The sequence below is a fragment of the Oryctolagus cuniculus genome, chromosome 4 (assembly GCF_051225735.1).
Source record: "Oryctolagus cuniculus isolate XC-2025 breed Fujian yellow rabbit chromosome 4, ASM5122573v1, whole genome shotgun sequence".
In the NCBI taxonomy this organism is placed as follows: domain Eukaryota; kingdom Metazoa; phylum Chordata; class Mammalia; order Lagomorpha; family Leporidae; genus Oryctolagus; species Oryctolagus cuniculus.
Window position 1 is genome coordinate 78,250,367 of NC_142870.1, and position 132,874 is coordinate 78,383,240.

General features: G+C 47.2%; 1 protein-coding gene, 1 long non-coding RNA gene and 1 other non-coding gene across 3 annotated transcripts; 1 reads left to right on the forward strand and 2 right to left on the reverse strand.

Moving 5' to 3' along the window:
• Positions 1-23,204: 23,204 nt before the first annotated feature.
• On the reverse strand, positions 23,205-23,313 carry LOC127483041 (U6 spliceosomal RNA). Its single transcript, XR_007909015.2, has one exon. It is a non-coding gene; the product is annotated as a U6 spliceosomal RNA (small nuclear RNA).
• A 4,144-nt stretch (positions 23,314-27,457) lies between these two features.
• CASR (calcium sensing receptor) lies at positions 27,458-116,128 on the forward strand. The gene is made up of 7 exons (XM_017347060.4): positions 27,458-27,821; positions 82,337-82,763; positions 87,827-88,133; positions 90,960-91,844; positions 104,184-104,414; positions 111,088-111,211; positions 113,274-116,128. Exons 2-7 carry the CDS (start codon positions 82,579-82,581, stop codon positions 114,752-114,754), a joined length of 3,213 nt encoding a protein of 1,070 aa, XP_017202549.2. The 5' UTR covers positions 27,458-27,821; positions 82,337-82,578; the 3' UTR covers positions 114,755-116,128.
• On the reverse strand, positions 48,924-61,612 carry LOC149127016 (uncharacterized). The gene is made up of 3 exons (XR_016232100.1): positions 61,456-61,612; positions 60,574-60,636; positions 48,924-49,152 (listed from the first exon to the last, which is right to left on the reverse strand). It is a non-coding gene; the product is annotated as an uncharacterized LOC149127016 (long non-coding RNA).
• Positions 116,129-132,874: the final 16,746 nt, after the last annotated feature.

The following is a 132,874-nucleotide window of genomic DNA, read 5'->3' on the forward strand; positions in this document are numbered from 1 at the left end:
ACCCATATGGGATGCGGGCCCTGAAGGCGGTGGCTTTACCCAATATGCCACAGCACCAGCGAAAACTTATTTTTGTATATGATGTGAAGTAGATGTCCCAACTATCCTTTTTGCCTATATGGATTCCTAATTTTCCAAGCACCATTTACTAAAAAGTCCATCCTTTCCACATTGCCTGTATAAACTGACTCTGTCATAAGCCATATATGTCCATGTATGCACGGATCTGTTTGGGGCCTCTCTGTTTTGGCTGTTTGTTTATTTTTGTTCCTGACGTCAATACTACATTGTCTGGTTAGGGCTTGCTAAAAATCCTTAAAATTCTGATTTAACAAGTTCTCCCCCTTTATATCTTGACTCTTCTCAACCTTTAGTACTTTCATATATATTTTAGAATTGGATGATTAAAACCACAAAGAAAACTGTTTAAAGTTTGACTTCTGTTGTGTTAAATGTATTAATCAATTTTAAAGAATTGGAATTTTTACAATATTATGTCTTCCACCCTATGAATATAGAACTTTCCAAGCATGTATGTCTTCTTTAATGCCTCTCAATAAAGTGAGAAAGTTTTCCTCATATAGCCCAGGTTCACCTGCTCATCTTTTGATAGATTTAATCCTTGGCACTTGGAGTCAATGTTGTACTGTGGCGGGTAAAGCTTTCACCTGCAATGCCGGCATCCCATATGGGTGCAGGTTTGAGTCCCTGTTGCTCCACTTCTGATCCATCACCCTGCTAATGACCTGGGAAAAACAGCAGAAGATGGCCCAAGTGCTTGGGCCTCTGCACCCCTGTGGGAGACCTGGAAGAAGCTCCTGACTCCTGGCTTTGGCATTGTCTAGCATTGGCCATTGTAGCCACTTGAGGAGTGAACCAGCAGATGGAAAACCTCTCCCTGTGTGTCTCTCCTCTCTCTGTAAGTCTGACTTTCAAATAAATGAAAAGTCTTTCATCTTTGCACTTGACATATTTCTAGTTTCATTTCATACCTAATAATTCATTGCTGTTATCCAGAACTACAAGTTATTTTTGTGTATTAATTTTTATCCAGTAAAATGCCTAGACTCTCATTAATTTCATTAATTTATCTTTTTATCCTTTCATATTTTCTACCTAAATAACCATTTCATTGAACATAGTAATAGTTTTATTTCTTGCTTTCCCATTCTTGTGCCATTTATTTCGTTTCCTTGCCTTACTACATTTGCTAGGACTCCCACTGCTATGCTGATTAGAAATGACAGGAGGAGCCAGTGCTGTAGCATAGTGGGTAAAGCCGCCACCTGCAGTGCTGGCATCCAGTATGGGAGCCAGTTCTAGTCTCGGCTGCTGCACTTCCTATCTAGCTCTCTGCTATGGCCTGGGAAACAGTAGAAGATGGCCCAAGTCCTTGGGCTCCTGCACCTATGTGGGAGACCTGGAAGAAGCTCCTGGCTCCTGGCTTCGGATCAGATCAGCTCTGGCCCTTGCAGCTAATTGGGGAGTGAACCAGCAGATGGAAGACCTCTCTCTCGCTCTCTCCTCTCTCTATGTAACTCTGCCTTTCAAACAAATAAATAATTCTTAAAAAAAAAAGCTACTTTAACTGTATTCCAAAAGTATGCTATGAAGCATTTTCTTTTTTAAAATATTTGTTTGTTTATGAAATAGGCAGAGAAAGAGAGACATCAGAGAGAGAGAGAGAGAGAGAGAGAGAGACCCCTTTTACTAGATTATTCACCAACCAGTTGCAAGACAGCCAGGTTTCAGTTGGGGCAGAAACTTGGAGTTCAGAACTCTATCCAGATTCCCCATATGGGTGGCAGGAACCCAGTGACTTGAACCATTGCCACTACCTCCAAGATCTGTATGAGCAGGAAGCTGGAGGCTGGAGCCAGGTATTAAACCCAGTCACATCCGTGTGCCATACAGGCATCCTGAGCAGTGTCTGACTATCCCAATGATCAGGCTAAATGCCTGCCCCATAGGCAGCACTTTCATTATTGAATACTTTGAAATACTTTTTAAATTCCACTGTGGTTTCTAACAGGACCTGTGGATAATTGGTACCTGTTTATTATTATTATTATTATCATCATCATCTAAATATTTAGGGATTTCCTACTTGTTATTTTATTTTGCTTTACCGATTTCTAACTTATCTACAGTATAATCAGAGAACATAATCTACATGATTCCGGCCTCTGATTTCATTGTAATTACTTTTTTAAATATTTATTTATTTATTTGAAAGTAAGAGTTATACAGAGAGAGAAGGAGAGGCAGAAAGAGAGAGAGAGGGAGAGGCAGAAAAAGAGAGAGGTCTTCCATCCACTGGTTCACTCCCCAGATGGCCACAATGGCCACAGCTGCACCAATCCAAAGCCAGGAGCCAGGAGCTCCTTCCAGGTCTCTCCCAAGCGGGTGCAGGGGCCCAAGGACTTGGGCCATCTTCTACTGCTTTCCCAGGCCACAACAGAGAGCTGGATAGGAAGTGGAGCAGCAGGGACTTGAACTGGCACCCATATGGGATGCCAGCACTGCAGGTGATGGTTTTACCTGCCACACCACAGCACCAGCCCCTCATTGTGATTTCTTTATAGCTAAATATGTGTTCAAATTTTTTACTATGTTCCTTAAAGGCTGGAAAAGAAAGTCATGGGTAATAGTGTTCTAAATACAGCATGCCCATTATATTAAATCTGTTAATCATGTAGGTTGTCATTTGTATCTTTACCTTTTTTAGTATATTTATTCTATTAATTACTGAGAGAAAATTTTAATAGCCACCACTATTGTTGTGAACATTTCTCCTTGTAATGTCAATTTTCACTTTGTATATTTTCAGGCTCTGCAGTTAGGTGCATTGTAAATTTTGAATTATAACATCTTCCTGGTGAATTGACCCTTTATTGTTATACAGTGATATTCATTGCATATTTTAAAATTTTAAGTTTACTTTTTGTCATATTGATTAGCTATACCAGCTTTTTTTAAATAAAAATGTACTTATTTATTTGGAAGTCAGAGTTACATAGAGAGAGAAGGAGAGGCAGAGAGAGAGAGAGAGATGTCTTCCATCCACTGGTTCATTCCCCAATTGGCTGCAATGGCCAGAGCTACGCTGATCTGAAGCCAGGAGCCAGGAGCCTCCTCCAGATCTCCCACGTGGGTGGAGGGGTCCAAGGACTTGGGCCATCTTCTACTGTTTCCCAGGCCACAGCAGAGAGCTGGATCACAAGTGGAGCAGCAAGGACTCGAACTGGTGCCCATATGGGATGCTGGCACTGCAGGCTGCAGCTTTACCCACTACACCACAGTGCTGACCGCCACACCAGCTTTTGTTGACCAGTACCTGCTGGCTATCTTTTTTGTCTTTTTACTTTTAACCCATAGGTATCTTTATATCTTAGATGACTCTGCACATTTACTGTTTTTCTAAATCTAGATTTATTATTATTATTATTTCAGACTCTGGCTTTGGCCTGGCACCAACCCGGCTATTGCAGCCATTCTGGGGGTGAACCAGCAGTTCTAGGAGCATTCGCTCACTCTGTCTCTGTCTCTCCCTCTTTCTCTTCATCTTGCAGACAAATAAATGTCTTTTAAAACATAGAAAATGAAACAGTGAGATCTGTGAAGTTTGATCATAGCCAAAAGATCATAGCAGTTTCTATTCATATTGCTCTTTGTCCAACAGCAATAAGCCAATATTCTAAATGATTTTACAATTCCAATAAGAGATAGATTTTAATAGATAAATTCCAATAAAATTGATTTTAAAAATTCATTCTTGCCATTTTGTTTTTAAAAACACAAAAAGATTTGAAGCGGCTTATAAAAATGCATCTTTAAAATTCTTTACAAAATCTTTGACTGTAAGTGAAGAAATAAGGTTAAAAGAAAATCAAAGCAGGCAAAATAAAATGAAACGAACGGTAAGAAAAATTCACAAAGTGCAGACAGGTATGAATGGACCTGGGGGCTTTGGGAAGGCTGAAAGGTGAACCTGAGCTTCACAGCTGATGGCGTCAAGAAAAGCCACAGCCAGATGCACGCTTTGTCCCTAAGTACCAAGAAGCTCACTGTTTCAGGAGAGAGAGCATACTCTGATTCCAGCATTAAGACACGAAAACATTTTCTCCAAGGTTTTAAAAAGGCACTATTGTGAGGCCTTTTGGGTAGCATCCTCAATAACATCCACGTAGTAGATATAATCGTGAACTTTGTGACCTCAATAGAGAGAGAAGAGGGCCGGCACCGCGGCTCACTAGGCTAATCCTCCGCCTAGCGGCGCCGGCACACCGGGTTCTAGTCCCGGTCGGGGCGCCGGATTCTGTCCCGGTTGCCCCTCTTCCAGTCCAGCTCTCTGCTGTGGCCCGGGAGTGCAGTGGAGGATGGCCCATGTGCTTGGGCCCTGCACCCCATGGGAGACCAGGAAAAGCACCTGGCTCCTGGCTCCTGCCATCGGATCGGTGTTGTGTGCCGGCCGCAGCGCGCCGGCCGCAGCGGCCATTGGAGGGTGAACCAACGGCAAAGGAAGACCTTTCTCTCTCTCTCTCTCACTGTCCACTCTGCCTGTCAAAAAAAAAAAAAAAAAAAAAAAGAGAGAGAGAAGAACAAGGACATAAAATGTAATAATTTCAAATAGGCAAAAACAGGGTGATCCAGGAAGTGAGTGTTCTGATGGCCACGCTAGAACTGGAGATAAAAGATCAACCAGCTGAGGAGATGGCTTGCATAGCATCTATACAGTGTTCTGCGAATTCTATCCCAAAATTGAATTTTGAATCGCCAATAGAAAGGTTTGATTTTTCACAAGAACTTGGATCGTACTTCAGTGTTCCTTCAAAGAAGGTAAAGTTGCCATCCTCTTAAGACTGCGAGGAATTTGGTGAAAATCTCTGATTTAATGAAAGGCTGTTCTACTCCACGTGCATGTGGGCCAGTGGGATGCTAGTGGCAGAGAAGCATTTAAAAAAAAAATCACTTAATACCATAAGAATGCATAAAAATTTGCTTGCAAAAGCTGAAACCTTATAGAGAACTCAAAAGTTCCATTTGACCTCCATCCTCAACCCTAATTCCCTCCTCCCCTCCAAACATGGTTCCAGTTAGCAATTTGGTATCTTCTTTCAGTATTTCTTTGCATTTGGGTATATTTATGTATGCAAAATATGTAATTTATATAAAGGTATATATAACATTGTTTTACACAAACTGTTCTTACACAAAAACTACACAGTTTTCTATTTGCCACTCCCCCGCCCCATGCACACTCAACTGTGTATTTTGGATTTCTAGCCGTGTCCATACCCATGGATCTACTTCCTTCTACTTCAGTCCCTTACTGATGACCATGTAGGTTGTTTACCAACTCAGACGTTGTTTGTCGCTCCCCGTCTTTGTGGAGGAATGACACAGGACCCTGCGCTGTTCTTTCGTCTGCTCGGCCCTCCCCGGGTTTGCTGCTGGTTCTTCCCGGGTTGGCTACTTTCCCCACTTCCGCGGGGGAGCGGCACACCGCCGGCCGGCTCTCTTGGGGGCTGCTCAGGTGTTCCTTCAGATAGATGTTCCTGGTGCATGTTGTCTCTCTCCTCCTTTATAGTCCTCTTCCACCAATCCGTGCTCTGCTACCCACACGCTGAGCACGCTGCTCTCCTCCAATCAGGAGCAGGTCCTGCTGTTTATTGGTTGAACTGGAGGCAGCTGTGTAGAAGCTGTTTCCTCCTCTCCCAGCGCTATATTGTGGGAGAGCAGATGCATAGAATAAGTCTTAATTCGAGTAACAGTCTAGTCTGAGTTGCTCCCCACAGTTGTTAACTCTCCTTGTGTGCGCCCCCTTGGCACGTGAGCAAGTATTTCTCCACTGTTCGGCTTAGAGAAGTAGAATTATCAAATGGAAGCCTTAACTTTTTAACTTTTCAATTTTCTTGTGTTTATTTGAGAGACAGAGAGATAGAGAAAGGGGTTGAGAAAGAGGGAAAGAGAGAGAGAGAGGGAGAGAAAGAGAGAGACAGAGAATCTTTCACCTGCTGCTTCACTCCCCAGTTGCCTACAACACCTGGGGTTGGGCCAGGCAAAAGCTAGAAGCTGGAAACACAGTCTGGTTCTCCCACGTGGGTGGCAGGGACCAACTACAAGAGCTGTGGAGTGCACTGGCAGGAGGCTAGAATCAGGAACAGAGCCGGCACTCGAGCCAGTCACTCTGCTATCAGATGTGGTCGTACCAAGCAGCTTCTTAGCTGCTGTGCCCAGTGTCTGCCCCCTTTAATTTTCTAATGGGTACTACAAGCTGCCTCCACAGTGCTTGCACCGAGTTATCCCTCTCCACACAGGATGAAGGATCTTCCAAAAGTTCATGGAAAATGAGTATGATGAAAAAAACAATGCATGGATTTCAAATAATTTTTAAGGTTTATTTTATTTATTTGAAAGGCAGAATTACAGAGAGAGACAGAGCATGAGATCTTCCATCTGCTGGTTCACTCCCCACATGGTAGCAACGGCTGGGACTGGGCCAGGCTGAAGCCAGGAGCCAGAAGCTTTTTTAGTGTCTCTCACGTGGGTGCAGGGGCCCAAGCACTTGGGTCGTCTTTTAAGGCACTCTAGCAGGGAGCTGGATCAGAAGAGAGCAGCTGGGATTCGAACCAGCACCCCAATGGCATGCTGGCATTGCAGGTGGTACCTTGACCCATTGCGCCACAGGGCCGGCCCCTCAAAACTTTGGTACCCAAATAAACTGATCTTTCAATTCTACTTGCCCACAATGTATGGAAGCACCTTTGAATATGGCAGCACCTGTTCTGCATCCCTCAGCAGTGCTGGACATTAGCAACCTCTTAACTTTTTTTCACCCCAGAGTGTGAGAAGGCTACCTCGTTTGAATTGGCAGTCTTGACTATTATGAAGTTGAGCTTCTCAGGGCCACTGATGTCACCTCTCCCACTCAATGTTCTAGTGAGTTGTTGATCTTTTATTTGCTCTAAGAATTATTCCTGTAAGAATTATTTATACCCATATATGATTGGAATCATTTGCATACTGTATGTTGTAATTGTTTTCTTTCAATTTGTTATATCTTTTAGCTTTATGACATCATGTAATATATCAAACCTTTTCATTCTGTGTAGTTAAATTTATCAATCTTGGCCGGCGCCGCGGCTCTCTAGGCTAATCCTCCGCCTTGCGGCGCCGGCACACCGGGTTCTAGTCCCAGTCGGGGCGCCGGATTCTGTCCCGGTTGCCCCTCTTCCAGTCCAGCTCTCTGCTGTGGCCCGGGAGGGCAGTGGAGGATGGCCCAGGTGCTTGGGCCCTGCACCCCATGGGAGACCAGGAAAAGCACCTGGCTCCTGGCTCCTGCCATCGGATCAGCGCAGTGCGCCGGCCGCAGCGCGCCAGCCGCGGCGGCCATTGGAGGGTGAACCAACGGCAAAGGAAGACCTTTCTCTCTGTCTCTCTCTCTCACTGTCCACTCTGCCTGTCAAAAAAAAATAAATAAAATAAAATAAAATAAAAAAATTTTTTTTATCAATCTTTTCCTTTATTTCCCTCTAGTTGGAAAAGCCTGTCTTTAATTAGTGTAAATTAATGGCACAGAAATTAGAAACCACCTGTGACTTCCGGTGCCTCTAAATCCCTTCCTGATTCTCTCTCCTCTCCTGATGCTCGTCTGCTCACCTCCCCCCACCTCACAGTGTGCAGCACGGCTCCTGTGAGACGCAGCCTGCAGTCCTTCATGGGATGGGATGGTGGCCACTCATTCGTTCATTTATTCGTTGATGATTTCACGAGTACTCACCACAGGCCAAGCACAGTGGTGAGTGAAGCAGACAAGACTCCTTTCCTCGTGCAGTCCATGAACTCCAGTGGAAAGAACAAATTCTATCCCAGTAATTGGTCATGCACACTCATTGAAAATGATGATAAGTGGCATGAGAGAAAGAACAGGGTGCAGGGTGCTATGTGAAAGAATGCTGTTGGAGTGTCCACCGTGCCTGGCTTACTTCCACAATAGTTCCCATGAAGCTATGTGAGAGTACTTCAGAAAGCTCATGGAGGGACAGGCTCTGTGGTACAGCAGGTTAAGCCTCTGTCTGTGGTGCCAACATCCCACATGGGCTGGCTCAAGTCCCAGCTGCTCCACTTCTGATCCAGTTCCCTGCTAACGCGCCTGGGAAAGTAGTGAAGATGGCCCAAGTGCTAGGGCCCCTGCACCCACAGGGGAGACTCAGATAAAACTCCTGGCTTCTGGCTTTGGCCTGGCTCAGCTCTGGCTGTTGCAGCCATTTGGGAAGTGAACCAGCAGATGGAAGATCCCTCTCCTCTCTCTCTGCCTCTGCCTCTCTCATTGTAACCTGAGTTTCAAATAAAAAAGTAAATAATTTTTAAAAGGTGATAGAAAAAATGGAATTACGAGTTTTTTGGTGGAAAATGTCTTGAAATTCATGTGTGTTTTCCATAATATACATTTTGCATGAACTTCTTGAAGACCCCTGTTGTTTGAATGCTCCGATCCCTCTGGCTTCTATGGCTTGGCCACCAATGCGTTGTTTGTCTGCCACCATTGCTCTCCTGCAGGGACAGACTTCGGATTTGACTGCACTGCCATCTCTCCAGGCTGCTCTGCTGACTTAGCATGGTGTGAGTCACTCCTGCTCTGAGAAACAAAGTTCTGAGAAAACCGAGCCCACACACAGGTGACAGAAAAATAAAACCCCTAGCGTAAGGGATTTGGAGCATGTAGGGGTGGAAAAATCACTCTGGAGTTGTCAGATGAACCTGATCCAGATAAAATACTCTGTGCTTAGATGCACAGATGGATAGTGAAGTCAATACAAGTACATTCTGAGTACTAGATGGAACAGTGACCCATAGACACCTGCCATATCTTGCAAGCTGCCCTATGATAATAGAGATCTTGTCACAAAACCAAGCCTACGTATTTGGACCATAAGAAAAACAGGAGGCCGAGCATGGAGTCCATGAATCCACATTTTCCCAACCACCATTGTCTGGAAACCAGGCTATCACACCTCCAGGGTTTCTGGATTTTGTCGAGGCCCTGAAACAATAAGAAAGAGTCTCCCACCAGCTTCCTCCTCCCTGCAGCCCCAGGCTCTGTTCTGCTCCACCAGCTGCGCGGTCTGGGGCATGCTGCTCCATTCCTCAGGTGCAAATGTGAATAACAACAGGCCTGCTACTGTCTTTTCCGAATGCCTAATGCATGAGAGGCATTATATTTTTACAATTTACAGCGTCTTTTGGCATGCAACTCGGTGCTTAGCAAAAAAGGAGTTGCTTGGCTAGTGCTTTATTGTTTGATTGGCTGAGCTTTCATTTCTGGGGACTCAGGTAGATAGTGAGGATGCCATTCCAAGCGCAATGGGGGAGGGGGCTCTCTGGCCCCACGGAGACCTTCAGAGGCCTGACGATGCTTTGCAACTGGCAACCCGGGACTTAGAGGCACCCCAGCTAGGCCTCCAAGTACAGAAAGGAGAGAGTTTCCTCCATTTACCTGGTCTATTTAATGTCTGTCTTCCTAGGCAGGCAATAATTTAGATTTTTTTTTTTTTTTGACAGGCAGAGTGGACAGTGAGAGAGAGAGAGACAGAGAGAAAGGTCTTCCTTTGCCGTTGGTTCACCCTCCAATGGCCTCCGTGGCCGGCGCGCTGCGGCTGGCGCACCGCGCTGATCCGATGGCAGGAGCCAGGTACTTATCCTGGTCTCCCATGGGGTGCAGGGAATAATTTAGATATCTTTAATTTTAAAAATAATTGAAAAGTACTGGGTGATGCTTTTGACTACTTCTGAGTTCAGCTTAGCTAAAAGGAAAACCCAAGCTGGCCATGGATGCTTCCCCTACCAAGGGTTCAACACATTTGCTTTAACCAGCAGCACTCCGGCCTGTGCCAGGCCCCCACACTCACCCCAGAGCTCTCTTTCCTGACCAGAGAGCTCCATCGGCCACCCCGCTGGTCTTGAGTAAGCAGGAACAGCAGCAAGGATCGCCTCTGTTCCGTCATCGGCTTCACTTCTCCCAGCCACCAAATGTCAAATGGGGACCTGTCTGCAGGTGCTCCGGCCTCTGGCTACTTCCTGGGGTGTTCAAACTCTGCTGTGGGGGCCTTGCACCTGGGGCAGAGGGGGCTCCATCGGAGTGGCACTTAGCCCACACCAGGCTGTGACACAGAATAAGAGTGGCATCTGCAGGTTGCGCTCCCTGAAAAGGTGCATCCTAGAAAGGACTGTACAACATGACGCACTCAATCAGCGATCACCTGAAATCTGAGCTTTGCTTTCTAATACGAAGTCAAATAAGGCCAGAATTTTTCTTCTCCAAAGCACTTGATGCACTATTTGGAAGGAAGTGTGATATTTATAGTTATGATTGTCTTAGTAATCAGCCAGCAATAACTTGAAAAATCCAGAATTGAGACAGAAATAAGCACTCGGATATGAGCTTGGCACATCACAGTTAAGGTCAATACTGCTGCAGTAAAATGGTTAATCCTGGGCTCACAGCTGCAGGGCAAAATGGAAAAAAAAGAGGTTATATCCTGACAGCTAAAGACTAGACTCTCCCTCCAATCCCAGATCTCATTACCCTGATAAATAAGGAAGTTGTGCTTTTCAACAGGTGCTTAATAAGATTGCCCCTTTAAATACCCGGAAGACACTGGCCACTTTCTTCTCCAGCAGCAAACCATGGTGGACAGCTCAGGGTCACTTCCTGGCCTGTCCTTGACTCCTGGCCACAGCCCGTGGACGTGGCTGACCAGGGCATGGAACCCCAGGAGTCATCCTTCTTCCAGACATGGCTATGAAGGGCAGCTCCATTTCACAGGAAAGCAAGATTGTGGCTTATTTTGTCCAGTGTGGTTCTAGGGCAGCACAGGCCACGGCTGGAGAATTTGACTTCCTCTCTTGCCTGTGGACGTGGGCTCAGCACACAGCCCTGGTGAATCACAGAAAGCTCACAGTGACCGAAGACGGCCTCTTCTGGGCCCTTCCCCCAGGGCCAGCAGAGACAACGAATCCCTCTCACCCAGCCTGGACCCAACCTTAGAGAACACGGCTCTTGACAGCTGTGCCACCCACTGTGGGCATGAGTGATTTAAAGCATCATCTATTTCCTCAGTTCAGAGAGGCATATGGTCTTTTCATGGAAGAAGAAAAAAAATAAGTACTCTTCTTCCATGAGCACCAAGAATGGCTAGCTGTGCCAACAGCAACGTGCACTCATTGTGATGTTCCTTTCAGTGTTAACTCTCAACCCTCCACACTCATCCCCATTGCCTCCCCAGTATCGTCATTCATCACTTAACAACAGGGGTATGTACTGAGAAATGAGCCAACAGGTGATTTCATTGTTGTGCAAATGAATGTGCGACACTTAACACAAACCTAGATGGCGCAGCCTGCTGCACACATAGGCTCCCTATAGAGCACAGCTCATTGCTTCTAGGCTACAAACCCGTACAACACCTTACTGGGCTGAACACCGCAGGCAGTTGTAACACAATTACAAGTCCAAGGGGCCTTCAAAACTTTCATAGAAAATGGAATTAAGACATCATGTACATTTTCCATGAATGTTTCAAGCCTCACATTTGGGAATTTAAACATGGAAAAGGAACAGTAAAAATACGAGGTGACAGAAACTTTTCAGCTCCACCCTTATGTTATAGAACCACCATCCTCTATTATGCCATCTGTCCTTGGCTGAAGCATTATTCTGCACGCATGATTCTATCTACAGCCACTTTGTGTTCTTGAACCTTGGAGAATGAAGGTGAGGGATGGTGCCAGGGTGGGCAGGAGAGCAGTTGCAGATGTTGGGAGAAATGGAAGAAGCCAGGAAACAGTTGAGAGGCTACAGCCTGCAGCATGGGCAAGTTCAGAGAGAGGGACACAGGAGAAACGTTGCCGACCAGAGCACAGGAAACGGGTAAACAGGCACCTGTGGGTTGCTGTTGTTTCGAGGAAAGGCAGACATGTGAGTTCAATGAGCGTTTGCCTAACACATCTGCATTGGTAGTTTGTGTGTGATATAATACTCTGAAGTTTTGCAAAATCTCTGAATACTCTGTGAAGTACTCCAGTTTTTCTTAATAATCATTGCACACATTTAGGGCTACAGTGTGACATGTATTCACTAGGCATAATGATTTTAATGTCCCTCTATGTTGTAGAAGGTGATTAGAACTTCACTCCTTTTAAATGGTCAAATGATATACCATTGTGTGGCTATGCAACATGTTGTTTATCCATTTTTTAGTTGATAAGCATTGGAGTTGTCTCCACTTTTTGGTCATTATGAATCACTGCTATGAATATTTGTGTCTAAGTTGTTGTCAGATATACATTTCAATTCTCTTGGGTGTACATATATGTATATTCTTATTCCTATTCCTGTATATACCTGTACTTACTGGGTCATACAAGTCTGTAACATTTTACATCTCTACCATCAATGTACGAGGCTGCCAATTCCTCCACATCCTTACTAACACTTGTTATTGTTTAATTACAGCCATCTTAGTGAGCATGAAGTTGTGTCTCATTGTGGTTTTGATCCACTTTCCCCAAGTGACTAATAATGTTGAGCAACTTCTCAAGTGCTTGTTGACCACTTACTCCTAGGCTTTCTTTATAGTTTGAGCTCTTATATTTACATCTATGACCTATGTTAATTTTTGCATAGCATGTGAGGTAGGAATTCACCATCATTCTTTTGCATGTGGCCAACATGTCTTTCCATAAACATTCTTTGAAGAGGTTGTTCTTTCCCCCATTGAATAGTCTTGGCACCCTGTTGGAAATCAGTTGACCACAGACACATGGGCTTATTTCTGCACTCTCTATTCTATTCCACTCATCCTTATGTCTGTCCTTAAGTCAGTACTACATAATCTTAGTGACAGTAGCTTTGTAGAAAGTTTGAAATCGAGACATGAGGCCTCAATTTTGCTTTTCAAGATTGTCTTTACTATTCTGAGTGTCACAGCTCCATATGAATTTTAGAATAAACTTGTGAATTTCTACAAAGAAGTCAGCTTATATTCAGATTGGATTGCATTTAATCTAGACTGGTTTGGGGACTACCATCATTTTTAGTATTAACTTCTGACTCATGAATAAGAAATGTCTTTCCACATAGTTTTCTTCAACTTCTTTCAACTATGTTTTGTCATTTTCAGGGTAGAAGTCTTGTATTTGTTTTATTAAATATATTGCTAGGTAATTAATTTATCAAATATTATTGTTAACGAATTCTTTACTTAATTTTCAGATTGTTCATTGTTTGCGATAGAAATACATGCAGTTTTTGTATATAGTGTATTCTGCAATCTTGCATATTCATTAACTTGTTCTAATCTTTTTTGTGGATTTCCTAGGATCATCTGTCATGAAGATATCAGAGTATTTTTTTATTTCTTTTTCTTTCCTAACTATTCTTTCTAGAATTCCAGAATAATATTGGATAGAAGTGGTGAGAGGAAACAAACTTGTCTTTTTTATTGTCCAAGGGAGAAAGCATCATGTAAGAATAGTGATATACATCACGTAAGTGTATCAGCTATGTAGGTTCCACAAATGCCTTTAATAAGTTTGAGAAAGGTTCCTTCTATTTCCACCTTGTTCAGTGTTTTTCACCATAAAAAGGTGCTGAATTTTATCAATTGCTCTTTTTTCCTCTATTAGGATGAGCATGTGGGTTTTGTACTTTATTAATACAGCATAGAATAATTGATTTTCAAATGTTAAACTAATCTTGCCTTGCTAAAATAAATACTACTTGATGGTTGTATATAATCCTTTCTCTATGTATCTGGGCTTTTTTCCCTAGTCCTAAGATAAGGATTTTGTTCTTATATTCCTAAGAGATGTTGGTCTGTAGTTTTCTTTTCTTGTGACATCTTTGAACGGTTTGGTTGTCAGAGCAATATTGGCTTTCTAGATTAAGTGGGGAAGCATCCCCTCCCCTTCTATATTTGGGAAGATTTTGTGACAAATTCATGCTTGAGCTAATTCACCTGTGAAGTGATCTGTACTAGACTGTACTCGTTTTAAATTTTTTTATCCCTTCTCTGCTTATTATAGATCTATTTCAATTTTCTAGCTCTTCACAAACCAGTTTTGGTAGTTTGTATTTTCCTAGCAACATATTATATTCATCAAGGTTTTCTAATTTGTTGACATACAATTTTTCATAGTATTCCCTTACATTCCTTTTTATTTCTGTAAAGTCAGTAATGATGTCACCTCTTTTATTCTTATTTAATAATTTGTTTCTTCTTTTTTTTCCCTAGTCAATCTAGCCTCAAGTTTGCTAATTTTCTTGACCTTTTCAAAGAATCAGGGTTTTTTTTTTGTTTTATTGCTTTTCTATTTTTTACTTTACTTATTTGCAATTAGCTCTTGTTTTCATTCTTCTTGCTTCCTCTGGGTTTGATCTTGTTATTTTCCAGTTTCTTATAGCAGAAATTTAGATTATTGATCTGAGATCTTTCTTCCTTTCTAAAAAGATGTTTATAGTTATAAATAAAAACTATGGATACATTTACACCCTCTCGTATTTACTTATGTGTTTACCTTCGCCAGCATTCAATATTTCCTCATGTGGATTTGAGTTATTGCCAAATACCCTCCCATTTTAGTCTGAAGGACTACATTTAGTAGCCTTGTAGGGGCAATCTCTCCATTTCTACTTATCTGGGAAATGGTATAATTTCTTTTTGTTTTTAAAGTATAATTTCGCTGTACCTAGAATTCTTAGTTGACAGTTTTTTTCTTTCAGCCTTCTATGCCTTCACACTGCTGTACGATGCCCATGGTTTCTGGGAATTCTGTCAGCTATTGATCTTATTGAGGATCGGGTGTGTGATAAATTCCTTTTCTCGTGCTCCCTTCATCTGTGGTCACTTTTGAACAGTTTGATTAGGATGTGTCTAGGTATGGGATGATCCGAACGTACCCTACTGTGAGTTCATTGGGTTCTTGAATGTGCAGATTAGTGTGTGTGTGTGTGTTAAACAAATCTGAGATGTTTTCCACGATTCTTTTTTCACATAGTCCTTTCTACCCATTCTCTCTCTCCACTCCATCTGGAATTCCCATTGTGTGTATATTGGTATTCCTGATGCTAACCCACGAGTCTGTGAGGCTTTATTCATGTTTATTTTTTATTCTTTCCTCCTCAGACTGGATAATTTCAATTAACTCATATTCAGGTTTGGTGATTCCGTCTTCTTTACTAGTTTAAGTCTCCTGTTGAATGCCTCCAGAAAAATCTTCATTTCAGTTACTTTTTTACCTTTAAATTCTAGAACTTCAGTTTCTTTTTCTAATTTTTATTTATTGATTTTGAATTTAATGAGTTTTTTTCCTACTGCAATTCTTTAGACATGGGTTCTTTTTGTTCTTTTAGCATCTATTAAATAGCTAATTTAAAGTCTTTGTCTTGGGGGGTGGCATTGTGGCTTAGTGGGGAAAGCCACTTCCTGAAACACTGGCATCCCATATGGATACCAGTTTGAGTACTGCCTGCTCCACTTCCAAGCTAGCTCCCTGCTAATACTCCTTGGAGAGCAGAGGAAGATGGCTCCAGTGCTTGGGCCCCTGACACCCATGTAGGAGACCCAGAAGAAGTTCCTGGCTTTTGGCTTTAGTTTTTGCAGCCATTTGGGGAGTGAACCAATCAATGGCACATCCATTTCTCTCTCTGTCTCTCTGTCTCTCTCTTTCTGTAACTCCTTCAAATAAAAAATAAATCTTAACAAAAAAGAACAAAGCCTTTGTCTAATAAGGCCGATGCTTGGGCTTCCTCAGAAACAGTTTCTAGTAACTCCTGTGCGTGGATCATACATTCCTGTTTCTTTGAATGTCTGATAACTTTTTTGGTTGGAAACATTTTTCATAGGGGCTGGCACTGTGGCGTAGCAGATAAAGCCGCTGCCTGCAGTGCCAGCATCCCATATGGGCACCGGTTCGAGTCCTGGCTGCTCCACTTCCAATCCAGCTCTCTGCTATGGCCTGGGAAAGCAGTAGAAGATGGCCCAAGTCCTTTGGCCCCTGCACCTGCATGGGAGACCAGGAAGAAGCTCCTGGCTCCTGGCTTCAGATGGGCGCAGCTCCGGCCATTGTGGCCAACTGGGGAGTGAACCAGTGAATGGAAGACTCATTTTCTCTCTCTTTCTCCCTCTCTCTCTCTCTCTGTGCCTTTCCTTCTCTCTGTGTGTAACTCTGACTTTCAAATAAATAAATAAACCTTTTTGAAAAAGAGAGCATTTTACATAATATAATGTGTCAACTTTAAGAAATGTGATCCTCCTCCCTGCAAAGGAGGGTATTGTTGTTATTATTGTTTGTTGTTGTTTGGAGACAGCAACAAATTCTAATTCTATGAAGCCAGCAATCTTGGTTGTGTGTGCCCAGTGAAATCTCTGCTCAGTTAATGCGGCGGCCAGTTAACACCTGCATGGTGTACTAGTCCGCTTGCACTGGGATAGCACAGTAAAGTAGACCGGGTGGCTTAAACCAGACATTTACTTCTCAGCTTTCGAGACTGAAAAGTCTTGAGATCTGAGTCCTGACTTGCCAATAGTTGCCTTCTTGCTGCATTCTTATCAGAGAGAGAGAGAGGGAGGGAGGGAGGGAGGGAGGGAGGGAGAGAGAGAGGGAGAAAGAAAGAGGCTGTAGGGTACAGAGATTTCCTAAAATATCTGAAGCCAATAAGACTCCCAGCCTCTGCTGAAGGGCTCTGCCTGTGTTGAAACATGCTTTCAATGCTCCTGCGTGCAGTTATAACTGTTTTGGCCTTCGTTTACTGCTTGGGTGGAGCCCCAAGGCCAAGAATGAGAAGTTAGAGCCTCCTTTAGTCTTTCCTAATCATATGCACAACTCTGTGCATGCACATGGCCGTCTAGTTTCCAAGAAATATGTAAGACCTCAGAAAAGCCTCTATGGAGTCCTATTCCACATGTTTTTCTTCTAAGCTGCTTTTTTAAAAAGATTATTTCACTGGGCAAGTGCATGGCTCACGTGGTTAATCCTCCACCTGCGGCACCGGCATCCCATATGGCTGCCGGGTTTTAGTCCTGGCTGGCTCCTCTTCCAGTCCAGCTCTCTGTTGTGGCCCTGGAGGGCAGTGGAGGATGGCCCAAGAGCTTGGGAGCATGCACCTGCATGGGAGACTAGGAAGAAGCACCTGGCTCCTGGCTTCGGATCGGCGTGGTGCCGGCCATAGTGGCCATTTGGGGAGTGAACCAATGGAAGGAAGACCTTTTTCTCTGTCTCTCTCTCTCTCACTGTCTATAACTCTACCTGTCAAATAAATAAAAAATAAAAATAAAAAAGATTATTTTATTTATTTGAAAGGCAGAGTTACAAAGAGGGGAAGAAATAGAGAGATCTTCCATCTGCTGTTTCACTCCCCAAATGGTCACAGCAGAAGCCAGGAGTTTCATTCAGGTCTCCCACGCGGGAGCAGGGGCCCAAGGACTTGGGCCATCTTCCACTGCTTTCCCAGGCCATTAGCAGGGAGCTGGATCAGAAGTGGAGCAGCTAGGTCTTGAAATAGTACCCATATGGGATGCTGGCATCACAGGCTTAACCTGTCACGCCAAAGCGCCGGCCCTTGCTAAGTTGTTTTTTTTTTTTTTTTTTTTTTTGACAGGCAGAGTGGACAGTGAGAGAGAGAGACAGAGAGGAAGGTCTTCCTTTGCCATTGGTTCACCCCCCCAATGGCCACTGCGGCCAGAGTGCTATGGCTGGCACACCGCGCTGATCCAAAGCCAGGAGCCAGGTGCTTCTCCTGGTCTCCCATGCAGATGCAGGGCCCAAGCACTTGAGCCATCCTCCACTGCACTCCAGGTCCACAGCAGAGAGCTGGCCTGGAAGAGGGGCAACCAGGACAGAATCCGGCTCCCCAACGAGGCCTAGAACCCGGTGTGCCGGCTCTGCAGGCGGAGGATTAGCCTAGTGAGCTGCGGCGCCTGCCCCTGCTGAGCTTTTTATCATCAATTTCATGTTCGCCTTAACTGGTAATGTCAACCCAGGCTGCTATGAAGACAGCAAACTGAAGGTAGAACAATTTGCACTGGATGAGCTCTGAATCAGATTAGATAAGGAAAGCTGTGACAATGGAGAGTATTAAGGTGTTCCATGCAGTTAAAATTGTGATTATTCTCTGCAGATGGAACTTTGGAGAAATCCACCTCTTCTGTCCCCTCCAGTGGTTTCCAAGCCTGCTGATTTTCACTATTACCGTAATTGCATGACTGCTGGATCTTACGGATTTCACAGTTACCATAATTGCATGAAATCTCATGGATTTCACTGACCTGGGAAGACGAAGAAAATATCAAAGCAAGTTGAAACACCACAAGACCTGCTGTTCACACTGTAATTTCCAGGATTCTGGAAAAGAAAAACAACTTTTTTCAATGTTTCCTAGTATCCTACTAATTTTTATGGAGAAAAATTACTTTTTAAGAAAGAGTTATTTTTCTATTTAAAGTCAGAGTTACAGAGAGACAGAAAGAGATCTCCCATTGGCTACTTCACTTCCCATGTGGCTACAATGGCCAGGGCTGAGTGGCTGAAACCAGGAGCCAGGAGCTTAATCCAGGTCTCTCACATGGGTGGGAGGGCCCAAGCACTTGAGGCCATCTTTCACTGCTTTTTCCAGGACATTAGTAGGAAGCAGGATGGGAGGTGGAGCAGCTAGATGTCAAACCAATGCCCATAAGGGAAGCTGCTATACCTCAGGGCCAATCCTGAAGAATTACTTTTAGTGCAGAAGTCTTTACTCTGCCATTCCAAAAGTCAAAGTCTTGATTATATTTGGATTATTTATATTTTCTTATTTGATCTTATTTATTTGACAGGCAGAGTGGACAGTGAGAGAAAGAGAGAGAGAGAGACAGAGAGAAAGGTCTTCCTTTTGCCGTTGGTTCACCCTCCAATGGCCACCGCGGCTGGTGCGCTGTGGCTGGCGCACCGCGCTGATCCGAAGCCAGGAGCCAGGTACTTATCCTGGTCTCCCATGCAGGTGCAGGGCCCAAGCACTTGGGCCATCCTCCACTGCACTCCCTGGCCACAGCAGAGAGATGACCTGGAAGAGGGGCAACCGGGACAGAACCTGGCGCCCCGACCAGGACTAGAACCCGGTGTGCCAGCGCCGCAGGCGAAGGATTAACTTATTGAGCCACGGCGCCAGCCTGATCTTATTTACATCATCAACTATGCTACCTATACTATATTATCTCCCCTCTATCATTCTAATTGGTATTCTCTTGGTTTCAAATGACACTTGTGGATTTTGAACTTGGCAATTTTATTTTATTTTTTTTTTAATTTTATTGGATTTCTCAGAAAGTAGTGCCAGATTTAATTGAAGCACTTGATTTTTTTTCATGTTTGTACTTCATTAATTTTGTCTTTTATGTCTATTAATTTCTGTCTTCTATATTTTAAGGCTTATTTATTGATCTTTTGTGAACTTTAGTGTTTATTTTATGTTTCATAATTTTTCCAAGGAGTAAATTTAAGACTGAAAACTTTTCTCTGAATGATATTTTGCCTAAATTCAACAGGTGTTAATATAGATGTATGGCTAAATAATCTATAATGTCAAGTTTATTTTTTCTTTAACCTAAGAATTATTTGGAATACTTTTTTGTAAATATCCAAGTGCACAGAGTTTCATTCGTTTTGTTATTATGATGAGGAAACATGATTTTTATGCAGTCTACTTTAAAGACTTTCTTAAGATCTCCCTTGTGATATAACATATGATATCAGTTCTCAAAATGCATTCTAGAGGTGATCAAAAAGAATGAGTATTCTCTGTTAAATACAGTTCTATGTGTGTGTGCTCAGCCCGTCTGAATTGTACTGATCACATACTGCGTTACCTCACTCTATCTACACTCTCTGTTCATTCATTTAAAAAGGTATTCTAATTCTCCATCATTTTGACAAGTATCTTTATACTGCCAATACATTTTTTTAAAGATTTATTTATTTATTTGAAAGAGTTACACAGAGAGAGGAGAGGCAGAGAGAGAGAGAGGTCTTCCATCCGCTGGTTCAGTCCCCAATTGGCTGCAACAACCAGAGCTATGGTGATCCCAAGCCAGGAGCCAGGAGCTTCTTCTGGGTCTCCCATGCGGGTGCAAGGGCCCAAGGACTTGGGCCATCTTCTACTGCTTTCCCAGGCCATAGCAGAGAGCTGGATTGGAAGAGGAGCAGCCGGGACTAGAACCGGCGCTCATACGGGATGCCGGCGCTTCAGGCCAGGGCGTTAACCGGCTGTGCCACAGTGCCAGTCCCCTGCCAATACATTTTCTTGCATGTATTTCACGGTAACTTTTGGTATATGAACTGCATGCTTTGTGCTTCTGGTAATATCTTTCTCCCCAGTATTTCTTCCTCTGTTCAAACTAGACTAAGAGAATGCAAATTTAATCTGATTTTGGTATTTGGAGATGGGGCTCTAGGGAGATCATTAAGGTTAAATCAGGTCATAAGAACGGGGCCCTCATCCAGTGGATCTGTGGCTTTATGCGAAGTGCAGGAGAGAACTGAGCTGGCTTGACCAGCCACTCTCCCCATGGGATGCCCTGGGCCAGCTCGAGACTCTGCAGAGTTTTCAACAAGAAGGATCTTACCATAGGCAGCTACTCAACCCTGGGCTTCCCAGTCTTCAGAACTATGAGTCAAATAAACCTCTTTTCTTTATAAGGTGCCCAGCCACGGGTACCTTGTAATACCAACACAAAATGGACAAAGGCAGAAAATGCGTAGCAAGAGTGGGGTTGATGCTAAACTGAAGCCTGAGAACGTGGAAGCAGTTTTAGAAACAGGCAATGGACAGAGGTTGGAAGAGTTTGAAGACTCAAGCTAGGAAAAGCCTAGAATGCCATAAGTTGGGCATTACAGGCAGTTCTGGAGAGGGCTCAGAAGACAAAAAGACCAAGGACAGTTCAGAGCTTCTTACAGACTGGCCAAGTGGTTGGGGTCAGGATGCTGATAGCATGTGAACAGTCAAGGCCATGGCAACGAGGTCCCAGATGGAAACGGGAATACCTTGTCGGAAATGACAGGGAAGGCCATCCCTGCCACACCATCGCAAAGAACTGGGCTGTGCTGTCTCCCTGCCTGAGGGATTTAAGAGTGATGAGCTAGGTTACCCAGCAGAAGAAACTTTTGAATAGAAAAGCATTTAAGCAGCTGCGTGGTGACTTTTAAGTGCATACAGCAAAAAGTGGGAGCAAAGGGATGGCTTAAATGCAGAGTTCACAGCTAAGAGGGAAGCAGCACGTGCAATAGCAGCAAGGTGACAGCCAGGCATGTGAAGACTGAGAAACCTCACTAGGCAAAGAACGCTGAGTGTGTGGCCAGTTGTTCAAGAAACCAGCATGACAAGAAGACAGTCAGGTGCTAATCATCAAGACAATGAGGGAAAGGCCACAAGGGCCTTTCAGAGATCCTCAAGGCCCCTTCCCACCATAGGTCCAGAGACAGAGGGGTTTATGAAAACTGGGTTGGGGTACTCACCCCAAACTCACAGCTGAGGGCTGCCCTGGAGCTCCGTTCCCTGGGGCAGTGTTTGGCTGCCCCAGTGGGCTCCAATGGGCCCAGCTACAGCTGGTGTCACTGCTTCTGAGGCCACAGGCTGTAAGCCTTGGTGGTATCCACATCCACGTGGCCCTAATTCTGAGGAGCACAGAATGTGTGCGCTGCGGTGGCCACTACTGGAATTTCAAAGGACGCATTGAATTGCCTAGGGAAGTTCACAGGGGCAGAGCCACAGCAGAGACAACACTGGGACAATGGCTAGTAGAGCCTTCCGAGTGGGGATGCTCTTGAAACCACAGAACTACGGAGGCATCTGGCAGCCTGGGAAAGCCGCAGGCACTAGTATGCAACCCAAGATGGCTATAATGTGGTCTACACCCAGCAAAGCCATGTAAGGCAAGGCTGCCCAAGTCCTTGGCTCTTCCCTCTTTGCCCCAGTGTGCACAGGATTCAGAAACCAGAGTCTTGAGATTCAACGTCTGTGCTGTTCAGTTTGGGACTTGCTTGGGGCTTAATCTTCCTCCTTTTGGAATGAGACTACGTGCCCAGAGTCGGTCTCAGTATTGTATATTGGAAGTAGATGACTTGCTTTGGTTTCACAGGCTCACAGCTGTATGCAGGCCCCATCTTGAGTTCATTAGAGTAACTTGAAAGGAGTTGTGATTATAGGGGAGAGTGAGGAAACCCTACAGGAACAATATAGAAAATTGGGAACCCAGGATGAAAGATAGACAATGAGAACTTCAAGTAGCTGGATTCCCTACGTAGTTTTAAATGGAAAGTATTTATTACTGGTTTTTTAGTTGTTTGTGTGTGTGTGTGTGTGTGTGTGTGTTACAATTTTCTCTAACCTTTCTGTGATCCCATCCCCACCCCAACACAACTTCATTACTCTCAAACCACTTGTGTTAGAGATTATTTTCTGTTTCTGAAACAGAACACCTGACACTGACTAAGTTAAAAACAAAAGAAATGTATTTAGCTCACAGTTCTGGTGGCTGGAAGTCCAAGATCTCATTTCTGGATCTGCTGGGCTTCTGGTGAGGCCCTCACGCTGCCCCACACATGGCAGGAAAGCAAAAAGTCAAGCAGGTGCATGCAGAGACAAGCATGTGTGATGAGAGGGAGGAGAGGTGCCAGGCTCACTTTGTAAAACTCACTCTCAGAGTAGCCAATCCAGTCCCAAGGCACCAAGAACTCCATGGAGACTGCATTAATCTATTCATGAGGGCAGAGCCTCCATGACTCACTCACTTCTTAAAGGCCCCACCTCCCAAAACAACTATGCTGGGAATAAAATTTTAGTAAGGGTTTTGGTAGGGACAACCACACCCAAATCATAGACCCATCAGTGAAGTTTACAACACCCTAAAACAATAGCAAAGGAGGTAAGGAAATAGGAGTGGAGTCGGGGAAGGAGGAGCTGTGTCATTCAAGGACAGGCATCCCAGATGAGCGCCTCTCTGAAGAGGTAGCACTTGAATAGAGAGCAAAGGAAGAAAGGGAGAAAAGCACTCCAAGCAGAGAAGGAAATGCAGATTTCAAGGCAGGATGAACCGGGTGCATTCAAAGACTAGCAAGAAGCCAGTATGTGGAGCCAGGCAAGAATACAGAAAATTTATTTCATTTTATTTTTAAATATGGAACGCTTCATGAATTTGCATGTCATCCTTGCACAGGGACCATGCTAAACTTCTCTGTATTGTTCCAATTTTTTAGTATATGTGCTGCTGAAGCAAGCACAAGAATACAGGATGTTTAAAAAACAACCAGAAAACCAGGCATGGGCTATGCAGACTTTAATGGGCCATGGATATTACTCTAAGTGAGAAAGGAAGTACTTTCTAGTCCAAGAGCTGCCAGTTGGACAAGCTTCCCCTTGATGCAATTATTCCAGTGAAATCAATCTATCCTTCTATGAGGCTGTCTCAATATTCTTCTCCCTCTAACTTAGCTATCAAATAAGCTCCTTGGGGTATTCTGTTCTTAGCAATTAAGGGCCCCGATGATCTCTCAGATACTTCATGCAATTAGACCATGATTTTGTGTATAATGGATATTTAAGATTCTACAATTCCAAAGTAAATTTCCACACCAAAAGTATTTTTAAAAAGTCATTATTTTAAATTTTTATGAAAGGCAGAGAGACAGTGAGAGAAAGAAAGACAAAGACCTCTGTCTGCTGGGTCACTGCCCAAATGCCTGCAACAACCAGGAACTCAACCCAAGTCTTGCACCTGGGTGGCAGGGACCCAAGCGCTTGAGTCAGCGTCTGCTGCCTCCCAAGGTGCTCATTGGCAGGGAACTGGAATTGGGAACAGAGCAACAGAGCCAGGACTCGAACCCAGATCTCTGATGTGGGCATCCCAAGTGGCATCTTAACCATGAAACCAAATGCCAGCCTCCCCAGAGGTAGTTTTAACTGCTGGAGACTTGATGTACCTTTTTTTTTTTTTTTTTTTTGACAGAGTGGACAGTGAGAGAGACAGAGAGAAAGGTCTTCCTTTTGCTGTTGGTTCACCCTCCAATGGCCGCCACGCCGGCACGCTGTGGCCGGCGCACTGTGCTGATCCGAAGCCAGGAGCAAGGTACTTATCCTGGTCTCCCATGGGGTGCAGGGCCCAAGCACCTGGGCCATCCTCCACTGCACTCCCTGGCCACAGCAGAGAGCTGGCCTGGAAGAGGGGCAACCGGGACAGAATCCGGCGCCCTGACCGGGACTAGAACCCAGTGTGCCGGTGCTGCAAGGTGGAGGATTAGCCTAGTGAGCTGCGGCGCCGGCCTTGGTGTACCTCTTTAACCATATGTGTTTTTACACTGGTCCAAATGGGGCAGCTGCCTTGGGGAAGTCAGCTTGGAGATGGGAAGTGCGGGCCTGGAAAGAGGGGGGAGCCCCATGCTCTTGCCCTTGGGGATTGATGCAGACCAAGTCTGTACCAGAAGAATGTGTGGTTAGGGAGCAAAGACTGAATTGTGAACAAATGCCCCAGCACCGTTAAATCTCCCAGAACGTTGTTTCTCTTAGACCAGTTACCTGAGGGAGAATCTGCTAGCGCCCTGTTCCCTGGTACAAGTGTCACAGTGGTGCTCCTGGTGCTCAAGGCTTGCTTGGGGCTCTCCCCTGGGATTTACCCTGAAAGGGAGTTGATGCAACTTACATCAAAATCTGTCTTTGCGGAAGTCAGGTCTCTGGGAAGGCATGCCACCAAGTCTCAGATTCCCTGGCTGGTAGGACGTCACAAGTTGCAGTGCATGCAGCGTCTGAGCTCCTGCGGCTTCATTTCTGACAAGCAGGCAGCCGCCACTGCTTCTTGCCCTGGAGTGAAGGGAAGGTGGCGGTCGTCCCCGCCCCTCCCGGCTCCTCCCAGGCAGCCCTTCAGCAGCCTCTAGACCGCGCTGGTGGTTGGAAAGTTCTCATTCATTTTGGACAGAAATCTGCGCCACCATATCATCCATGCTCTGATCATAATAGAGCATGGGGCAGGAAGAACTTTCTAACCCAAAGAGCTGCCCCTTGAACAAGCGTCCCCTTGATGCAATGATTCCAGTGGAAGCACTTTGTCCTTCTGTGGGGCTTTCGGACTATCCGTCTCCCTCTGGCATAGCTATCAAATAAGCTCCTAGGGGAATTCTGTTGTTAGTAGTTAGGGGCTCAGATGATCTCTCAGGTCTATCATGCAATTAGATCATGGTTCTGTATGTCATGAATGTTTGGATTCTACAATCCCAAAGTAAATTTCCTACACCAAAAGTATTGGTGCTCTTGGTTCCTTTCAAATTGCCTATGTTTCTTGTTTAAGTACATTCGTCTTCAATGCAAACTACACCACCTTGTAAGCGGAAAACCTATTATCACTTAGATATTAACTGCATAAAGGATAATAGCAGATGGAAGAGAAAGTGATGATATTAAATTCTACTTAGCAGCTGTTGCCTAGCAAAGGTTCGGGGGTGGGGAGCAAGTTCTCTTTTAAAACAGATTAGCCGGTGTTAGAGAGATGTGAAGACAAATATCACAAAAATGACATTTCTTCCTTGACATAATCCATAGGAATAAGAGAATTTTAAAAAAAAGTAAGATTTTCCACCTTATGATACACTGTTATTTACTGTTCTTGTCTGTTTACCACAGCAAACCATGTGTAGGGGGAAGATATACACTCTGGGAAACACTGGCAAAGCCATCAGGCACCTGCTGGAGATGATCAAGTTCAGGTCTGGGTGCTATTGCCTCCTGGCTGCCCAGTCCTAGCTACTGTAGCACTGTAAGCGGCAGTCTCTTCAGCTTTGAAATGGCGGCAGTACTACTAGTTCAGAGTGACAATTTCTTGAAGTCAGTACCCAGATGTGAGCACCACGCCCAGGTGTGAGCTGACCATCAAGGAGCAAGACAGCCATGTCATTCAGCTTTTGGGTTGAATGAATTCCCATTTTGGCCACAGACAAGGAGATTCTGGGAGCCAACTAAAATCTCTAAGATATTTTGCTGCGTACCCCCATCACAAACTTGTATGGCGGGTGTTTGGGCGTGAGGCAGGCCGTTGGCACTTGTTCTTGGTAACCAGATTCCCGCCTTGACTGCACGCAGGTGTTGAACAGGTGCTGAGCTCCTACTCCCTCCCCCACCCTTCATCTGAGGAAAGAGAAGCCCATGGGCAGATGTGGACCCCAGGATTTGGCACCCCGGCTGCCGGGCTGTGTTCCTGTAAAGACACAACATGAAAACATTTTGCTCAACTATTTATCAGACCCTTTTCTTGAATCACCCATTTAAAAGGTAGGGTTACAGAGAAGAAATCTGCATTTGCATTTAATTAATTATATCTATTAACATTAATTTATTAACTAATTTATTAATTATTATAAATTAATTATTAAGCATGGTATCTATGCAATTTTAAAATTTTTCACTTAGCATTATTTATAAATATTATTTGTAAATACTGTGTTAGTTCACATTGCCCTTTTGAAATCTGTAAATAAATGCTCTCTCCTTATTCTAAAAAGAACTTAAGGCACTTCCGTCTTGGTGTTTATCATTTTGATGGCTGTATAATATCTCATTAGGTCACCCTACCACAATTTATTTAACCAGTTTCCTATTGGCCTTACTTGTATTTTGTGTTTTTTACAGTTGTTATCTTCTGCCACAAATATCTTGTTAGGAACATCTGTACGTGCGTCTGATTTTGTTCTGTAAATTTCTCCAAGTGTGGAATTACTACATTAAAGGGAGTATTTTTGTGGGGAGGACCGGCGCATTGTTACAGAGACTAGAAAACTGCCCACCAAAAGGGTAGGCTTCATTTGAGGGCGAAAAGCAAAAACCGGTCCTCTACAAAACAAATTAACTTCCCACTTATTCAGAAAATACTGGAGCACGGTGATGGGTGCTAGGCGCCGTGCCAGAGACAGGACAGGGAGAGGGCGGGTGCCGGCCCTGCGAGAGCCACAGTGGTGTCCGCTGGAGGAGCCGCGGCACAGCGGGAGAAGCGAGCACCAAGCGCGCTTTGGCACCCGAGCGTCCGGGAGGAGCTGTTTGCAGCACAGACAGGGTCGCGGCGTGGGCGCGCACTTGACCTGAGCCCTGCAGAAGGAGTAAGAGTTCTGGCACGAGATTCATATTTCTTTCGTTGTGACTCGATGGACCTTTCTAAAAAAAAGTCCGATCCTTGGCACAGAGAAGTCATCGTCGTAAGCCCTCAAGAAACTAAAGCCGCTTTCCATCTCCAAGGAAGCAGGGGAAGGGGGACCTTCCCGACGGCAGCAGCAGGACCCGAGGCTGGGGCCGGTGACGGTAGAGGACCTGAGCGTCCCCCTGGACCTGGAGAGAGGGAACGCGCGCCCTCGGCGTCCGGCTTCGGGGAGTCCGCTCCTTTCAGTTAGAGCTGGAGAGACGGTAGGGGAGCCGGGATAGAGAGCAGAGGGAGCCTGCAGGTGGGCTCGGAGCGGAGCTGGACTCTTTTGGGACCCCGAGGGGGCAGGCGGGCGGGGAACTGGAGAGGGGCGGAGCTCCCAGGTCGCGGCCGCCGCAGCCGCCCAGAGGGTCTGCGGGGGCTGCTGAGGCCGGACCCGAGGGTTGGCCCTGGGAGCACCAGGGAGCGGCGCGCCCCTGCCAGATAGTGACCTTGCCATTGCGAGCGGGGCCCGCGTGTGCCGTCCTGAGCTTCACCCCAAGCCCATCCTCGTGGAGACGCACAGCCGCTGGGCTGCAGCTGCCCCGTGCGAGGGAACCCAGGCCGGGGCGCCAGGTAAGACCAGGGGACGTTCGGAGGGCAGGTGAACGGGGGTCTGGGAGCCACTGGCATCGCGGCCGAACGAGGGGCTCAAGCCTGGGGAGCTTGGACCTTTACGCCTTGGTCGCGGAGCGTGGAAGAATCAGGACCCAGGCTGGGGACCCTACTGCTGAGTGACAGCCCAGAGGGGCTGCGGGTCGCTGTCGGGGATGGACGGAGGGCGCACTAAGACGCAGGCTGGGGGGTGCTGCCTTGTGCCTCTGCCTGTGAGGCGGTCAGAAAACTGAACTTTCCTTGTGTTGAGACGGGGACAGGTGGCGTTCTAGCGTATACTTGTGTCGTGGGGAGGGCCACAGCGTCAGCACCCGTCCTGCTGGGCCCCGTGCCCTCCCTCAGCATTCCTGGTCCAGGCCACCAGCTGCCTTGCCTCGGGGGGCACCACACGAAGGTGTTAGTTCCCACTTGCCTGATCAGACTGATGGTTAATCTTTCATTAGTTTAAGATTCTAGTTTTCAACAGATAAGACACGCACGTGATTTAAAAAAAACAAACAATAATACAAATGTTTGCCTGGACTAGCACCGTTCCTACTGCCCACCTTGTTGACCTGCATCCTGCCTGCTCTGCTTGTCCTGTGGCCTCCTCTTGGCACTTTATTCCGCTCCTGCATTTTGAATATACCAGCAGGAAATGACGTCACCACCACTGCCGGCAGCCTTCAAGTCCAGCGCTCACCCTTGGAGCAGCTCAGCTTTCCTCTCAAGGGGGTCTTCAGGGTAGGGGGCCCACTGAGGAGAAGACAGCTCGTTTGCTTAACTCTGCCAGCCCTGTGAAGAAAGGCCATTGGGGAAGAGCCCAGGAGTCTGTACTGACCTCTTCTCTTCAGGACATGGGGCCTTGCAAGTGCGCCCGCTCGGTGGCGTCTGGTACTGAGGGGAGCGAATGAAGGGTGTTTCCTGCCTTGCACTAGATTTCCAGGATGGAAGGCGCCACTAGCGGCTGGCTCTTCCTTAAAGTAGAACTTGGCCAGTTCCACCTGGCTCTGTCTCTCCTGCCTCCAGCCCACGTCTCCCAGGGTGAAGTGCCCCTGTAGGTACTTTAGAAGGAGGGTGCCTTGTGCCTGCCTCTGTGAAGGGGTTCCAGGGCCAAAAGCTCTGTGGAGTTGGGGAGATGTAGAAGAGGGAGTTGGAGGAGAACAGGGTAGCAGGAAGGGAGGTGCAGTCCGAGACCCTTAGGTGCAGAAGAATCCTAGCACGCAGGGCCCTGCCTCTCCCAGAGGCCCCCGGATCATTTTGTTGAGAGATCACACAGGTGGCTTCCTTCGTGTTAACAACAGGCACACTCAGTTTTTTTCCAAGACTTTTTCTAGGCTAGGCCAAAGTGTATTGAGAAATAAAAAAAAATTCAGCAAATCACCCCCATTTTTGTTTATATGATAGAATGGAGTAGTTGAAATTGTTTCTACTGAATTAACAGGTACTTAAGGAGCTAGGTGAATTGTTTAAAACACCTAATGGCTCCTCCAGCCACCACATTTTCTTTTATTTTCTCCCTTTCTCGGTGTTGTGTGACCTTGAGCTGAACCCACGTCTGTCAGAAAGTTTGAGTTGGTTAGATGCTACCACTTCTCAGGTTCATTGACTGTGAGGTGGGGGTGGGGGAGGAAGGAGAGGATTAGGACTGATCCTTGGGGGTGGGGGCGGGCAGTGACCAAGAAGGATAGGGTGAGTGCGAGTACAGATTGGCAAGGAGCTGCTTGTTATCTTTAAGGGAGCAGGGCAGTGAGTGGGTAGGAAGTGAAAGAAATCATTTATTCATTAAAAATGCTTGTAGAGACCCTATCAATGCACTGCCCACTGGGAATAAAACTAGGCAAGGTCATTGCTTTGCGGGCAGCTGCTAGTAAAATAGCTGAGTGTTGACTATGTGATTGCAAACGAAGATAAGCTCCCTAAAGGAAAGAGGCAAAGTTCCTTGAAGCTGTATACAGACTTTCTCCAGGAGCTCTCCAAGGAGCTGAGACTCAAGGGCGGATGGGAAGGTTGGCGATCTCCTTGGTTTTGAGGTAGGACTGGAGTGCATCAGTTAGGAACTACACTTGGCTGCTGGTTCATCAGGGAGACTGGCTGTCCCGTCGCTTCCGCCACACCACCTGTGCACAGGTGCAGCGGTGAGCTTTCTGGCAGAGCATCAATGCGCTGTCTTGAGTTGGTCATGATTTTCCATGACTGTGGTCTTGCTTTTAAATTAAATGCTTAGATTAACTTTAGTCTTATCAGTTTTATTTTATTGCATACATATTGCAGTTCAAATGTGAATCAGCCATACTCTGATAAGAAAAAAATGTATATAAGCCTAATATCAAATTTGGCTTTTACAATGACAGTTCACTGTTATCACTGAATAGCTTCCCAGGTGGCAGGTGGACATAATATCATCGCTGGACCTGTAACCACTGCTCTAATTGGGAGGGTGTCGAGTTTTAGTTATCCTCAAGCTGCATATACCTTCACAAAGCTTCATATGCAGTTCTTTAGCAAAGAAGAAATATAGTATACCAATATTATTGATGTTGTAAGCAAAAGTAATATAAATCACACAATATAGTGCATGGGGTATTCCAACCAAGCAACGTGTTTCATATTCCAAAAAACATCTTCATTCATCCAGTACATTCGCAGTAAATTTCTGTGGGCTCACCACTGTGCTAGATCAGTAAGTCACAGCCGCAGCCTTTCAGGAATTCACAGCCGTGTCAGAGGGAGGTCCGACTCATCCATGTAAAGGGAGTCCGTACTGTGCTCGCTGTAGTGGAAGCATAATCAAGAACAGCGATGAGCAAGGTGGGGAGCCCTCAATTCCAAAGGGAAGAGGGGTCAGGATGTTTCCTGGAGCAGAAAACACTTGGATTGAGTCTTGGAAGATGAGATATTCCACCAAATAAACCAAGGGGGGAAGGCATCCTGGGAGAGAGATTCATGCAAAAGCAAACAACCAACCACCATCACAACAACAGAAAACAGAGGCACAAAGCAGTATGTCAAGGTGTAGGACTTGCAGGTGCTTCAATGGCCTGAAGCCCAAGACACAGAGAGAGCTCACTGAGCCATGAGGCTGGAGAGGCGGGCAGGCTAGCAAGGTGGCTGACGGATGACCCCACAGGCCCAAGAGTGAGCCAGGGTTCTGCCATTTGCTAGCTGTAGGAACTCCGTCGAGTATCTGAGCCCTGGAAATTAATGGTGACAAAGGTCGTACTCCCTCATGGGATTGCTGTGAAGATTGAAATAAGATAGGCAGTACCTGGCACAGATCAAGTGCCCAGTAATTGTTGGCTCTTACTGTTGTTGTTTCTCTGAGGGCAAAGGAGGATGTGAGAGGATTCTACCTGGGAGGGCGTCTTAGAGAGATTTTGGTTCAGCGCCCAGTCATCCTGACCGCATGTGGATGCGAGGTTTGAAGGGAGCAGAGTGACCACTTAGAGATGTTGCGACTCTTCACATATGGTGAAGTGCCCGGACCGTAGTGGTTACAGCAGTGGCCATGGAGAAAGAGAGCTAAATGCTTGAGCTATCCCCCAGGGAGACTCCACCACAGAACTCAGTCATCGGATGTGCTGTGCGGAGAGAGAAGGTGGAGACGCCATATCTGAGACTCAGGTCTGCGGTCCTTTGGCTCTGTGTGACCCACGTGTTCTTGGGGTAAATCAGAGGGAACTGGGTCTCACACAGGGCTGGAGATTAGGAACCTGGGAGGGGCTTATGTGCAGAAGACTCCATGATTGGTACCAAAAATGTTGACTGTCCAATTCAGAGGACTCCTGGATGACTTCTGGGTTGTAACACAAAGCAGAATCAGGACGGTCTAGGGTGATCCTGGACAGATATAATCCTGTCTCTTCCTGTGTCTCCCTTGTGGGAGGCTTAGTTCAGGGCAAATGAACTTTAGACTTCAGCCGTTTGTCATCGCTGCGGAGGGCACATAAAACCTTCCCTCCTGCCTGCTGGTTTGGATAGCCTCTGATCTGACAGCAGCCTGATTGATTTTTTTTTTTTTTTTTTTTTTTGCTTCTGCTTTTCTCAAGTGTCCTCCCACAATCCAGCAAGCACTGATTGAGGTGCCCACACAAAGTGATTAAAGTCTGTGAGTGTGAGGGGGCTTGGGTGGTGACTGACTTGTGTGATAGCATTTGTTGAACAGTACCCAGGAGTGATGTGTCTGTTTCTACCCACAGTGGATGCAAGGAAGTGTTCATTAAGTGTGTACTGTCAGCTTCAGTTGCTTGAACAGCTGTATTATTACTTGAAGCCACAGCAATGAGCAGACAGCATAATTAAGCAGCGCCAAGTGAGTGAGGTGGCCAAATGTGGAATGAGGGAAAATAAGATTAGCCTCGGTTCTGGACAGTCTTTGTTTGAAAGTGGACTTTGTGGGGCCGGCGCTGTGGCATAGTAGGCTAAGCCTCCACCTGCGGAATCCCATATGGGCGCCAGTTCTGGTCCCGGCTGCTCCTCTTCCAAAGAAGCTCCTGTCTTCTGGCTTCTGATCAGCTCAGCTCCGGCTGTTGTGGCCATCTGGGGAGTGAACCAGCAGATGGAAGACTTTCTCTCTGTCTCTCCCTCTCTATGTCTGTAACCCTACCTCTCAAATAAATTAAAAATAATTTTTTTTAAAAAAGTGGTTTGGGAACCAGAGTTGTGGTACAATGTGTAAGACCACCACCTGAGACACCAGTGTCACATATCAGAATGCTGGTTCACACCCTAGCTACTCTGCTTCCAATCCAGCTTCCTGCTAATGTGCCTGGGAAGGCAACAGAAAATGGCCCAATACTTGGGTCCTGCCACCCATGCGGGAGACCAGAATGGAGTTCCTGGCTCCTGGCTTCAGCCTGGTCCAGCCCTGGCTGTTGAAGCCATTTGGAGAGTGAACTGGCAGATGGAAGATATGGAAGATCTCTCTCTCTCTCTCTCTCTCTCTGTCTCTCTGTCTCTCTCTCTTTCAAATCAATCTTTAAAAATTGTTGACTTTCTATTCTCTGTGACCTTGGGCAAGACATTAACCTAGCTGAACCTCAATCTTGACTGGTGGGCATTTCATTGATGCCTGTAAAACTAAAGTGTAATTCAAAGGCAGGGGGTGGGTGGGTTGTGAGGCTTAAATGAGTTATCGTTTGACAGTGCTTAACGCAACGCTTGGCTCTGTAAGTGCTCCATGGCCCGTATCCTTTGGCTCACCTACCCCCTGAGGTCTGCTCACACTGAAAAAGCAGGAAGAGTAAAGGTCTCCTAGGTTAAGCAGGCTGGATTAATTTGCTTTTATGTGTTTCTCATCCATAATTGATTTCCATCCCCACCCTAGGGACCAGGGTGGAACTGCGGTTTTCCCCACCCTCAGTGAGTGCTTATCAGTGATGATGTGGGTACAGGTAATGCAACACCTAGAAAGAGGAAGCTAATTTTAGCCATTCTTCTTTCAACACCCACACCAGCAAAATTACTAACAAATAGGAAAAGAGAGCAATTTGACTTCTTTCACCCCTATTTTCTGTTGCTTCCTCACAGACCCATTTCTTATTGATTTGTTGTTTTTCACGTAGAGAGAAGCAAGTTCAAAGGATTGTGATTGCTCCCCCCAGTCATCGTGAACTGTTCATCCCTAGGAAAAATGTTTCATGTTCTTCTCCCCTTATTTTTGAAAAGTGGAATGACAGAGAGAGAGAAGGAGAGACAGAGATCTCCATCCACTGGTTCACACCCCCAAATACTGGGCCAGGTCCGAGTCAGGAGCCAGGAACTCCATGCAGGTCTCCATGTGGGTGGTGGGAACCCAAGTGCTTGAGCCATCATCCACTGTCATATCAGGCTGTGCATTAGCAGGAAGCTGGAAGGGAGGCAGGGGTGGGACGGCGTCCCAGGCACTCTGATGTGAGATGTGGACACCCCAGGTGGCGGCTTAACTCACTGCACCACAACACCCGTCACTGTTTCCTTCCTCTTAATAGAAGCGGATGCTTGAAGGAATTACCATGGCCATCATACAGTCTTTCTAAATACTCTGCAATTGAACACAAGTCTTTCATTTAGTTTAATCAGTTGGGCTCTAGCTGCATGTCTGATGGGGAGTGGGTCCTGTGCACTCAGAGATGCCAGCGTGATGTGCAGATCTTCCAGTCTCTGTGGAAGAGGGGAGGGGATGGGAAAAGGAGTGAGGTGGGTGCCAACTGATCTGAGCCAGTCGGAGTGGAGCAGGGCAGGGAAGACCAAGGTTCTCCACCACAGCATCGGGCCCTAAGGCCATCATATCCTGAGCCCTCAGGTCAGCATCTGGGTCTGCCCATACCTGCGCCCAAAGCCCCTACCCGTGAGAACCTTTTTGTACTATGTTAATTGATCAAGATATCAAAAGTAAAATGCAGTAAGGAGGCCAAGTATCCTTCTTTTTCTACACTCTAAAAATATATCAACTAAAGACTTCTTTCTATGGAATTGTCAGCCAATTTTCACCTTCACCTTTTAAAAGACAGTGCAGTAGAGTGGCTAAGAGCTTGGTCTCTGCAGTTTGACAGCCTGGGCTTGTATTCCAGCTCCACAATTACTGGCTGTGTGGACTTGCACAAGCTGCTTAATGTCTCTGGACCCTGTTTCTCTTCTGTATAAGCCAGGGTTATTAATATTCCCTGCCTTGCTGGTTGCTAAAAGACCTAGCTGGTCTATTACACATTGTTTAAGTCCATCAAGCACAGACAGCATGTCTTAGGCAGAAACCCAGGAGCCAGCTTAGGGCCTGGTACATCAGAGGAGCTAAGGGATCAATCAATGAACAAATCTCAATATGTAAACTAGGATAGCAGCCAGTGTTTGACAGAGTGTTCTATCGTTAACTCATTTGCTCCTCACAACGTCTCAGAAGATAAGTAAGGGAGCGGGGCAGAAGTACTGCCATCTTCATTTTATGAGCTAGGAACCCCGGGCACGGGAAGCGAAGTGGCTCGTCAGCAAAGCACCAATGCTCTTCACAGCTGAAGTCACTGTGGCTCCGCATCCTCCCGTCCGTCTGTGGGGCACTCTGTCTGGATGCCTCTCTATCCAACACAGTTTTCACAGATACAAAGAAAAAAAATGACCACACATGGCTTCTTTAGCTTTATGAAAAGACAAACTTCTTCCTGTTAAATGTCCTCACTCAGGTTGCAGCTTCAAGCTGAAACGTGAAGTTTGGAAAGTTTCTACATTTTGGAGGAGGATGGCACAGTGGACATTTTATAGGAATGAGGAAGTTCTAAGTATGAAAATAGCAGAGGATTATGAAAGACACTATTGATAGATATTTTTTAAAGATTTATTTATTTATTTGAAAGGTAGAATTACAGAGAGAGAGAAGGAGAAACAAAGAGAGAGATTCTCCATCTGCTGGTTCACTCCCCAAATGGCCACAACAGCCAGGACTGGGCCAGGCTGAAGCTAGGAGCCAGGAGCTTCTTCAGGGCTCCCACTTGGGTGCAGGACCATCTTCCACTGCTTTCCCAGGTGCATTAACAGGGAGCTGGATTGGAAGCGGAGCAGCCAGGACTTGAACTGGGCCCATATGGGATGCCGGTGCTCTATGCCATGGCTTTAACCATATGTGCCACAGTGCCAGACTTGATAGATTTTATAACAAACATTTTTTTTTTGACATGCAGAATTAGACAGAGAGAGATACAGAGAGAAAGGTCTTCCTTCCATTGGTTCACCCCCAAAATGGCCGCTACGGTTGGCGCGCTGCGCCGATCCGAAGCCAGGAGCCAGGTGCTTCCTCCTGGTCTCCCATACGGGTGCAGGGCCCAAGCACTTGGGCCATCCTCCACTGCACTCCCGAGCCACAGCAGAGAGCTGGACTGGAAGAGGAGCAACCAGGACAGAATCCGGTGCCCCAACCAGGACTAGAACCCGGGGTGCCGGTGCCACAGGCGGAGGACTAGCCAAGTGAGCCAGCGCCATGGCCTATGACAAACATTTTAAATAAATAAATAACAAGTCATACTTAAGTTAAAAGGAAAACAAGCTCAAAACTTTGTAACAAATATTCCAAAATGTTAAAATTTTCCATATATAAAGAAATGATAGGAAGAATGTTAAAATTATGATTTTTTAAAAAGTAGGCAAAAGATGTAACACTTTTCAAGTGAAGAAAAGCACATGGATGGTGAAGCACTGAAAAATATTTTCTCTCCACTAGAATAAAAGAAGTAAGCATTTTTAAAATTTTTAAAATTTATTTATTTGAAAGGTAGAGTTGTAGACAGTGAGAAAAAGAGAGACAGAGAGAGAGGTCTTCCTTCCGTTGGTTCACTCCCCAAATAGCCGCTGCAACTGGCGCTACACCGATCCGAAGCCAGGAGCCAGGTACTTCTTCCTGGTCTCCCATGCGGGTGCAGGGCCCAAGCACCTGGGCCATCCTCCACTGCACTCCTGGGCCACAGCAGAGAGCTGGCCTGGAAGAGGAGCAACCAGGACTAGTACCTAGAGCCCATGTGGGATGCTGGTGCAACAGGCAGAGGAGTAACCAAGTGAGCCACAGCGCTGGCCCCAGCATTTTTATTTTTTTTTTTAAAGACTTATTTATTTATATGAAATTCAGAGTTACACAGAAAGGAGAGGCAGAGAGAGAGAGAGAGAGAGCGAGAGAGAGAGAGAGGTCTTCCATTCGCTGGTTCATTCCCCAATTGGTCGCAATGGCCGGAGCTATGCCAATCTGAAGCCAGGAGCCAGGAGCCTCCTTCTGTCTCCCATGTGGGTGCAGGGGCCCAAGGACTTGGGCCATCTTCTACTGCTTTCCCAGGCCACAGCAGAGAGCTGGATTGGAAGAGGAGCTACCGGGCCCCGAACTGGCACCCATATGGGATGCTGGTGCTGCAGGCTAGGGCGTTAACTCTCTGCGCCACAGCTCCAGCCCCAGTAAGCATTTTTAAAATGGTATACTAGTGGGGCTGGCACTGTGGCCAGGAGGGTAAAGCCACAGCCTGCCGTGCTGGCATCTAATAGGGGCTCTGGTTCAAGTCCCAGCTGCTCCACTTCTAGTCCAGCTCTCTGCTATGGCCTGGGAAAGCAATAGAGCAGTAGCAGATGGCCCAAGTCTTGCGCCCCTGCAATGCCAGGGGAAACAGGAAGAAGCTCCTGGCTCCTGACTTCTGACCAGCATAGCTCTGGATGTTGTAGCCAATTGGGGAGTGAACCAGCGAATGGAAGACCTCTCTCTCTCTCTATGTAACTCTGCCTTTCAAATAAATATTTTAAAAATGGTATACGGCCTGCGCTGTAGCTCAATAGGCTAATCCTCCGCCTTGCGGCGCCAGCACACCGGGTACTAGTCCCGGTCGGGACACCGGATTCTGTCCCGGTTGCCCTTCTTCCAGGCCAGCTCTCTGCTATGGCCAGGGAGTGCAGTGGAGGATGGCCCAAGTGCTTGGGCCCTGCACCCCATGGGAGACCAGGAGAAGCACCTGGCTCCTGCTTTCAGATGAGTGCGGTGCGCCGGCCGCAGCAGCCATTGGAGGGTGAACCAATGGCAAAGGAAGACCTTTCTCTCTGTCTCTCTCTCACTGTCCACTCTGCCTGTCAAAAAAAAAAAAAAAATGGTATACGAGTTTTCTCATCAAAAATATTGAGACGTTAAAGATAATGCTGGTAGGCCGGCGCCACGGCTCACTAGGCTAATCCTCCAACTTGCGGCGCCGGCACACCGGGTTCTAGTCCCGGTCAGGGCGCCAGATTCTGTCCTGTTTGCCCCTCTTCCAGGCCAGCTCTCTGCTGTGGCCAGGGAGTGCAGTGGAGGATGGCCCAAGTTCTTGGGCCCTGCACCCCATGGGAGACCAGGATAACTACCTGGCTCCTGCCATCGGATCAGTGCGGTGCGCGGGCCGCAGCGTGCTGGCCGCAGCGGCCATTGGAGGGTGAACCAATGGCAAAGGAAGACCTTTCTCTCTGTCTCTCTCTCTCACTGTCCACTCTGCCTGTCAAATAATAATAATAATAATAATAATAAAAGGAAATATAAAAAAAAGATTTATGCTTGAAGCTATTTGAAACAGAAACACCAGAAATAACCTAGGTATCCAACAATAAGGGAGCAATTAAATAGCTTATGGTGAGTGTGAAGCAACATAGACATCAGCCCTGTAACCTTGGAAACCTCTTCAGGCCCTAGTTTTGCCTCAACTATGCAATGGGAATGATGAGAATATTAGGACAGGATTGTTATACGGATTCAATCAATATAGGCCTACAATTCCAAAATCCCCAAAGCTCTAGAAAGCTAAAGGCTTTTTCTGTATGACTTAATTGGCACCAAAATAAATAAATAAATAAATAAATAAATAAATAATTGAACTGACACAGATTTGCTTGTTTCATTTATGTGACTAGAGGCAACAGCTATAATCAAGCTTAATGCTTTTCCATAGCTCTACGTTCCCTGCAGACTCTCCAACGCTCTCTTTATGCACTAATAACTCTCTTGCATGTGTGATAATGTTAATTTTGAGGTCAAAGCTAACTGGAGAGCAGTTGTGCCTGTTTTTCCTATTTTCCTATTTTTCCTCCCTGGCCATTTATTGTATATGTTTGCTTTGTTTTTTTTTTTTTTTAAATAAAGATTTATTTTGTTTACGTATTTGAAAGGCAGAGTGACAGGGGTGGGGAGAGAGAGAAAGAATAAGAGAATCTTCCACCTGTTGGTTCACTCCCCAAATGACCCCAACAGCCAGGTCTGAGCTAAGCTGAAGCCAGGAGCCAGGAATTCCATTCTGATCTCCCATATGGGTGGCAGGGGTCCAATGTGCATGGCCATCTTCCAGTGCTTTCCCAGGCACATTGGCAGGAAGCTGGATGGGAAGCAGAGTGGCAGGATTTGAACCAGCACTGCAATATGAAATGTTGGCATGACGGGCAACTTAACCCACTGCACCACAACATTGGCCACATATGCTTTTTCAGACCAAGATACTTTGTCTTCCTAACTTTATTTGGAGCTGCTTGAAGGCAGGGCCCATCTCACGCAGCTCTGGGTCCTCCCTTGCAATAGCCACGGTGGGCGCTGCCAGCCTCCTGCAGCTCTCTCTGCTGCTCTTCTCCCTTCCTTTCTCCTGAACCCCACCACTAGGTCCTTCCTGCGTAGGCGGAATCAAGCCACACCAATAGGAAAGTAAACTGCGGTCAGGGTGAGCACCCTGAGCGTCTGTGCCTGCGCCCCAGCTGCGCGTGGTTCATTAGCATCTGCCTCACTGTTCTGCAGCCGGCCTTGCACCTGGCAGAGGGGTCCAACCATGTGGTGTAGCCCTCCGTTCCTCTTGAGGCTTCCCAGAGCCCCGTTCTCCCTTCCCTATGTACCCACCTTCCATTTCCGTTTTTACGTTGCCCAGTTTCACTGACATCCTTGGCATCATCCAAGGCCATGCCAAGAGCTCACATCTGCTGGTTGGAGCTCCTGCCTGTGGAGCCACTTCCCTCCTCCCGAGGGCTCTCGGTGCAGCACGGTGGACACGTTTATCTGCGCTGTACATTTCAGTTATTCTCTTCCCTTCCCTCCCACCTTCTCCTCCTTTCCTCTTCTGCCCTTTTCTCTCCCCCTCTCCCTTCCTTCATCTCTCCCTTGCCCCCTCTTCTTGAGGTCCTTAGCCCTGTTGTTGCTATTAGTGATGGTCTCAACCCACCATGGCAGCAGTCAGCTGACATGGCCAAAGGTTTGTAATCTTCCTTTTGTCAGGGTCCCAAATCATGTCATATTTCCTTGTAACAGGTCTACGGAGCAGCTGGACCTCTGTGCAAAAAGGTGGGATTTCCTCTCGTGCCTTCATCTCCTCTGGCCCTGTCTTTGGTACAGCCCTGGTGTCTACACTGCTCCGTGGACTCCGCACTAGTGCACACTTCCACATCCCGCTGGTTTTCCAACTCAGAGGGCATTTTTATTCAGGAACCAGCCTGTGTTGGTCTGAAGGCTTTCCTTCTACGTGTCCCATGATCTCCATGCTACTGGTAGCTTTTATAACAGAATCTTAGGGGAAAAAATATCCTAAGGAATACCACTTACTGTTTGTTCAGTGTTGTCAATGTGCAAGCATTCTGGTAAGCATTTTTGTGCACCGTTTAGGTACTTTAGGCAAATATTTTCCTGACACACACGTGGAAATTGAGGTTTTGTGAGGTTATGTGACTTGTCAAACGTGTCATAAGAGTAACCCTCATTTCGAATTCAATTCATATAATTCTAAAGTCCACAGTCAAATTTAGTGTCTAGAATTTTCTTTCTCTCCTTCAAAAGATGTGATGAGTTTTGCAACAGCTCTCTCATACACTGCTGTGAGAATACAGTATAAAAGGATGTAGTTGTTTTGGAGGGTGATTCAACAATACATGTGCAGAGCTTTTGAAATGTTCTTATCCTTTAGTCTAACAATTCCCACACCTGAGTTTATGCTATGAAAATTAGTATTATATATGCAACTATTTTCCCCTAAGGAAGTTCAAGGCAGCAATATTCATAATATGAAAAGTTTTAAACAAGTCCCATGACCAACAGAAAGGATCTGCTAAAGTATGATGCACAGGCTCAGTGAAATACCAAGCACTTACTATAAATCGTGCAGAAACAGAATATGCAGTGACATAGAAAGGTGTTTGTGATACAGCAAGTAAAATATCATAGGATTTTAGACTAACTCATTTTTGCAAAAACAGACACCAAGAAAAATTCAAAGTATATCCATGATATATTATAATATATCTATGATCTATCTATCTATAATATTGAAGGATGTGGGGCTGGTGTTCTGGCACAGTGGGGTTAAGCCACTGCTTATGACACCGGCATCCCACATTTGGGTCCTAGCTGCTCTGTTTCCAATCCAGCCCCTGCTAATGTGCCTAGAAAAGCTGAGGAAGATGGCCTAAATGTTTTCGTCCCTGTCACCCAAGTGGAGACCAGAGTGTAACTCTGGACTTCTGGATTCAGCTCCTCCCAGCTCTGGCTATTGAGGCCATCTGGGAAGTAAATGGAAGTGAATGGGCATGAGTGAACCAGTGAATGGAAGGTCTCCCTCTCTCTGTCTCTGTCTCTCTCTCTGTCTCTGCCTTTCAAATAAATGAATAAATCTTTAAAAGAGAAAAAGAAAGGAGTCGTATGATTAACTTGTTAGAACGAAGACTTTTTTTCTTTTATCTTTGTACTCTAACATAGTGACTTTTTAACTGACATTTAGTTTTTTTAAACACTTTTTAGTTATTTTTTTCAAGTCAGAAGAAAGTCTGCATGTTGTCCCCTCTCCCCAGTTTATTAAGATGTAATTGACAAAAGTTGTGTAAGTTGAAGATATGCAACATGACGAGTTATATATACATCTACATTGTGAAGTGATTGCACAACCAAGTTAGTTAATATGGCTGTCACCTAACTTAGGATTTTTGGTGTGGTGAGAACATTCAAAATCTGCTCTGGTAGCTGACTTGGAGTGCACAACACAGCCTTGTGAACCGGTCCCCGTGCGTACGGTAGATCCTCCGAAGGTACTCGTCTGGCCGAAGGTACTCACTCGTCTGGGAACAGAAAGCTTGCCCCGCCCCACCAGCATCTCCCCGCTTAGATGCGGTTTTTGGAGCTGCATCTGGGATTTTCCTTAGGCTGCTGTTTTGATGCTGACAGCTCCTCCAGCTGTTCTTTCTGTCTCCCTGCTGCTGGGCTGAGCCGAGGAGCTCATCATCCATGCTGGGCTGCTGTCTGGCAGTGTGCATCCTGTGTGGCTCAGGTGGGAAAGCTGTAGCCTGTTGGATGAAAATCCTTTCCCTGATCTAAACTCGATGCCCTCTACCTCCCTCCCAACCTAGCTTTGTGAGGCCCAGCAGCCCTTGTTTTATTTTTCCTCCTCTACCTGCTTTACCCTCACTCAGTGTGCTGGAAATTCCACACTTGGTTTTTAATTAGCAGATCACTGACTGTTGTTCACAGTTATCAGTACTTCCATTTTATTTTATAATTTCCCCCATTGGGGCTGGCGCTGTGGTGTAGCGGGTAAAGCCACTGCCTGCAGTGCCAGCCTCCCATATGGGCGCCGGTTGGAGTCCCAGCTGCTCCACTTCCAATCCAGCTCTCTGCTATGGCCTGGGAAAGCAGTAGAAGATGGCCCAAGTCCTTGGGCCGCTGCACCCACATGGGAGACCTGGAGGAAGCTCCTGGCTCCTGGCTTCAGATGGATGCAGTTCTGGCCATTGAGGCCAATTGGGCAGTGAACCAGCGGATAGAAGACCTCTCTCTCTGTCTCTCTCTCTCTCTGCCTCTCTTTCTCTCTGTGTAACTCTGGCTTTCAAATAAGTAAATAAATCTTAAAAAAAAAAAAAAAATAAGTAGTTTCCCCCATAACCAAAGTCACATCTTCAGAGACACAGCTCTAGCTCCTCAGTTTTTTTCGTAGCTTCTTTCCTTAGTGCAGGTGAGCATTCGTGTTTCTGTTTGCTCGTCTGCTCTCTTTGCTCCAGGGTGCTCTGATTTGCCGGACCAGGTCACCTGCCAAGTGCCTTATGCTGTGACCTCATCTTCGTCTCTGCTCTTCGTGTCACCCCCCACCCTCCCAGGCTTCACGGTGCCTTTGAAAAACACCTTCAGCCTGTCTTCAGCCCGCTGTTCTGCTCGCGTGGCTTTCATCGTGCCTCTGCCGCCTTCCCCTGTGGACCCCTTTCATTTTGTTTCTGGACAGTCCAGTTCTCCTCCTCTCATCTATTTATATTCTTCATCAGCTGCGTCAACTGGTGCCTTAGTCTAATCATTCATGCCTTTGATCCGGGCCTTCCTTGACGTGTGTTTTCAGATCTTTTCAAAACAATTCTCACTCTGGCTCCTGCCAGCCCGGCAAAGCTTTTCTGAGTCATGCCTTTTGCTTTAGGATGAAATCGATGATAAGAAGGAACAGTTTAACCTCAGGAGAGACACAAAACATCCATTAGCATTCCTTCTACAAAAACACAAAATATTGGGTAGAGAAAAACAAGTGGTCTTTATAAGGTGCAAATCAGCCCTGACAAACTCCAGCCCCCCAAGCCTACCGCCCCCCCCAAAAAAATTGTGACACAGTATTTTCACCTCTTGCAATGGCTCCTAAGGAGACAACTGGACAAATATGAAGCAGCTACCTGAAGATAGGTCAATTCACATGAGGGTTGTGTGCCACCAAGGAAGTGCGGCAGCCGGCTGCAGTAGGCTGTGGATTTCTGCACACGAAGTTCATCGACTGCAATTCTTCCTCTTTGCTCACTGGCACTTGCTACAGTGTTCTGTCCCCAGGCGGCTGCCTCAATCCTGCTCCTGAACAGTTGCCTTTCTCTTCTCTAGATGACAAATTCATACATTTGCAGCAGTATTTACTTGTGAGGAATGTAATGTGCCTTACAGTTATCCCAATGTTTTTATTACGGAGCGAGGAAGAGAAAGAGAATAAGCTTTCATTTGCTGTTGCAGTTCCCAGATGCCCACAGCAGCTGGTACCGGGCTGGGCTGCAGGTGAGAACTCAGTTCTGGTCCCCACTCAGGTGACAGGAACCCAGTGACTTGAGCCATCCCCACTGCCTCCCAGGGTCCACATTAGCATGAAGCTGGTCTCAAGATCAGGAGCCAGAAATGGAACTCAGGCACTTAGACGTGGGACACAGGCATCCCAACCAGTGTCTTAATCTCTAGGCCTACCTAACACCTAGAATTTTTATTGGTTTTATTAATACTCCTGTTACAAAGTTACATAGAATTTTTCCTTTTTTCTACAGAGATTAATCCATTATCTCTATTACTTTTAATTCATTTAATTTTTGCCAGTGAAGTGCTTTTTAAATTTTTATTTATTTATTTATTTATTTATTTTTATTTGGAAGGCAGAGAGACTGAAAGACAAAAACAGATAAAGACCTTCATCCACTAGTTCACTTTCCAAATGCCCACAACATCTAGGGCTGGGCCATGCTGGAGCCAGGAGCCCAGAACTCAGTCATGGGCTCTTACAGGGGTATCAGCTGTCACCTGCTGCTCCCCAGAGTGCACGTGAGTAGGGAACTGAAATTGGAAGCAGAGCCGGGACTTGAACCCAGGTACTCTGATATGGGATGCAGATGTCCCAAGAGGCATTTTAACCATTTTAACCACTGTGCCAAATACCTGCCCCTTTTCTTAAAATACATGTATTACATCTTTTTTTAAAGATTTATTTATTTATTTATTTACTTGAAAGTCAGAGTTACACACAGAGAGGAGAGGCAGAGAGAGAGAGAGAGAGAGGTCTTCCATCTGCTGGTTCACTCCACAATTGGCCGCAACAGCTGGTGGTGGGCCGATCTGAAGCTGGGAGCCAGGAGCTTCCTCTGGGTCTCCCACACAGGTGCAGGGGTCCAAGGACTTGGGCCATCTACTACTGCTTTCTCAGGCCATAGCAGAGAGCTGGATCGGAAGTGGAGCAGCCAGGTCTTGAACTGGCGCCCATATAGGATGCCGGCACTGCAGGCAGTGGCTTAACCTGCTAGCCACAGCACCAGCCCCCCATGTATTACATCTTTACATCTTACCTGAATCCCTAGACAATATGCCTAATGTTACAGTGTTTTTGAATTTTGTGCAAATGGAATTAAGTGTTTTTCTCAATGTTCTATTGAAACACATGTATCAGGGGCAGGCTTGGGACACCTGCATCCCATACTGGAGTGCTGATTAAGTCCTGGCTGCTCCACTTCATATCCTGCTTCCTGCTAATGTATCCTGGGAGGCAACAGATGATGGTTCAAGTGCCTACGCCCCTGCCACCCACATGGGAGACCCCAAATGGAGTTCCAGGCTCCTGACTTTAGCCTGGCCCAGCCGTGGCTGTTGTGGGCATTTGGGGAATGAACTAGCAGATTTAAGATCTCTCTCATTATGTTTCTCTGCCTTTTAAGGAAATGGAAATAAAATTTATGTATTTACATATATATGGGAATATATGTATATGTGTACATACACTTATATATCACAATAATACATGTTAATGGCTCTAGTTATTGGTCATTCATTTTCTCTGCTATAATTAATTTAATCATATAAGTGCATCAAAATATATATTCTGCCAATGGATTAGTTGGCATTTGCAGCTTCCTGTTGTGATAAACAATGCTGTGAACATGTTTACACTTGACTGCTTGGCACATGTGTAAGAATATCTAGAAATTATTCTTGGGATAAAGTTGGGGGCTTAGACAATACAAAATGGATTTCCAAAATTATTTTACCAGTTTAAACTTTCTCTACTAGTAAAAGAAAATGTTTGGAGCAGGTGTTGTGGTGTAGTAAGTAAAGCTGCCACCTGCAGCACTGGCATCCCATATGGGCACTGGTTCCTGTCCTGGCTGCTCCACTTCCAATCCTGCTTTCTGCTAATGGCCTGGGAAAGCAGTGAAAAATGACCCAAGTGCTTGGGCTCCTGCTACCCACGTGGGAGACCCTGATGCTGCTCCTGGCTCCTGGCTTCAACCTGGCCCTGTCCTGGCTGTTGTGGCCACTTCAGAAGTGAACCAGCGGATGGAAGATCTCTGTCTCTCCTTCCTCTCTCCATAATCTGACTTTCAAATAAATAAATGAATCTTTTAAAAATAACAATGTAAAGAACTTGACATATAAAAAGAAAATGTTCCTTTAAGCGCTCCTTGCCTACTGCTGAATCGCTGCCCAGTTGTTTTGGTTTTCCTTTGATTGCTAATAAGTATGTGCTGCTGCTTTGTTGATTTATATTTTGTTCTCTGTAGACGCCTATTGATGTCTGTTGCCCACTGGTTTTCCAGGGGGAGGTTTCTAGCTGTCTTCCAGCCAGGATGCTGGGTGTCCTCAAGACTTGTCTTTTGCAGCTACATTGCTGCAGCTGTCCCCTCGGGCTGTGGCTGGTCTGTGCACTTCATAGAATTTTTCTGTGAAGAGTAGTTCATAGTCTAGTGTAATTGAATTGATCACATTTTCTTTTGTCATTTGTGGCTTTTTATTTATTGGTTTGTTTTTGAAATCTTTCCATATCTGAGAATATAAGAGACATTCTCTCATATTTTCTTCTATTTTTTTTAAAAAGATTTTGCCTACCATGTTTAAATCTTTAAGCTAGTTCCAACTGATTTTTGTGCCTGATCTGAGTACAAGTCTAAATTCATTTCTTATGCATGGGCAGGCAGTTGTCCCAATACTAGTATTGAATAGTTTTCCCTTTCTCCTGCCAACACACAGTACCATCTGGTGATACCAACACTCCGTGGATGCGTGAGCCTGTCTTGGGGCTCTGTAACACTGTTTATCCTCTCTGCCATTATCAACTGCCTCCATTATTCCAGCCTCATAGTGAGTTTTAGTGCCAGGTACAGTGAGCCTGCCTTCTGTGTTTTCTCTTTAGAATATAGAGTATTCTCAACACTTTACTTGTTTATTCAACTTTTAAGAATCAATTAGTCAAGTTGTGCACATGCAACATGCACACATACTTAGGCGTACATGTGCCCACACCCCTGTTGATATTTTTTATTAGATTTACAGTGAATTTTGGAACTGATATCCTAGCAATATTGAGTCTTTCCATCCATGAGCATAGGAAAGCTTTCCATTTACAGATATTTAGATGTTCTTTTTAAAAAAAATTTATTTATTTGAAAGTCAGAGTTACACAGAGAGAGAAGGAGAGGCAGAGAGAGAGAGAGAGAGAGGGGTCTTCCATCTGCTGGTTCACTCCCCAAATGGCCGCAATGGCTGGAGCTGTGCCAATCCAAAGCCAGGAGCCAGGAGCTTCTTCCAGGTCTCCCCACACGGGTGCAGGGGCCCAAGGACTTGGGCCATCTTCTACTGCTTTCCCAGGCCATAGTAGAGAGCTGGATTGGAAATGGAGTAGCTGGGTCTCAAGCCGGCACCCATATGGGATGCCAGCACTGCAGGCAGTGGCTTTACCCACTACACCACAGCGCTGGCCTCTAGATGTTCTTAGATGTTTTTCAACATTTGAAATTTCTCCATAACATTTTTAGTTCCTTTTATTCCTGAGAAACTTTTGGTTGCTATTATAAGCAGCATCTATTTACAAAGCATCTATTTCTTATTGATGATTTACAGAATTGCAAATGACTTTTATATACATACATCTGGCAACTTTTCTAAATTCTCTTATTAATCCTAATTGTGTACAGATCCTGAGATCATGTTTCATATCTTTGCTATGTCAGTAAACTGGTCAAAACCTCTGGGAAAATGTGAGAGAAGTGACCATGTGGCATCCTTGTCTTACTCCTGATCTTAAAGGGAAAGCTTTCAGCGTTTGATCATTAACTGTGGTGTCTGGTGTAGATTTGTTTCATAGTCACCCTTCATGCATTAATGAGGCTCCCTTTTACGCCCAGCTTGCTAAGTCTTACGGAGATGGATGTTGAATTTTATCCAGTACTTTTCTCCCTGCTGGCCTAGGCATCTGGAACTCTGAAAGCTGGGAATGTGTGGAAGCTCATTGTGCTTCTCCCCTTCAGTGCTAATTCCTGGCGTATTTTGGAGCCCGCCTTTCTTTTATTTGACTGGGAAGAGAAAACTTGGAGTTTAGCCTTGGAGCCAGGGAGGAGGAGGTGTGTGTTACATGCAGGTTCTTTAGGCGGATATGGTGGACTCAGTAGCCCTCCCTGGGGTCCTCCCCCAGCCCTAGAGTTGGACATTGAAGCTCCAGGCTCCAGCTCACGTTTTCCTCTGACACTAGAAGGGCAGGATCGTGGGAGTTCTGAGCTCCCAGCCAAAAACCACCTCCTGATGCTGTGGTTCTCGAAATCAGGCAGGAATCAGATCCACCCGAACTGGGCCCTGCCCTTGAAGTTTCTGACTCAGAAGGCCTAAAGAGAATTTGCATTTCTAAGAAGTTCCCAGAGGCTGCTGGTCCTGGTGCCACCCTGGGGAAAACACTGTCCCCCAGCTGTCTCCTTAAAATCATCCTCCAGGGGGCGGTTCAGAGACCTGGAAAGAAAATGACCCAAGTGTCTGAGAAGAGAAGAGTGACTGAGTGCAGCCCCCGAGGCTGACTGGTGCTCGCCTCTCAACTTGGGAGAAGGGAGGAGAGGGACAGAGGCAGAGAGAGGAGATGGGGGATAGAACACGGAAGGAACCCATGGGAAAATATGAAGGTGGGGGCAGGGCAGATCCCAGCAAAGACGTCCCAGGGGGCCGAGCACTCAGTCTGCAACCCACAAAGGTGTCCCATGGGGAGCTGGGCCAGCCAAGTGAGACTGAGTGCTGGACACACGGAAAGGAAGAGGCTTAATGCGAGCTTCCTGTCAAAGCAGACACCCTGGATTTCTTCAAGTAGAGACCAAAGGGAAGTCCTGTAGGCAGATGGGACTCAAAGCCACCGGCCCTGCCACGGACGCTGTGACTAAGGCCCAGGGCCTGTCACGTGGCCAGCGTAGGTCAGGGAGGATGACACAAGGAAGGAGACGTTGGGGACTAGAATCGTTCGCTGGACCTTATATATCAGTTTTCTACTCACCAACAGAGTGACTCAGCAACTGATCGGAAAACAAAAACAAAAACAAAAACAAAAACCAAGAAATTAGGACAGGCACAAGTTCTCCACTCCTCTTCCATACCTGCTGCCAGCCCCCTCCCCATCAGGAGCTGGTGCACTGGCTGGACCGGCCCTGGGAAAGCTGCCTGTGGCTATGGCAGTTAGAGGACAGCACTGGAGCGGGAAGGACTGTGGGCCCCAAGCAGGTCCGCCTGAGGAAGTGCGTGCGTTTCCTTTACGTCGCCCATTTTTCATTAGGATCCGCTTGATGGGATTGATAGACTTACATTCAGACATGTAAACCTGTCTCCCCAGATTTGCTCTGTATAACCTGAAAGGCTTATTTTGGGCTTTTATAATATCTTGCCTCTGGATAACTCGAGTAGGTTCGTTAATATCAATGTCCAGAAACCAATTAGGATTCTATCCACAGGTACAATTTTGATCACAAATTTTCTACAATATTTAAGCAAAGTACTTATTGTTCTTTGGTTCACTGATTCTTGTGAGACAAGGGTAAATATACTATTAAATTTCTGGAAATAAAGGTACAAGTTCAAGATAGTCCTTTTTTAAAAAAAAATTTATTTATTTATTTGAAAGTCCGAGTTACACAGAGAGAGGAGAGGCAGAGAGAGAGAGAGGTCTTCCATCCGCTAGTTTATTCCCCAGATGGCCGCAATGGCCGGAGCTGTGCCGATCCGAAGCCAGGAGCCAGGAGCTTCTTCTGGGTCTCCCACAGGGGTGCAGCAGCCCAAGGACTTGGGCCATCTTCTACTGCTTTCCCAGGCCATAGAAGAGAGCTGGATTGGAAGCAGAGAAGTCAGGCCTTGAACCGGCACCCACATGGGACGCCGGCACTACAGGTGGTGGCTTTACCCACTGCACCACAGCACTGGCACCAAATAGTCCCTTTTTAAAAGATTTATTTATGTATTTGAAAGAGTTTCAGAGAGGGAGGGAGGGAAGGAGAGAGATTGATCTTCCATCTGCTGGTTCACTCCCCTCTAGCAGGAAGCTGGATAGGAAGTGGAGCAGCCAGGACACGAACCAGTGCTTTTATGGGACGCCAGGGCTGCAGGTGGCAGCTTAACCTGCTGCTGCACAGCGCTGCCCTCAGAACTGCAGATTCTTCTAGTGAGACCCGAATGCAGATTACAGCACATACCAAGGCCAGATGCCCTCAGTCTCCCTCCCACTTGACTGCCCGACCTCCTTTTTTTTTTTTTTTCTTAAGATTTAGCTTATTTACTTAAAAGATAGAGTTATGGGACAGGGCCGGGGTGGGAGGCGGGAGAGAGTGAGAGGTCTTCCATCTGCTGGCTCACTCCCCGAATGGCAATCAGGGCTAGGTCAGGTCAAAGCCAGTAGCCTGGAGCTTCATCTGGGTCTCCCATGTAGGTGCAGGGGGCCAAGCACTTGCATTGTCCTCTGCTTTGCTTTCCCAGGCGCATTAGCAGGGAGAGGGATGGGGAGCAGAGCAGCCAGGACTCATATTGGTGCCCATGTGGGATGCTGGCACTTCAGGCCAGGGCTTTAGCCTACCGCGCCACAGTGCCAGCCCCAAGGAAGTGCTTTTTCTTTTGCTGTGATGGAAACCTAGGGCCTTCATGGACAGTTCTGAGGGTTAAAAAAAAAAATTGTTCCTTGCACCAAAATCTGCCTCCTTTGCATTTCTGCCTGTCAATCAGCCCTATGATCCATATCCATCTAGAAAAAAAACTAAGACCCTTTCATAATTCAGAATACCCTAACTGTGTCCCACGTGGGGGTTTTTCCTTCAGGAAAACTCTCAAGGGTAGTCCTTGTAGTTGTTTCCTCCTTGCAGTGTCATTCCCAAGCTTCCATTGTCTGCTGCCTTCTCAGGATATAGGCCAACACGTCTGGGTCCCCTCTCTAAAATATAAATGCACATACTTGGTGTCTTGCCCCAGTATGATGTCTGGGCCAAGGCTGAGCATGGTAGGAGTCTTGGTCCTACTGATGCTTGTGAACATCCTACTTCTTTTTCTTTTAAAGATTTAATTATTGCTTTGAAACAGTTTCATAGAAGGAGAGGTAGAGGCAGAGAGAGAGAGAGGGCTGGGCCAGGCTGAAGCCAGGGAGCTGGATGGGAAGTAGAGCAACCGGGACTCGAACTGGCACCCATATGGCATTGGGGCCACCATTATGGCCACTGCCTGAGGTGCCAGCATCCCATTTTGGAGAGTCAGTTTGAGTCCCAGTTGCTCCACTTCCAATCCAGCTCCCTGCTAATGCACCCTGGATGGCAGCAGATGATTGCCCAAGGATTCAGGCCCTTTGACCTGGCCCAGCCCTGACCAGTGTAGCCATTTGGGGAGTGAACCAGTAGATGGAAAAATCAGTCTCTCTCTCTCTCTCTCTCTCTCTCTCTCTCTCTCTCCCCTCTCTCCCCTCTCCCTGTCACTCTGCTTTGCAAATAAACAAATTTTAAAAATAAATAAATAATTCCTGAAATCAACACTTGGTTTTATCTGGCAGTCCAGCAACCTCAGCAGAGAGCACAAGGATAATCTGGGAAGACTTTCACAAACTGGTTCCTGACTGTTCCCCCGGTGGCTTCTTGCATCCCCTAGATCCTCCCCAAACACCTACAACAGCCAGGGTTGAGCCAAGCCGAAGTCAGGAGCCTGGAATTCAATCCATGTCTCCCATGTGGATGGCAGGGGCAAGTACTGGAGCCATCACTGCTGCCTGCAGGGATACACATCAGCAGGAAGCTGGATCACAAGTAGAGCCAGGACTCAAGTCCAGCACTCCAGTCTGGGATGTGAGCATCCCAAGTGGTGCCTTAGCCACTCTGCCAAATGTCCACCTCCCATTTGAAGATTCTTTAATGAAAATATCCATTCTTCTCTTTGCAATCTTTGGCTTGTGCTATCTTCTTCAAAATATCTTTCTTCAGAACTTCTTTTAAAATATGCCACAGTGATTTCATGGCATCATCAGTGGGGGGGAGGTGTGGACAAGCAATTGCAGAGCTGGAAGACAACCCATTTCCCCAGAACCCAGTCCTGAACCACTGCACTAAGTGTGTGCAACCTCTCAGCATCTGGCTCAGACAAGAGGATGAAGATAACTGTGTTGCCCTTGCCTCTGGGTGCGAGTATTCATGAACCTGAGGGGGCTGGTGAGGCAGGCGACTGGGGAGGGGGTGCAGATTGTGGAGATCTTCCAAGGCCCTATGCCGAATGCATCTGAGTCCCAACTCCAGCCCAACCAGGAGAGGTGAACGACTATTCAGGAAAATTCCTGTGTCATGCATTCTGCACTTGGACTGTATGGAGCACCTTACCTCTAGAATTTGGCTGGAATTTAGCCAAATAAAATCTTTCTTGGTTCAAAAGAGTCCTTGGAATGAACGTGACTAGGCCTATGAGCCCTACATGGGCCTGTGGGAAGCCATGGTGAGGCAGATTCCTAGTTATCATAGCACAGTAATGTTTCATGGACCGAACCAAGGGTCACACAAAAGCTCCTGATAAACCATGTGCGTCATTGATTAACCTCGGGAGTGTGGACTACATCCCTGAGAGACTAGAATCTGTGTCTCACAGTCAGGGGACAGAAACCCGAGCTGTCTGGATCATGAGGGGAGGGTGGAAGCAAGGAGGCAGCAGCTTTACCCTTGCCTTGGCTACTGTCCCAAATGGTGCCTCCAGCACCTTGACCAACGATGGAGAAAGCGTCTATGCCTGCGCCTGTGACAAAGTGGACCCTACCTGGATGATGTCACCATGTCCACGGGAGCAAGCCAAGGGCACGGTGAAGGAGGCACACTACAACTTGGCTGAACACAGACCCTGAGTCAGCAGAGAGTGTGGTGCCCTTTTAAGAGAAGCCCCTTGTAAAGCATTTTCACATACTCCATGATGTTGCCCAAAAAGATTGTTAGGGAGTTTAGTGAAGGAACAATGAAAAAGAAAATGACACCATCTCTATCCACAGCTCATCATTAACTACTGTTAATATTTTGCCATATTTGCGTCCAGCACTTTTATTTAAGAAACGTTTTTATTGTCTCTTATTAAAATGAAATATGACTTATAGAGAGATTTCAGATAATGCAGGAAAGAGGTTTTTTTTAAAATTAAATCACCCATAAGCCCATCATTAATATATGGTGAACACTATTGAGGATATTTTTCTATATTGCCCATTCTTTTGACTGTCATTTATTTTGGCAAAGTTTCTACCTATGAGAGAGGATTTGCTTTTTTAAAAATAGGCCAGAGTTGCCAGGAGCTATTTAAGGCTGCTGAATAAACAACTGATTAAGCCGGGTGGGAAGATTTTGGTGCCAAGTCAGGTAAAATGGGTTTTCTTGGACAGCTCAGAAACTGTCCTGAGGGAGCCCATGTGGGAAGCGACCCACACGCACTGTCCTCCGAGAGCCTCGCGGGAGGACGCACGTATGGGTCTGCAGAAGCCCCTGGGGACCGTGCCCTCTGGAACTGAGCCCAGCCAGTGTCTCATGAGGGAGGGGCCGCGGTCCCGTCCTTACCCTGATGGAGCCTCTGTTTGCTCGTCTTTAATGGGATGTTCATAATGGCCACTTTTCACAGGCTGTTATGAGAATCAAATTAGGTCAGGGACATGAAAGCTCTTTGGCAAACTGTCAAGCCCTGTACAAATGTTAGGCCCTATTATTTACATTTATTTGTCAAACTAATCTTGTTTCTTGGTGGGCATCCTCCTCTGAACACAGACCACCTGCAGGCCCAGGTCATCAAAGCTGGGCTGAGAGGGGCTGGTCTTGCCCCTCTGCTCTCCTGGGACTTCAGGTTTGTCCCTTCAAGGCTGCCCTGCCCTTGATGGTCATTTTATCTGGCTTTCCTGAGACTCGAGTGTGGGCAAAGAAACTCAGGGAAAGCTGGAAGGACACAGTTGGAGCCATTACCATCATTTCTGGCTTCCTGAAGCCTGTGTGCTGAACAGTGTTAGTCTATTTTGGAATTTTAGAAGGATCTGGTCAGTTTCCTGATTACTTCAAAGTTCTTTTGAGGTTTGAAGCTCATCAAAACATCTTTCACAAAACAGGGGGTTCTCAGATCTGGAAGCTTTCACAGGAGTTCCCATAATGCACATTAAAGGGAAGAAAGAGTTAAAAGCATAGATAGCACGGCGCCGTGGCTCACTTGGTTAATCCTCCGCCTGCAGCGCCAGCATCCCATATGGGCACCGGGTTCTAGTCCTGGTTGCTCCTCTTCCAGTCCAGCTCTCTGCTGTCGCCTGGGAAGGCAGTGGAGGATGGCCCAAGTGCTTAGGCCCCTGCACCCACATGGGAGACCAGGAGGAAGCACCTGGCTCCTGGCTTCGGATCGGTGCAGCGCCGGCCATAGCGGCCATTTGTGGGGTGAACCAACGGAAGGAAGAGCTTTCTCCCTGTCTCTCACTTTCTATAACTCTACCTGAAAAAAAAAGTATAGCTAGCACTTTTGTAAAAATGGAGGGAAAGACCATACCATCCTAACAGCAGTTGCAAAGACTGCATCTCAGGTACTTAGTGCAGCCCTACACATAGAAAATTGTTCAGGAAAAGCCAGCTGTTAGTTTTGATGTTTTTATTAATACAAGGATTAGAACCTACAGACTCTGTAATTTAGAAAAATGCCAGTGTCTATGCCATGAAAGAGAGCCTCATCAACCGTGGGCTATTCCTACACTGGGGTAATCTCAGCGTGTGGCCACTTGGAACATCTGTCTTTGCATTCATTCAACCTACATTTACTGAGGTACTTAGGATGGATCTGTGAAAAGTTCATGGAAAATATGAGTTATCAAAAAACGACATATAGATTTCAAGAGAAGTTTATAGCAAATACACAGCCCATTTAATTCCATTTTCCACAAACTTTTTGAAGTCCCCTCATACTACACACCAAGCAGATGCCATGCACTGGGGAATACAGCAGTGAGCCAAACAAGACACAGCCTGCACCCCCGTGGAGTTCACTGTCCAGTGAAGAAGACAGGCAACACACAAACAACTGCAGAAACGAATAATCAGTTAGAACGTGTTGCAGGTGCAGTGAAGGGGGAGAGCAGTCTTGTGTGGACGGGTCGGGAGGAGGCCAGGAGGAGTCCAGGAAGGTGCCCTTAAGTGAGTGACACATGAGTTCAGGTTCAAAGAATGAGTAGGAGTAAAGTAGCAAAGTGAGGAGAAGCAGATTCCTGGGAGAAGGACCAACACCTGCACAGGCCTTGAGGCCTGGAGAACCAGGACACAGCTGCAACTGGAGTAAACAGGGTGGAACAGAAAACGAGGCTGGGGGCTGTGGCTGCTGAACCAGGCAGGGCCTTGGCAGATCATACTAAGAGATGTGGTTTTCTCTAGAGATAAGAAGCGAACATTTGGTTTAGCAGCTGAGATACCGGTGTCCCATAACAGAGTGGATTTAGGTCCCAGCTTCCTGCTAATGTAGGTCCTGGGAGGCGCTGGTGATGACCCCGATAATTGGGTTCCTGTCACCCATGTGGGAGTCCTGGATTAGGTTCCAGGCTCCTGACTTTGGCCTCAGAGAGGGGCCATTGCAGGTATTTGGGGAATGAACCAGTGGATGGAAGATCTCTCTCTCTCTCTCTCTCTCTCTGGTTCTCTCTTTCTCTTCCCCCTCTTCCCTCTCTTCCTCTCAAATACATAAATAAATAAATAGGTAATTGAGTTCCTGCCACTCATGCAAGACACCTGGATCAATTTACCAGCTCACAGCTTCAGCCTGGCCTAGTCCCAGGGGACGGGAACTCTCTCTCTCTCTCTCTCTCTCTCTCTCTCTCTCTCTCTCTCTCTCTCCATCTTTCTCTCAAATAAATTAATGTTCAAAAACAGCAACAAAAGAATAAGCAAACCCAGTGCAGTTAGCAGTTGGCAGAGTGGTTTGCTGGGAAGGGACATGAGTGAGCCTTCTGGGATGCTTGAGATAGTCCACACCTTGATCCGTGTGCTGATTCCATGGGCCTTGTACATACATAAGCATTCATCGAGGTGACCTTTTCTGAACTGTGAGCTTCACTGTAGAGAAGGTACACCTAACAGTTGTTTGTTTGTTTGCTTGCTTGTTTTTTGAAAGAGAAGAGACACCTGCCCCAAGACAGACAGGACAAAGGTTGTCCATTCTGGTGTCAGTCCCAAAAGGCATCAATGCACCTCCTCCTGGAACCTGTCTGTATCTGGTCACTCCTTGCTACTTTTCCTCCTGTCTCTAATCTCCAGCCAATGCTGAATTCTACAGAGAAACATCCAGAAGGAGTTGGCAATGTATGAAACTAAGCCAGGAGCCAGAGAAGGGTCACATAGTGCTAATTATTTTCAAATACCATGGATTCAGTGAGCCACTGAGTGAAAATTCCTAGAGGGAAACAGTACGGCATCCGTGCTGTCCCGGGTGCTCGTGCTAACACGAGCAGGCTAACTAAACCATAGCCACGAAGAACATACAGCACTCTGTGAGACCCAGAAGAAGAGAATAAGAAAATTAACGGTACGATACTATCTTTGCTTGCTTCTTAACTCCCTATTTGCTTGGCCTTCTTGGCCATTCTATAAGACATATGAGATTACTAAAGGCTCCCACAAACCCTGCAATAAACACACATGTTCAGTTTGATGTAACCCAGTGTTTCCATGTGCGTTTGTCCAAGCTTTACACTCCGGGAATATCTGTCATGAGTAATGTGTTACTCGTTTTCTTTTCCCCTACCCTTTTCCTTGGAGAACCATCAGTCCTCACGGTTCTGGCTCCCTCTTGGGACTACTACAGTCACTCTTATCTCTGCTCATCCCCACCACAAGCCCAGCTCTAGGACCTCTCCACCTGTGACAGACCTTGGCCTTGGTGGTCCACGGTGGGCACGGTTGCACATACAGAGGTTCGCGAGCAGTTCTGAGTCACTCATCAATCCTTCATGCAACAAATGTGAAGCATGACCTTGATGGGATGGAAAAGGCTCTATTTCTGCAGCTTTTACTAAGCTGACTTGAGAGTCAAACCCCAAACTCAGTGACTCTCTGGTTACTAAAGCTGTAAAGAATTTCAGCGATCTGGGCCGGCTCCGCGGCTCACTAGGCTAATCCTCCGCCTAGCAGTGCCGGCACACCGGGTTCTAGTCCCGGTTGGGGCGCCGGATTCTGTCCCGGTTGCCCCTCTTCCAGGCCAGCCCTCTGCTGTGGCCAGGGAGTGCAGTGGAGGATGGCCCAGGTGCTTGGGCCCTGCACCCCATGGGAGACCAGGAAAAGCACCTGGCTCCTGGCTCCTGCCATCGGATCAGCACGGTGCGCCGGCTGCAGCGCGCTGGAGGGTGAACCAGTGGCAAAGGAAGACCTTTCTCTCTGTCTCTCTCTCTCACTGTCCACTCTGCCTGTCAAAAAAAAAAAAAAAAAAAGAATTTCAGCGATCTAGGAAAGACAGCAACAATGAACATTAGCAACCAAGATCTCCAGTAAGCCAGGGAAATCTCCTGTAAACCATGCGGTCTAGACTTAAATTCTCTCTCTCTTTTTTTTTTATTTTATTTTATTTTTTTTTATCTTTTATTTAATGAATATAAATTTCCAAAGTACGACTCATGGGTTACAATGGCTTTCCCCCCCATACCGTCCCTCCCACCCACAACCCTCCCCTTTCCCACTCCCTCTCCCCTTCCATTCACATCAAGATTCATTTTCGATTATCTTAATATACAGAAGATCAGCTTAGTATACCTTAAGTAAGGATTTCAACAGTTTGTTCCCACACAGAAACATAAAGTGAAAAATAATAGATGATTTTTTTTTAAATGATGATGAAATCAGATCAGACCTATTGTCATGTTTATTCCCAGTGAGAGTCAAGTTGGGAATTGATAATTTCTTTTTTTTTTTTTTTTTTTACAGAAGATCAGTTTAGTGTACGTTAAGTAAAGATTTCAATCGTTTGCACCCCCATAGAAACACAAAGTGAAATATACTGTTTGAGTACTCATTATAGCATTAAGCCTCAGTGTACAGCACATTAAGGACAGAGATCCTACATGAGGAGTAAGTGCACAGTGACTCCTGTTGTTGACTTTACAAATTGACACTCCTGTTTATGGCATCAGTAATCTCCCTATGCACCAGTCATGAGTTTCCAAGGCTATGGAAGCCCCTTGAGTTCTCCGACTCTTATCTTGTTTAGACAAGGTCATAGTCAAAGTGGAGGTTCTCTCCTCCCTTCAGAGAAAGGCACCTCCCTCTTTGAAGACCTGTTCTTTCCACTGGGATCTCACTCACAGAGATCTTTTTGCCAGAGTGTCTTGGCTTTCCATGCCTGAAATACTCTCATGGGCTTTTCAGCCAGATCCGAGTGCCTTTAGGGCTGATTCTGAGGCCAGAGTGCTGTTTAGGACATCCGCCATTCTATGAGTCTGCTGAGTATCTCACTTCCCATGTTGGATCACTCTCCCCTTTATTTATTCTATCGGTTAGTGTTAGCAGATACTAGACTTGTTTATGTGCTCCCTTTGACTCTTAGTCCTTTCATTATGATCAATTGTGAACTGAAATTGATCACTTGGAATAGTGAGATGGCATTGGCACATGCCACCTTGATGGGATTGAATTGGAATCCCCTGGTATGTTTCCAACTCTACCAATTGGGGCAAGTCAGCTTGAGCATGCCCCAAATTATACATCTCTTCCCTCTCTTATTCCCACTTTTATGTTTAACAGGGATCACATTTCAGTTAGTTTTCAACACTTAAGAATAACTGTGTGATAATTACAGAATTAAACCAGTCATATTAAGTAGAACAGACAAAAAAAAAATACTATGAGGGATAATGTATTAAGTTGTCCATTAGCAGTCAGGGCTTTAAATTCTCTCTCAATCATGCATTGCAGTGGGAGCTGCTTAGAGGCCATCGTGTGAGTGGGATGGTGTCTGTGGAGGGTGTTGGGATGATATAATGAACAGGGATGGCAAATATAGCTTTCTCCTACCGCCTAGCTCCCTCTTATTTGTCCATTTATCTCCCACAATCTCCTACTTCTGTTTTTACCCACGGAGTGAACACAGTCTTCACACTGACATCCACGTCTAAGCAAACCCTTCCTTCTCACCATAGCACATGAACTGCCACCTCTACCCGAAAGGCAGAACTGGCTGCCCACTCCCTTCCAGGATGAGGGCAGAGTTGGTCTTTTCTGCAGTAGCCTCTACGAGACAGAGGCATCATTTCAGAGTCGAGTCTGCAAAGCGAGCTCATGGGGACTGGAAGCTCATTGCCCTCAAGAGGCTGAAAGCATAGATAATTGGTTCTGACCCTTGATCTTCTCATCTGCCAGCTAATTTCCGAGGCACCCACCAGCTCTAATGGATAAGCACACAGGTTGTGTGCATAAAGCGCCTGGCACCTTGCCCATCCCACTTTTCTCACAAAAGATTCAGGGAGGCAGGGAGATGTCTGTTGAGGATACTGCTGCATCATTTCTCAAAGCCAGAAGCAAAACAACAAACAATCCCTCTGTTTTTTTTTTTAAGGGCATCTAATCAATCCTGTGCACATGTCAGTATGGTTACTTCAGAATAGCACATCCTTCCTGAAATGTATTGGCCCACTGGGAACACCAGCATTTCAAGGGAGGAATGGATTAGCATGGTTCAGCGGTAGAACATGGAATTGGGACTCTGAAAACTGGTTCTGAGGCTTTGCCAGTTATCCCTTGTTTAATTCTGGACGAGTCAATCACCTGAGTCTGTGTAAGTTTGCTGTTGCCATTGTTAATTTTCAGCATCGTGGGACTAAAACTACTAATCACTCTTTGGTCTAGCTCGCAGGGGTGTAAATAATCCTCCATGTTTTCTACCTAAATCTATTCATATATTTTAAAGATTTATTTATTATTTATTCATTTGAAAGGCAGAGTGTCAGAGAGAGGGGTAGAGATAGAGAGAAATCTTCCATCCACTGGTTCATTTCCCCCAAATGCCTGTAACAACCAGGGTTGGGCCAGGCAGAAGCCAGGAGCCAGGAACTCCATCCAGGTCTCCCACATGAGTGGCAGGAACCCAAGCACTTGAGCCAACATCTGCTGTCTCCCAGGATGCATTGGCAGAAAGCTAGATTGGAAGCGGAGGTCCTGCGATTTAACAGCAGGCTTTCTATTGGCAATGCAGGTGTCCCAAGCTGTGGCTTAACCTGCTGGACTACAATGCCTGCCCTCTGTTCATGTTTGTAACACAGATTGGTTTCACTGGTCAGGTTGTTCTCTAAGTTCCTTTCTGTAGGCATATCATGAGCATTAGCCTGTCTTTAGGTAGTTTTATGCCATGTTAATGACTGCACAATATTCTATCCTGACATTGCATTGTCTGCATTCCAAGCTCTCTTGGGCCTGGGCGTGGAGTTCCAATATTTGCTGATAGAAATAGTGCTGCCAGAGTCCCAGACAGGAGCGTGGTCTCCCCAGACCAAGACCACGTTTCTTGTGTTCTCTGTATGTAGACTCATCTGTCTCTGGCTGGAACTGGGGTCTTCGCAAAGAGTGGCACTGAGGGGACTGGTCACTGGGAGGAGCAGAGGGGGATGACAGCACAGGTTTGCCAGGGACTGATGCACCAGACAAGGTCACACCTGAATGGAAGGCTTGACCCTGTCGCTTTTGCTGCACAGGCTGACCTGAGTCCATGCTCCAGACACTACTGCCCCAGGCTCCTAAGGGTTGCCTTGTCCGGCCTCCACCCTTACCCCTCCCCTTTGCCCATGCACATCATCCCTCCCCCCCAACACACACACACTCCACCCTTCACAAATCCACCCCACAGGCAGCCTCTTATTCTAAATGACCGGGTGCCCTTAAGTGCCTTCGAGGTGGTAAAAGCCTCTGAGTTGCAACTTAAATGACCTCCACAACACAGATGCTGCGAGTGTGGAGTTTATCCTGAAGTCTCAGCTTTTCCCTCTCCATTTGTAAAGTCTGCTAAAACACTCTTACTAGCCTCTGACCTCTCCCTGCCCACCCCAAAATCAGGACACACAAGCAGCCGTGTTCCAGCTTTGCCACGGGTGCGCATTCACGTGCGTTTCCAGGAAGGTGGGGTTCTTGTTTAATCACGGGGATGGCCGTGGGCAGGACCTGCAGGAGTCTGTTCTCTGCCACCAAGCAGGCTCCCACGGCAATGCAGCTGTACCTAGGGCTTCTAATACCCTCTCTAAATCTAGGACTCTGCATCCTTCGGACACACCTTAACGTTGCGGTAGGTCGGATCTTTCCACCGTGGTTTACTTTCTATTGTGGAGTTTGCGCGCTACAAATGGAAAACAAAAAGCTTTACCAAGTAAACTACAAAACGAGAGCGTGCACATTCACATCGTGCCCCTAACACTGCCAGAATCTGGCCTTGTGACCCTGCCAAGCCGCATCCCTTCTCTCAGCCTCAGTTTACCTGTTCGTAAAATGGGAGCTTTATACTGAACCTACTTGGCGATGCCTTCTGGCCTTGGCATTACTAACTATGCACCCATTCCGCCCAGAAGTGTCTGTCTAAAGTTATCGTAACCGCTGGTGGCCCAGGACGTCAGAACTGGATCCTCAGAGGCCAGCCGAGGGGCCCTGGAGCGGAGGCCCGTGGGCACCTGTCAGGAGGTCCCCGGAAGGCCACGCCGTTGGCGCCGGGCATTACAAATCCAAACAACCTCCGCGTCCTGCTGACGCCACGGCCGGGCAGCGGCTGCAAATCGAGCCGCGATCTTTCTGCTCCGGTGCAGCCCGGCGCGCGGCGGATGCGGGCGCGGCGCTGCCCGGGGGCAGCCGGGGCTGCTGACGGCGGGGAAAGGAACCTGCAGCCCGAAGGCGTCCCCAGCCCCGCGCCGCTGGAGGGAGAGGGGAGGGCGCAGGGAGAGTGGCCTAGCTGAAGCCCAGCCTCCTACCCAGGCTCCACCCGCGAAGAAGGGACTTCGTGGGATGCAGGAAGCCCCGGCTGCCCAGCCGTGTCGTGGTGGGGAGACAAGGAACGGCTGCAGCTGGTGCCCTGCGCGGTGGTGGAGCCAGGACTGGAGCCACCGTCTCCTGATCCCTCCCAGGCCTGCGTCCCCTGCAGCAGGCTTCTTCAGCCAAAGGGCCTTACCTTCTGATTTCTTCACCAACTCGCTGCTTCCCCCCATTGGTCTGAAACCGAAGGGCTTGGCATCTGCACCTTTGGAACCTGACATTTCCCGGGGGGAATCTGCAGCTGCTCCCCATCAGCTCAGATTTCTTTGCAGGGATGAGTCAGCACCCGCCCCGCAGTGCTTCAGAGACCCCAGAAAGTGTCGAGTTCACACCCATTGCAGGGGTGGCCTGCCTGTCCCCCCACCCACCACATACTTGCTGCCTGAAGGTAGCCAGGCTGTGGGCAAACCAAACCAACAGCGTTCCAGGGCCAGTGGGGAGGTAGCATGTCTCCCACCAGCTTGCTCAACTCAGTTAGTTAGTGCTGGCCCTGGAGGGGTGGGAGATCACTATCATCTTATTAAGAACTAATGTTTATTGAGCATAGACTATGTGCCAGGCTCTATGCTGAGTCTTTCCAAGTCTTATCCTCATAGAAGCCTCACAGCAGTCTTACTTCGGGTCTTCCTATGGTACAGATGCAGCAACCCCCAAGCCTCCATCTAGTGGCTGTGAGCCAGAGACAGGTACCCTGGGTTCACCTGGAGCCAGTGCTGTCTGCTTCACCTCTGTGTGATCTGTAAGTCACTTAACGTCGTCGCTTTTCAGGAGTGTGAAACACCCCAAGTGGGTAAAATTTTATGCCTCTGTGCATTTCTCTAGGAAGAGCAGCCGGTTCTCATGAGCGTCTCAGCAGGACCCACCCTCCCACCCCACACAATAACTCTCTTGGCATTATTTCCTCTTTATTGCCTACCCTGCATTCTCCTAGCACTTTCGGTATGCATGGGCTTGGGTGAGCAGCCACAAACAGCCCACGGCTGCCCCTGAGCCGGAGCCTGCTGCGTGGTGTGGAGGTCTGAGGGGCTCCTGGCCACACGCGGGCCTTTGCAGCATGCCCGCATGTGCAGATAGCAATCACAGGAAGGAGGACATCGGCACTGGGTCATCAGATTCATGCTCGCGTCCTTCCAACACCTCAGCATTTTTACGTCGGCCTGTTGTGTTCCTGACTTGCAATCAGACGCTGAGTTTATATTGAAACCCCAGAAAAGAGTTCAGGATCCTTTTTTTTATTGCAGCCTAAAGAGAATTGTGGTACAGCCACCGATGGGCCTGGGGTAAAGCGGCCATTCACTGTTGAGCACCAGTCGCATCCCGAGGGACCCAGGAGCCTGGCTGCCTGGAGAGTGGGAGGGCTCTGGCCAGGAAGTGCTGGGCGCTGTTGAGAGTGGGGTCTGCAGGAGGAGGACAGGCTGCCTGCGGCAGTGGAGAGCTGAACCAGCCCCAGAGGGCATGGGCAAAGGAATTAAGGAAGAGGTACAGGCCAGGGCAGCCTGTGGGAAGGGCGCAGCCCAAGAAAGAATGGGGGCCATCAGGGGGCTGGAGGAAGGTGGGGTTGGGGTGCAGAAGCGGGACAGGGGCTTAGGAGGGGAGGCTGGGAAGGCGGCAGGGCTCCCAGAGTCACCCGCTGTGCGACCAAGTGGCTGCGGGTCCTTGACAAGGTGGGGACACCTGTGCGCTTCTCTCACTTACGCCTCAGAGGCTCGAAGCAGCTGGTCTCGGAAGCCCTTTGCAACTCCATGGTCCAGTGACTGTGACTTCAGAGGAACTGAAATGGGCGCGGAGGAACAGGAAAGCCAGCCTGGCGGCCTGAATGTGACCACTGCTCCAAGCCAGGCCTCTGTGCCCTGAACAGCACCGACTTCACAGAACATCAGCATCAAGTGTGGCCACTCCGGGACCGGGCTAGACAAGGAGCAAAGTGAGAGCCGTCCTGCCACGGCTGAACATGCCGAGACAGCACGCGCGCAGTCCCAGCCACAGACACACGGACGTCTCCCTGTCCTGGCCCTGAATAGTGACTGCTGCTGCTGCTTTATAATCTCGGCCTCAGGGGCACTGGTCTTCCTTCCTTCTGGATAAGAGTTCAGTACACAGCACTCAGCTGCCATCTGCAGTACCGGCATCCCATGTGGACGCAGATTCAAGGCCCCACTGCTCCACTTCCAAGCCAGCTCTCTGCTAACATGCCTGGAGTGGAGGATGGCCCAAGTCGTGGGGCCCCTGCACCTGTGTGGGAGACCCGGAAGAAGCTCCTTGCTCCTGACTTCAGATTGGCCCGGCTCTGGCCGTTGCGGCCACTGGGGAGTGAACCAGCGGATGGAAGATCAATCTGTCTCTCTCGCTCCTTCTCTCTGTGTAACTCTGCTTTTCAAATAAATAAATGAATCTTTAAAAAAAAAAAAAAAAGAGTTTGGCTGGCGCCATGGCTCAATAGGCTAATCCTCCGCCTGCAGCGCTGTCACTCCCCCTCTTCGCGGAGGAACGACACAGGACCCTGCGCTGTTCTTTCGCCTGCTCGGTCCTTCCCGGGTTTGCTGCTGGTCCTTCCCGGGTTGACTGCCGTCCCTCCACCTCCGTGGAGGGGTGGCTCCCCCTGCCACTTTCCCCACTTCCGCGGGGGAGCGGCACACCGCCGGCCGGCTCTCTCGGGGCTGCTCAGATGTTCCTCAGGTGTTCCTGGTGCATGTTGTCTCTCTCCTCCTTTATAGTCCTCTTCTACCAATCCCAACTCTGCTACCCACACGCCGAGTACGCTGCTCTCCTCCAATCAGGAGCAGGATCAGCTCCTGCAGCTCATCAAATTGGCGAGAGGCAGCTGTGTAAAAGTTGTTTCCTCCCCTCCCAGCGCCATATTGTGGGAGAGCAGATGCATAGAATAAGTCTTAATTCCAGTAACTTAGTCTAGTCTGAGTTGCTCCCCACACAGCGCCAGCACACCAGGTTCTAGTCCTGGTCGGGGCGCCGGTTCTGTCCCGGTTGCTCCTCTTCCTGTCCAGCTCTCTGCTGTGGCCCGGGAGTGCAGTGGAGGATGGCCCAGGTGCTTGGGTCCTGCACCCGCATGGGAGAGCAGGAGAGGCACCTGGCTCCTGGCTTCAGATCAGTGTGGTGCACTGGCCGCAGCAGCCATTGGGGGGGCGGGGGTTGAACCAACGGAAAAAAGGAAGACCTTTCTTTCTGTCTCTCTCTCTCCTTGTCCACTCTGCCTGTCAAAAAAAAAGTGCCCCCCTTTCTGAAGTCCTCCCCTAAATCACCTAACACAAGCCCCAATTCTCTAAATTGTTTCTAGAATCATCTAACACTTAGTTCTCCTTCTCTGCTATGGGCACAAAAACCCAAGTTGCCCAAACATGGAGGTGGCCCTTGTGCTGGGCTGGGCACTCGCTGGTGCGAGTGCAGAGCTGGCCAGTACAAATGGGGCCCCTGACCTTCCGCACACCGGGGCCCCTCTCTTGCCTCAGCCTGACTCCAGCCCTGCCTGAAGGGGGGCTTTGTCAGCAGGACACATTAACTCCCAACTGCTCTCTTCTCTCTCCAAAAATACCCAGCTGGGAGCCTCAGGGGCTTGCAACAGAGCATACCACGGAGAAGAGAAATCCAAGAGGCAACTTCACAGGGGAGTTTTCTCCACCACCACCCCCTCCGCCAGCTCCACAGCAGACATCGCTTCCCTCCCCCCGAAGCCCTGGGCTTCTCCTTTCCTGCCTACACCCCGCCCAGAGTGTGCACGGGCTCCTCGCGAGGTGACGTTTGTCTGTTTCCCAACCAAACCACACTGATCTTACCCCCTTCATGTCATCTTCCCAGGAAGCCATCGGTGCCCAGTGGAACTGGCCCGCTGGGGCAGTGTCTACGGCAGCAAGAGTTGTTTTGCTCATGACTTAGATTCCCAGCGTGGATTTTCCACCCTCAGCTTTTCACCGGGGGGAGTCCCCACCACAGAACCCCCACCACAGAACCCACTCTCTGCTGTACATGTGAGCCAGCGTTAAACAGATGGCAAACACGCTTGGGCCGCCTGAGTCAGATGATGACCAGGGAAAGAAAAGCCTTCTGCCTCTGGCTCTTAGTCCTCTGAGTTGGAGACAGCCAGCGAATCCGCACCTTTTAACTTGCAGAAGCAGTGGCTAATCACAGGCGCCCCACTACTTCCAAAGCTGTCATTCCAGGCCGTGTCAACAGTGGGGGTTTCTTTGTACTCAGTTTAGGGCAGGAGGGGGTCTTAGGGCTGGGGAACGTTTTTTTCTGCCAAAGGCCACGTGGATATTTGTAACGACGTTCATGGGCCACGCAAAATTTTCAACTCTAAAATGCCTGCTCTAGATTTCTGGGATTTTGAGTCCCACCAGATCAGATGATTTCGTGGGCGTTCCGTGGCCCGTGGGCAGGACATTCCCCACCTCCGCTAGCCTTTCACTCAAGGGTCAAGGAGTAAATATTGCCGGCCTTGTGTGGGCCAGGCAATCACTGTCCTAACTATGCAGAACTGCCCTGGTGGCACCAGGGTAACCATAGATATTCTGCAGTGAGCACACACGCCTGTATTTCAGGAAAACTTTATTTACAAGAACAGCTGGTTGAGTCCCGGTCCACTGCCATCCCACACACGGACATAGCCAAGGGAGATGCAGAGGACTGACCTATGCCCCCAGCTTTTTTAAAATTTTTTTATTTTTATTTTTTTTGACAGGCAGAGTTAGACAGAGAGAGAGAGAGAGAGAGAAAGGTTTTCCTTCTGTTGGTTCACCCCCCAAATGGCTGCTATGGCCGGCGCGCTGTGCCGATCTGAAGCCAGGAGCCAGGTGCTTCCTCCTGGTCTCCCATGTGGGTGCAGGGCCCAAGCACTTGGGCCATCCTCCACTGCCCTCCCGGGCCACAGCAGAGAGCTGGCCTGGAAGAGGAGCAACCGGGACAGAACTGGCACCCCGACCGGGACTAGAACCCAGGGTGCCGGCGCCGCAGGCGGAGGACTAGCCTAGCGAGTCACGGCGCCGGCCTGCCCCCAGCTTTTAAAAGGCTGACTTCTCATCCGAGATGTTGGCAGAATACTTTAAAAATAAGTCTAAAATGTTATGTAAAATGAAAGTGGAAGGGGAGAGAGGGAAAAGAAAGCAAAAATAAGAGGATAGAATTTTATTTCAAAAGAGGAATAGGGAATCCAGGTGGAAAGAGCCCTTTATCAGGCCTGGGAAGAGGAGGTGGATCCTGGTCATTCCCTGATCAGCTTGGTGGAAGCCACTGGCCGAGGCTCAGGTGTGGGCAGGGAGACGTTGGGAGTTCCAGGGAGTGGTGCAGGCCATCCAGTCCCCAAAAAGAGGCCCTCAAGGTCCCTGGAGAGAGATTGCTGGACAGATGGGGATTGGGAAAGGGGATGGGGAAGGTGACTTCCACAGTTGCCACCTGTGAGTAAAGTCCCAGACAGTCCCCTGTGAGAGCAGTGGGTTGCCTGTGAAGAATATGTGTTCATTTTGCAAGCTCGGCAAAGTAATTTAATAATGAAAGATCAGAGTTCAAGGTCGCCGGGGAAAGACAGAGAATTCGTTACAGTCGCAGAGGGGAGGAGGGCGGTTGCGAGAGCGAGTTTCGTGGGTTCTTTTCCTCAGCTTAGTACAGAAATAAAAAGCCAGGACACAATTTGCAAAGAGGCGGAAACTTTTATTAGACAGAAAAGAAACTTAATTGATTGGCAAGTGACAGAACAAGCGTCTGGTCCGAGAGGAGAGCAGGGGGAGTGCCCGAGCGGGACACTGGCTTTGAGGGAGTGTCTGGGTTTTTAAGGCATTACTGCTTCTTTCACTGGGGCATTCTGTGGGGGAGCCCGTTGGACCGGGTGTCACATACTGTATGTGGATTGGCCTGGGGCTCATGGAGATAGCAGGGGTCTCCTGAAGACAGCCTGCCTCCCCCTTAGGGGCTCAGCCCCCTCCTCTGCCAGCTCTGGGTAGAAGACTGCAACTTGAAGGCATGATTTAAAGCCACAAGGATTGCACAAGACAGCCTGGATCTCCTGGAGCCAGTCCGACTCTCCCCAGGGGCTCGGCCCCCTCCTCTGCCAGCTCTGAGTGAGAGATTGCCCCCACCCTGGAGGTGCGATTTAAAGCCGCAAGGTCACACCTGCAGCACAAGAAGCTCTTAGCGGGGGAGATGCCAGTCGGTCTGCAAACAAGCTTTCCAGCCGCAGCTGGCAGCGGGCTTGTGAAGCACACTCCACCTATGTCTGAGGGGCCCCCGGACCCCCGGCCCCACTGGACGGCCTCGGGATGGTGAGCAGACAGCTCAGCCCCCTGCCTTCGGCCAGGAGAGAAGGGGAGGATGCTCTCTGGTTTTCGGGATGGTCATTTCTCAAGTGCACAGACCACATGTACTGATGATAGATTCAGAAAGTCATGTGTACAGCCGCGATTTCGGGACTGTGTTTCCTAGAATACGGGTTTCATAAGAAGTTAGCAATTATCACAGCAGAATGAATTCAGGGAAACTGAAGACTGGTTTGGCAGTGACAGGAAGCCGATCTGTTCACAATTCATTTTTTGCTTGGCTTATAAAAGCATTACAGATATGTTTTGAAAGCTATTCTTAGGAAATAGAACTTTGAAGGTCTAGAACAGACCATGCCCCTGAGCTAATGCAGAGACAAGATAGTCTGGCTTTGGTTTGGAGTCACCCAGGGGGCTGGTTAAAACAGGCTGCTGGGCCCCACCCCAGAGGCTCTGATTAGCAGGTCAGGATGTGACCTACGAATCTGCATTTATAACAAGCTGAGGCTGCGTTAAGACACACTGGCCTACACAAGGCCCTTTAGAGCCCGAGACAGACAGACAGAGAATGCTCCCACTTCCTAAATGCCCACAGCGCCTGGAGTTGGGCCAAGTGGAAGGGAGGAGCTGGGAAGCCAAATCGTGTCTCCCATGTGGCTGGCAAAGCTCCAACTCCCTGAGTCAGCACCACTGCCCACCAGGGTCTACACTGGCAGGAAGCAAGAGTCAGGAGCCAGAGTGGAGTGTAGAACCCAGGCACACCAATGTGGAGAATGCAGGCACCCTCACCCCCAGGCTCGCTGCACAGGGAAGCAGTCTGATGGCTTTCCACCACATGGGAGTATGTGTCGGACAAACCAGCTTCGAAATCTGGCTCACAGACACACATGTGGGCTGCCCTGGAAGAAGGCTTGTTTCAGATGGTCTTTCCCTAGACCTGCTTCAGGGGTCCTTTGCAATGGCGAGGCTTTTTCCAGAGGCAACTGAATGCGGCATGTTCTAGGATTTACTTTTTTTGGGGGGAGAGGGGTTATTTATTTATTTATTTGAAAGTCAGAGTTACACAGAGAGAGAAGGAGAGGCAAAGAGAGAGGTCTTCCATCTGCTGGTTCACTCCCCAGATGGCCACAACAGCTGGAGCTGTGCCGATCCGAAGCCAGGAGCTTCTTCCAGATCTACCATGTGGGTGAAGGGGCCCAAGGACTTGGGCCATCTTTCACTGCCTTCCCAGGCCACAGCAGAGAGCTAGACCAGAAGAGGAGTAGCTGGGGCTCAAACCAGCGCCTATATGGGATGACAGCATTGCAGGTGGCAGCTTTACCCACTATGCCACAGCGCTGGCCCCCCAGGATTTACTTTTTAAACTGTGGTTCTTGCTCCCCCTTGGGCAAAGCTGGAGAAGCCATCCAACAAATCAGTCATTTCCTGGTCTCTCTGGTGGACAGACAGTTTCTTGAAAAATGGAAAGCAAATTCAGAATGAATTTCTCAGGCAAACATAGTGCTTTGAAAATAAACTAGGATTCCATTTGAACAATCACAATGTGATATATTTGGGAAGAAAAAAATATACAAACCTGGATTCTGAAAGGACTGCCTAAACCAAGGTACAATAGAAAAGCGAGGTGGGCCCAGATGGGCAGAATGTGGTGTGAGGCAGCCAGATTATGGCATTGTTGCAAAAGGCAGCAAACATGTCTTGAGATCTGTTATGTAAAGGCCCGAGCTCAACTGCTTTCACCCTCAGGCCTGACTCAAAGTAAGGCACCCGTTCTTATTTAACAAAATGACACGAAGAAGTTAGAAAATATCCACAGGGCATTAACAAGCAGCTTCTGAAGACTATGAGAAAGCCCTCAGCAGAGAGCTGTGAGGGGAGTTTGGCTCGTTAAGCCTGGAAAGGTGGAGGTGATTCCATTCTATCTATAAACGAAGTCAGAGCGGTCTGGCCCTGGTCTTTTGTTGCAGGGGTAAGCTAAGCAAGAGAAAATAGCCTTGATGTAAAAATAGATCCGATTTTAGTTAACTGGGAGGGGAAATCTTTAAAATGCCGTGATGAAACACCAAGTGTATACCATTTTGAGTCTTGGAAATTTGCAAGAAGCTAACAGCAGTTATCCATTCTGAATGTCTTTAAAACTCCAAAGAATGCTTCCATGCTGACTGGGCAGTCCCAAAGCAAACTTGGAATGAAGAATTGCTGTGTTGTAGAAAAGCACAAATGCCCGTTGATGGGAAAGAAAATAAATAGAGACATAGGCACAGAGTGGACTATTACACAGCCATCAAAAGTATGACTTAGGGCCGGCACCGCAGCTCACTTGGCTAATCCTCTGCCTGCGGTGCCAGCACCCAAGGTTCTAGTCCTGGTCGGGGTGCCAGTTCTGTCCCGGTTGCTCCTCTTCCAGGCCAGCTCTCTGCTGTGGCCCGGGAGTGCAGTGGAGGATGGCCCAAGTGCTTGGGCCCTGCACCCACATGGGAGACCAGGAGGAAGCACCTGGCTCCTGGCTTTGGATCAGTGCAGCGCGCCAGCCGTGTCGGCCATTTAGGGGGTGAACCAATGGAAAAAAGGAAGACCTTTCTCTCTCTCTCTCTCACTGTCTAACTCTGCCTGTTTAAAAAAAAAAAAAGTATGACTTAGAGTAACACATGACATAGATGAATCCAAAATAAAACATTCAAAGTTTGAGACAACTAAATATTTTAAATGTTTTTTAAGAGCATAGGTAGATACAAAGTAGCCATATATAAGGAAGGCAAGAGGTGACTGCAATGAGATGGACTGATAGTACCAAGGGTAGGCACAGACATGAAGTAATAGAAATTCTCATATACTGTGGCAGGAAGATAAATTGGCCCAAACCCTTGGGGAAATTTGTTGGCACTATCTACTGAAGCTAAAGATACACAAACTAGGATCCAGCAACTCTGCTTCCAGGAATGTATTCAGTGTATACTTACCAAAAGATACGATCAAGAATGATCATAGAAACACTATTGATGATAATCCAAAACAGTTCATTAACCGGAGAATGGATAACGTGATATGATCATGTAAGAATACAGCCTGCACTGTACAATGATGTTTCTAGTCAATGATGGGCACGTGTGTACAATGGTAGCCTCATGACTGTAATCAGGTAGCCAGCATTGTGGCACAGTGGGTTAAGCCACCACCTGTGATGCTGGCATCCCATGCAGGCACCAGTTCAAGTCTTGTTGCTCCATCTGTAATCCAGCTCCCTGCTAATGCACCTGGAAAAGCACCAAAGATGGCAAAAGTACTGGAGCGCATGTCACCCATGTGCAAGAAACGAATGCAGTTCCAGGCTCTTAGCTTTGGCCTGGCCCAGCCCTGGCCATTGTGGCCCTTTGGAGAGTGAATCAGCAGATAGAAAAGTTCTCTCTCTGTCTGTCTTTCTGTCTCTCCCTCTTTCTCTATAACTCTGCCTTTCAAACAAATAAATAAATCTTTTTTTAAAAAAAAAGTCTGTGCTCTTATGATATTCAGAAAAAAACCTCATCATCTGGTGACATCATGGCAGTCAAAATGCATTAGGTGTCCGTGATGACGCTGGTGTAGACAAGCCTGCTGCACTGCTCGTTGTTTGAAAGTGCAGCACGTGTAATTACAGACTGTGAATATTACCTGATAATGATAACAATGACTGGTACTGGTTTATGTATTTACCATGGACTTCATTTATTTATTTGAAAGATGGAGTTACAGAGATGGAGAGAGAGAGAGAGAGAGAGGTCTTCCATCTGCTGGCTCACTCCCCAGATGGCCGCAACAGCCAGAGATGGACAGATCCAAAGCCAGGAGCCAGGAGCTTCCTCTGGATCTCCCGTGTGGGTGCAGGGGCCCAAGCACTTGGGCCATTTTCTACTACTTTCCTAAGCCACAGCAGAGAGTTGGATCGGAAGTGGAGCAGCCAGGACTTGAACTGGCGCTCATATGGGATGCTGGCACTGCAGGAAGCGGCCCTGCCCGCTATGCCACAGCGCTGGCCCCAGTAGACTTTTATATCATAATTTTAGAGTTATCCCTTCCATTTATTAAGAAAGAAGGTGCAGTGTCAAACAGTGTGCCATGGGATGCCAGCAGCAGCCTTGGCCGTGCAGGGCTAATGGCATCTTTGAGTGCACACTGAGTGAGTGACCTGCACCACTCGGTCTGCAGACTGCACTCTGCGGTGCTTGCACAATGATGACATTACCTAGTGGCCACCTCTAAGGCTCTGTGAGAGTTGCTAAGTGACCTATGCTTGTATTATACAACCATGAGCAAAAACACACTGGTTTCACACAATAGAGCTGAATCTTGCAAACATAATGTTGGACAGAAGCAGCCAGTGCAAGAGTATGTATGCATCACTTGAACTTACACCAAGTTCAAAACCAGGGAAAACCAATCATTCGATGATACTGGAGAGCATGCCACCGGTCACCTTGGGGGAGGCAATGACTGGGAGAGGGTGAGTGGGGCTTCCAGGTGCTGTTTCCAGCTCTTAGTTTGGATTCTGCTTGTGTGGATGCATTTATGTGGGGAAAATTCAGTTATGATTTATCCATATGCCTGAGGTACTCAATTAAAAATATTTTAAGAAGGAAAGAAAGAGTGCCAGCACTGTGGCACACTAGGCTAATTTTCCACCTGCAGCCCCAGCATCCCTTATGGGAGCCGGTTCTGGTCCCGGCTGCTCCTCTTCCCATCCAGCTCTCTGCTGTGACCTGGGAAAGCAGTAGAGGATGGCCAAAGTGCTTGGGCCCCTGCACCCATGTGGGAGACCCAGAGGGGGCTCCTGGATCCTGGTTTTGGATCAGCACAGCTCTGGCCGTTGCAGACAATTGGAGAGTGGACCAACAGATGGAAGACCTCTCTCTCTGTCTCTTCCTCTCTCTGTCTATAAATCTACCTCTAAAATAAATAAAGTCTTTAAAAAAAAAGAAGGAAAGAAAGAAAGATCAGGGAGATAGAGAAATAGGGTTAAATATAAGGTTAAAACTAAAAAGGATTATTTTAAGAAATCAGAAGTATCCATAAACATATTTTTCAAAAGCTGTGCAGTATGATTAGACAGACAAAAATCTGACCAAAGTCTTTTTTGCAGGATTTTCCCTGCCTGTTTAACATTTATTCAACCATCTTTTTAATGACTTTTTTACAGGAACCTTTTCTGACTTAAAAGTAATACATGCTGACTTTTTAATTAAAAAAAAAAAAGGAAGAAACCCGGGATTTCCTCACTGAGATCCAGTCCCCTCAGCATTTTGGTGTGCATTCTCCCTATTATGATCTATGAAATGCTTTCAAAGTATAGGGTGGGGAGAGAAGGCAAGAAGAGTAAGGACCTTGCGTTTCGGGATGACGGCGTTTTGATGGGAGGGGTCAGGACAGCGGGAGAGGAAACTTCAGGCAGGTTGCCACTGATGATCCTTGCTTTGGATGGCAGAGTCACAGACGGTGGGTTCATCACAAAAATAATAAAGAAAGAAAAACAGGCCAGGCATGGACTAGGTATGAGGATGTATAATCCACCAAGGATTATGATTAATCCAATTTTGTGCACCTGTGGTCTAATTAAAACTAAAGTAACTCCCCTGACAAATACATTTCATGTTCTAATTGGAGGTAAGGTTAGTTCTCTGCAGGCCTGAATGTATTTTTAAGACACAGTGTGCACTGGGAAGACAGGGAGGAGGAAGGGGTGTCGGGAATGATCTCCTTTTTCACTAAAAAGAAAACGCTTTCCCTGCGATTGCTAAGCCTCACACGGTTTTGTCAGCGAGCTGTGCATTCCAACTCTTCTTCATGATAAAATTGGCCACTGTGATTCAAACATGCATGGAACAGACGTTTCTTTTTCTTTTTTTTTTTTTTTTAAGATTCTTTTATTGGTTTGAAAGGCAGAGTGACAGAGAAAGAGAAAGAGAGAGAGAGCAAGGACTTCCGTCTGCTGGTTCACTCCCCAGATGGCAGCAGCTGAGGAGTGTAGCCCAGAGCTCTTCCAGGGTCTCCCTTGTGGGCAGCAGGGACCCAACTACATCCGTCTTCTTTTGCTTTCCCAGGTGCATCAGCAGGGAGCTGGATGGGAAGTACAGAAAATGGGACTCCAACCAACACTCTGATATCGATGGCAGTCACACAGCTGCCCCTGGCAGAAGGTTCCACTATAAACCCAATAAACTTCCTAGGCCGTTTCCACCTCTAACATTTTGTATGTCATGTTAATGACCTGGTGTGCCGAGACAGTCTGTTAAGTCTGCTAAAATCCACCCCGATTCGATGAACGAGAATGGCTTTTCTGGAGCTGGTGTTTCAGCAAAGCGGGTAACGCTGCTGCCTGCCATGCTGTCATCCCCTATGGATGCTGGGTCCAGTCTCAGCTGCCCTGCTTCCTATCAAGCTCCCTGCTAATGCGCCTGGGGAAGCAGCAGATGGCCCAAGTGCTCAGGCCCCTGCACCTGCGTGGGAGACCCAAAGGAAGCTCCTGATTCCTGGCTTCAGCCTGACCCAACCTGCCATCGTGGCCATCTGGGGCGTGAACCAGTGAATGGAAGGTATCTCTCTGTCTCTCCCTCTCTCTGTGTAACTCTGCCTTTCAAAATATATAAATAAATCCTTTTTTTTTTTTTTTTTAAATGGCTTTTGAAGACTCCAGGAGATTCTCCTGGGGAACTCTTTTTTTTTTTTTTTTTTGACAGGCAGAGTGGACAGTGAGAGAAAGAGACAGAGAGAAAGGTCTTCCTTTGCCATTGGTTCACCCTCCAATGGCCACCACAGCCGGCGCGCTGCGGCCGGTGCACCGCGCTGATCCGATGGCAGGAGCCAGGTACTTATCCTGGTCTCCCATGGGGTGCAGGGCCCAAGCACCTGGGCCATCCTCCACTGCACTCCCTGGCCACAGCAGAGAGCTGGCCTGGAAGAGGGGCAACCGGGACAGAATCCGGCGCCCTGACCGGGACTAGAACCCGGTGTGCCAGCGCCGCAAGGCGGAGGATTAGCCTAGTGAGCCGCGGCGCCAGCCCTCCTGGGGAACTCTTATGCCCAGAGATAAGCCCCAGATTTATTTGCATGATTGCTCCTGTGTTTACACTCCTGTCACTCTTTATAAAACTCAAATACTTACTTTGGTGAGGAAATTGAGGTAAAATAAGAGCCAGGGGGCCTAGCACCGTGGCTCACTAGGCAAATCCTCCGCCTGCGGCGCTGGCACACTGGGTTCTAGTCCTGGTTGGGACGCTGGATTCTGTCCTGGTTGCTCCTCTTCCAGACCAGCTCTCTGCTGTCGCCTGGGAAGGCAATGGAGGATGGCCCAAGTGCTTGGGCCCTGCACCCACATGGGAGACCAGGAGGAAGCACCTGGCTCCTTGCTTTGGATCGGTGCAGCACGCCTGCCATAGCGGCCATTTGGGGGGTGAACCAACGGAAGGAAGACCTTTGTCTCTGTCTCTCTCTCACTAACTCTGCCTGTCAAAAAAATTAAAAAATAAAAATAAAAGAGCCAGGGGAAAAAAATAATGCCTTGAATGATATCAGAATGCTAACATGCATGCTTTAGGTTCCTGTGTCAGCTAGGGCTGGGCTACGGATTTGAAAGCCTAATGTTTTTCTTTTTCTTTTTCTTTTTTTTTAAGATTTTTAAAATTTATTTGAGAGCCTTATCTGGCCCTGGAGAGCCGGTGATGTAAGATCCAGAATTTTGCAAATTGGTTGTTGAAACTATTGGTACCTTGAAACTGACCTTGATGGGAGTATTTAGCAAACAATGCAAGTTGGGGCCTCTTTTTGTGCCTTCAGAGAGCTGGTTTACCACACCACTGACCGTCCCCGGTGGTCCTTGTATGGGGACACTGTCTGAGCCCAGGGCAGCTGCATGGGAGTGGGAGAAAGGCGAGCTCCAGCTCGTGGGGAACAGCAGAAACTTTCCTCTGGAGTGGGAAGAGAGCATGCACCTGAGACAAGACAGCAGCTCTAAGTAGGCATCAGAATTCCCCCTGACTCCCTCAGTTTGCCTTCCTTCCAGCCCTGCCCTTGGGAATGTCATACCTGGGGTTACAGAGGATGCTATGCCCAGTGAGGAGCAGACATAGCCTCCTATTCAGATCTGCAGCCAGAGAGGCTGGGAGAAGCTGGGGTAAGGATGCTGTTTCCTGCTGGAACCACACCCCCACATTGTCCTGCACGAGGAAGAGTGTCCATGCTGAAATAAGCAGCTATCTTTGTTGCAGGACTGATCAGAGCCTTTGGGAGGCAAATATGCCCACGTGGCACAGAGTGCCTGCAGGTTCCCACACTTTTTCCCCAGAACAGTGCAGGCGGCACATCTTGGGCGGTGTGGCTGGGAGGTGCCACACTGGGTAGTCGGGGTCTCTTGCAAGCTTGAAAAGACAATGCCAGGACATTTTTCCATGCAAAGATTCTTTCTCTAGGACTTTGAGACCTGGTGCACTTCTTTTTAAAGAAATGACTTGCCTACCTTTGATTTTCAAATGAACTGGTTCAGTTGCCCTGTGGGTGTCCGCGTATCATGAGCAGAGCTTATTTAAGGCATCAGCCATTTCAGGACAAGAAATGTCTTAACCCCGGGGCCTGTGTCCCCAGCAACTCTGTTCAGTGTGGGACCCAGGCATTGGCAATGCCAAGGCCCACAGCCAGCACACAGCAGCAAGATTTGGGAGCAGAGAAGGAGTTTTTCTTATCTTTAGTTTAACCCTGAATTTTCACTCCTTCAACTCTCTGATCTTTCTTCTTCTTCTTTTTGAGATAGCAATCAGTAACTTTTGTCAGGTTGTGGGCACTGCACACCTGCACACATCCACCCAGAGTTCCTTGAGGAGCCCCTCCCCACACCAGGCCACCGGCAGGGCAGAGGAGGCCCGGTCATGGAGGTGCTCATAGCACAGCATTAATGAACATGAGCTTTCCCTATTTATCTCCTCCACCGGCTTGGTCTAGGCTTCCCTCTCCCCACCCTGAGCTGCTTCTCCCTACTGCTGGTTCATCCCTCTCCTCCCTTCCCAGATCGCTTTTTCCAATGACTAACAGGAACCCAGCTCAGCTGGTTTTTATCACGCTCCTGTCCTTGCATTTTTCCAACTCAATTAAGCCATTACCAGGGCTAAATGAGGCATGGACTCTCCAAAAGTCACACCTGTTGTCAGGGAGCTGGAGGGTGAGAAGGCGAGCAGCTGGCCGCCAGACTGGCCGGCTGGAGGGCGCAGCCGAGTGTGACCCGGCCGGGCGGGTCCCCCCAGTGCTGAAAGAGGGCCCTCATTTTACAACAAGATGTACCTTGCTCTCATGCAGAAGGAATGAAGTCTGGCAAGGGAGTGAGGAGGGTCGTGGTGATGGCAGATAAGAGGTCCCTAACTCTTGGGCAGTTGTGCCCCAAGCATGTATGGAAACCCATACGGGAGTGTGTCATCAGCGAGAGGGAAAGCAGGCTGTAACCAGAGCCAGGGATACGGGGTTTGTGTTGACCCTGCTCGCCCTCATTAATCCCAAAAGCTTCATGTTTCTGCAGTAGCAGCATCCAACCCCACTGGGAGGATTCCTTATGATTAGTGGATGGAAGAGGGCAAAGGTTGCAGTGCAATAAACCGGAGACAAATCCGTGTGCTCACCCTAGGAAAAGAAGTGCATTCTCTTGGAAATAGAATTTGATTTCATAGCCATATTTTCTTAGACAACCTAGAGTTCTCATTTCTGCAATCTAGGAGTTGAGAAGTTGTAGCTCAGTTGGGAAATTGAGCTTGTCGTGCCTTTAACTTACCAGGCGTGGTTTTGTTTAGAGGGTCTGTGCCTCAGTTTTCTGCACTTGACATATGGACATGATGATTCTGCTTAGGAGTGACACGATTGCCAGCAACGTCAAAGCTGCTGTGGAGAGCGCAGGGGTGGTTTTTAACTTTGACAGGAATTGAAATGTTGCAAGGCATACTGCTAACCTCCCCTTGCTGTCCCTCTGGGAATGCATCCTGAACTCTGAAACCCGGGGAAGTCACGCACGTATGTGTGGGAAATCCAAGCTCAACAGCTATTTCTTTCTGGAGCATCCATTCACTACCAGGCTCCGTGTTCCATGTTGGGTATGCAAGTGTGATCATGATAAAGCCCTGCCCACAGGAACCTTCAGTCTCATGGGATTACCCCTTCCCTTGGCCTGTCCTGGAATTGTTCAGCCAGTGCCTGTCTTTACTGGTCACACTTCATTCATTCGTTCAACAAATATTTGTGGAGCTTCTACTAAGTTCCAGGTGTTGTGCTTGATGCTCAGCTACAATGGTGAGGAAGAGACAGGTGCCGCCCTCAGGAAGCTTCCAGTTTCCACCTGATTTAATTCTCTCTCCTGACAATCACTAGACAGAGGACATCATTCCTCTCTGTCTCAACACTTAATTCATCCCTCTTTGTAGCTTTTCTATCACTGTAGTTACAATATGCTTTCTATCTCCTTTTAAACTGGCAACTTGGGCCAGAGCTGCGGCTCACTAGGCTAATCCTCCGCCTGCAGCATCCGCACACTGGGTTCTAGTCCCGTTCGGGGCGCCGGATTCTGTCCTGGTCGCTCCTCTTCCAGGCCAGCTCTCTGCTGTGGCCCAGGAGTGCAGTGGAGGATGGCCCAAGTGCTTGGGCCCTGCACCCACGTGGGAAACCAGGAGAAGCACCTGGCTCCTGGCTTCAGATCAGTGTGATGCGCCGGCCACAGCGGCCATTGTGGGGGTGAACCAACGGAAAAGTAAGATCTTTCTCTCTGTCTCTCTCTCTCTCACTGTCCACTCTGCCTGTCAAATAAATAAATAAATAAATAATAAACTGGCAACTTGAAGGCAAGAATTGCAATTTTCTTTCCCTAGTGTCCAGCTCTCCCTAGTGTCTTGCACATAAAGGTATTCAATAAATGTTTTTGAATTATGAAATAACTACTCATATTCATGAACTATGGAACCCATAGACCAGTGTGCCTGCATCTCCCACCCCACATCTCCTGGACGAGGAACTCAGTGAGCAGTCATCTATCAATACTGACCCCTCCTCATGATGTCAAGGACCTTCTACACACAAACCCAGCTGCTCCACGGCTCATTTCTCCTTCCAAGATGTATCTGCCATTGAGAGAAAGAGCAAATATTGGCTTCAGATTCACATGTAATACTCTTTGGCAGGAGAGCAAACATGACTATGTATGATTTAAATGGAATAAACCTGTAGTAAGAAGAACAAATGTGTTTGTGACTGTTAGGTACTGTTAGAGACAGCTTCGATTAAAAAAAAATCATAATGATGGTGGCTTAAATAAGCCAGAAACCTTTCTCTCTCTCCTGTCAAAGACCAGGAGTAGTCCAATACGGAGGCTTTGCTCCTGAAACCCTTAGCTCTTGGCACCACCACTCCCAAGGATGTGGCCCATGGTTCAGGATGGGCTCCGGCTGCGACATCCACCTCCACACAACAGAATGGAGGAAGGAGGCTGAAGGGGAGAAGGGCAAACAGCCACTGGCTCTTAAGCAAGGCTCCTGGAAGCTGTCACAGGACACTTGCACTTACAGCTCCTTGGCCAGAACCTGACCACACAGAGTCAGAGAGGAAGTTGGGAAGAGCCATCTATTTTGGACAGCTACTCATCCAGCTAAAAGTTGTCTTGCTGTGGCATAACAGGTACACAGACACAAGGGGTTCACTTAGAAGTCTACCACAGAGTCTAACACTGAAGTGCTGTTACTGATTACACAAGGACTTCTGTATTTTAACTACTGTAAGCTGAAGTCACAACCATGAACCCCAACTGTTAAGCCATTGTACTAGCATCACACTTGGTACTGCCCTGGTTTTTGCTGTCTAGGGAGTGGGAGGAGTGAGGTAGAGGAAAGAAAGCCTTAGCAACAAAGATGCTGAAGACAAGGAGAGACCAGACAAAGGCAGTGTGACAGGAATGGAATGGGCTGGAGCAGACAGAGTGATGGCAGAATCAGCATGCGAGGGAGGGAAGCTAGGGACACCAAGGATCTAGAGTGACTCTCTGCTTTGAGAGCAAATTAGACCCTGGTAATTGGATGAGAAAGGGTGGTGGTTCGGACACTACATCAGACCGGCAGAGTTAACTACTGCAAATTGACCTGAAATCTCTCCCTCATCTACTACTTCTTGCCATGCATTTTCTGTTGAATGGACTAATGAAGTTAATAAATTTCCCCGAGGAGTTAATCTTTCACAGGAAAAGTTTAACAGGTCCTACTGACTTACCCTAGTTGGTTATAATGTTCTTTCTACTACCTAATTCAGTACACGGTACTTCTTAAAATGCTGAGGGCTCGAGGCATTCTTAATTCAAGTGCCAGAATTTCTCACTTGAGTAAGCAGACTACACGGAGACGCTGTTCCTCATCTAGAAAGTGGAGTTGGTATTTCCCTCTTTGCAAAACTGTTGGGAAGTTTAAAATACATTGAATGTTTAAAGGACCTAGCAAAATGCCTAGATGGATATATGCTAACTTCTGTTTCTTTCCAAAATGCTTTATTTTTAAAGCATCCATTCTACAAACATTCATGCAGCATTTACCATCTCGGTCACTGTACTAGGAGGTTGGCGAGAAGGGGGAAGGGCAAAGTTGAAACTAGTTAGAGAAAACAAAGTTACAACTTTTTAAATTTACTTCTGAGTGTTGTGATAAATTCCCTATCTCTACACTAGTATGCCTGCCCACTGGACTGGGAGCCCCCGAAGATGGGAACCTGCGTGTATCCGTCACCTTTATAGGTCCAGGTCTCAGCACTGGTACTTATTGAGTGTATAAATGAACTTGTGACCAAGGTTCAAGCAAAGAACCCAAAATCTAAAGGTAGGGCTGGAGTTAGGAAACCAGAAGGCCATGGGTGTCCAGGCATCACTGGAGGCAACTCCACAACAGGTGGATGCCCTCTGGGGTGCTCCTTCCACGGGGGGCGGGGGGTGCATACCCTCACTTAGAATGGTTATTGGAGGAGGCAATGGGACTCCTAAGGAGCAAGAGGCAGCAGGCGACCATGCTTCAAAGCCTGGGCTCTGGGAGCCAGCATTCACACACGTGGCTCTAATCCAGGACCAGGTGTCTTCTAAGACGGGCGCTCCCACCTTCAAGATGCAAGAGGCTGTGTTCTTACAACGGGACCTTCCCACTCTGGGGGTTCAGAGCGAGTTCCCTGGACAGGCCTGGAAGTTGCTTACTGCACAACTGAGGGGTCAGCCTGGGTGGCGGTTGAACCTGTGCCCTGCTCCTCAAGCTGTGCACCTTGAGGCAAGGATGTGTCTGCCCCAGAGGGAGCTCCTTTCATCCACCACACAAAGACCCCTCAGCCCTGGACATCTGAAAGCTCGAAGATAAGCAGATGTTTTCCAGCGAAGATTAGGCCAGTGGGAACAAGGAGGGGGAGCAGCGTGTGTGAGGTCTGGGTTGTTTAAAAAGCCTGGGATATTTGAGAACCCAACAGAGATTCAGGAAAGCCGGAGTGTGAAGTTCAAAGGGAAGAGGAGCAAGAGTGAGGTTTGAAAGGCATTCATCAGAGCCAGCGTTGTCTGTGAGTTGATGGGTGGCACTGCGCTGAGGGCCCCTCAAGTGTTATTTTATTGAGGCCATAGAGGTTAAGGGACTTACCCAAAGTCCAATGTTGGGGAAGAGTGGAACTGTGATTCAAAGCCAGGTTTAACCCCAGAGCCCAAACCACTTGTTTTCCTGCATCCAAATACTTCTGAAAGGACACAAATGGAGGCAGGGAGGTCAGTTAGGAAATCGCTGCAGGAAATCCATTCACGAAACAATGGCCCTGGAAGTGGGGAGGAAGTGCTGGACTCCAGAGGGATTCGGGAAGTGGAATCTGGAGTCTGGTGATTGAACAAGGAGGGCTGTGGTGAGAAGGGACAAGGACGGCTCTCACTCTGTGTCTCCGTGGATGGCATGTTGTTTTCTGTGATGCAAAATGACGAAGGAGGAACTGGACATGCAGGTGGAGGTGTCCAGCTGACACTTCCTGTGCTTGGCCCTGAACCTCCAGAGAGGCTGTGTACTTGACCTACAGGATGGGGTGTCCATCAGGGCACAAAGTGAGAAGAGCAGAGAGTTCCCAGCAAGCTGCTCACCTGCAGCAGGAAGCCTTGCCCCTGGGTCCAGCTGCTGAGCTTTGTGGGCCACACCACGGCCCCTGCTGTAGCTGAATCCTTTATAAGAACTCTTCTTAAAAGGCTTGGAGAGTGTCATATCACTCACTGGAACCAGAGATCTTCACAGAAACAGGAAGAAAGGGTGATGTCACAATCAATAAATCTAAAAAGTGGTCTTATCTGACATTTTTATTTGGTTCAAAGTCAAATTTGAACCTAAATATCAGTCATTCTGTATTCTCTTTAAGAACATATGTGCTGAATAAAATATCATTAATATTAACATAATACAAGGAGCTAGACTACTGTACCAATTCTATGCATTATTCGTGCAGATAGATGAATGGATTAAAATCCAGCAATACTATCAGTGAGGCCTTGGCTTATCAATGACCGCTTTTGAAGGTGGCCTCTAATAGCCGAATCTAATCCTTCTCCAACAGGGACAATTGAAGTTTTCTGCATTTTGCATGGAGTACAGTAAATGTGCCTCTCAGCCATGCCTTCTCTATCTGCTACCTCTCCAAATGGGAATTCTGAGCCACCTCTGTGGCAGGCATCATAATAAGATGGGATTTAGGTTTGGCTGAATTCATTTTGTCTCCTTCTTCTTTCAGAAAGCATCCCAGGCAATCTCTACATGATGCAGCTTCGAAAGACTCAAGGACCACCCGCCGTACAAGTCCACCATGGAGAAGGCAGGAATGGAGATGCAGACAGCACGGTGGCATCTGTTCTGCCCTTAGCCACTGCATAGACTCTGGGCCCCCACGGCAGGGAGCGAGCTGCACCAAGGGAAACTTCCCAGGGCGCCCGCCCACTGTCACGCTTGTGTCTCCCCTGGAGAGAAGGCGGGATCATGGCCTTCCCTAGCCACTGTCTGATCTTCTTGGCTCTTGCCTGGTACTCCTCTGCCTATGGGCCTGACCAGCGAGCCCAGAAGAAGGGGGACATTATTCTCGGGGGGCTCTTTCCTATTCATTTTGGAGTAGCAGCCAAAGATCAAGATCTGAAGTCCCGGCCGGAGTCTGTGGAATGCATCAGGTAAGAGAAGGAGCCCAATCCCAGAGGCTCCAGTCTCCTGCGGGGTGACCCCAGCTGCACAATCCCCAGACAGCTTTTTCAAACTTGTTCCTCTCTTTTCAAAACTGGTGCTTGGTGGTCATCCTGGAGCTCACTGTTTCTCCCACTCACTCCTCCACTGCTATTTTCTAAAGAATTTTTCCCAATCATAAAATGTCAAGGATCTCGAGTAGGAAAGTCCAGGGCCTGTGAAAACATAGGCCTGGCCACTTGGTAGCCAAGTCATCATTGTTCACCCAGCAGCAGCCCTGAGTGGTGGGAGACCAAGTAGCTAGGAGAAAATTCATTGCCAGTCTTGTACATCTAGTCGTAAAAAGTCCAGTGACCTTACATGTCCCAAAGGTCGGTAATACCTGAGTGTTGGCTGCTTTGCTCATTTTTTAAGATGTCTTAAAGTTATTTCTTTATATTTATTTGAAAGACAGAGTGACAGGGAATGTGTGTGTGTGTGTGTGTGAGAGAGAGAGAGAGAGAGACAGAGAGAGAGAGAGAGAGAAAGAGAGAAAGGGAGGAAGGGAGGAAGGGAGGAAGAAAGAAAGGAAGAGAGATATTCCATCCGCTGGTCCACTCCTCAAATGCCTGCAATGGCTGGTGCTAAGCCATGCCAAAGCCAGGAGCTGGGAACTCTATCTGGGTCTCCCACGTGGGTGGCAACGACCCAAGTACTTGAGCCATTACCTGCTGCCTCCTAGGATGCATTGGCAGGAAGCTGAATCTGAAGTGGAGGCGGATTCAATTCCCCCCTCTAATATGGGCAGTAGGTGTCCCAAGCAGTGGCTTAACCTGCTGTGCCACAGCACCCACCCAGCTCACTTTTTTAATAAAGGAATTTAGAAGTGAAAGAAACCTCAATAGTTGGCGTGATCTAGGCAACCTCAAAATGTAGTCGACAGCATTGGGAACTGTGCACATTAGAAACTCTCAGAAAGCTGAACCCTCGCCCTACCCCTGCAAACACAGAATACGTCTGACACAGATGGAGCCACACAGAACCTATCTGATTCTCTCAGCGGGCTCGCTCTTCAGCCGTTTGCATACAGCTGATACGTCCTAGTAAACGTTTCCCTCTCCAGGCCAAACAGTCAGTTTGCTCATCGCTTCCTCCAGGACATGGTTTCTAAACCCCTCGCAGTTCTGGTGACCGTCAGCGCCTGACCCCTGCACAGTACAGTGGGACCCTGTGCCACCTCCCATCATCTGGACACCAAAGACCATGCCCACGCCCCGAGTCTTGACCCAACTTCTGAGCAGGAGTAGGAATTTTCCTGAAACTTGCAGCTTCCAGAAAAGGTTCGACACTTTTCCTTGATCTTCTTGAGGCTGAAAAATGAAAACTAGGGGTTGTCCAACAAAACTAGACTTTTAAAAAAATTATTTATTTATTTGAAAGTCAGAGTTACACACACACACATACAGAGAGAGAGAGAGAGAGAGAGAGAGAGAGAGAGATCTTCCATCCGCTGGTTCACTCCCCAAATGGCCACAATGGCCGGAGCTTCGTCAATCTGACGTCAGGAGCCAGGAGCTTCCTCCAGGTCTTCCCATGCAGGTGTAGGGGACCAAGGACTTGGGCCGTCTTCTACTGCTTTCCCAGGCCATAGCAGAGAGTTGGATCAGAAGTGGAGCAGCCAGGATTCGAACCAGGCCCTATATGGGATGCCGGCACTGCAGGCGGCTTTACCCACTTCGCCACAGCACCGGCCCCAAAACTAGACTTCTGTTCATGGAGTTGTGAATGCAAAAAAAGTGAGTGCAGAATTTCATTAATGCAGACAAATAGTCTGTTGTACCCTGCCAGACAGAACTATGCATGTATCATGAAAATACAGATGTAAGACTAAGCAAGAAACCTTCCCCAAAATAATATATATTTTTAAATTACATTAAAGAAACGGAGTAACATAAGTTTAGCAGTATAGGTATTTTATATAAAGAGAAATTTTATAATGTACCTGAATAACTTTGTAAGTTTACAGTGGATAATTAAACAAATATAGATGAAGGAGGCATAGGAAAAAATATGAAAGCAAAATGTCATGTTAAAAGTTAGATCAGGAGGCAAGCATCTGACCCAGCGGTTAAGATGCTCACGTCCCAGATTGGAGTGCCCAGGTTCAGTACTCAGCTCCAGCCCCTAACTCCAGCTTCCTGCTCATGCAGACCCCAAGAGGCAGCAGGTAATGGTTCAACTAATTGGGTTTCTGCCACCAAGTGGGAGACCTCTGAGTTGCATTCAGCAGACAGGAATTCTCTCGCTTGCTCGCTGTACCTATCAAATAAATGAATATTATTTGAACGTTACACCAGCAACCTTGGGAGCCTGAGTGACAGTGAAGTATAACTGATCATATTTCCCACCTCTTATTGCTGTGCTCCGATAGGCAGCTCCCCTTAGGAAGGGAGAACCTGCCAGATTGTTCTATCTTTCCCACTGGACCTGAGTCAGTTCACTGAGTCAGCACGTGCAGAGGCCTCACTCTAAACCAAGTGCTGGAAGAGTGAAACTTAACTGCACTGACCCTGTCTGTCTTTATCCATTTGCTTGATTTTTATTAAAATAGCATTCTTCTTTAAAAAGCAATGCATATACATTTTTAAGACTTTATAGTAGATCCTGCTTCCCATGTTGGATAGTTCTCTCCCTTTTTGATTCTATCAGTTAGTATTAGCAGACACTAGTCTTGTTTGTGTGATCCCTTTGACTCTTAGAAATATCAGTGTGATCAATTGTGAACTGAAGTTGATCACTTGGACTAGTGAGATGACGGGATACACAACAGACTCATAGAATGGCAGATGTCCTAAATAGCACTCTGGCCTCAGAATCAGCCCTTAAGGCATTTGAATCTGGCTGAAGAGCCCATGACAGTATTTTAGGCATGGAAAGCCAAGACTCTCTGGGAAAAAAAAAAAAAGAAGAAGACCTAAATGAAAGATCTCTGCGAGTGAGATCCCAGTGGAAAGAATGGGGCCATCAAAGAAGGAGGTACCTTTCTCTGAAGGGAGGAGAGAACTTCCACTTTGGTTATGACCCTGTCGGAATAAGATCGAAGTCGGCGAACCCAAAAGGCTTCCATAGCCTTGGCAACTCATGACTACAGCCTAGGAAGATTACTGACGCCATAAACAAGAGTGTCAAATTGTTAAGTCAACAACAGGAGTCACTGTGTACTTACTTCTCATGTGGGATTTGTCCTTAAAGTGTTGTCCAATGTGAAGTAATGCTATAACTAGTACTGAAACAGTATTTTTACACTTTGTGTTTCTGTGTGGGTGCAAACTGATGAAATCTTTACTTAATATATACTGAATCTATCTTCTGTATATAAAGATAATTGAAAATAAATCTTGATGTGAATGGAATGGGAGAGGGAACGGGAGATGGGAGGGGTGCGAGTGGGAGGGAAATTATGGGGGGGGAGCCAATGTAATCCATAAACTGTACTTTGGAAATTTATATTTACTAAATAAAAAAAAAAGAAGAAAAAGAAACAGAGACAAGACTTGAACATAGACACCCCAATATGGGATGTAGGCATCCCAAGAGGTGGCTTAACTTGCTTCCCCACAGTGCCACACCATCAGTAAATATTGTTCTTATGAAGAAATGATTAAGCATTTCCTGATCCTTTTTGCATATATATTTAGACAGGGGGAATCTAACTAAGTCTTAGAGTCAAAATTCTAAAGACCAAGAATGAATAAGAAGAAAAAGAATTTTATTTTTCACTTGTGAGCATTCCATTTGTCCCACATCAACCATTAGTGCCAATGACTAATTATCCAGTGTTCAACATCTGAATTAAAATTCATGAAAGAAAACCTTAAAATGAGGGTAACTTAGTACACTTATTTAGCTTTTCTGGAATTTAACAAGCATTACTATTGGTGACAGCACATTGGGAATTCAGAGAAAATTACAGAATATTATTCTGATATATTAAACCCAAAAAATGCTGTGTAGCCCACAAATTTAACTTTTACTTCATTAATAAAGACTGCAAGCTGTCTACCACGATTTTTCCCACATCTTGATATTCATATTTTATCACTGGAAAAAGAAAAGCCCAACAGCTGCTTCCAGAACAAAAAGAATGTTTAAGGTCCAGGATCTTTCAAAAAGTTTTCTAACTCAGTATCTTCATTTTAAATGTGAAGAAATGGAGACAACATGAGTAAGTGACTTTCCTTTGTAACCTGGGTATGTCAGTGGCAAAACTATCATTACAATCAGTTTTAGAATCCCATGTCTAACTACAGAAAAGATGCTTCAAAAATTCTGAGAAAATGAAGTTAAAAGACAAAGTTACTTCAAAAAATCTGAAGTTCATGTGTAGTTTTTTTATGAGATGTATTTTCTATGGATATTTTGAAGACCATATGTTTGTCACAAAAGATGAATAATAAAGAAAAAGTAAACTACATTCCTTTAAAAAAAAAAGACTTTATAGTATAAATAAGCCAAAAGCACACAATTCCTTTCCTACCTCCCTACACTGTTTGTTGCTTGTTTACAAACCAAGATCATTCTTTTCCCTTTCTTCTTTGACCAGCAAGGATATCATCACCTAAATTTGTGACACCACAAATCTGAGGCTATATTTAGGCTCCCTCCTGCTAATATCCTAATCTATTCATATTTTCCCGAGTCCTTTTTCTCTTTAAATCTATATATTACATTTACAAAAGTACTCCACATCAACTACTGCAAACCCTTTGCTGGAGGCAGCAGATAGAAATAATTCAATGAATTACTAATAACAATCTTTTGTTATTCCTGTCCCCCAACTCTGTGTGAGGCACACACTGAGAATTTTACATCACTGCCACCTGTCCATACCTTCACAGCCACCCTATGAACAAGTAGGTGTTAACCCCATGTTCCAGACAGGACTTTGAGTCCCAAAAAGTGAACCTCAAAGCCAACGGGTAACAGAGCCATGATTCAGACCCAGCTTTGCCCAGTCCTTCAAGTAGTTAGTTAACCAGAAAGTCTCCATTCACTTCCCACTTCTTTCTTCCAGGTATAACTTTCGTGGTTTTCGCTGGTTACAGGCGATGATATTTGCCATAGAGGAGATCAACAGCAGCCCAGCCCTTCTCCCCAACATGACGCTGGGATACAGGATTTTCGACACTTGCAACACCGTGTCTAAAGCCTTGGAGGCCACCCTGAGTTTTGTTGCCCAGAACAAAATCGACTCTTTGAACCTTGATGAGTTCTGCAACTGCTCTGAGCACATCCCCTCCACTATCGCTGTGGTGGGAGCCACGGGCTCGGGCGTCTCCACGGCAGTGGCCAACCTGCTGGGGCTCTTCTACATTCCCCAGGTACCTGCACCTTCTTGGATGGGGAACTGGGGCTGGGGTGCAGGAGACGCAAGCTTGCAGGGGAGCCAGCCCCAGCATCCAGGCCAGTTGCTGTTTTCCTATCTTTGGTTTTACACTGGCACAAAAGAACCTTTCAGCTGGGGGCATTGTAACATAACCGCCTGGGATTTCTGAGAACCCCCCCCCTTCACTAACCTGCCTAAATTCTTTCCAATGTACCTCCTGTACAACTTTGTCCTCCCTGCCCCCCACCGCCAATGGGTTCAGTTATCTGCTTCCCAATCTAATCCTTTAATAAGGATTCTGCTCTTACTAAAGGAATGAGTCCTTTGCAAACCAGAAACATCTGCCACTAGTCCTATTCCCTTAAAGCTCTCTGCTTTTCTACTGTCTGCCTGAAATCTAGCTCTGAGGAAAGTGGAGCATATTTTCTCACAAAACAGGAATTTAAACATTGTCTTGCACATTGCAGAAATGGCGAATATTCTATTTCATTCAATATATATTTATAGAATGCATATGAATAAGCAGCCTCCAGCCTGCAGGAACTCAGCCTAGGTGGAGAGCTGGCTGCATTTTCAGATACTAGCAGTTCGCTGCAACAAATGCTTTAATAAACATTCAGTCAAAATTGCATTTTTTCACCAAAAAAAAAAAAAGAGCAAATTCTAGATGCCATTTGATTATCTGATTTTTCCCTTTAGCACTATAGACAAAATCTTTCTTCAATTGAATACCTAAGGTCTATGACATCATTTTATGGTAATGAAAAATTGGAAATAACCTAAATACCCATGGCTGGAAGAATCAGCTGAATTGTGATTTATTCCTTATGTCAAATGTTAAATTAAATTATAAAGAACACTTTAACCATATTTTTTTCCATGTTTCACATTTTAAATCTGTAAGAGTGCCTTTGGTAAATTCTCATTTCTGTGTTGGGAAGGCCCTGTTTCTTTGGTAATGGCCATTATCCTTTCATATACATGTGACAATGGCAAAAGCCGTGTCATCGTTTACAGAATCCTACCGCAGGGAGTTAAAGGTGATTCCCGTGGGGCAGCCCTGGCTTTGGAACTTTTTGCCAGAGTGACAAAGCCCACGCTAGTGAGTGTGGTGGGCCGGTTTAAAGTTCCGAACTGCACAGCATGATTGGAAGTGCACAGTGGAGTAGGCTGCTACCCCAAGGCCACTTGGCATACGATGAAACTGGCATTGAGTGAGGAACGAACATGCAGGGGAGGTTTTCATTCGGGAAGGTTCAGATGAAAGACAGGACAGAGTCTGATTTGGGTTCTAACAGTGCGGAGAAGACTGGGATGATGGCTGCTTAGAACAACATAAGCTTCTCCACGGCAGTGCTGTTCTCTGCCACCCATGCATGTTGGATCTGCCTGGGGTGCGGGTGAGGTGGGGTGGGAATGGGGGGTCTAAAAGCATGCATCCAGTCATAGCCTGGGTGCTATCCCTCAGAGATCCTGGGTTAACTGAGTGGATAAAGCTCCTTTGTGGATTCTCGCGTGCCGTTTAGGAAGCCCTGCTCTGCAGGTAGGGTCAGACATCACCGGCATTTTTTATGCCAGTCACGCCCCCAAGTGGATGGAACAAGCAGACCAGCTAGAACAAACTGGTTAGAAGTTTTCTGAATCATCCATGGACTTCTCTCTTCTTACAATAATAATAAAAATTCTGTGTGTTTTTAAGATATTTTTTGGGGGAAGGGGACAAGGTACCACATGATGTTGACAGCACTTTATAGGCTGCCATTTGAAAACTCGACAAATATTATACTTGTGTTCTTTAAGGGAACAAATCCAGGAGGGATAGTCTTCTTTTTAATTTTTATATCTCTGAAGCCCTTTAGGCCCATTTTTCAAAAGAAAATCCAGAAATAACGGATGCATTCATGAAATGATAGGTTCTGCATTTGCAAAACCTGGTTCTGAAGCTTGTTGTTGAACAAAGCTTTCTAAAAACATTAGCGTCAAAAATAAAAAATAAAAACATTAGCGTCCAAACAAAGTATTGAATTTAGCCACCTACCTTATGAATTTCTGTGGGAGACAAGAGGTCTTATTCAGATAAAGGAAAAAAAAAGTCCATTTCAGATTATAGATCTAAAATCAAAGTTCTTGACAGAAAAAACCTTACTTGCCCATTAGCCAAGTAGAGCCCATACTTTCATAGACTCATATATTTTATGCTTTTAATGTAGAAACTACTCATTGATAAGCAGAATATTGGGAAAACTCCATTTAAAAACATTGAACATAAAAAAGTATCAATTTCTGATAAATACTAAAATGTCATTCCCCCAAATATCTTCAAGAGTTTTTTTTTTTTAAGCAGTTTAAAAACTCTGTAGAGAACACAAGATATCAAACACTACTTCATTTCCTAGAAGATATTTCATGAGTGCAAAGACGCCTTGTTCTTCAGAAGACATGCTCCTGTAGCTTGGAACTTCCTAGGTGGGGAGCCTAGAGCACTGTGAATGGGCCAGAACCTGCACATGAACTTGGAGCAAGAAGTAGGTCCCACTATGGCTGGGTTGATTTTTATGGCCAGACCCATTTCTAAATGGAGCACTGTGAAGAATCCCCCACTGGGGATACAGATGCTCCCGGAGAGACGGATAGGTGCTAGGGTCTCCAGGCTGGAGCAGGACACGTGTCAGCTGTCTGCGCCCTCTCATCCCCTCCACAGGGAATGGCAGTGTTTGATCCATGAGACTCAGGGACTCCAAAGGCCACCCCGCAGCAGCTTTGAGGCCCACTGGGCACCTGCTGCACCACACAGTCATCCTGTGTTCTTGGTTCTCTCCAGGTCAGCTACGCCTCCTCCAGCAGACTCCTCAGCAACAAGAACCAGTTCAAGTCCTTCCTCCGTACCATCCCCAATGACGAGCACCAGGCCACCGCCATGGCAGACATCATTGAGTATTTCCGCTGGAACTGGGTGGGCACCATTGCAGCTGACGATGACTATGGCCGGCCAGGGATTGAGAAGTTCCGAGAGGAAGCCGAGGAGAGGGACATCTGCATTGACTTCAGCGAACTCATCTCCCAGTATTCTGATGAGGACGAGATCAAGCAGGTGGTGGAGGTGATCCAGAATTCCACGGCCAAGGTCATTGTTGTCTTCTCCAGTGGCCCAGACCTGGAACCCCTCATCAAGGAGATCGTCCGGCGCAATATCACCGGTAGGATCTGGCTGGCCAGCGAGGCCTGGGCCAGCTCCTCCCTGATCGCCATGCCTGAATACTTCCATGTGGTCGGAGGCACCATTGGATTTGCTCTGAAGGCGGGGCAGATCCCAGGGTTCCGGGAATTCCTGCAGAAAGTCCACCCCAGGAAGTCTGTCCACAATGGCTTTGCCAAGGAGTTTTGGGAAGAAACGTTTAACTGCCACCTCCAAGAAAGTGCTAAAGGACCTTTGCCCGTGGACACCTTCCTGAGAAGTCATGAAGAAGGTAGCAGCAGGCTAAGCAATAGCTCCACTGCCTTCCGACCCCTCTGTACAGGGGCTGAGAACATCAGCAGTGTGGAGACCCCTTACATGGATTACACGCATTTACGGATCTCCTACAACGTGTACTTAGCGGTCTACTCCATTGCGCACGCGCTGCAGGATATCTACACCTGCCTACCCGGGAGAGGGCTCTTCGCCAACGGTTCCTGTGCAGACATCAAGAAGGTTGAGGCTTGGCAGGTATGTCCTTTGCTTAGATACCTGTTTTCTGTGTCATAAAGCAGAGTCCGGCTGATCCAGGCAAGAAGACCGTGGTGACTTCAAACAGATAATATCTAAATGAAGCCACTAAATGGAGCTTTGGACTCAGTGTGCTACCCAATGTCTGAGCAACTGTCTTCTGCAAAGTTGAGAGTGATTTAACTTGATTATCTTTTAAAGCTCAAAAATTCTCTAATCTGGTGATTCAGAATACCTAAAGGGTGTCCCTTAAACATTCGTAAATATCCCAAAGCAGAGTTAGTGCTGAATGGAGTGCTTTTCTAATGCCTAAATTAGAAGTATTGTTCTCTTGTGAATAACAAGTATGTGGTGCACACTTTGGAATGTTCCATATACTAAGGGGCATAAAACTAGTGTTATTGTGTCCAGCCACTACACACAGATGGTACACACACCTAACAGGTCAACTAAACACAAGCTTATGGCACCAGCTAATCAAAGGCACAGGTTTAGTATTTATCACAGGTCCTCTTATGATGAGTTGATGTTGAAGGTTTTAAAAGAAAAGAAGCATTGACACAGTTTGCACAAAGAAAATAAGAACCTATGGAGTTCGTACGCTCACCTTATAGTTGAGTCTTGTTTTGTGTTTTGGAATTACACATGGGAGAGAGATCATCATCTTTTTCATTTCATGGGGCTTCTGAAGAAAATCGTCTGGTTTGCCTTGTATCTTAACAGCTGTTTGTGCTTTGTGGGGCCCTGTTTTTTCAGACTATGTTTCATACCCCTTTTGTATTTTTCTTCAGTTCCAAACTGTCCTGACAGAGAGAGTGCCCAAGAGTGGGAGAAGGGGTTCCGTGTGCTTGGGCTGATGGTTCGGCTGCCAGCCCCCTCGTTGCAGCTCCCCTGTTTCCTAGCTGTGTGACCTTCAGCGTCTCCTCACCTGTAAAATGGACCTAGTGTCTGGCTTAATGTCTACCTGAGGCTCTTTTGAAGGCAAAGTACGTTTCCAAATTTTAAGCTATGCACATTCAACCACAGCCCAAAAATATGTGAAAATTTCTAGAAATACACAATTCATGAATTTTACATTATTATGCCCCTTTCTGAACAGCATGAATGAAAGCTTTAGTCATCCTGGGATAGGAATGGTCGGTTTGTCCAGGGTATCCACGCCATATATGCCACCTGCTCTTCGGTTACTTAGTAGCCATCTGGGTTCCAGATCAAATGCCATGGATGGCAGTGCTGTGCTCAAGTAACCTTTGTTGTAGCAGCCTAAACTATGTTGCAAGGCCTACATCATTCACCTCACTTCAGCTCTTCACATAGGCATTGATCATCTCACATCATGCTAAGACGCAATATCTTGAGAGAAGAGAGACCACATTCATATAACTAAATACTATAATATATACTATATAATATATGTACTATAATGAGGTAGTATATGATTAATTTCTTCTGTTAGTAGTTGCTGTTAGTCACTTACTGTGTCTAACTTACAAACTGGACTTTCCCATGGGTACATATGAGAGACAAAACCATAGAATGCTGCATTCAGTACTATCTGCAGTTCCAGGCATCTCCTGGGGCACTTGCAACATATTCCCCATGGATAAAGGGGAATGACTTTCTTAAAAAAAAAAAAAAAGAATTATTTATTTTTTTGTTTGAAAGTCAGAGTTACAGAGAGGGGTCTTCCATCCGCTGGTTCACTCCCCAAATAGCCAAAAAGGCCAGAGCCAGGAGCCAGGAGCTTCTTCTGGGTCTCCCACGTGGGTGCAGAGGCCCAAGGACTTGGGCCATCTCCTACTGCTTTCCCAGGCCATAACAGAGAGCTGGATCAGAAGAGGAGCAGCCGGGACTAGAACCGGCACCCATATGGAATGCCAATGTCACTGGCAGCAGCTTTACCCACTATGCCACAACACCAGCTTCATGTACACTTCTAATTATTCAACCAATTAGGTAAAGAAAGTCATCACACAGAACCGCTACAGGCCCTTCAGGAAAGATACCTATAAACAAAGATTGTACAACTTAGGCCAGGCATTGTAGAGATTCTGCTAAGACGAGGCGTGTGACTCAGTAGACGGAGCCGGGACCTGCGTGTTCTCAGCCTTCCTCTTATGGGAAAATTGCACTCAGCCAGTGATGCTGGCCACAGCTCTCTGGGTGCTCAGAGCTTCCTTCCTCGCACTGCACCCCTGCCTTGGCAAAGACAGAGGAGCTCTAGTGAAGAGCAGAGACCACTGATGCTTCAGTGCCGAGAAATGAAGGCACAATCTTTAGGTAGTCAATGCTGTTGTCTCTCCTCTCCTGCCTCCCATAACCCTGGAAGGAGGACCCAGCCCTCAAAAAGCCTGCAAGGCCAGAGTGAGGGTGAAGGGAAAAAGGCTTCCAGTGGAAACGCGGCAGTTCCTCTCCCAGACCAGGCAGTAAGACCCAGATGGTCAAGAACAGAACTGGGGCCCATGAGGAAAACACCAGCAGTAGGACTACAGTCAAGACTGGGACTCTTAGTTGTTTCATAGAAAATCCAAACCCAAGTGGCTAGAACCGAAAAAGGAAATTTAGTGACTCATGTTGCTGAAAATCTCAGAAGAATTCCAGGTCCTAGATGTTTTGTCTCCATCTTTGTTCATTATTACCCAGAGTTTGCAGTGTTCGGCTCTGCAGCAGCTTCAGGCTCAAAAACCCTTTGCCGCTAGGGTCCCTTACTTCCCAGGATCTCTTGGAAAAGTCCCAGAAATCCTGCCGATGGACCAGTCCTGAGTTGCTTCTCTGTCTCCAGTAGCAGGAGCCTTTCCAAACGACATAGACTGAGAGCAAAGGCGAGGGGATCCCCAAAAAGAAACTAGGATGCTGGTACAAAAAGAAGGAGGAAATAGAAGCAAAGCAGCCAACAGGAGAAATGTCCACTACACGGACACCTCATGGCACCCTCGTCCAGGGAGACACATCCTCCTGACTCATATGTGGTCCAGCACAACTCATCCTGGAGAGGAGACGGGAAAGGGGGATCAGAGCTCCAGGAAGGAAGAGCATCTGGGCTTTACCAAGATGTCCTGTGTGCTTGCTGCAGGTATCCACTAAGCCCCTGGGCCCCAGACCATTCGGTGAACATTCCAGAGTTTAGAATCTTGGTCATGTCTCCAGCAGCAGATGCGGTGACAGTATTTACTCTCATTATCAATACCAATATGGAAGCCTGTTACCTATACAACCTAATTCAGGAAGCTCAGCCTATAATCTCATGCCTGCTTCTCTCAAATTTTCCCTTCTAATTCAACCTACTTTAGATCTCACCACAAGAAAAAATTTCTAGTTTTTTGGCACAGCATTTTTTTCTGAAGCAAATCCCACACCTGATGGCCCATTAATTTCATCTCCACTAGTATTGTCTACCATGAACTCTCACATCTTTTTCAAAATTTACTTTCTCCTGGAAGTCTTTTCAAATCATAATCACACACAGACTTTCTGATCATTCTCCCTCATTTTAGTTGTGTACATACCCAGATTCAGCTTCTAGAGTTCTTCAATGGACTGAAACAAATTATCAAACTTCTGCTTCACTGAGGACCAATCACAGTATTTTTCCTTTTGTTGACATTTTCCCCCTAAAATACATCAATCAACTCATATGTGTTAAAATTTACATTGGTGATGATTTAATAGCATGCAACACACAGTTACTTCCTGGCCTCCCTACAGAGCTAACGCCTCCCTCCCACCTCTCTGCAACTCTCTTTTCACTCTCACTCCTCCACTGGACTTTCAGCTTCACAGGGGCAGGCTCCTTTGCTCAGCGCTGTGTCGAGAACACTGACACCAGCATCTTTACGGAATGAATGAATGAGAAGCGATCTGGCTGATCTGACTTGACACTACCTAGAATCCCTTGCAGAGAACTGTTTGAGTCAACAGCCTATTCTTTTTTTAAGATTTTTTTTAATTTGAAAGGCAGAGTTATAGAGAGAGAAAGACAGAGATCTTCCGTCTGCTGGTTCACTCCCCAAATGGCCACAATGGTCGAGGCTGTGCCAAGCCAAAGCCAGGATCCCCAAGCTTCTTTCGGGTCTCCCATGTGGGTGCAGGGGCCCAGGCAGTTGAACCATCTTCTACTGCTTTCCCAGACACATTAGCAGAGAGCTGGATCGGGAGTGGAGCAGCCGGGTCTCAAACTGGCGCCCATTTGGGGACGACGGCTTAACCAACTACACCACAACACCAGCCCCCCAACAACCTATTCTTGAGTTAATCATGGTGCCACAGTACTCTAGGCTCTGATTGGATGAGCCTGGGTCATATGGCCACCATCAGGTTTGAATGGAACATCACATAGGTAAGCACGTGCAGAAATAGCTGCTTTCTTTCTCACCTAATTCCTCCTCCCTCATTTCCTTCCCTTCACCTCAGCCACTCACTGGTCAAAAACAGCCATGCATGGTGACAGGAGCGTGGTGATAGCAGAAGCCAAATGGAGTTGATCTTCCTAGGAATTGCTGATACTGCTGGATGCTGGAGGAAAGTAGAGAAATTGGGGTGATACAGAGATGGAAGGGAGATAAGAAAATGTGGCTGAGATGAGGGGAGGAAGTTGGTCCTGAATCTTCCCTGCAGTCTTAGCACATGAACTGGGTGAGAAGCAACAGCCCTTATCCACGATTACCATCCCTCATTCTCTGTGTGCGCCCCAGGGTCCCTCTGTACTAAGAAACGGTACCATGTGTAGCAGCTGGTGGTCCTGGACCACAGTGAGGGGTTCCAGTCTCAGTGGACACTTGCAGGTGTGCCAAGAGGTGATTCTCATTTATGCTTGCAATGAGCAAGAATTTGATTTTAAGATCCTTTAGAGGAAATACCCTAAAAGCCCACAAGATGGGAATATTATCACATAAAAGAATCTATGATCCTAGTGTGTGCGTGTCATGTGTACCTGCTTCCCTCACAGCTGTGTCTGTCTTGATGTCTAGTTTTCTTTGTGAGCCCATCAGTCTCTCTGGGTCTCTTCCATGTTTAAGTCTTTTTTGTATCTTTTTTTGTTTCTCTTCCCCTTCAATTACTGTTTTTTCTCTTTTTACTCTCCAAATAAAATAAATCATTTGGAAGAATATTATACTGGATTGTAATCCCAAATGAAATTATTTATTTTCTTTTTTTTTTTTTCAGTAGAACCATCAGTTCCTTCTTTTAACATTCTAAAAACAGAAGAATGTTCTTTCTAAGAAAAATATCTGAATTAGTTTTTAACTTACAATTCTTTTTGTGGGTTAATGATTCTCAATTTAAAAGTTCCCTGGGGCAGGCATTTGGCATGGAGGTTAAGATGTTTCTTAGGGGCTGGAGTTGTGGCGCAGAAGATTAAGCCACTGCCTGCAATGTCTGAATCCTCTATGGGCAACGATTCCAGTACCAGCTGATTCATTTGCAGCCCAGCTCCCTGCTAATGGGCCTGGGAAAGTAGTAGAAGATGGCCCAAGTCCTTGGACCTTTGCACCCATGTGAGAGACCTGGATGGAGTTCTGGTCTCCAGGCGTTGGCCTGGTCCAGCCTTGGCTGGGACAGTGAACCAACAGATGGAAGATCTCTCTCTCTCTCTCTCTCTCTCTTTCTCTGTCACTCTGTCACTTTCTCTCTCTCTCTCTTGCTCTTTTAAATAAATTTTTAAAAACATCCAAGTCTTTAAAACTATACACTTAGGATGGGTGCACTTTATCCTACATAAATTAAAATGTTTAAAATAAAAATAGTTTAAATTTAAAAAGTCCTACATAAATTAAACATCAATAAAGTTAACTTAAAATAAAAAATGATGGAAGGTCACTGAGTTGGGAAAGCACAGATCCCGTGCACCAGGATCAGAATGTCACCCTGTTTGGGCCACTTTTCAATGTGCCCTTCTCTTCAACCCAAAGTGTACATTAGCCTGCCCCCCGTGACTGGGGACAGACAACCTAACAGACTGTACAGGAGTAGGTGGTGGGACGTAACAGTTTAGACTTGGTCCTCTGGAGTCAGCTTGAGTTGTTCTAAATCCTCATTTGCCACTTCATAGCTTTACGACCCGAGCAGCCACTTTCTGTCATGGTGCCCCACTTTGTTCACCCAAGAAATGGAGACAATGAAACCCATCTCCTAAATTTAGTATAAAGATAACATTAGCTGGCCGGTGCCACGGCTCAATAGGTTAATCCTCCGCATTGCGGCGCCGGCACACCGGGTTCTAGTCCCAGTCGGGGCGCCGGATTCTGTCCCGGTTGCCCCTCTTCCAGGCCAGCTCTCTGCTGTGGCCCGGGAGTGCAGTGGAGGATGGCCCAGATCCTTGGGCCCTGCACCCTATGGGAGAGCAGGAGAAGCACCTGGCTCCTGGCTTTGGATCAGCGCAGCAGTGGTCACTGGGGGGGTGAACCAACGGGAAAGGAAGACCTTTCTGTCTGTCTCTCTCTCCTCTCTCACTGTCCACTCTGCCTGTCCAAAAAAAAAAAAAAAAAAAAGATAGTGTGGTACAAGTCTTTTATGTATTTATTGATTTCCTATGTGTTACCTTAGTGGCCTTATTTTTCTCATTTATTCTCAGATTGATAAAAAACCTCATGATGGGCACCAGTTGTGTGGGGAGCAAACCGGACTAGACTGAGTTACTGGAATTAAGACTTATTCTATGCATCTGCTCTCCCACAATATGGCGCTGGGAGAGAAGTAAACAGCTTCCGCACAGCTGCCTCCAGTTCAACTAATAAACTGTAGGACTTGCTCCTGATTGGAGAGCAGCGTACTCGGCGTGTGGGCAGCCGAGTTGGGATTGGCGAAGGAGGACTATAAAGGAGGAGAGAGACGGCATGCACCAGGAACATCTATGGGGAACATCTAAGGGAACCCGTGCAGCCCCCGAGAAAGCCGGCCGGCGGTGTGCCGCTCCCCTGCGGAAGTGGGGAATGCGGCCAGGGGGAACTGCCCTTCCACGGAGGTGGGAGGGATAGTAGCCAACCCGGGAAGAACCAGCAGCAAACCCGGGGAGGGCCGAGCAGACAAAAGAACAGCGCAGGGTCCTGTGTCGTTCCTCCACGAAGAGGGGGAGCGACAAGTTGCTCATCTAGTGGTGATACCTACAGGTTTAGTGTCTGCTGCGTTAACCGTGCACTCAACAGATGTCCAGTATCCAGTACAATCCAGGCTCCCGAGGGATACCGAAAAGAATAAGAGAGGGCCTGCTTTGGAGGAGACTGGTCTAACAAACCAAGAGTGTAGAATTTCTAGTCACAGAGATCCCAGGGGTCCCTCTTTCTGCATAAAATATTTGCATTGCTACCTCTTATGTTGGTCTGTGCTTTATCTCCTTTCCCCATCTGAAGATAGACTTGCCAAGTCTCTACATCAATTCCTCACACCAAGTGTCCCAGAGGGACCTTGATGTCAAGGCCCCTGCCTGCTGCCGAATGGCTGCTCCACCAATGAAGTCATGTTTGGATTGTAAAATCTTTTCCCATACCTTTGATTTTTTGAACCAGCTTATTAAGATATAATTCACATACCATACAATCACTTATTTAAAGCGTACAATACAGGGGCTGACGCTGTGGTATAGAAGGTTAAGGCACCGCCTGCAGCACAGGCATCCCATACAGGCACCAGTTTGTGCCCCAGCTGGTCCACTTCTGATCCAGCTCCCTGCTAATGCACCTGAGAAAGCAGCAGAAGATGGCCCAAGTGCTTAGGCTCCTGCACTTGCGTGGGAGACCTGGAGGAAGCTCCTGCCTTCTGGCTTCGGATCGGCGCAGCTCTGGCCATTGCAGCCAACTGATGAATGAACCAGCGGATGGAAGATCCCTTCTCCGACTCGCCCTCTCCCTTTCTCTCTCTGTAACTCTGCCTTTCAAATAAATAAATATATGTTTTCTAAAAAAATACTGTACAATACAATAGCATTTAGTGTATTGACAGTAGGGCAACCATAAGCACCATCAACTTTTTTCACATGAAAAAGAAACTCGTACCCTTTAACTATCACCCTCTATCACCTCCATCCCGAGATAACCACCAATCTATTTTCTTTCTCTACATATTTGGATATTTAATGATGTTTCATAGAAATGGAATCCTAAACTACATCATCTTGTATGACTGGCTTCTGAGTTCAAGTTCTGGCTTTGCTCTGATTCCCACTTCCTGCTAATGTAGACCCTGGAAGGCAGCAGACCATGGCTGCAGGACTTGGGTTCCTGCCACTCATTTCAAAGACCTGGACTGAGTCTGGGCTCCTGGCTTTGGCCTGGTCTAGCCATTGCAAGCATTTGGGGAATGAGTAGTAGATGGAAGATGTTTCTCTGTCTCTGTCTCTCTGTCCCTGTCTCTCTCTCTCTCTCTAGGATTCTGTGTGTGTATGTGTGTCTGCTTTTCAAATAAAATGAAAATAACTTCTTTTTTTAAAATTTTTTTTGACAGGCAGAGTGGACAGAGAGAGAGAGAGAGAAAGGTCTTCCTTTACTATTGGTTCACCCTCCAATGGCCGCCGCGGCTGGCGCACTGCACTGATCCGAAGCCGGGAGCTTCTCCTGGTCTCCCATGGGGTGCAGGGCCCAAGCACTTGGGCCATCCTCCACTGCACTCCCGGGCCACAGCAGAGAGCTGGCCTGGAAGAGGGGCAACCGGGACAGAATCCGGCGCCCCGACCGGGACTAGAACCCGGTGTGCCGGCGCCGCAAGGTGGAGGATTAGCCTATTGAGCTGCGGCGCCGGCCAAAAATAACTTCTTAAAAAATATTATTTCATGAGGGAATTAATGACCTACAAAAAATATTTGCTGTGGACACTCTAAGCAATTTATACTGGAGGCAGGATGGAATAGCAAAATGGTCCATGTTTCAACCCCAGCTCCAGCCCCTGCTATCCAGTTTCCCGGCCTCTCTGGGCCTCCCTTCATCAGTTACAAAATGACGATAATGATGGTTCCTGTTAATGACATAGCTGTTGAGGTGAGGAGCCACCAGTCCAGTGCTTGGCATTTGGGACGTGCACATAAGAGACAGTTCCCTTCCTCTCCTGTCCTCTCCTCTCCCTGGACACCCATAATCAGTGCCAAGACAGAGCTAGCGGGGTGTGTGGAAGGGACCGGGATAACGATGGTTAGGAGGAATGAAAACACTCATACGTAACCCTGGGTGTGTGCAGGGTGTAAACTACCTAAAGAAGTTGAAAGCCTATATCGTCGGCATCGAGTTGGGTCCCCAGTGGGAAGTGGGGGCAGGGCACAAGTATAACACGTTTGGGCTGGCCAAGCCCAGAAGGTCTCAGAGTGGGATGGAGGAATGAGGCTCCAAGTGTTGGGGCATGAGTCAGCATTAAAGGGGGAAGGAAGGGTGTGTCGGGACAGGAACGTGTCTGGGTAGAGGCCAGGCCGTCCCAGGAGCAAGGAAAGGTAAAGTGAGGTAGAGGGCCAAGAAAGGGGCACTTCTGGGACGCCTCCTCTCCACAGCCTGCCTTAAGGACTTGGTCAAAATGATGACCCAAATACTAGGATCGTCACCACCTGGGAAGGCGTGGGGGTACACCAGCAGTGCAGATTGGGTGGGATTTGGGTATCCACAGGCTGGAGACAAAAGTCAGGGCAGCCAGGGCCTGCTGGAGTGGCGGTGAGGTCGCTGTGGAATGGATCAGACCCCGCAGGCGAGGGGAGGCACCCGGGGGCTGCGGGTGAGCATGTGTGACCTGGCACCTGTCACAGATTCGGCCTCAGACACAGCTCAGGGCGGCCCATGAGCAAATGCATGTGGCTCCTTTTCTCCACTCCGTTCTCCTTACAGTAATGAAATATTTGTTTAAAACAGATTCAGTACAGAAATAAGTTGTCAAGAAGCAGTGTCATCTCTGGAGAGGGGTGGAGTGTGAAAAGTTGCTCCTGGGGCTCTGGCTTGGGGGGCTTGGTTGTCACAGTTTGTCATGCACAGCAGATATATGCAGATAACAGGTGCTTAACAGAGAGGCCTGGCAAAGTCATCCACTGGCTGGACTTAACCCAGAATTTTCCCGTGTCAGAGTGATGCTGGTTTTTAGGTACCCTAAATATAATGAGAGGGGCTAGTGTTGTGCCATAGGGTAAACTGCCATTTGCCATGCGAGCATCCCATTGGAGTACTGGTTCAAGTCCTAGCTGCTGCTCTGCTTCCCAATCAGCTTCCTGCTAATGTACCTTAGAAGGCAGTGGAAGATGGCCCTAGGACTAAGGTCCCTGCCACCCATGTGGGAGACCAGGATCGAGTACCTGGCTCCTGGCTTCAACCTGGGACAGCCCTGGCATTGTGGTCATTTGGGGAGATTCTCTCTCTCTCTCTCTCTCTCTCTCTCTCTCTCTCTTTCTCTTTCTCTCTTTCTCTCTTTCTCTCTCTTTCCCCTTTTCAAATAAATAAATCCTTTTCTAAAAATGATAGAAGGAATGGTGCCTCTAGCTGTACTCCTGGTGCTGCCAAGTTAGAAACCAGAGAGAACTCAACACCAGAGCTTGGGATCAGTGTGGTACAGTAGGTTAAGCCTCCACCTGTAGTGCCAGCATCCCATATGGGCATCGGTTTTTGTCCCAGCTGCTCCACTTCCAATCCAGCTCCCTGCTAATGCACTTGGGAAAGCAGTGAAAGATGGTTCAAGTGCTTAGGCCCCTGCACCCATGTGAGAGACCCAGAGGAAGCTCCTGGCTCCTGGCATCAGATCAGCCCAGCTCCAACCATTGCAGCCATTTGGGGAGTGAACTAGCAGATGGAAGACCTTTCTGTCTCTCCCTCTCTCTGTCTGTAACTCTGCCTCTCAAATAAATAAATAAATAAATCTTTTAAACACACACACACACACACATACACACACACACACACACACCCCAGAACTTGCAGAGACCCTGTGCCCACTCTGGCCCAGCCATCTCAGTATGCAAGTTAGGAGATGGGCTCAGAGTGCAGGCGCAGAGGTGCAGAGGAAGCGAGCTCTCCTGAGCCCAGAGGCTACACCATGTCTCACTCTCCCTTGGTGTCTCAGTGGCACAAGGCAGGCCCTACATGGAAGATAAGCTGCCAGTGCCCACTGCTTCCTCTTGACCAATGTCAGCAACATGGCAGGAGGCAGAGCCAGGAGCCCAACGATGCTGAAACAAAGCAGACCAATTAGGAGCACAGGCTGTGACCATGGACAAGATACTTAAGTGTCCCGTGCCTCAGTTTCCCCATCAACAAAATGAGGATCATCACACTATTCTCTGGAGAGTAGATTAGACAATGAACAAAAAGTTCTTAGGACCATGCCTCAAAGGCAGTAAGATAACTAGTATCTACATTTTTTTAGTAATTGTTATGAATACATTTTTGTGCAAAACCTTCATGACTCATAAAACCTTATAAAAATTCAAGGATTCAGGGGCAGCATTGTGGCACAATGAGCTAAGCTGCCACCTGCAATGTTGGCATCCCATATAGGAGAGCTAAATTTGAGTCCCTGCTACTCCACTTCCAATCCATCTCCCTGTTAATGTGCCTAGGAAGGCAACAGAGGGAGGCTCAAGTGTTTGGGCCCCCGCCACCCATGTGGGAGACTCAGATGAAGCTCCAGGCTCCTGGCTTTGGCCTGGACTGGCCCTGGCCATTGCAGCCATTTGGGGAGTGAACTAGTAGACAGATCGATTTCCCTCTCTCTCTCTATCATTCCATCTCTCTTTCACTCTCTTTTACTCACTTTATCACTCTTCCTTTCAAATAAATAACTTTAAAAATTTTATATGCATTTATAAAATGTAATAAATGTATGTATATAAAGTCGAGGATTTGCCACCATGACTCTGACACCAGTGATGGCCAGGCTGCACCTACAGCCTCCTTTCTTTATTCCTTTGACCCCACTCTTCATGCCTTTCGGCAGCCAGGCACCTCCACAGAAGCAGTACTATAGGGAGAGAAGGTGCAGAGGGTGGGAACACACATTCGCCCCTCTCGCCTCAGTGCCCAGCTCAGCAGATGCCAGGAAGGGGCTCTGCCTGACACACCCTGACCCTGCTGGGCACCACAAGGTCACGCTGCACCTGCAGAAGCTTTGATAGGTTCCTCTCCCTTTCCTATCTTCAAGAAAGTGTTTCTATTCCTCTTACAATTTGAGTCGTACGCAATGCCCACAGCTCACCGAGGCCTCCGCCAACACATTCAAGTACCCTAGTGTAAGTTGAAAAAGATGATGCCTCTTCCTTGAGTCATAATCATCCCACTTTGCTGGTAAAAGATAGTCTGTTGTCCCTACTGTCTTTGTGCAGTGCACAATATACACAGCCTTCTACTGCAAGCCTGAGGCTGCTACTCATGCATCTCTGCTCCTCTTCAGGTCCTGAAGCACCTGCGGCATCTGAACTTCACCAACAACATGGGGGAGCACGTGAACTTCGATGAGTGTGGAGACCTGATGGGGAACTACTCCATCATTAACTGGCACCTCTCCCCAGAGGACGGCTCCATCATGTTTAAGGAAGTCGGATATTACAACGTCTATGCCAAGAAGGGAGAAAGACTCTTCATCAACGAGGAGAAGATCCTGTGGAGTGGGTTCTCCAGGGAGGTACGTGCTGTCCATCCGGACACCGGTCACCTCTGCCGTTGCCAGAAAACTGTGCTGGGCTTTGCAAGGCCTTGGGCTTCACCTCTGGGCTTCCGAAGTGACGAGTCCACTTGCCTCAACTCACTAGCTCCGCATTGCCAGGGCTCCTTGTGAAATCCAGGAGTGTATAGGAGAGAGGAGACTCCTCCAGGCCTGAGCCCATGCCTTCTTGTTAAATTGAGACAATTTTACTTTTCACAAATATGACTCACTTATGAGACAGAGTTGTGTTGTTGTTGTTAAAACTATCCCCAGCTAGAGCAAAATAGTGAAGCAAACATGAACAGCACTCAGGTCAGGAGCTCTGAACTGAAACTGAGCGGGGCAGGCTACCTGGGGGTCAGGGAGACAAGGTGGTGGGCTGGAGGGGCTGCTTTTGGGGCTTGTCACAATGACTAGGATGTACCAATGTCCTTCAGCACTTACAGTCCAAGAGTGCTAGGTGTCCAGTCCATGTGGGACAGTTTACACAAGAAAGAATTGCCCCACCCACAATTGCCAATAGCAGCTCTTGAGAGAGCCTCCAGTCCAAAACAGCTGGATTTTCAAGATGAGTCCTTTAGTGATATCACCATTGTCCAGGGCCTGGACCATCCACAGAGAGGCAGTTCCCTGTCATGCAGACTCTCAGGGCTGACCTATAGATCAAAGGTCTAACTTGCTTTTCCTCCATGGGAGACTTATTACAAAGAGAAGGATGCTGGTGACAATGGCCATGCCCCCCTTCCCTGAGGATCACTGCCCCTGAAACCTGACAACCAGAAGCCCATCACTAAGTAAGTGTGCACTTAAGAAAAAGACACATGATGGACGGAACGGTGACCATTCTAAGACATTCTAGAATGTTCTGATGCTGTGGTTCCAGCTTCTCTGTAGGAACACAGACCCAGGAAGTCTAGATGAGACCCACCATATTTTTATTTGCATTTGCCTTTCTGTTATCACCTTTGAGCATCTTGGTCAACTTTTTGTAATATAACCAAAGACTCAATTTTGTGTTTTTACCAAATGCTTCTTAGGTTGCTGAATTTTTGATGTGATGGAACAGTTTTACCATTTCTTAATATATAGGATGAGTTTCCTTGCTAGAGTCACCTACAGATAGTGTGCAGAGAGTGGATTCTCAATTACAAATATGTTATGAGCTTTCCAGATGGAGATTTGGGGGGTTCAGAGGTAGTGTTCTTCTGCCACTAATTATAACCTTGTCTAAATGTTGTTAAGATTGATTTATTTATTTGAAAGTCAGAGCTACACACAGAGAGAAGGAGAGACAGAGAGAGAGAGAGAGGTCTTCCATCCGATGGTTCACTCCCCACATAGCCACAACGACCGGAGCTGCACTGATCCGAAGCCAGGAGCCAGGAGCTTCTTCCAGGTCTCCCACACGGATGCAGGGGCCCAAGGACTTGGGCCATCTTCTACTACTTTCCAGGCCATAGCAGAGAGCTGGATTGGAAGTGGAACAACTGGGACTTGAACCGGCGTCCATATGGGATGCCAGCACTGCAGGCGGTGGACGCCACAGCACCGGCCCCACCTTGTCTAAATTATCACACATTTCAGCTGGCTGAAGTGTAAGTTGATTAGCTACACTATCACCTGTTCACCCCTGTTAGATTACCCAGGTTGTCTCCCACCTCCATTAATTGATTGTCTCTAATTGATACACATCTATTCCCTCCTGCAGGAAAACTATTTCCTGTACAGTTCTCTCCAATCGTAATGTCTTCCAGGCTCTGCATGTCATGGGCTTAAACACTAGTAGATAACTATCCCCGGGAAGCCTCCTGAATTCCTCTCATGTTCCGGGAATAGCTGACCCAGTTATAAATTAAATCTATGGTTTCCATAGAAACATCACCTCAAACCTAGCACACATGATGCACTCAATCAATCTTAGGGTCAAGTCTGCTCTTTCTTTCTTTTGTAGAATTGGGCAATTCTTTCCTTTCGATTGTAAACTTGACTACAATCATGCCATTTGTGTTTAACTATAAATTATATATTAATAACTTCCCTAATAGCTACAAATTCATTACTAATATCAAATGAATAAATTCAGATAAGCTGAATTTCACCATATAAATGCAAAATGTCACCAATAGAGCATTTATGCTTAGCTAATGTTTTTAATTTACTTACAAATGCAACCCTTTAACCCCAGCATGTATTAAAAATCTGTCTGGAACTCTCTAATTAGAAGTTGGTGATACTGAGGTTCAAGGATGCAAAGGTGACTTCCTGGGCCACATATGTTGTCACTGTGAGAGATCAGACCAGACACCAAGTGCCCCAACTTCAACCTCAGTGCTCCATCTTCTACACTCTACTGCAGGTGATTCTTTCCTTATGCTACAAAAAATAAGGATAATAAGAGACATCTTAACCAGAGACTTGGAATTTAGATGTGCTTTCTTGGCCAGAATTGGCCAAGCATCTTTAGTAAGGCTGCAGGAGACTCGGGGACACTTGCAAGAGGGATCTTTCCAGTGGTTGCCTTGGCCCACTCTGTGCTGGTGGGATTTTTAGCTCATGAACGCTGAGAATGAAGGAAGGGGACACAGAGGATGGCATTCCTCTAATTCTTGCCTAGTCTAAGGCAGGGCTTCGTATAGTAAAATGTGCAGACTTTGAAGACCAACCTGTGTAACCTCAGCTCTCCAGCCAGGTCATGGTGTGACCTTGAGCCTGTTACTTAGCTATTATAAAGAAGAGAAAAAGAGGCTTAGCACAGACTGCTAAAAGCCCCCAGTATTTGTACTTCCTTTTTTCTTTAATGAGAAGACTCTGTTCTAGCTGGACACATGACCACCCAGAATAAAGATGACATTTTCCAGCCTCTTTTCTGCTAAATGTGGCCCTGTGACTAAATCCTTAAGTCAGAACGGAAGTGGCAATGCTGGGTGATGGCTTCCAAGAACCTTTGAGAAATTAACACAAGTGTTTTTCCCATCTTCCTCATTCCGTCCTCTGTCTTTTCTCCTGGAAACCAGATAGGACTAAGAGGCAAAGACCAAACATGTCAGAATAGCAGGGTAGGAAGAGACTAGGTCTCTAATGACAAGGAGTGCCGTGTCACTGTGGACTCAGCCCCAGACATTTATATCAGAGCTGAATAGTTCTCAATCTTGTTGGTACCAAGAGAAAACTATTAACCTCATTTTATGAAGCTAACTTAATCTTGATGTTAAAAAGCAAAAAAAGACAAAAACAGTACAAGCAAAGATAATTTAAGGCCATTGTTGTTTGTAAACATATCTGCTCAAACCCTAACTAAAAATCAGCAAACCCAGATCAGTAATACATAAAATATATAGCATATCATGACTTAGCAGAGTTAGCAGTGAATTTACACAGGTATAATGATAGCCAAACATAACAAAGTTCATACATGTAGCTTACTATATTAACAAAGTAAAAGACAAAAGTTCTACAATGTCCAGAGATACAGAGATTGTATCAATCAATGCTCTTTCAGATTAAAAACAAAAACTTCATCAATCCAGGAACAAAAAGGAATCTTACTTTGCCTTACCATGATAAAGGATATAGCAACCATCATTCTTTAGTAGGGAAAATGTAGAAGCATCGCTAGTGTGGGTTTGGGAAACAGGGTGCATCGCTTTGGTTCCGTGATCAAGCAGGTTGGTCACAGAGGGATTGAGAGAACGACTCTGGGCCAGCTGCTCACCACAGCTAAGCGTGCTGCTGTGAACTGTCACCCTTTCCTTGCCTTCATTTCCCAGGGCCCTGAGGGTCTTCACAAGCATCAGACTCACTCTGTTCTTCCTCTGGAGCATGATATTGATCATCTTTTGTTCAAGTTTTTCCAAACTCCTTTGTCAAGCCAGTATTGTTTTCTGCTAGAAGCAATGACAACCATTTTATTGCTTTACATGTTTTTAACTTTGTGAGATATCTCACAGAGTAGATTGGTGGAGGGGAGACTTACTGAAGACCCATTTTGGAAACAGTAAGACCCCTGCCATGTATTAAACATTATCCATGCATTATGCAACTAGAGCTAGAAAGATGAGTGAGGTTTGCTCCCTATCTTTATAAAAATATATACTTTTGCAACAAAGACTTCATTCTTGTGATTTATTCATTGTCTCTGAAACCTTTAAACTTCTAGGTAATAACTGCTAAATTTCTAGAGTAAAGTACTTAATTACTCAGCCTGATGAGAGGATGAGATAGAATTAGGACTTCTGAAATGGAGGAGAAATGACAAAATTGAATAAAACCACCTAAAATGTTGAAGGATCTTGAAATCTCAACAAAAGCACACAGCAAAAAGTGGTTTTGGTTTTTTTTGTTTGTGTTTGTATTTCTTTAGAAAAACCAATGAAGCTGGTGAGAAAAGTGGTCATCTATAGCATTGTAGCCTGGAGCTGTTCTCCAACTGCATCCGATAGTTTGGTTGTTTTTCTTTTGAGTCTTCTATATGGGCCATCCTATCATCTGCAAACAATGCAGTTTCATTTAGTTCTTTCCAATATTTATACACTTACTTTTCTGGTCTTATTTTACTAGCAAGGACCTCTAGCGCAATGCTAAATAACCGTGGTGATAGCGGACAGCCTTGCTCTAAAGGAAATGCTTTTAGTATTCTCTCTTACAGAATGAGGTTTACTTGAAGAGACTTTCTAAGTTGTCCCTATTCAAGTTACGGATATTTCTTCCTAATCCTTTTGCACTGAGTTTTTAACATTAGTTTGTGTTGAATTTAATCAAATTCTTTTTCTTCATCAACTGATGATCATATGTTCTGTCTCCATTAATTAATGCTATGAATGATACCTGTAGGTTTTCTAACTCTTGCCATACAGCCAACATGGTCGGGATGTGTCATCTTTCTTAAGCCCTTCTGGTCTGCTTGCATCTGCTTCCCAATAATGGAAAGTGGTGGTGCTCTTCCGCCAACCCGCGGATTCCTCACACGTTGTCTGCAGTTCCAGGACTCCTGGGTATTTTTGCCTCCCTGACCAGAATGTGCTGGTCTTTTCCAGAAGACTGGCTGCAGCCTAGTGGACCCCACTTTCCCACAGACTCAGAGAAGTAGAAGAGCCTAGGAATGTACATTCCCTGAGTCAACCGTAACCCGTGAGTGATGTGAAAATATAAAGCCCTAGCTTCTTCTCAGGTCAGGGCAAGCATGGGGCAGAACTTCTAGTCCCCTGAGGGACTGGGCAGAATCCATTCTCTAAGAGATTTTGCTCAGGTTCAACCCCCAACTTGTTCCCCTCTTCTGTCCTATGTCCTCCAATTCTGTCTGTTCCCTTTGGACACATTTTATTTATCAATTGCTTGCAGGGAAATCTTTAGGTCTGAAGGCAATCAGGGAAAAAATCCCACAAAGGTTTTAATTTTTCATACTATCCTTGTCTGGTTTTGGTAGCAGGATTATATTATGCTGACTTATAAGAATGAGTTGTAGAATGTTCTCTCCTTTTTCTCTTATTTTCTGGTAGAGTTTTCATAATGGTAGATTGATCTTTTTCTTTGGTATTATCACTTGTCTGTGATGAACATAAAACAGAGATCACCTCAAGTATGAATACATGGTGTATGGCTGGAGTAAGGGATGGAGCGAAGCATAGAGTTAAGGTGTAGTCATTGTCACAGCATGGCTTTCTGTTTGGGTGACAGACATTAAAGATGGCCAATTAGAAGGGATCCAGGGGTGAGCCTTGGTTTAGCAGTTAAGACCCAGTGAAGACACCTGCCTCCCACATTGGCATACCTGGGTTTGAGCCCTTGCTCCAGCTCCTGACTCCAGCTTCTTACTAATGCAGCCCCCGAGAGGCAGCGGATGGTGGCTTAAGTAACTGGATGTCTCCTGCCCACCTGGGAAGCCTGGATTGAGTTCCTGGCCTGGTTCTGGGATCTTGAAGGCATCTATGGAGTGAACCTGCAGATGAGAGAGAGAGCTCTCTCTCTTTCAAAATTCAGGATTTTTAAATGAAAATTAAAAGTAAAATAAAATTTATCCAAACATGAACCAGTAGCAATAGAAAGAAGCAAGGATTATGCTTAATTAAATTCTGCATAATTGAAGTCCATTAAGGAAATAAATAAATAAAATCCATGTTCCCGGAACTACTGCAGCTCCTGGAGCTCTCCTCTGGCATAGCTCTCCGACCCATTTACTTTCTGTGCCTATTCTGAGTGCCTCGCTGAGTTGTTGCAGAGCTCAGAAATTACCCTGTAATGCTTAAAATAAAAATACAGGAATTGCAATTCACCACAAAGTTCAGAGTCTCACTTTCAAGCAAATTTCCCCTTGTCTTGGTACCTCCCCTGGTGACTGTTTCTCGGTGTGTGAGTCCATGTTCCTGTATCTTTTGGTTTGTCTCAAGCTGTTGCATCCATGGAGAATTGACAGGTGTTTCATCCTGGGGCCCGGAGTTGATGGCAGAGGGAATTATTTAAGTAGAGTTTGATCACTGTGTGGACGTCCAGCAATTAACCCTCACAGAATGCCCATAGGCATCCCTCCCCTGCACAAATAACAGAATATCGGACCCCAGACCTCCTCTGCCTGGAAGGGCTCAGGTTGCCAAACTCCTCCCCCTAGTGTGTGTCTCAGGAGCTGCAGCCACTGACTTCTGTGCACTCTGTCCTCCAGGTGCCCTTCTCCAACTGCAGCCGAGACTGCCTGGCCGGGACCAGGAAAGGGATCATTGAGGGGGAGCCCACCTGCTGCTTCGAGTGTGTGGAGTGCCCTGATGGGGAGTACAGCGATGAGACAGGTAAAGGGACAGCCCCTCGAGGACGCTGTGCACTGTGTGGTCTGCCGTGGGCAGCCGGGTCGGTGAAACCCTTGGAATGAGATGGCACTTAGCATAGTTTCTCATTCATCAAGATTGTGTCTGAGCATGGTACAATGCTGGGCACCGAGAGGGAGCAGAAAGGAATGTTAAATGTCGTTCTGATACCATGAGACCCTCCAGATGCACCTGTTCTGCACCTGTCTCTCACTTGGATGCTGTCCTCCTTCTCTTCTTACCCAGTGGCCCTGAGTAGACAAAGTGCCAGCTGCTCCAGGCTCCAGAGGCAACAGGTCATGATAAGGTTGCCTGCTGGTGCCTGGTACTGTATTTACTGTCCTATGTTTTCCCTGTGCCTCAGGTCCTTTTAAGATGGGGATAATAATTAAACCTCTTACAAAACTTTGAGAGTTACATGAATGGGTAATGCAAATGGTAAATTCTAGATAAATCTTTGTTAAGTGCACTAAGGCAGTTTGGAAACATTCTATAAGGTTTTTTTTGTATCTACTTTTTTTTATTTTTTATTTTTTATTTTTTTGACAGGCAGAGTGGACAGTAAGAGAGAGAGACAGAGAGAAAGGTCTTCCTTTTTTGCCGTTGGTTCACCCTCCAATGGCCACCGCGGCCGGCGCACTGCGCTGATCCGATGGCAGGAGCCAGGTGCTTCTCCTGGTCTCCCATGGGGTGCAGGGCCCAAGCACTTGGGCCATCCTCCACTGCACTCCCTGGCCACAGCAGAGAGCTGGAACGGAAGAGGGGCAACCAGGACAGAATCCGGCGCCCAGACCGGGACTAGAACCCGGTGTGCCAGCGGCGCAAGGCGGAGGATTAGCCTAGTGAGCTGCGGCGCCGGCCACATTCTATAAGTTTTAACTGTAATTGCTATCTCCTTTCATCCTTGCCACAATACTGGGGTCGTTATTGCTTCCACGAGGAGACTGAGGCTCAGGGAGGTTAAGGGGGCCGACCGAAGCCCCACAGCCAGGGTCTCATGCAGACCACTGATCCCACAACCCAAGCTCGGGCCACTGCCCAACACTGCACACTTAGTAGACACGTGTAGATCCAATAGTCTGCAGCCTCCCTTGCTGGAGTGTGGGGGATGTGCAGTGAGGGAAGCACGGGCTATATGTATGGGGTACTGTGCCTTGATCTAAAAGGAAGGCTGCCCCGTGTGGCCACAAAGCCCATCCTCATAGCCAAAATAAATCAGGCTGCCTGGAAGGTGATAGCTATGTTTACCTGCTTCACCAGCTTAACCATTTTACTGTCTACGTGTACCGCATAACAATGGGTTGTGGCCGGTGCCGCGGCTCACTAGGCTAATCCTCCGCCTTGCGGCACCGGCACACCGGGTTCTAGTCCCGGTCTGGGCACCGGATTCTGTCCCGGTTGCCCCTCTTCCAGTCCAGCTCTCTGCTGTGGCCAGGGAGTGCAGTGGTGGATGGCCCAAGTACTTGGGCCCTGCACCCCATGGGAGACCAGGAGAAGCACCTGGCTCCTGCCATCGGATCAGCGCGGTGCGCCGGCCGCGGTGGCCATTGGAGGGTGAACGGTAAAAGGAAGACCTTTCTCTCTGTCTCTCTCTCTCACTGTCCACTCTGCCTGTCAAAAAATTTAAAAAAAAAAAAAATGGGTTGTAAACCTCAGATACACACAATACTGTTCACCGAAAACAAAAACTAGGCAGAGTGGAATTACTCTGTAAAGAGCTGATGGACCACGCTAGCCCTCTGGTGAGAGGGCAGTGTCTTCTACAAGCTATCATCATGTAAGGGAAACAACTGCTCCCTACCCACGTGCAAATGAAAAACAAACAACAGAACCATCTAAGGTTCATGAAATTAGCTAAGTATGTTATTGAACGTAAATTGGAGTTTATTTTATTTTTGGTAATGTGAACATCACAATGATTTCATCCATAAAGAAAACTTAAAGTGGCACATGCAACAGCCTGGGCACCCACACCACCACATGCACCACCCACGGATTTATTCTACACCACACAGTAACTGATGACTCTTCCCTGGGCATTTTGCAGATGCCAGTGCCTGTGACAAATGCCCGGATGACTTCTGGTCCAATGAGAACCACACGTCCTGCATCGCCAAGGAGATCGAGTTTCTATCATGGACGGAGCCCTTTGGTATTGCACTCACCCTCCTCGCTGTGCTGGGCATTTTCCTGACAGCCTTTGTGCTGGGCGTCTTCATCAAGTTCCGCAACACACCCATCGTCAAGGCCACCAACCGCGAGCTCTCCTACCTCCTCCTCTTTTCCCTGCTCTGCTGCTTCTCCAGCTCTCTATTCTTCATCGGCGAGCCCCAGGACTGGACGTGCCGCCTGCGCCAGCCGGCCTTTGGCATCAGCTTCGTGCTCTGCATCTCGTGCATCCTGGTGAAGACCAACCGCGTCCTGCTGGTGTTTGAGGCCAAGATCCCCACCAGCTTCCATCGCAAGTGGTGGGGGCTCAACCTACAGTTCCTGCTGGTTTTCCTCTGCACCTTCATGCAGATCGTCATCTGTGGCATCTGGCTCTACACCGCGCCCCCCTCGAGCTACCGCAACCACGAGCTGGAGGATGAAATCATCTTCATCACATGCCATGAGGGCTCACTCATGGCACTGGGCTTCCTGATCGGCTACACCTGCCTGCTGGCTGCCATCTGCTTCTTCTTTGCCTTCAAGTCCCGGAAGCTGCCCGAGAACTTCAACGAGGCCAAGTTCATCACCTTCAGCATGCTCATCTTCTTCATCGTCTGGATCTCCTTCATTCCCGCCTACGCCAGCACCTACGGCAAGTTCGTGTCTGCCGTGGAGGTGATCGCCATCCTGGCTGCCAGCTTCGGCTTGCTGGCCTGCATCTTCTTCAACAAGGTCTACATCATCCTTTTCAAGCCGTCCCGTAACACCATCGAGGAGGTGCGCTGCAGCACAGCCGCTCACGCTTTCAAGGTGGCAGCCCGGGCCACACTGCGACGCAGCAACGTCTCCCGCAAGCGCTCCAGCAGCCTGGGGGGCTCCACGGGCTCCACGCCCTCCTCCTCCATCAGCAGCAAGAGCAATAGCGAAGACCCCTTCCCACAGCCCGAGAGGCAGAAGCAGCCGCCGCCGCTGGCTCTGCCCCAGCAGCAGCAGCAGCAGCAGCATCAGCAGCAGCAACCCAGGTGCAAGCAGAAGGTCATCTTCGGCAGTGGCACGGTCACCTTCTCTCTGAGCTTTGACGAGCCTCAGAAGAACGCCATGGCTCCCAGGAATTCCATGCACCGGAATTCCCTGGAGGCCCAGAAAAGCAACGATACCCTGACCAGGCACCAGGCATTACCCCCACTGCAGCGTGGGGAGACAGACTCGGAACTGATGGCCCAGGAGACAGGCCTGCAAGGGCCTATGGGTGGGGACCACCGGCCAGAGACCAAGGCCCCTGAAGAGTTGCCCCCAGCGCTCGTGGTGTCCAGCTCACGGAGCTTTGTCATCAGCGGTGGAGGAAGCACTGTCACAGAAAACATACTGCGCTCCTAAGGTGCATGTGGAAGGCCAGTCCAAGAGGAGCCCTGCAAGGCTGCCTGGGATCCCAGCAATGAGGAAGCGCCCGGCACCCCTTCCCTCTGAGGAAGAAGGAGTGATGGACACAGCCAGGGCCCGGAAGCGAGTTGCCCCGTTTGCAATGAGAGTGGATGGACTAAGGTTGACGGTAGCATTAAAAAAAGAAAAGCCGTGTGTTTCTGTAGTGGCAGATTCCAGATGGCCATAGTCAGATTCGCTGTTCCCTCACCTCCGATGTCTCCTCCTCTGTCCCCCACCCCTCACCTGACACACACACCCCACAACTGAACGACAAAACCAAGGCTTTGCGCTACTCAACGGCTCCCTCCTTTTTGGTTTCAACATTAAAATGCTTGCCCTGAAGATCATGGCCAGCCCGGTCCAGAGGCAAAACTGTGTAGACTGACATCAGCTTTTCCTGTGCTAGAGTTCAGATTTTGAGAGGCAGAGTGTCACCAGGGCTGCCAGCGTAACGACAATGGAAAGAACTTAAAATGTTCGAAACCACAGTGGGAACGTGCCCCATCCTATTCCTGAAAACCGTGTGATATGTGCGGTTGGTCTCCCTCCTACCAGCTACTACTAGCGCGTGACCTTGGGAAAGTGTGCGTCCTCCCTGCTGCCGTGTGTCTGGTTCTGTCCGGAATGTGACAGTGACGCTGGGTTTTGATTCCAGGATCACCAGGGCCGCCTCCAGTGGTTGGGAAGGAGCTGCTTGGATCCAGTGAGCTGTATCTGCAATTAATGTTGCTATCTGTAGCTCTGTCCTTAAGAACACACTCCTGATGTGATGTCCCCTGGACAATACAACCCGAGAAGAGTCACAGGCTGGCCTCTACAACGCAGTATTATTGAGCTCCACAGTCCTCCCTCGTCACCCCCTCACCCACCTGAGCTGAGCCCCTTGTTCGCCTTTGCAGGGTCCTGGGGATCCTGAAGCTCCCCTTTCCCTGACTCAAAGCAGCTCAGCGGCTGACTCCGTGGAGAGGGAGCTTCCGGTTGTTGGCCGCCTAACCATTGCTGAGTAAGAAAGAGAGCCCCACCCACCCGGTGCCATGGCGACGTCCCCCCAGCAATGGAGTTCACCTCCTCGGATGTGACCTCTCAGCAAGCAGACCCTGGAGCCAAGGAGACTGAGGTCAAGCCCTGGACTGGTCACTGGCATGCTGAGTGGTGACAGGCAGGGAAGTTGCACCTCTCTGAGCTCCCCCCTGTTTCATTTCTAACACGGGGGTGGCAATCACCCTCCTCGTGCAGAGCTCTTCTGTGGATTGAGATAATGTGTGTACTGCAGCGTGGTGCCTGGCCCATAATAAGCACTCAATAAATATTAGCTAATGTTATTGCTTATATCTTGATTATCATTCTTCCTTGCTTAATAGACAAGAGAGTATTTATTTACTTTTTAGGGTTCAGAGATCTATGCTTTTTTAAAGCACTTCTTATGCCAGGAGCACATAGGGAATAAGTGCTGGCAGTCCCTGGGCTGGCTTCTCTCGGTGGAGCAGCCTGACCCTCTAGCTGAGCCCATGGACCTTACTCTTTCTGATCAGGTTCCAGGAAGCTGCCCCAGCCTGCTCCGGGTACTCGGTATGCACATTAATCTCCTGCAGTTTACTTGTTTCACAACAGTGCCACCACCATGGTGGAGATACTGCAGGTGCTTCCAGTTTTGCAGTGGTAACGTGTGGGGCTCCTGCCTTTGTGCACGGTACGCGTCCCCTTAATGTGTGCAACATCACGGTTCTTGTAGATTCCCGTGTGTGGCCAAGGAGCAAGTCCATGGCGTCCAAAAGGCCCCTGGAAGCTATACTGGAGCCTCTCCTCTCTGCTTGTGCTGTCCGTCCTGGCCAATTTCTGAAAGTTGGTGCTTCAGCCGGAGGGCACAACTTTTTCTTGATAGTTCAGACTGTAATGACGAGTCCACGAATCATGATAACTTTCTCCATTATGAGTCCAAGAACTCTGGGGACTGGCCAATGGTGAGGCAGCCAGGAAGTTAGTGGAGCCCCAGAGGGCCTGATGCTCTGGCTCTGTGGTACCAGCACCCACACCCCTGTCACCGTGAGAGGGTGTCCCTCATCTGGCAGTAGCTTCTCCCATCATCTCAAATGCTACTCGTTAGTGGAGGCCAACTCATGGCAGTGAAATCGAAGTTTCGTGGGGACTTCCTCCAACCGCTCTTTGACGTGACTCTTTGACAGGGTGTTTGTTGAGTGTGTCATGGGGGTGCAGGGCTGAGCGTCACACTGCACAGACAGCCCTGGTGGGCACCTACGCGCCTCCCAGGAAGGGCCTCAGCCCCCACCCAGACAGCTGCCTGCTGCCAGCTGCACCTCTGAGCAAGGCACGGAGCTGACTGGGAATTTGTACTTAACATTTCACTTGCTGTTTACAAAATCAAAAAAAAAAAAAAAAAAAAAGAGAGAGAGAGAGAAAGAAAAAGAAAAAGCTGAACGAGTTTAATGACTTCACGTTTGTGTGTCAATGGCCCTGTGAACACAGCTCAGCAAAATGTCATAGAACATCCCTGCAGGGCTGTGCCGCGGCCAAGTGGCTGACGGGAAGCGGGTAAGGAAGGCTGCTTTGCAGCACAGATGTGGGGCTGTCACTTCGCTAAGCGCTGGCAAATGAAGTTGCCTGTCCCAACTCTCTAGTCAGAAAGGAGGACAGGACGGCAGCATGTGAGGAGGGAGATAGATGTCAGCCCATGTGTGAGACCGGCCGAAGAGCAAACACAGGAAGTTCCTGCAGTTGAATGCAGGAGGAAACACGTCTGATGACCTCATACGTGGCTCCAGCGCCCACCTAGGGACATCTGGGGGTGTGGGGGTGGTGTGGAATCTTCTCTGCCCTGTTCAGCAAGGAGGCGAGGCTGTTATTTGGTCTAATAGCACTGCCCTGACCAAACCCTGCCTGGAAGAATTTCAGATTCCATCCCTGGAAAGCCCTCCCCCCAGCAACATCCCAGAAGAGGAAATGGGGAGGAGAAATGGAAGACTCAAACCCATAAAAACTCCAGTCTGGGACAGTGCTGTGACCTAGAAGGCTAAGCTGTCTGCAGCGCCGGCATCCCATATGGGCACCAGTTCAAGTTCTGGCTACTCCTCTTCTGATCCAGCTCCCTGCTAATGCACCTGGGAAAGCAGTAGAAGATGACCCAAGTGCTTGAGCCCCTGCACCCACATAGGAGACCTGGAAGAAGCTCCTAGCTCCTGGCTTTGGATTGGCCCAGCTCCAGCCAATGTGGCTATTTGGGGAGTGAACCAGGGATGGAATCTCTCTCTCTCTCTCTCTCTCTCTCTCTCTCTCTCTTTTCTTATCTCTAGTCTCTCTGCTTTTGAAATAAATAAACCTTAACAACAACAACAACAACAAAAAGCCAGCAGTCTGAATGCAGCCTGGGTCTGGGTTCTTTGCTGAGATGCCTGCCTGGCCCATGGATTACTCTCTTCACTAAACGTCACTAGCCTGTTACTGCCAGTCTCTGCCTCATGTCAGAGATCGTCTCATCTTTCCTGACGGAGAGAAGATGAAAACCTCTGTTCCAGCCGGCTCTGATAAAAATTGTCCCAAAGTCTATGCAGCAAGCATAATACTCAGCACAAAATCAGAGTGGAAAATAAGAACGTCCATTATGTTTCTAGAACAAGCTGATTCCTGCGAATTTCCATTCAGCCTGGTGACAGAAAACCCATCTGAGTCAAGCTGTGGTTGTTTCAGTAACTAGAGTTTTCTGTGTCCGTTTAGATGTTTGGGGATCAATTCGGAGGGTTTTTTGCCTTCTCCCTTCCAGGGGGGTTTTCGTGGCGTGAAGGGAATGCAGCTCCTTAGGCCTTAGCAGCTCTGTTGACGTGGCTGAGAGCTGTGTTTTCGGGCCTCGGTGGTTGGGTCCCCGTGACAGCATCCTGGAGACACTGCCTCCCCATCTGGTCCCCAGTCAGAGGATCCCTGGTGTTTTCAGGGCTGCATCACTGTCCTACTTGCTGAGCCCCTCCCAGGTCTGCCAGCTCTCTCAGCCATCTCCATATCCACCCCCCTGGGGCTGGGCAGCCACTGCAGAGCGCCCATGACAGAGCGAGAATTTGTGAAGGATAATGAGCTTCCGTGATACCAGCTGAGATACAGGAACATACCCCCAAGTCCGAATGGGCCTTTGTGATAGGCAGGCTAATGGTTGCCGGAAGATGCCTACATCCTGCTCCCCAGAGCTACAGTTATGTTAAGGCAAGGGTGAATTACAATTGGAGATACAAGGTTGTTAATCAGCTGGCTCGAGAAAGGAACATTATCTTGACTTATCCCCATTGTCTCAGCTGTAATTACAAAGGTCTTTAACTGTGGAAGAGGGGAGAAGATTTGAGAGAGGGGTGGGTGTTTGCCTTAGCGATTAGGATGCTCACGTCCCACATCTGTGTGCTCCAGTTTGAGTGCTGGTTTCACTCCCTGTTCCAGCTTCCTGCTAAAGTGCACCCTGGGAGGTGGCAGGGGACAGCTCAAGTAGTTGGGTCCCTGCCACCTCTAAGGGAGACCTGGACTGAGTTCCTGGCTCCTAGATTTGGCCCAGCCCAGCCTCTGCTGTTGCAGGCATTCAGGATGCGAACCAACAGATGGGAGCTCTCTGTCTCTTTCTATTCCTATCTCTATTTCTCTGCCTTCCAAATAAACAAAATAAATTTTTTAATTACAAAAAAAGAAGAATGTGTGAGAATGGTACAACATGAGGAAGACTCCACTGACCACTGCTGTTTTCGTCCATGGAAGGGGCCATGAGCCAAAGGATACAGGAGGCTTCTAGAACTGGTTTTTTGTTTTTGTTTTAAGATTTATTCATTTATCTGAGAGGCAGAGTAACAGAGGGAGAGAAAAAGAGAGAGAGAGGTCTTCCAACCACTATTCACTCCCAAAACAGCCATAATGGCCGGAGCTGGGTAGATCCAAAGCCAGGAGTCTAGAGCTTCTTCCGGGTCTCCCACGTGGGTGCAGGGGCCCAAGCACCTGGGCCACCCTCCACTGCTCTCCCAGGCCATCAGCAGGGAGCTAGATTGGAAGAGGAGCAGCTGGGACTTGAACTGGTGCCCATATAGGATGCTGGTGCCTCAGAAAGAGGCTTAACCTACTACGCCACGACATCAGCCCCTAAAATTTTTTTGAAAAGGCGAGAAATCTGGTTCTCCCCTAAAACCTCCAGAAGGGAATACAGCCCTGCCAGCACCTTGATGTCAGCCCAGTGAGGCCCTTTTGGAGTTGTAGCTCCTAGAACCACATGATAAGAAATCTGCTTTCAGCCACCTGGCTTGGCATCATTTGTTTCAGCAGCAACAGGAAACAAATACACTTTCATTGTCATCGGCTTCCCTGAGCGTTCCCCGGGGGCTCTCAGAGACCCATTTCTGCTCTCTCTGCGCTGCTTTTCTTTCCAGCGGGTTCTCTGACCAACAATCTATTACCTTCAAATCTGTTGGGAGCCGTGTTAACATTATGATCTGGGTCTCTGGCCTTTGCCCACCGAAAATTAATAGCAAGGTTGTCTCAGTCTGTCATCTGTTGATAGCAGAAACAGCAACTTCAACAACCTAGTGCTTGTCTCTTGCATAAGAGAAGTCAGCTTTTAACACTTTTTAGAGAGGAACCAGTCCTCATGGTCTATTGGCAATGGGGAACTGTTTCTCTTTCTTTTGAAATAAAAATGATTTCTATGACAAGTTAATTACATTATGGAAGTTTTTTTAGTCAAATTAAAGCATTTCCTAGAACATTTTACGACTTCACTTTGGAACTTTAGCACATCACATTGTCACTCTGAAAGTCCCTGCGGTCGTCAAGAGCTAGACTGCACTTTGTTTCCATTTTGGGGAAGCTGGGGCTGCCCTAGCCCTGCCTCCAAGTCACATTTCAGAGCAATGCCGTCTGTCCTCCGGGCCTGGCTGGCTTCAGAGAGCTGTGAACCGGCTTTGCCCAGACACAGCTTCCCATCGTCCTCACCTGCATTTGAAATCCTTAGTCCTGGAAGGAAAACAGAACACCACCAGAGGATGCGGATTTAATCACTGGAGGAGGCGGTCTGCAGAGGTGTGGCCATTAGAGACTGAGGCAGCCCTCAAACATGGCTGGGGGGCCTGCGCTGTGACGTAGAGGGTAAAGCCGCTGCCTGCAGTGCCGGCATCCCACATGGGCGCCAGTTTGAGTCCCAGCTGCTCCACTTCTGATCCAGCTCTCTGCTGTGGCCTGGGAAAGCAGCAGAAGATGGCCCAAATCCTTGGGCCCCTGGAACCGTGTGGGAGACCCGGAAGAAGGTTTTGGCTCCTGGCTTCAGTTCGGTGCAGCTCCAGCCATTGCAGTCATTGGGGAGTGAACCAGCAGATGGAAGACCGACCTCTCCCCACCCCCCGCCCCGCCTCTCCTCTCTGTGTGTAACTCTTTCAAGTAAATAAATAAATCTTTTTTAAAAAAGAAGAAAGAAAGAAACATGGCTGGAATTGGGGTGTGAAGAAGTTATGGAAAGATCTCTGGTCTCCGGGGGACCCTAGATTCCCTGAAGCAGATTGTGGTTCAGGTTGGGTTTGGCAGGGTGGGAGCTGTTGCAGGAATCACATGAGTTCCAAGGGTAGGGAGAAAGGGCGCTGCTTAGGAAGTGAGCAAGAAATGGAGAAGGAAGTAGCAGATGAAGGCCAGCGAACTGCGCAGAACCAGAACGAAGGTGTGTCTGGGAACTGAAGTGACCGCTGGGAGGCGAGTGTCAAGTGCGGCTGGGGACTTCTCCTGGGCTGGGATGACCACCACATCCCTCCCCTTCCCTGAGCCCTGAGGGAGGCTGCCGTGGAAGCAACCAGGGCTGCCTGTTCATGTCGGAAGGTGGATTGCAGAGTGGGGGTAGACAGTATTGGAGTGGCTCGCCTCTGAGACGTGGGCATTAGCTACCTGGCTAACTAGCTAGCACAGGAGACTGCAACCAACGCGACAGTGAACCTGGCACTAAAATCTCAGGACGAGGAAGGCAAATGCTTGCACACTGAGAGTGTGAGATCAAAGCCCCAGAATAACTGCTGGGGATCAGTGCTGACCTGGTCCCTGACAAGAGCTTTCGGACATGGTTGTGGAACAGCGAGGGTGTCCTCCTTGACACCAACCCAAACACATGGCTATCGCGCAAAGCTGGTTTCTTTAAGTGTCCTGTTGCTGTGTGACCTCTGACAACATTCACATTATAAACAGAGAGTACAGGGTGGGGGAAACAGGGGTGGCACTGTGGTGTAGTGGGGTAAAACCGCCACCTGCAGTGCCAGCATCTGGGCTGCTCCTCTTCCACTCCAGCTCTCTGCTGTGGCCTGGGTAAGCAGTGGAGGATGGCCCAAGACCTTGGGGCCCTGCACCCACGTGGGAAGCAGCTGGCTCCTGGCTCCAGATCAGCACAGCTCCAGCTGTTGCAGCCATCTGGGGAGTGAACCAGCAGATGGAAGTTTCTCTCTCTCTCTCTCTTTCTCACTCTGTAACTCTGCCTTTAAAATAATTAAATGAACCTTAAAAAATAAATAGAGAGTGCAGCTTGTGGAACTCGCAAGTGATGGTTTCTGCTTCTTTAAAATTTTCTAAATACTTAGAGGATAAGCAAGTTTACAGAGCTACTGTACAACGGAAGGACCTGAGTTAATAAAATTTTACTCTATTTGGGATTTCTGCTGAGTATATTTTGCTGCTCTTGCACAAAAACAAAATTCTTTAAAATTTATTTATTTATTTAAAAGGCAGAGTTAGAGAGAGAGAGAGAGAGAGAGAGAGAGAGAGAAACTTCCATCCGCTGGCTCACTCCCCAAATGGCCACAATGGCCAGAGCTGAAGCCAAGAGCTTCCTCCAGGTCTCCCACGTGAGTGTAGGCGCCCAAGCACTTGGGCCATCTTCTGCTTTCCCAAGTACACTAGTAGGAAGCTGCATTGGAAGCGGAAGAGCCAGGACTCAAACAGGTGCCCATATGGGATGCTGACACTGAAGGAGGCGGCTTTACCCACTACACCACAGTGTCAGCCCCAAAAACAAAAAAATTAGGGTCGGTGCTGTGGCGTAGCAGGTACAGCCGCCGGCTGCCGTGCTGGCATCCTTTATGGGTGTCATTTCGAGACTCATCTGCTACACTTCTGATCCAGCTCTCTGCTGTGGCCTGGGAGAGAAGAAGAAGATGGTCCAAGTCCTTGGGTCCCCGCCACCCATGTGGTGGACCCAGAAGAAGCTCCTGTGTCCTGGCTTCAGATGGGTTCAGCTCCAGCTGCTGCGGCCATTTGTGGAGTGAATCAGAGGATGGAAGACCTCTCTCTCTCTCTCTCCCTCTCTCTCTGCCTCTCTGTAACTCTACTTTTCAAATAAATACATAAATCTTTAAAAAAAACTTTGAAGGTAATGCAATAGTTTGAATGTGTCCTCCAAAGCACGCATGTTAGAAACCTGAACCCCAGTGCACAATGTCAACAGGTGGAACATTTAGAGGTAAGCAAGTGCTCTCATGAATAGATCAGTGCTGTTATAGACTGGGTCACCTACTGTGGGAGTGGCTTCCTCATACTAGAAGAAGTTCGTGCTCCTGTCCCTCCTTCTCTGTCTTTTGCACACGTGCACACACACATGCTCTCTTCCTCACCAGTTTTGGCCATGAGACGGCACAGCGAGAAGGAGCCTTCCAGCTGTGGGCTCTCAACCTTGATTTTTTAAATTTTTATTAATGTGAAAAGAACAGATTTCATGTATTCTTTGCAAAGACATAATTTCAGTCCACTCAATAATCACAGGTTTAATGCACTACTAACCATAATATTCAACAAGTAAAAAATATAAAGACCACAGTTCAACAGCAGTTTAAACAAGGACTAAAAACAACTGTCAAATCACAAGGTGTCCATTTCATTCCTATACATTTTTGTATTCTGTATTAACTCCCACATATTAGAAAAACATGACATTTGTCTTTCTTATAGATCCTGGATATTAATCCTTTATCAATTGCATAGTTTGCAAGTATTTTCTCCCATTGCTTTGACTGCCTCTTCACTTTGTTGAGTGTTTCCTCTGCAGTGCGGAATATTAGCTTATTTCACTAAGAATAATTGTTTCCAGATGCATCTGTTTTGTTGCGAAAGACAGGGTTTCATTCTTTTTTTTTACTTAGTAGTAGTCCATATTAATTGTTTGTAGCTGTGTGGATTGATTTTTGGGGTTTCTCATCTGTTCCATCAGTCTATTTTGATGTCATGACTATTTTTGTGCCAATACAAGGCTATTTTGATTATAAATGCCCTGTAATATATCTTGAACTCTGGTATTGTGATGCCTCCAGCTTTGTTTCTGTTGTTTAATATTGCTCTAGCTATTTGGGGTCTCTTGTGCTTCCATAGAATTTCAGCATCTTTTTTTTTTTTACATCTGAGAAGAGTGTCCTTGGTATTTTGAGTGGAATCACAGTGAATCTGTAAATTGACTTGGGTAGCATGGACATATTGATTATATTAATTCTTCCAACCCATGAACATGGAAGATTCTTCCATTTTTTGTGTGACTTCTATTTCTCCCTTTAGTATTTTATAATTTTTTCATATTTTTGGATAAATTTATTGCAAGGTATTTAAATTTTTGTGTCTGTTGTGAATGTTACTGATCTTACAAGTTCTTTTTCAGCTATGGCATTATTTGTGTATACAAAGACTATTGATTTTTGTGTATTGATTTTATATCCTGCAACTTTTGCCAAACTCTCTTATGAGCTTAGCGTAGTCTTTTGGCTCCCCTATACATAGAATTATGTCATGTGTGAACACAGATACTTTGACTTCCTCATTTCCAGTTTGTATACCTGTGGTTTCTTTTTCTTGCCTTATGTCTCTGGCTAAAATTTCCATAACTGTATTGGATAGCAATGGTGAAAGTGGGCATCCTTGTCTGGTTCCAGATCTTAGTGGAAATGCTTCCAACTTTTCTCCATTCAGTATGATGCTGGCTGTGGATTTGTCATATATTGCTTTGATTTTGTTGAGGAATGTTCCTTCTTCTTTTTTTTTTAAATTTTATTTAATGAATATAAATTTCCAAAATACAGCTTATGGATTACAATGGCTTCCCCCCCATACCATCCCTCCCACCCGCAACCCTCCCCTTTCCCACTCCCTCTCCCCTTCCATTCACATCAAGATTCATTTTCGATTCTCTTAATATACAGAAGATCAGTTTAGCATACATTAAGTAAAGATTTCAACAGTTTGCTCCCACACAGAAACATAAAGTGAAAAATAATAGATGATTTTTTAAATGATGATGAAATCAGATCAGACCTATTGTCATGTTTAATCCCAGTGAGAGTCAAGTTGGGAATTGATAATTTCTCTCTTTTTTTTTTTTTACAGAAGATCAGTTTAGTATATATTAAGTAAAGATTTCAACAGTTTGCACCCCCATAGAAACACAAAGTTGTCGCTCCCCCTCTTCGTGGAGGAACGACACAGGACCCTGCGCTGTTCTTTTGTCTGCTCGGCCCTCCCCAGGTTTGCTGCTGGTTCTTCCCGGGTTGGCTGCCATCCCTTCCACCTCCGTGGAAGGGCGGTTCCCCCTGCCACATTCCCCACTTCCGCGGGGGAGCGGCACACCGCCGGCCAGCTCTCTCGGGGGCTGCACAGGTGTTCCCCTTAGATATTCCTCTTAGATGTTCCTCGTGCATGTTGTCTCTCTCCTCCTTTATAGTCCTCTTCCACCAATCCCAACTCTGCTACCCACACGCCGAGTACGCTGCTCTCCTCCAATCAGGAGCAGGTCCTGCTGTTTATTGGTTGAACTGGAGGCAGCTGTGTAAAAGCTGCTTCTCCCTTCTCAGCGCCATATTGTGGGAGAGCAGATGCATAGAATAAGTCTTAATTCCAGTAACTTAGTCTAGTCCAGGTTGCTCCCCACAGATCCCCCTTTCTTTTTATTTTTTGGCATTGATACGCGCCTGTTTTCGGTGCCCCGCAGCACACACTCTGCTCTGCTTGCTAGAGTTGCCCACAGGTGCTTACAAGTCCTATCAGTCAGGCAAACCGAATCCGGGTCCTCTCTTCACCATGTTGTGAGGAGGTTTTTAGGCACTGATGCGTACCTGAGTTCGGTGCCCTGCAGCACATGCTCTGCTCTGCTAGAACTGCCTGCAGGTGCTTACAAGCCCTATCAGGCAAACCGAATCCAAGCCTTCTCATTGCCGACTTGTGGGGAGACTTATTGGTGTTGATAACGTGCCTGTCTTCGGTGACCTGCAGCTCATACTCTGGTCGAGCTGCCTGCTGGTGCTTATCGCCTTACTAATCAGGCAGACTGAATTCAAGCCTTCTCATTGCGGTATTGTGGGGAGACTTATTGATGTTAATTCGTGCCTGTCTTCGGTGACCTGCGGCGCATAAGCTGCTAGCCGCCCGCAGGTGCTCACCACCTCCCTAATCAGGCAGACCGAATCCAAGCTCTCTCGTTGCCATGTTGAGGGGAGGCCTTATTTTTCTCTATTTCACTATCTCCGGGCATTCCTATCTCTCCCATTTTACTTCTATCTTCCAGCATTCCTATTTCTCTCATTTTACTTCTAAATTTCTGTTTCTCTTATCCCTGCGGCTTCCCGGCGCCCGCCCCGAGGCTGCTTCTCGGCGCCTCGTCGCCCCGCGGCGGCTTCCTGGCTCTGAGCCGCTTCAGCCCGCGCTTCTCTCATCTGCGCGGCTTCCCGGCTTCGCGCACGCACTCCGCGGTCTCCGCGCCCCTTCGCGCCCACACCACGGCCTCGCACTAGCCCCACGTTCCCTATCTATTCACACCCCGTGCTCTCTCTGCACGCGGCGGCTTCCACGAGTCACACAGCACAGCTCACGTTTCCGCCACCGGTATTCAGTCCAAGTTCCCCGGGCTAACCTGGCGAATTCAACCCAGCTCACGTCTGCATCCTTCGACTTGGCTTCCCATCCTTTACTCCCCGGGCTAATCTGACGGATTCCAACCTGGCGGCCCACGTCTCTGCCTCTGGTTCCAGATTTTCGCCTTTTGCTCCCCGGGCTGACTTGAAGAATCCCAAGATAGCTTACATCTCCGCTTCAGCCTGCACTCGTGGCTTCATCCTCCCTAACATTTTTCTCTACCCAGTATGTTTCCTAACTTTTCTTCCAACAATATTCCTCCCTCATTTCTCCTGGCTTCTCCCCACAGTCCGTATCCGAGTCTAAGTTTCTTCTAGGTTTCACTTTCACTTTCAATCTCCTAGCTTCCCCACCATAGTCCGCATCCGAGTCTATGAAAGCTTTCACTTTCGCTTTCAATCCTAACTTCTTTCCCACAGTCTATATCCGAGTCTATGCCTAGGCTTTCAATAGCTTCTTCCGGCACCTTTTCCGTCCGGCTTTCCCTAGGCTCTTTGCTAGTCTGTCTCTCCGGTATTTTCCCACTTCTTCCCGTTTCTTCCCTCCTAAGTTTCCTATCTGAGTCACGGCACCATTATGTCGCTCCCCCTCTTCGTGGAGGAATGACACAGGACCCTGCGCTGTTCTTTTGTCTGCTCGGCCCTCCCCGGGTTTGCTGCTGGTTCTTCCCGGGTTGGCTACCGTCCCTTCCACCTCCGTGGAAGGGCGGTTCCCCCTGCCACATTCCCCACTTCCGCGGGGGAGCAGCACACCACCGGCCGGCTCTCTCGGGGACTGCACAGGTGTTCCCCTTAGATATTCCTCTTAGATGTTCCTCGTGCATGTTGTCTCTCTCCTCCTTTATAGTCCTCTTCCACCAATCCCAATTCTGCTACCCACACGCTGAGTACGTTGCTCTCCTCCAATCAGGAGCAGGTCCTGCTGTTTATTGGTTGAACTGGAGGCAGCTGTGTAAAAGCTGCTTCTCCCTTCTCAGCGCCATATTGTGGGAGAGCAGATGCATAGAATAAGTCTTAATTCCAGTAACTTAGTCTAGTCCGGGTTGCTCCCCACAAAAGTGAAATATACTGTTTGAGTACTCGTTATAGCATTAAATCTCAATGTACAGCACATTAAGGACAGAGATCCTACATGAGGAGTAAGTGCACAGTGACTCCTGTTGTTGACTTAACAAATTGACACTCCTGTTTATGGCATCAGTAATCACCCTAGGCTCTTGTCATGAGCTGCCACGGCTATGGAAGCCCCCTGAGTTCACTGACTCTGATCATATTTAAACAAGGCCATGGTCAAAGTGGAAGTTCTCTCCTCCCTTCAGAGAAAGGTACCTCCTTCTTTGATGACCCATTCTTTCCACTGGGATCTCACTCGTGGAGATCTTTCATTTAGGTTTTTTTTTTTCCCCCAGAGTGTCTTGGCTTTCCATGCCTGAAATACTCTCATGGGCATTTCAGCCGGATCCGCATGCCTTAAGGGCTGATTATGAGGCCAGAGTGCTGTTTAGGACTTTTACCATTCTATGGGTCTGCTGTGTATCTCACTTCCCATGTTGGATCATTCTCTCCCTTTTTGATTCTATCAGCTAGTATTTGCAGACACTATTCTTGTTTATGTGATCCCTTTGGTTCTTAGTCCTATCATTACGATCAATTGTGAACAGAAATTGACCACTGGGACTAGTGAGATGGCATTGGTACATGCCACCTTGATGGGATGGAATTGGAATCCCCTGGTATGTTTCTAACTCTACCGTTTGAGTTAAGTCAGCTTGAGCATGTCCCGAATTGCACATGATCAGCCCTCACCCTGACTGTTGATGAGCACCTTAATATGTTATCCCTCTTAGTATTTTTTTGTTTGTTCTACTTAATACTTTTGGTTGAATACTGTAATCAATACACAATTCTTAAGTGCTGAAACTTAACTAAAAAGTGATCGCTGTTAAATATAAGAGTGGGAATAAGAGAGGGAAGAGATGTGCAATTCGGGAATGTTCCTTCTATACCCAATTTGCTTAAGGTTTTTCTCATAAAAGGATACTGTGTTTTAGCAAATGTTGTTTCTGCATCTATTAAGATAATTAGGCCGGCGCCATGGCTCACTGGGCTAATCCTCCACCTTGCGGTGCTGGCACACCGGGTTCTAGTCCCGGTCGCGGCGCCGGATTCTGTCCCAGTTGCCCCTCTTCCAGGCCAGCTCTCTGCTGTGGCCAGGGAGTGCAGTGGAGGATGGCCCAAGTCCTTGCCCTGTACCCCATGGGAGACCAAGATAAGTACCTGGCTCCTGCCATCGGATCAGCGCGGTGCACCGGCCGCAGCATGCCGGCCGCAGCAGCCATTGGAGGGTGAACCAACGGCAAAGGAAGACCTTTCTCTCTGTCTCTCTCTCTCACTGTCCACTCTGCCTGTCAAAAAAATAAAAATAAAAAAAAGATAATTATATGGTTTTTACTCTTCAACTTGTTAATGTGCTGTTTCACATTTATTGATTTACGTATGTTGAGTCATCCCTGGCACCACGGATAAATCCCACTTGGTTCAGCTAAATGATCTTTCTGATGTGTTGTCAGATTCTATTAGATGGTATTTTATTGAGGATTTTTGTATCTATGTTCATCTGGGATATTGGTCTATAGTTATCTTTATTGTCTCTTTTTCTGGCTTTGGAATTAAAGTGATGTTGGCCTCACAGAAGGAGTTTAGGAGAATTCCTTTCCTCTCAATTGTTTTGAATAGTTTGAGAAGAATTAGAATTAGTTCTTCTTTAAAATTTTGATAGAATTCACTAGTCAAGCCATCCAGCCCTGGACTGTTCTTTGTTGGGAGGGTCTTTAACATTGATTCAATTTCTGTTTTGGTTATTGCTCTATTTAGGTTTTCTATGTCTTTTTGGCTCAATTTTGGTAGATCATATGTGTACAGAAATCTGTCCATTTCTTCTAGATTTCCCAGTTTATTAGCATATGGTTGTTTGTAGTAATTCCTGATTATTCTTTGTATTTCTGTGGTATTCATTATAGTATCTCCTTTTTCATTATGATTTCAGTAAATTGAATCTTCTCCCCTTTTCTGGTTAGTTGAGCCAATGGTGTATCAACTTTGCTTATTTTTGGCATTTATTTTTATACTCCTGTTTTCATTGCAGCACTATTAGTAATAACCAAGACATTAAATCAACCCAGGTCTCCATCAACAGATGAATGGATAAAGAAAATATAGTACATATACACTATAAAATATTATTCAACCATATTTTTTAAAAAAGATCCTGATACATGTGGCCAAGTGGATGGAACCTGAGTCATTAGGTTACATGAAATAAGCCATACTCAGAAAGACAAATAGTGAATATTCTCCCTCATTGGTGGAAGCTCTTAAAAGTTGATCTGAATATAGAATAGTGATCATTAGAGGCTGGGAAGTGTTGGGAAAGTGGGCAGAGGGTGACTGAATAACAGATACAATAATATAGATAGAAATAGTAAGTTTTTTTTTTAATTTGAGAGACAGACCAGCCATCTATTGGTTCACTCCCCCAAGACCCAGAACAGCTTGGAAAGGGTCCAGTCCAAAGCCAGAAGCCACCAGCAGCACAATACAGATCTTCCACATGAGTAGCAGGGACCCGATTACTTGAGCCGTCACCCTTGCCACCCAGGATAGAGGCGGGCAGGAAGTTGGAGTCAGGAACCTGAGCCAGGGATCAAACCCAGGAAGTCCAGTATGGTACGTGGGTGTCTTAACCACTAAGCTAAATGCCCTCCCCAGAAATAGTGCTTCTAGAGTGTTCCACAGCACAGAGGAGTGACGACAGCTCACATTATGTATTATATACAGCGTGAAGAACTGAGAAAGAAGACATGGTAGACTCCAAACAGAAAGTGAAGGAAATGGGGGAAATCATTTTTAGATTTATTTTTTAAAAGAAAGGGAATAAAGGAACTTAAATAAACAGGTGAGCACACCTTGTTAGATAGGAACCGCCATGGAAGGCCATCACCCTGGCTGTAAAGTTTTCCTGGTGTTCTACTTAGCCCTAAGTCTTTTGTGAACAGGCTGAATATACAGAATAAGGGGAACCCGGGGGCGAGTCTCCAAACAGCTTAACAACAGAGCTCCCTGTGCTCAGCAGCCCTCCATCTTCCTTTTCTCGGTTCCTTCTGTGAAGAGGACCAAACAGTACCTGCCATGGCTACCGACTACAGTGATTTGCAGAATGAGAGAACTGATGTAAGATTCGCAGGTGGCTAACGGTTAGAGGATTTGCTTTTGAATGCTTGTGAAGCAGCACAGGATTCAATGATTTCCTCTATCAGGTTTCTTAATTGAAAACAATACAATCCACTCTAACTTGTCCAAGCACAAAGGGCTTGGTCATAGGGTATTAGGAAGCCTATAACACCTTGTGAGGCCCCATGATCTAAACGTGTGCTACACAATCAGGAACAAATCATCCAGGAGAAATACTGAATTGTCTCACAGGGTTGTTCTGGCAAAACCCCCCCTCCCTCCCCACCTTCCACTTAGCACCTGAGACTCAGAGAACCAAACACTAGAACCTTCCCTGCAGCTGGGGGCTCACACCCTTCTGCTATGTGCGTGCCTGCACTCACAACAGCCTTGCAAGCGTCACACCCGTCGCAGGCGGAGCCCTCGCCCCCCTGAGCTAGAGCTGCTGCTTTCCGGCTTCTGTAGCAGGGGAAGAGGAGCTGGAAGGTCAAGGTCTGGGACAAACAAGCCAATCTGTCATCCATCACCCAAAGCAAGTATTTCACATCAAACACAAAATGGAAAACACGCCCTCCTGGGAAAAAAACAAGCAAAGTATGATTTCTTTTCATCTTAGCAGCTGTGGTAGATCAGAAAGGCGCCGTGTGGAAGACAGCTGCGGGCGTGTTGTGCCTTGGGAGAGCACGGGCAGCAGGTGGGAGCAAGCGTGCTCGCCGTGGCCCCTTAATACTTTAGAGTGATGTGTCTGTGTGCGCTAGGATGATAAGTGATTGCTTTCTTTTTAACACTTCTGGATTTTTGTTTTTCTCAATTTCTTTCCATGATTTATACAAAACAAGAAAAAAAGAACTCTTACTGGGGCTATCAGATGTTGATGACATTATAGTCATTTTGTTGTTGTTGTTGTTGTTTAGCTTTTATTTGGAAATAATTTCAAACTTAGAGAAAATCTACAAAAGTAGTACAAAGAACACGGGCCTCCCTCCTACCCAGATTCCCTTATTGTTAACACTTTATTTGCTTGGTCTTCTGTGCCATGATCTTTTAACAAAACAAAACTGAAGTGTTTATGGGTGCAGCCATATAACGTCTGGGAGTTGCTTTACAATGCAGCAGTGGAGAGGAACTAAGCGTGTAGAGATCAAACAGGACCAGAGCAGCAGGAAGTTGAATGGTGGCAGAAGCTGGGTAATGGCTACAGGTCTCTTCATATTTCTACTCCTTCTCTTTTGGTTTTTAAATTTTTCCATGATGTAACGTTCATGTTGGGGTGCACACTTGGCACAGCAGTTAAGCTTCTTGAGATATCCACATCCCAAATGGTAGCCGCTGGGTTCCAGGCCTGGCTCTGCTTCCAATCCCAGCTTCCTGCTAACGGGTACCCTGGGAAGCAGCAGGCAATGATGGGGCCGGCACTAGGTCCCTGACCATGCGGGAGACCCAGATTGAGTCCTGGGCTCTTGGCTTCAGCCCAGTAGTCCCTGCGCTGCTTGCATTTGGAGAGTGACCCAACAGGTGGAAAATTCTCTCTCTCTCTCTCTGTCCACCCCTTTATTCTGTTTCAATAAATAAGTTTTTTTAAAAATTAATGTTAAAAATAGCAAAGGATTTTTAAAGAAAGTCAAAAAAAATCACATAAAAATTTCCCTAATTTGGTCCTTTTAGTTTCAAGATGACCAGTTGTGAGACCTGAGCCTGGATCAAGGTGCAACTATTTTAAATTAGGCCTCCATCTTGTAAGTTGGGCCTGACCAGGCCCTGAACCCTAAGCCAGAAGCTCCTAAAAGTAAATAAATGAACTCCTCTTGTAGCAAACTCTCCTAGCAACAGCCAGTTAGCAGATAGCAGAGAAATACCTGGAGATCCTTGTGTCTTCTCAGGGCAATTAAGGTAACTGATAGCTTCCCGAGACCCTGCAGTTTGGCACATACACCCCAGCAGCTCGGACCCTATGCTTCGGGCC

What these genes read in the sequence shown, in the direction of transcription:
- CASR (XM_017347060.4), top strand. Translation starts at nt 82,579, where the DNA reads ATGGCCTTCCCTAGCCACTGTCTGATCTTCTTGGCTCTTGCCTGGTAC. An exon ending in GGCTCTTCTACATTCCCCAG is followed by an intron (nt 88,134 to 90,959) that starts GTACCTGCACCT and finishes GGTTCTCTCCAG; the next exon opens with GTCAGCTACGCCTCCTCCAG. An exon ending in GGAGTGGGTTCTCCAGGGAG is followed by an intron (nt 104,415 to 111,087) that starts GTACGTGCTGTC and finishes TCTGTCCTCCAG; the next exon opens with GTGCCCTTCTCCAACTGCAG.